This window comes from Mytilus edulis, chromosome 6 (genome assembly GCF_963676685.1).
Source record: "Mytilus edulis chromosome 6, xbMytEdul2.2, whole genome shotgun sequence".
In the NCBI taxonomy this organism is placed as follows: domain Eukaryota; kingdom Metazoa; phylum Mollusca; class Bivalvia; order Mytilida; family Mytilidae; genus Mytilus; species Mytilus edulis.
The window spans coordinates 41184026-41325553 of record NC_092349.1 but is presented as its reverse complement, the minus strand read 5'-3'; the positions used below and the strand labels follow the sequence as shown (position 1 = coordinate 41325553).

Sequence of the window (141528 nt, the reverse complement as noted above, 5' to 3'; positions counted from 1 at the left end):
TCTTGGTATTTTAAGGAATGGCATGGCATGGCATGGCTGGATGAAAAGTTCTGGATCCGCCACTGAACTTGCTGAAGTGGAAAGTATACGTCTGTACATGTAAAGTTTCATGCAAAGGTAGATTGAATAATGATGGACAAGTACCCTAACACTCAGAGCATGACATACTACATCTGAACAGACCATTGTTAGAAATAAAAAAAAAAGGATATATTGTTGATATATTATCTTACTTGTAGGTGGAAGCGAGTTGAATTTAAAAAAAAAATGGATAAATAATAGCCTAGTTTAAAGCATAGAATATCAGTCCTATAAAAAATGAATTCAATATGTAAATATCAATCCGTACACATCCAAAATCTCACACCAAACACCTTTTTTTTTTGCTTTTGAAGAAAGGGTGATAAAAAAACTGCATTTTCTAACACTTATTAATATACATTAAACCAAAAAAAAAAAACTTCGAAGAAATTGGACACTTAAACTCTAAAACAAAAGATAAATACCAAAAAATCAAGGCGAGCGATTCAGGCTCTTGAGAGCCTCTTGTTTTATAACTCAATGGATAGTTTTTGTCGAGCTTGAAAGCTCAATATAGGGCTAGTGATCCTACAGCGGCGTTAGCTAACTTCCAAGAAGCTTTATATCTTAGAAGGTGGAAGACCTGGATGCTTCATACTTTGTTTATGGATGCCTCGTGTTACATCAGTCGCATGTCCAATGTCCTGGACCTCATTTTCATGGTTCAGTGACTACTTGAAAAAAAAGTTTTGTAATGTTAAATTCTCTCTTATTATAAGTAAAAGGATAACTATATTTAGTATGTGCATATCTTGCCATGTCCTCGTGGCCATCAGACAGTTGTCACTTGACCTCGACCTCATTTCATTGATCAGTGAACGGGGTTGAGTTTTGGTGGAAGGACTACGGTATACATGTCCAACTGGCGGATGTCATCTGACCTTGACCTCATTTTCATGGTTCAGTGGTTATAGCTGAGTTTTTATACGACCGCAAAAATTGAAAATTTTGTGTTTGTTTATTGGTATGTTGGCGTTGTCGTCGTTGTCCGAAGACATTTGGTTTTCGCACTTTAACTTAAGTAAAAGTAAATAGAAATCTATGAAATTTAAACACGAGGCTTATGACCATAAAAGGAAGGTTGGGATTGATTTTGGGAGTTTTGGTCCCAACGAATTAGGGGCCAAAAGGGGCCAAAACTAAACTTTGTTTGGTTTCATCAAAAATTGAACTATTGGGGTTCTTTGATGTACCGAATCCACAGAACGGAACTGTACGGTTTTCTAATAATTTGGTCATTCGGGAGACTGTCAAGCGGGGCTCCGACATTTGCTAAATAACAAGTTGCTTGATGGAAACTTTGATGAACTCTAATGCTACTATAAAACGTTTCTGTTTCAAGTTTTGATTGCTAAAACATTCTTTATGTAAATATGAACCAATAAAATAATAACAAAGATATATGCATCCAAACGTTTTCCTTAGAATGGTGGAGCTCCGTGTAAAACAATCAAAATTGTCGCACAACAGCGATGCTACCTGAATTTTCACATGTACCTTTTCTGATATATAGTCTTACCTGTCAAAGTTTCAAAGCCATTGTCCCAGTAGAAATCCAAATATATTCATTTTCTCCATGTCGTATATTTTTATTGACTGTACAATCGCTTGCAAGACAACTCTCCACAAAAGACCAAAATGACACAGAAATTACCAACTATAGGTCACTGTACGGTCGTCAACAATGAAAAAAGCCCATATCGCATAGTCATCTATAAAATGCCCCGAAATAACAATGTAAAACGAGAAAACTAACGGCTTATTTATGTACAAAAAATGAACGAAAAATAAATATGTAACACATAAACAAACAACCACTGAATACGTATACAAGACAAAAAGAAAAGAAAAGGACAGTACAAAATATGTTAAGAATATAATCTAAAATAAAAATGAAAATAATCCTCGTGTAACGTGTAACCGGGCGATCAATGGATCCGTATCTGAATAAATCAGGATTTCAAGTGTTCATCTCAATTTTTCCCCACAACCAGTTGTCCTATTCAAAACAATTAACACATCCTTAAATTGATTCACAATGTCAAATATATAAGCTACACAATGCACATAAACTAAATTACAAGGTGAAGTTCCTCATTCACTTTGTATAAACACAATGCCTTATTATAGAATATATACACACAATGTCACTATGCAATCACTTTGCAACATGTATTAAGCCTGAGTATTCACAATGTCACTAATATATCACTGCAACATGCATCAGACACTTAATTACACAATGTCACCAACGGATTACTATGCAACATGCATCAATTTATATCACACAAAACGTATAAACACATTATCACATATATACAACATCTATTAACAATATTCACCAATTTGTAATATCACCTTTGAATATTCAATAAACCACTATAACACAGTGACACAATAACACTTGCACAATGCTTCAATGCACAAGGAATGTATATGAACACAGCTCAACTCACACACTAATTATCACTATGAATCCGAACAAAATGAATATATTCCAAACTGGTAAGATTAAACACAGTGCACTTTCACTTAAACACTTCCACAATATAACAACTTGCAACACCAGCAAGATTTCACAATGTATTCTCACTAATACACGTCCACAATATAACAACTTGCAACACAAGCAAGTATACACCTTGTACTTTCACTGTACAATAACTTATTATTATAAGCTCACTTTATAACACAATCACTATTCGAAATATTCACATATAAATCCAAACACTATAATTTATATCCTTTGAATCGCTAAAGCCACTCTACTTACCAGTTGGAATATTTAATCCTAGAAGTTAACTCTTCAATGGTCCACATAAAACTGACAAAGTTTCTCTGTCTTGAGCTGGCTTATATACTACCATATGGAACGGTCCATTATACGTGAAGGGGTGAAAATCAAGACTATACCAATTTTAGGGGTGTTTTAAGTAATAGATGGTGCTCCAACTATGGAGAAACTTATATACATATAGAAACACAATTAGCAGGGAAAGACAACTGGTGTTTCACATAAAAATAAATAAACTATGACCAATTTTTGTTACACTACCCACGCCTCAAAAATCATGCGTCCTGGCATGACTCCTTGAATACATCTGACATGCTGATAAAACATCTATCAAATTGGTCATTTTTCATACCCAAACTCTTACCATAGTGCAGTCACTATTTCCATTGGACATATCTTCTGACCACAACGTCAGGCTACCCTTTTGTCCATCAGGTCTTAACTGATGACATCACAAGGCACAACCCGTAGAAACAAAGTCTACATATGTCCTAATTCCTGTCAGCCATATCAAACATATTGAACTTTCTTCTTATGAACAAACACTATTCACAGTATATTTCTCCTTTTGTTCGAATAAAACTTTTTAAAACTTCCCACTTCAAAATATCTGTTTCCAACATAAACCTTTTCCTCATTAACGTTTGTAATTTTGAGCGTCACTGACAAAGAATAAAGTACGAAGGTCCCTAACAAATTTTGCCTCTGCAGCGGCCCCAAGGAGCCTACTCTTAACGAAATCTGCAGGAGGGGTCTTTTACATGCACAGGGCGTGACATGTTCCTGTACATGGGGCCTCGGATTTAACGTCCCCATCCGACGGACTCACATTTAACTATATGTACACTATATACACTACAAAACTGTCATTACAAAACTGTCTATATACACATATGATACATCTAATCGTCTACACTTCACAGTGATCCTTTAACCAAAAACGTTTCCTCTTTTCCGGCTCATGACTACTTTCTTCCAAACACTACAGTATCTCTAATTAGTTCAAAAACATCTGTAATTTCTGACTCATTTTCCTCTTGCAAAGAATTAGAGGCTGAATGCATAAAACTATGTTTCAAACTGCTTTCTAATCTTTCAATAACATTGTTTAGCTGTCCAATATCTGAATCAAATTGATTTTGTGCCATTTTATATTATTGAACAGTACTCACCTTATGCAATTTTCTTCAACTTTAATTTTTATAATACTTCTTGTAACTCTATATCTACTTTAACTTCAAAAAGAACAATCATAATTATCTATAAAATATTCACAACTGGATCAACCATATATATGTAATTACATTAACGATTTAAACACATGAAATCCCACCGCTTGCCACCAAATTTGTAACGTGTAACCGGGCGATCAGTGGATCTGTATCTGAATAAATCAGGATTTCAAGTGTTCATCTCAATTTTTCCCCACAACCAGTTGTCCTATTCAAAACAATTAACACATCCTTAAATTGATTCACAATGTCAAATATATAAGCTACACAATGCACATAAACTAAATTACAAGGTGAAGTTCCTCATTCACTTTGTATAAACACAATGCCTTATTATAGAATATATACACACAATGTCACTATGCAATCACTTTGCAACATGTATTAAGCCTGAGTATTCACAATGTCACTAATATATCACTATGCAACATGCATCAGACACTTAATTACACAATGTCACCAACGGATTACTATGCAACATGCATCAATTTATATCACACAAAACGTATAAACACATTATCATATATATACAACATCTATTAACAATATTCACCAATTTGTAATATCACCTTTGAATATTCAATAAACCACTATAACACAGTGACACAATAACACTTGCACAATGCTTCAATGCACAAGTAATGTATATGAACACAGCTCAACTCACACACTAATTATCACTATGAATCCGAACAAAATGAATATATTCCAAACTGGTAAGATTAAACACAGTGCACTTTCACTTAAACACTTCCACAATATAACAACTTGCAACACCAGCAAGATTTCACAATGTATTCTCACTAATACACGTCCACAATATAACAACTTGCAACACAAGCAAGTATACACCTTGTACTTTCACTGTACAATAACTTATTATTATAAGCTAACTTTATAACACAATCACTATTCGAAATATTCACATATAAATCCAAACACTATAATTTATATCCTTTGAATCGCTAAAGCCACTCTACTTACCAGTTGGAATATTTAATCCTAGAAGTTAACTCTTCAATGGTCCACATAAAACTGACAAAGTTTCTCTGTCTTGAGCTGGCTTATATACTACCATATGGAACGGTCCATTATACGTGAAGGGGTGAAAATCAAGACTATACCAATTTTAGGGGTGTTTTAAGTAATAGATGGTGCTCCAACTATGGAGAAACTTATATACATATAGAAACACAATTAACAGGGAAAGACAACTGGTGTTTCACATAAAAATAAATAAACTATGACCAATTTTTGTTACACTCGTACAAAATAAATATATATATACACCGAAAGGTGACCAGATGCTCTAGAAGGGTAATTAGCATATTTTGAATTTTACTTAATATATTGTTTACCAGCAATTTAAAAAAAGATAATAAATACATATTTACACAATACAACAAATAATTTTTCATCAAAGGATCGGGATATTGTAACTTGATAAAGGAATTTGAATGTGGAACATTCATACATTGGTGGTAGCTAACCCCTGATACAAGAAAAGACACGTATATGTAAATAAACATGATTAAAATAAGAAGATGTGGTATAATTTCAAATGAGATGTCTGTTTATTACAAGCTATAGCTACTGGTAGAAAAAGCTCCAGTAAATCAAATTTTATCTAGGATTGGAGAGGACTTGTTATCTAAAAGACAGAGAAAACACAAAATCCTTCAACATGATTTTTTTTAATATCAATGTCATGATTCAGGGAGGGTAACGTCCTATTTGTAAGTGCACAAATGGTTATGACTTCGCGAGATTTGGTATTTCTAATTTATCTAGTTCAATATTTAAATGCATTGGGGGCTAACAACTTTATATTGATAACATATGTTTTATATAAATAAGGTATAAGACAGTTCATATTAATGACCAGTTTGTTAAAATTGAAGATTTTTTTTTCATTTTTTCCCTACACTTTATAGGGACAATAGTACCTTTCGAGGATCTGGTATTTTGGGGGAATTCAGACTATAGTTTCTTTTATCAACAGATTTACGATTTTTAAGGGATAGGTTGAAAAAATAAAGCATCAAGAAGTGAAATCATATCTGTTGAATAAAAAACAACAACAATGAAACCGTCAATAAAGAGAGCTACTATTTGATTTTTATTTGGGGGAGGGGCTAGGATGAATAATTTTGTCCTGCATTTTTTATATTGAACTCTCTATCCTGCGTTTTTATTTTTTATCTATTCAGTCCTGCTTTTTTTCATCCTGATTTTTTTACATAAATTGTCATCCTGCCTTTTTGTTTTGCCAAGATGTTCATCCGGCCCTTTTTTACTCAAATCTCCTGTCCTGCCTTTTTCCAAATTTCATACCGTATAAATGTAAGAATTTGTAGCTTGAAAAATCTAATATGAACGCGTATACCATCTATTTCAACTTTTCATTCTTTACATAAATAGCCAACCCATGGTAAATATAGGCAACAGTAGTTCAGTGGCGTAGCCAGAGATTTTCAAATAGGGATTGGGAACGGACTGCCTAAGAGTAGGCCAGCTACAGTCATGCTTCATTGATTCCCTATACAATCAACGAAATTTCCCCCACAAAAAGGTTATGCGAGCACCTTGACCCTCCCTCGAAGTCCGCCTCTGTAGTCTACCAATTTTTAATAGTCATAGTTTGATTAGAAAAACCAAGACGAGGCAACAATTTAAAACCGAAAGAAAGTCATCAAAATAATGTAACTTCGTGCCCTCCTTTACTTTATTCAGTGAAAGTTTTGGCCTGTTATTCTTAGACTGTATCATGAGAATGATATTTATATCAACTTTATATCCACGTAAATCCATTTTGAATGTTAACTAAATAACTCATAAGAAAATAATATTGAGGACATTTGCATATAAGTCTGCTAATCCCCCTTATATCATTTCTTTTTAGAATAGCGGTTTTCATTTATTCTTTGTTTGATTTTAAAATAATATTTTTTTAATCGTGACTGCTAAATAGGGTGTTCATTTTTCAATATTCCCAACTATAGCATCCGACAAACGAACGAAAGTTTTTTTTTAGTGGGAACAACATTTTATCAAACCACATTTATATTTTCAATATAGAAATAAGGAGATGTGATATGATTGTCAAAGTTAAAAAAAATAAATGGATTTAAGCAATTATAGTCGGCTATAAAAGGTCCCGACATGAAAAATAAAAATCAATACCTTTCGAATTTAAATGACGGTCTAATTCATAATAAAACAATTTACGAAAACATTATGACAGACATGAACCAACGACAACCACTGAACTACGGGCTCTTGACTTGGAACAGGCACATAAAGAAATTGGCAGGGTTAAAAAATATTTGTGCTCTCATTTCTACCCAAAACTAGCACAGCACAAGACCAAACTAAAAAAAATCTGTTGAATGATCGGATCATCATACATTTAATACTATAATTGACGATATCAGACCAGGTGCGGATCCCGCCTTTCTGCAAAAAAGGGGGGTCCAAACCACGGAACACCCTGAAACGTCCACAAAATAAAACCAGATGCTCCACAGGGTGCAGCTTTATACGACCGCAGAGGTTGAACCCTGAACGGTTGGGGCAAGTATGGACACGACATTCAAGCTGGATGTACTTAGATTTTTGATTATGGGCTCAGTTTTCTAGTTGGTCCAAATCGGGGGTCCAAAATTATTATATTAAGTATTGTGCAAAAGCAAGAAATTTTCAATTGCACAGTATTGCGCAATATCAAGAAATCTTCAATTGCACAGTATTGTGCAATAGCAAGAAATGTTCTATTGCGCAATAGCAAGAAATCGTCAATTGCACAGTATTGTGCAATAGTAAGAAATTTTCAATATCACAGTTTTGCGCAATAGCAAAAAATATTCAATTGCACAGTAATGTCCCATTTTCAAATTGGTCTACATTAAGGTCCAACGGGTCAAAAATTTAACTTTGTTTGATTTCAACAAAAATTGAATATATGGTGTTCTTCAATATGCTGAATCTAACCATGTATTTAGATTTTTTATATTTGGGCCCGGTTATCAAATTGGTCCACATTGAGGTCTAAAGGGTCTAAAATTGAACATTATTTGATTTCATCAAAAATTGAATTCTTGGGGTTCTATGATATGCTGAATCTAACCATGTATTTAGATTTTGTATATTGGACCATATAAATAGGGAAATGTCCAATTTAAAATTTTTAAGTTTAAGTTCTTAGACCACATTCATTCTGTGTCAGAAACCTATGTTGTGTCAACTATTTAATCACAATCCAAATTCAGAGCTGTATCAAGCTTAAATGTTGTGTCCATACTTGCATTGAATCCTTGGGGTTCTGTGATATGCTGAATCTAAAAATGTACTAGTACTTAGATTTTTATACGACCGCAAAATTTGAAAAAATTTTCGTCGTATATTGCTATCACGTTGGCGTCGTCCGAATACTTTTAGTGTTCGCACTCTAACTTTAGTAAAAGTGAATGGAAATCTATGAAATTTTAACACAAGGTTTATGACCACAAAAGGAAGGTTGGTATTGATTTTAGGAGTTTTGGTCCCAACATTTTAGGAATAAGGGGCCATAAAGGGCCCAAATAAGCATTTTCTTGGTTTTCGCACTATAACTTTAGTTTAAGTTAATAGAAATCTATGAAATTTTGACACAAGGTTTATGACCACAAAAGAACGGTTGGGATTGATTTTGGGAGTTTTGGTTTCAACAGTTTAGGAATTAGGGGCCAAAAAAGGGCCCAAATAAGCATTATTCTTGGTTTTCGCACAATAACTTTAGTTTAAGTAAATAGAAATCAATGAAATTTAAACACAATGTTAATGACTACAAAAGGAAGGTTGGTATTGATTTTGGGAGTTTAGGTCCCAACAGTTTAGGAATTAGGGGCCAAAAAGGGACCCAAATAAGCATTTTTCTTGGTTTTCGCACCATAACGTTAGTATAAGTAAATAGAAATCTATGAAATTTAAACACAAGGTTTATGACCATAAAAGGAAGGTTAGTATTGATTTTGGGAGTTTTGGTCCCAACAGAATAAGGGCCCAAAGGGTCCAAAATTAAACTTTGTTTGATTTCATCAAAATTGAATAATTGGGGTTCTTTGATATGCCGAATCTAACTGTCATGACTGTGTATGTAGATTCTAACTTTTGGTCCCGTTTTCAAATTGGTCTACATTAAGGTCCAAAGGGTCCAAAATTAAACTTAGTTTGATTTTGACAAAAAATGAATCAGTTAAGTTCTTTGATATGCTGAATCGAAAAATGTACTTAGATTCTTGATTATTGGCCCAGTTTTCAAGTTGGTCCAAATCGGGGTCCAAAATTAAACTTTGTTTGATTTCATCAAAAATTGAATAAATGGGGTTCTTTGTTATACCAAATCTAACTGTGTATGTAGATTCTTCATTTTTGGTCCTGTTTTCAAATTGGTCTAAACTAAAGTCCAAAGGGTCCAAAATTAAACTTAGTCTGATTTTAACAAAAATTGAAATCTTGGGGTTCTTTGATATGCTGAATCCAAAAATGTACTTAGATTTTTTATTATGGGCCCAGTTTTCAAGTTGGTCCAAATCAGGATCTAAAATTATTATATTAAGTATTGTGCAATAGCAAGTCTTTTCAATTGCACAGTATTGCGCAATGGCAAGAAATATCTAATTGCACAATATTGTGAAATAGCTAAAAAAAAATTAATTTGAGTTATCTTTCTTTGTCCAGAATAGTAAGCAAGAAATATCTAATTGCAAAATATTGTGCAATAGCAAGATTTTTTTTTAATTGGAGTTATCTTTCTTTGTCCAGAATCAACTTAAATCTTTGTTATATACAATATACAATGTATATTCACTTTTTACTACCAACTGATAAATTAAAATAATCTTTACCATTCAGTGATAACAAGCAGTTATTTTTACATCTTAATATTTTATGATGTATTTAAATGAGTAGTTATTGTTGCAAACTCCATTAGAAATTTTAATTGAGATTAGTTTTGGAATAAGGGAAAGGGGGATGTGATTAAAAAAATTGGGTTCAATTTTTCTCATTTGAAATTTCATAAATAAAAAAGAAATTTTCTTCAAACATTTTTTTGAGAGGATTAATATTCAACAGCATAGTGAATTGCTCTAAGAGAAAACAAAAATTTTAAGTTCATTAGAACACATTCATTCTGTGTCAGAAACCTATGCTGTGTCAACTATTTAATCACAATCCAAATTTAGAGCTGAATCCAGCTTGAATGTTGTGTCCATACGTGCCCCAACCGTTCAGGGTCAAACCTCTGCGGTCGTATAAAACTGCGCCCTACGGAGCATCTGGTTGGTCCTGTTTTCAAATTGGTCTACATTAAGGTCCAAAGGGTCCAAAATTAAAATTAGTTTGATTTTAACAAAAAATGAATTCTTTGGGTTCTTTGATATGCTGAATCTAAACATGTACTTAGTTTTTTTATTATGGGCCCAGTTTTCAAGTTGGTCCAAATCGGGGTCCAAAATTAAACTTTGTTTGATTTCAACAAAAATTCAATATATGGTGTTCTTCAATATGCTGAATCTAACCATGTATTTATATTTTTTATATTTAGGACCGGTTATCAAATTGGTCCACATTGAGGTCTAAAGGGTCCACAATTGAACTTTATTTGATCTCATCAAAAATTGAATTCTTGGGGTTCTTTGATATGATGAATCTAACCCTGTATTGAGATGTTGGATATTGGAATACCACAAAGGGATGGTAAAAATTATCTTTGGGAGTTATGGCTCAAACCGGTAAGGAATAAGGTAAAAAAAAAGGGGGGGAAAGGGTTTCCAGGTTAATGGACAATCACTTAAGTACAAAACATAATTTAAAAGCAGTGTAAGGTTGGTAATTGAAACTCATTTAAATACCTGACCTAAACTGCTCTTAAATTATGTATATTGGAAATTTGCCAAAAACTTTGTTATTAATAAATTCCATTGGAAATTTGCCAATATAAAATGTTGCATTGAGGTTATCTTTCTTTGTCCAGAATAGTAGTCAAATCAACTTAAATCATGACTGTATGACATTTTATATTTTATGATGTAGTTATTGTTGAAAACTCCATTAGAAATTTGAATTGAGATCATTTTTGGAATAAGAGAAAAGGGGAGGTGAAAAAAAAAATTGGTGGGGTTCAATTTTTCTTATTTCAGAAATGAAAAAGAAAATTTCTTCAAATATCAAAGGATTAATATTCAACAGCATAGTGAATTGCTCAAAAGCAAAAAAACAAAACATTTTAAGTTCATTAGACCACATTCATTCTGTGTCAGAAACCTATGCTGTGTCAACTATTTAATCACAATCCAAATTCAGAGCTGTATCCAGTTTGAATGTTGTGTCCATACTAGCCCCAACCGTTCAGGGTTCGACCTCTGCGGTCGTATAAAGCTGCGCCCTGCCGAGCATCTGGTTCTGTTTTGGTCTGTTTTTCTTATACTGTATGCAATAAGTATACTATATTTGGTGTATGGAATGATTGTAAGGTGTACATGTCTAGCTGGCAGGTGTCATCTGACCTTGACCTCATTTTCATGGTTCAGTGGTCAAAGTTCAGCTATTGATAGAAGTGCAGAAAAACTATACGGCAGGTTGTTTCCGGCCTATTTTTTTTACTTTTGTTTTGTATCTGACTTGTACGACGTTTCAAGAAAGTAGCAGTACATTTCTCAAGACTGAACATTTGAGAAACTGAAATGGTCATAAAGCAGTAAATGTAAGTATAGTGTTATTATGAGGCTGACTTCATGCAGGAACTTCTTAGGAAGAAAGATAAGAAGTTAGCAATATCTTTTAACTCTACTTTCCGCTATATAGATGATGTTCTTTCACTAAACAATTCAAAATTTGGTGACTGTGGAACGCATCTATTCCATCGAACTAGAGATAAAGGATACTACAGATACAGTTAAGTCGGCTTCATATCTTGACTTGCATCTAGAAATTGACAATGGGGGTCGGTTGAAAACAAAACTTTACGACAAAAGAGATGATTTCAGCTTTCCAATTGTGAACTTTCCATTTCTAAGTAGCAACAATCCAGCAGCACCTGCATACGGGGTATATATCTCCCAATTGATACGATATTCCCGTGCTTGCATTTCCTATCATGATTTTCTTGATAGAGGGTTGCTACTCACAAGGAAGCTATTAAACCAAGAGTTCCAAATGGTGAAGTTGAAATCATCCCTTCGTAAATTTTACGGACGCCATCACGAGTTGGTTGACCGTTATGGAATAACCGTTTCACAAATGATATCGGATATGTTCCTTACGTCGTAACTACAATCCCCTTCCCTTTCATGAATGTGACCTACCGAATAAGACTATTTACCGGATTTGTAATCACATAAGCAACACGACGGGTGCCACATGTGGAGCTGGATCTGCTTACCCTTCCGGAGCATCTGAGATCACCCCTAGTTCTTGGTGGGGTTCGTGTTGTTTATTCTTTAGTTTTCTAAGTTGTGTCATATTTACTATTGTTTTTCTGTTTGTCTTTTTCATTTTTAGCCATGGCGTTGTCAGTTTGTTTTAGATTTATGAGTTTGACTGTCCCTTTGGTATCTTTCGTCCCTCTTTTAAACATATTTTTTCTTTTCCCTTCAACCGAAAGTTTTTTTCTAGAAAAAAAAATCAGGAATTTATTAATTTGATAAAGAAGAACCTTTTCAAGTAAAATATGAATGTTGCACACATTTGATACTTTTCAAAATGCAACTTCGTAAAAAATTAATACATTTAAGAAATATTTTAGTGGTAAGTAAGCTAACGTTTTATTTTTAATGGGGAAACGGAAAGGAGAGGGGGGCTAAGTTAATTGAAAATAAACAGGCTTGATCTTTATTTTGATGAACAAATGCAGGATGTGCTTTTCCATCCCCCATTCCCCATCTTAAAAAAATCCCCAAAAATCCCACGTTTGCTGCAAAAAACATGAATTCAATATTCAGTGGCAGATCCAGGGTTGGAACCTCCCTCTTTTGGACGATCAATGCATTTGAATGGGAACATATAGTAAGAACCCCCCCCCCCACGTTTTGGTCCTTGGTTGGGAACCCTCTTTTTAAAATGGCTGGATCCGTCCCTGATATATATATGAATTCAATTTATATATAAATTCAAAAACAATATAAATGTTTCAAAAGAATGAATTTCCTACTTCATTAATGAATGAAATGTAAAGAAAAAAATGATTTTGTCTTGTTTTTAGATATTTAGGCATATACTTTGATTTTTTTTAAATACATGCTTGTGTTGATCGGGATTAAACACGTGTTACTATATGATCCAATCGCAGCTTACCGTCCAAAATTGGTGACATAAGTTGAATGATTTTCTTCAAAATTTGCTGCTTATTTGGACATGTATTACACGAATACTTTTTAGTTATAGGATCAATCGTGCATTGGTGAGTTGATAGGTATTTTATCTTTTGATAAGATTTGATTTTTATTTACATATCTCCTGTCTTTTTTATTGAAATATAAACGTCGGTATCATCATTTCTTTACTTTCAGCCATATCCAAAAGATACTATTTATGTCCATGTATTGAAGAAAATACATTAATTGACCGATTATTTTGCTTCATGAAAGGGGGGGATGTTCTTTTCTAAGTATGAAAATAATTTAGTTTTTCAACGCCATCGCCCAAATATTTTTTTCCTTTAAATTAGCACTATTATATATACGGTATTCGGAAACTCATGAATCATGCAGAACATTAATTTGTCATCTGCTTGACCACAGTAAATTTTTTCTCATAAAATTTGGGATCAAAATATGTTTTTTAAGGAGAAAACCATAGCCCGCTTTTTTTAAAGTTAAATGGCTAGTAATCCCTTAATGTACTGATATGAATAGTATTTTACTGGAATTGTTTGAAAAAAATATTGATGCTAACGTAAATATTTTATTTTAAAAAAAGACCGGAAATATGTCGGTGAACCAAAAAATTCAAATCTAATTGAAAGTTGGGCGGGGCGCACTACGTTTGCGCGCATTTGGGGATTAAAATATTTTACGTTTGCGCGCAGCTTTTGATTACATTTGCGCGCATTCATTTTACAGGTAATCTCAGGTAAAAATAATAATTCATATATATTAAATTATAAATGACTATACTTTATTGGTATTTTCATAATAGATATGACTATCAATTATTAAATTTGAAAATAGTTTGTTAATTCAAATTATATATGGTTCATATTGAATTTTAAAATCAATTTAAACCCCCGTTATATCTTAAGTTCAAGTTATGATAAATGGGCTATGTCAAATATTTCTTAAACTTTTGTCTACACCTTTGACTTGTTGAATTGTATCTGAAAATCGAAAAAAAATATGCGGCTTTATCTCCTTTTTTCTCTGCCTAAGAAGAGACTTAGACTAACGGAAGGGGTACTGATAATTGTAAATAATTGAACAAATTGATAAATAAATGAGTATTATGACCTGTATTTTCCCTAAAATATTATTGATTGAATTCTTTCAAAATAGGTGCCTTAGGAGACTTAGACTAACGGAATGGGTACTGATACTTGTAAATAATTGAACAAATTAATAAATAATAAAGTATTATGACCTGTATTTTACCTGAGTTTACCTGTAAAAAAAATGCGCGCAAATGTAAGCAAAAGCTGCGCCCAAACGTAATGATTTTTGCGCGCAAATGTAATGGTAATGCGCGCAAACGTAATGCACCGGTTGGGCGCACTACGTTTGCGCGCATTTGGGGATTAAAATGTTTTACGTTTGCGCGCAGCTTTTGATTACATTTGCACGCATTCATGTTACAGGTAATTTCAGGTAAAAATTTAAATTAAATTACAATTGACTATATATTTTTTTTATTTTCATAATAAACATGACTATCAATTATTAATTTTGAAAATATTTCTTAATTCATACATGTAACTTCATTGCGAAGGTTTCAGAATAAAAAGTGTTTCAATGAATAGTTTATCGTTTTTAAAATTAGTAAATAATTTAAAATACACCAAGGCACAAACATGGAGTTTCGGCACGTAACAACATGTAAAGTAATGAAATTATCAATACCTTTACCTGCTATACTTTAGCATTTTAACAATTTTATCTGTATAGATTTCTAGGATTTAGTGCTAGTGCAAAATAAAACGGACTTATCTTGCTCGAAATCCCACTTCCATCTCATCGTTGGTGAGCAGGGGAAATAATTGAACAAATTATAAATAAATATTAAAGTATTATTACCTGTATTGTATCTGAGTTTACCTGTCAAAAAAATGCGCGCAATTGTAATCAAAAGCTGCGCGCAAACGTAATGATTTTTGCGCGCAAATGTAGTGGTAATGCGCGCAAACGTAATGCACCGTGAAAGGGCAAGTGCCCATGAACTCACAGATCACGCACGAGTGATTCTATTCATAAAAAGTGTCCGTGTAACAACTAAAAAGAGTCCGTGTATCATCTTAAAAAGAGTCCGTGTAACACCCGTTAATGTACTGTTTTTCTATAGCTGGGGGGCAAAGTCGTACAAGTGTCAGTTGTAATAAAGCTTTATATTTAGGACTATCAACATAATATCAATGATTAGTAAAGAAGGCGAGACATTTCAGTGTGTGCACATTATAAAACGTATGTAAAAGAGGGACGAAAGATACCAAAGGGACAGTCAAACTCACAAATCTAAAACAAACCGACAACGCCATGGCTAAAAATGAAAACGACAAACAGAAAAACAATAGCACACATGACACAACATATACTTTTATTTGAAGAAAATTCTTTAATTTGTTCATATTTAGAAGAAGTTTACTTTATTTTAATTGCTTCCTTCAATTCCCCGACATATTTTCCGTATGCAAAGTGACCTTAGTGTGACCCATCTCGTAAAAATCCGGTGATCGCAATACGCATGGATCTATTATGTGATTGTACATGTTAAACACGTGCTCATATCCATACTTTTTTTGTTGATTGTTGACAAACAGGTGACAATCGTTAAACTTCGGCTTCAAAACACGAACTTTAATTACCTGCCATATTTTCACAACAACACTGACCGATTGAAGAAAAAATTGACGATTATACGAAATTTATGCGAAAAAAAATTGATAAAATGGTGCACAGAAGACTAAGTTTATGATGTTTGTATGCATTGGTTCAAGAATTGGAATAACATTATTTTTCACCGGTCATTCGTTTATTATGACTTTAAACCGTGCTACTACACAATTACCACTGTGTATCATCGCCACCGGAAATTGGGTACTAACGAAGCGGAGAGAAATAGAAAAAAAAGTAAACAAGTTAAGAATTCATTCAATTTAAAGCATTTCCACTCATTTGATGAGGGTGCCGCTTAAGAAATGATTTTCTGATATATAATTCTTTAAATTATTAGGCCGATAAGTACAAAATTAATACAAGATTTTGTGTAATACTCCAAAACTTGCCACTTAGTACCGGAAAATTTCGAGGTCGATCGTCCTCTGTCGCCCCTTTCTCAAGATATTTAACTGCTTTTCATTATTTTTCCAGACACGTTTTTAGATTTTTATAGTGTGGCATCATATTTACTGAAATTTGTTGTCAAAAAGATGTATTTTAAAGAATATGAACAAAAACATTGTTTGTTTGTTGTACGGCGAATTGCAGGACGTTGTACGGCGAATTGCAAAATAACAACTTTTGTCTGTACGGCGTCTTGCAATATATTATAATTTTAAGAGGAAATTAATCACTGTTTAGATAATATCAAGTGACGAAATTTTGTTGATATCAAAGCTTTACAGGCTTACAAATATACAAAATGTCTTACTTATCAAATATTATTAAATATATGCCGTTAATTCAGTTCAGAAGGCCTCTTTGCGTACCGCTTTTCGATATTGTACAAACAGTTTTTTTTCAACTATATTATCCTAAATACATCCATAGATGGTTAAACTACTAACGACTGCTGTCTTATTTGTTGTTAGGGTGAAATTTTGTAAGTTCAATAAAATAAACTGTTCATTCATCTTTTGTTGGTGCTAGCTGTTTTTAGATAAAAACAGTGGAGATGTGGTATGATAGCAAATAAGATAAATATCGATCAGGATCAAATAAAGTGTATGTAAGCAATTATATGCTATCGTACGGCCTTCAACAACGAAAACTCGTACCTTATAGTCGGCTATAAAAAGCACCGACCGAAAAATGTGGAAGGACTCAACAAGAAAACTAACGGCCTAACTCATAACAAAACAATTTATGAAAACAACAAATAAAATAGAGATGAAGCAACGACAACCACAGGATCGAGAATTCATACAGACACATAAAATTGTTAAATTATTTGATTTCTGAAATGATTCATTTGTAAAAAGAAAAATTAAGAAAATGCTTTGTTTTCACCGAAAGTAAGGAGAAACAAATCGTGAATTGCATTTCGAATTAATTTTCTTGTCAGTTTCTTTTTGAAAATATATAATTTGTATACATCTTAAATTGCTGTCAAGCAAATGGTATTTCTATCTAATGCATAATTAGAAGGGGGTAGGGCATAGGCGGAACCAGGGGCGGGGGGCTGGGGGGCCAGGGCCCCCCTTTCGTGGGAAAAATTTGGTTGATTATATAGGGAATCATTGAAGCATGACTGGAGCCCCCCCCTTTAGGTCAGTCAGCGGCCCCCCTTAGGAAAAGTTCTGGATCCGCCACTGTAGGGGGTCCGGTCCGTTCACATGTTAACAACACCTCGATTTTGGCAAAAACAGTTAAAAACAAATTTTAAATGCTGATAAGAGTTAACAGCAACTTTTATTTACCCTTTTTTCCAAACGCACCCGAAAGCAATGAAAAGGGGAAGTGCATATCTTCAATGTATTCAAAAATTTATAAACCACTGTACAAAGTCGCAGAAATGTCAAGCTCCATAAGGAATCTTTTATAAAGCTGACTAATTTTCAGAATACACACGCAAGTAATATATTTTTTTATTGACACATGGACAGACAATTGGAAATAAGACGGAGTGATTGACTCCAAGAAAAAGGACTATGTCATGAATAATCGAAAATGCTTCAAACAGCAAAAGGGAGGCTTCTTCTGGTTATGTATATTGTTGAGTAAAAGTTTTATGTCAAAAAGTCGTAGCAAACTTGGGTTATCGTCATGACGAAGGAAAGTGTAACAAACAGATAGAATGAGTGAATACTATAGGGCGCGAACATTATTTTTTTTTATGGCAGGGGCTCTTATAAATTATGGTTACACTCAGTCAGGGTATTCATACGACTCATTGCTTACATGATTTTATTAAAAGGAATTACGAAGGTTTACTATTTTTTTTAAAATCATCAAAACCAGTGTATAAATCAGAAAGTAACATGTAACACCGTGTAGAACGCCACATGCGGGGTGTCAGCTATGTTTGACACGGGGTGGCAATTTCGAAGCGAAGAAAAACTATCAAAGTAAGTTCATGTATCAAAATTACTTTTTTTAGAATCCTTAGTACCATATAATGTATTGCACGGAGGGTACTGCAACACAATCTATTTCCTGCAAGCAGAAGCAGTCGTTTTCAGTGCTTTGTTTTCTCAAACACCTCTCCCTAGTTTTCCGTGTTGCAGATTTTGAGGCTTCATATGCAAATTTCGGGATAAAAACTACTTTAGACGAACTCCCCCCGTATCATTTATATAGAATTGAATTCATTTCATGGAATTTTATCAAATACCATCTTCTTACTTAAAATTACTTAAAATTAATCGGTTTTAAAACTAGTTTTTCATCAAAATATAAAGTGTCGCTCGGGGTGTCAGATAAAAATTTGGCCGAAGCCACCAACTTTCAAACTCCATCATTGGCATCACCAGGACTCCTATCAAAATCACTTGTGCAAGCCACGGAAAGCACTTTCTCCACACGAATTTGATTACTCTATAATTAAACACTCACCGGCATCTTTATCATCAAATGACAATACCGCTTTAAAATATTCTCTGAAACTGACATTATCAAGATGCTTGATTTCTTGATTGACAACATATTTGTGACTTTTAGAGGACGTGTTTTTCAACAGACTGTCGACATTCCAATGGAAACCAATTGTTCCCGACTTGTTTTTATTATTATTATGAGGCCTCATATCTTGACTAACACCTAGAAATTGACAGTGAACTTTCCATGTCTATGTAGCATCATTCCTGCAGCGCCTGAATACGGACTATATATTTCCCAATTGATACGATATTCCCGCGTTTGTATTTCCTATCATTATTTCCTTGATAGAGGGTTGCTGCTTAGACGGAAGCTTTTAAACCAAGAGTCCCAAATGGTGAAGTTGAAATCATCCCTTCTTAAGTTTTACGAACGCCATCACGAGTTGGTTGATAGTTATGTAATAACCGTTTCACAGATGATATCGGATATGTTTCTCCCGTCGTAACTACAATCCCCTTCCCTTTTTATGAATGTGACCAACCGAATTAATCTATTTACCGAGTTTGTAATAACATGAGCAACACGACGGGAACCACTTATGGAGCAGGATCTGCCTATGTAACGGTTTATTTCTTCCTCTGTGATATTTTATCCTGAGGATAATTTGTCCCGGTAATTTTTTCCCAGGCATGGTATTTCACAGGTTGATTTTTTCCAGAGGAGTGAAAATCTATCTGTGTTATGGGGATAGTATGTACCGGTATATATTTGCCGTACTATATTTCACAGAACCGTGTGAACTAGAATCCCATTAACTACCATGTAAGTTATTCACAATCAATATATACCTGACTATAATTATACTGTTTCACAAAGGTAGACCAAATTTGCATAATTTATCAAAGGGAGGTAATTATGAGCAATTTATATTTTAAAGATATTAATATAATATATTTCTGAATCTATTTTATAGTGAAATTTTTCCTTGAATCTTATTTTTAATATATTCATTTATATAAAAGATGACTTACAACTTGATTAAAAAGGACAGATAACATTTCACAGGTAAAAACTATCCAGCTGTTAACCATGCTTTTATTCCAATATATTGTTATGCTATGATTTATCTGATTTCCATATAATCAACAACTACATCTCTGTCCCCAGACTAAACTATTTATATAGTTAAAAATATCATCATAATATTACTGTTAACAGTAGTATATGCAACTATATTTCTACCTTACTTTTAAATTTATATTTGTACTGAGATCTGAAAACAACTCAGAGACGATCGTTCTGAGTGTGCCACCTCCACATTCAAACGTGTACACAAGCACAGTATTCCCTATCTATGTAATGTGTTTTCATAATTATGTGATATAGAGCAAAAAAAGGTAGCAGTTTTTTGTGTCGTGTTGTTAAGCATTTCCAGGGGAGATAATGTTATTTTTCACGGTGTGTTTGATAGGTTTGTTACATTGTAACATTATATAATACACACTCATAAAGTGGATTAAAAGAGCCTCTCACACTCAATTAACTGAATTTCAATTATTCTATTTACCGTAGTGCTATTATATAATACTTCGGAGGTTCATATCACTAATATTCAACGTTTTTATATCGGATTTTTTTTTTACTATTGTTATTGAACGGTTCATAGTAAAAATGAAAAAAAAAAATCCTATAAAACCGTTGAATGTAAATGACATGAACCTCAGAAGTCTTATATATTGTCCTTTAATATAAGACCTGAGATTCATATCATTTACATTCAACATTTTTTATCAAATTTTTGTTTACTTTCAATGTTGAACGGTTCAACGGTTGAACTTTGGTAGTTAAAAAAATCCGATAAAAATTAATGGTTCAACATTAATAGTAAAAAAAAATCCGATAAACATGTTATGTAAATGATATGAAACTCTGAAGCCTTACATTATTGGACTATCGTTTATTAGATCTTATCCTAACTAAATGTTTTTGTGGTGTATATTACAAAAAAAGGGGGGTCTTTTAAAAACACCAAAATACCTTAACAATCCTACAATAACTGTTTACAGAATGAGAGAGATATTTCGTATTATAAAACTAATTTTTCTCACATGTTTGTTAGATATGTTGAAAATACAGACAAATGTTTAGTACGTATACCCATCCCCTCTTTTTCAATTTATTAGTTCAAGATACAGCTCTGAAGAATATGCAATGACCTAACATTGATAATTTAGCTAACAATTAATTCAGTACATTTTTTTAACAAGTGAAGACCAATGAAACATTTGATACGATTTGAAAACATAGCCAATTAATTATGATCTTGTGGTTTCGTAGACATAAATTATAATTCAACATTTTCGATTCATATTCTAGTATATTTTATAACATGTTTACATTTTGTGACGCATCTGATGTATACATCCAGTGCCAGATCCAGGAAAGAGCTCTTAGTTCCGATCCGTTTGTACGGGGAACATGTGGTTGCAACCCCCTCTTTAACTGCCTGTTCGATTTTTTGTTTGCAGTGTCGAAAAGGGAGAAAGACAGCAGTTTTATCAAGAAGTTTAATATGTGAAAGTTCTGCTTTACATCTGACAGTCAGGAATTATTTTGAAGTACACATGTCGACCAGAGGCATGGAACTGTGAGGAGAGGGTACCAGATGCTAACTGAGATTCCAATTTGAACTAAAGAAAGCAATATATAAAGATATGTTGGAGAAATAATCTATATGAATAAAGTTATGCCACAAAAGGAACTTCTTTTTTTATATACAGAATTTGTCAAACGTATCCATAACAGAAGAGACGTGAATGCATCCTTCATAGCCTTGTAATACTGATGGTAATACTGTATATAATTTCTGAGATGATATAGCAGTTTCATTGGTTTCCCCTTTCTACTTCTTCAAAGAACTTGATCATCTGAACTCTTTTTTTTAAATTGGAGTCCTGTTCAAAAACAGTTAAAAGAGCATATGCTTAATTTTTGTTTTTTTTTAGAATCATCTTTTTTTTTAAAATGAAACAGGTTGTACATTCTACATAAAATATGCCAGTCAAACACCCCAGAAAGGTCTTTAGTATATTCATTTGTCAACTTACAGAATATGTCAAAGGTTTAAGCATCCCAACCATTACCATGTGACTTGAGTTTTTGATTTGTCAATATCATGCAAACTCGATATTTTCCAAGACATCATACTAGTCCCGTTTTATTATTAAAAAAACAAAGGACTAACTCTTGTACAAAACTGTAACAGATTATCAAAGACTGTCTAGTAAGTACAATTTTAACCTGAGCCCCTGCTCTTTTTAGCACTGTGACCGTCTTAGCAACGGCTTGGTTGATTGAAAGGGTTTGGTGCAGAGACTGAAGACTTGAGACAATAACATGGAGGTAAGTATGTATAAGAACAACGTTTTCAAGAATATAGGCGGATTCGAGCGGGGGGGGGGGGGGGGGGGGGTTTAGTCGGAAAATTAGGGAATCACTGAAGCATGACTGGAGCATGATGGATTGTTTCCTGGCTTGCTTTGGTAGGGTATTGTTGGATGTTTCACACTCGAGTAATATATATACGCATGCATGTGTAGTACATGAAATATGAAGACACCGGTGTACTACTATAGTACTTGACTTGTAATAGTGAGCATGTATGAGAAAAATAGAGTGAGCTACCGTATACGGTAAAAATTAATATAAGGGAACTTTGATATCCTTGAATCTGTTTCTGAGTTGTGAAGAACTAACTGAGTGGAACGGTTATTCAAGTAAAATACTATAATACAATCGAGTCTCTATGTGATAAACTATAATAAAATTGAGTCTAATGTAAAACTTTAAAATAATTAAAGACTCTTAAGGTCTTGAAAATTTTTGACTGAAGGTAAACTATTAGGAAAAGAAAAAGATATAAATAGTAAATTCAAATCGTATGAATCGTAAGAATAATATTGGCGAACAAAAAAAGTATCACATTATGTCGTCTGACAATTGTAAGATGCTATGAAGATAGACTAAAAATAAATCGAAAATATAGCACAGAAGAAATCATGAAGTAACTCAGTGCAATCCCAATTTAAGATGCAAACACACGAAAAGAAAAACAAAATCACACCATATCTCCACATGACACAAAACAAAAACCAACTGCAATCAACAAATAAGACGCAAAAAGTCACAAGAAATTAAAAAAAAAATCCATTCGTGGGCAACTACCTACTTATTATACTGTACACAGTATCGAACACAAACAGCCAAAATATGACACTCGAGAAATAAGACCCAAACTAAATTACAAGTACTTGCAAGATCAATAAATGATGTATAAAAAATAATTCCGAACAACAATTGGTTAACACAAACGAAAGGAATACAACGATATAAATCTATGCTACCCCAAAAACTCAACTTCACAATGGTCAACCAATCCGGTTACTGTACAACTAAGGTGTAACAAAATGTGTAACAAAACTTTTTTAAATATTACAGAAATTATGACTGTCGGTGTAATTGTACTTGTTTAAGAAAAAAACATGTCAAGCATGCAAATAATATTAAAAAAATTTAGTTTTAATCACTTAAAAGTCATGTGATGTTACATATATAGGACGGGTGTGTTCGATGCGTAAATTAACAAAACCCCGTCATATAACATCCAACTTTGAAGTTGCGTCTTAATGTCAAATTTAGGTGTGCCACTTTGGGAATGGTCTTAAACGATTGACAATTCATTTTTCAATTTTTGTAATTTTTCCCAGATTTTTTCTATGTCGAGCAAAAAAAAGTAGCAGTTTAAAAGGAGACCCCCTAAATGACGTAACAGCTTGACTTATGGTCGTTTTAAAAACGATTGTTTGCAAGTTGCATTGTGAACAATTGTAAAATATGAAAATTAAACAAGGTGAATGCAAATATTTTTAATGACTTTACGGAAAGTAACTTTTGTGACATCTTGACAACCGTATACAAAGTTCATTACACTTTTCTACCTTCTAAACACAAGATGTCGAATTCTTTTGTTCTATTTAAACCGGACTGGTACGTTCGAATTTAGTCTTGGATTATGAATATTATGAAGATAATGAACCCGATATTTCATTGAGAACTGTTTTAACTGCTTTAAATCAACAAAGTTGAGGTATTGAGCCGGCAATTATTGGTGATAGAGAGACGGAGCAATTTGGTGGACTTGGATAAGTTGCAGGGTGCTAACCAGTTGGAGTACCAGAAGAAGAGAAAAGAAAAAGGGAACATACTACTTTTGTGGGTCCTACACAATACAGGTCCAGCAGTCCGTATGTCAACAGTAGTAAATCACCCCCAAACCTGGCCTCAGTGAAATTTTGAAAGATGAGTATTTAAATTATCTATAAATTTTACCTTTAATAGATAATTGTATTGATTATAATTTGACCAATGATTATATTGAATATCAAGTTGGTCAATCTGATATTATTGTTAAGGATAGATTTAGCACAAACATTCAATTTTAGATGTATATTGATACGTCTATATTTATTATAGATACTATTAGAGATGGTTGTATATTACTTTTCTATTCAAATACAATATCGATTTATTGTTTGTCAAATAATTTATTAGTTTTAAAATACCTCTTTTGTTAAATCAGAGGTTACTGATTTATTAGCTTTGATTTAATTGTAGAGATGTCAAATATTCACTTTGTTGTGAATGCTTTAACTGTTTCTGTTCAGTCAAAAACAACACGTTTAAAATAAGATTTGAGAGAGAATATGACAGATATTTGCGGAAGACCAGTGTAAAGTTTGAAGATATGCGTATTGCAAAAACATTACATTTATACCAATTCATATACGTTTAAGTATGTTACACATTTTGCACCATGTCTATATGTTTCCACCTCATACTAAATATCTATGATTTGCATGGGACTTTAACGGTGTTACTGCTTGTTATATTTTTACTATAATATCTCATTAAAATGGAGAGGAGAAGGAAAGCAGATTATTATGTACTTAGACGATGCACTCGGTGCACATGACGATGAGGAATTATGTAATACAATAAGTAGCGGTTTTATACCCAAGGCTGAAAATTTTGTGGACTACTATTAAAAACCTCAAATTTTCACGCACTAAGATAAAGGAGTTTTTACTATTCCCGACAATCGTATAGACAAGACACTGAATATCATTTCATACATTGATTTGTGTTTAACTAAAACGGAAAAGTATTTGTAAGGAAGGTAGCCTCTTTGGTAGGACAGCTTATATCTATTTCTCAAGTATATTTATTGACAAAATATTTGTCTAATGATATAGATAGTGTTCATTCATGCCGGAACAGTAATAAAATTGAGAATGGAAATGGGGAATGTGTCAAAGAGACAACAACCCGCCCAAATAAAAAACAACAGCAGAGGGTCACCAACAGGTCTTCAATGTAGCGAGAAATTCCCGCACCCGGAGGCGTCCTTCAGCTGGCCCCTAAACAAATATATACTAGTCCAGTGATAATGAACGCCATACTAATTTCCAAATTGTACACAAGAAACTAAAATTAAAATAATACAAGACCAACAAAGGCCAGAGGCTCCTGACTTGGGACAGACGCAAAAATGCGGCGGGGTTAAACATGTTTGTGAGATCTCAACCCTCCCCCTATACCTCTAACCAATGTAGTAAAGTAAACGCATAACAATACGCACATTAAAATTCAGTTCAAGAGAAATCCGAGTCTGATGTCAGAAGATGTAACCAAAGAAAATAAACAAAATGACAATAATACATAAATAACATCCGACTACTAGCAGTTAACTGACATGCCAGCTCCAGACTTCAACTAAACTGACTGAAAGATTATGATTTCATCATATGAACATCAGGCACACTCCTTTCCGTTACATTTATCTGTAGACAGTATTGGTCTTATTAATAAAAAGATTTAAGGTTTAAAATGCACATGAAGCCAATGTTAAACCTTTTACATCTGAAGTTCTTGGCAGACTATAGCGTACAGTGAAAACCCATGTAATACTGTTCACGATACGTGGTTAGAATGTGAGGTTTCTACAAGTTCCAAATGGAAGGAGTTCACAGTAGTGAAAAATGTATTTTTGTCGTTGATATACTTTTTAGCTTGCAACAATATAAGATTAACCACAATAAAAATGTTGTTAGTAAAAGGAGCACGACATCAGGATTGCGAAAGTTAATTTTTATTCATTTTAGCACATATATTGCACAATGTTTATATTGACATGGTAGTGAGTCTACGTACTGAGAATAAGAGAGCAGATTATCTTAGTAGGATTGTTGATTAACATGATTGGCTATAGGCTAATTCTGAATTTGTATTTCAGATAGTTGAATCCCTTGGGGGACCTCATGAGGTTGATTAGTTTGCCTCTGATGACAATTTTTAATTGATAGTTTTTTATTCCAGATTTTGGAATGTGAATTCGTCAGGTATTGACGCTTTCACGGTTGATTGGCGAGGGATTAACGGGTTGTTCGTTTCACTTATTTCTTTCGGCGTTTTGCATTTGCGCCGATTTGCATTTCATTTGCGCCGATTTTTTCTTTCATTTGCGCCGATTTTTTTTTTCATTTGCGCCTATTTTTTTACAGGTAAATTACAGGTGAACAGATATAAGAAGGTGGGGTATGAGTGCCAATAAGACAACTCTCTATCCCAGTCATGTTATTTTTCATTTATCATTTATCAACCTCTTCCGTTAGCCAGTTGTACAAATTGTCGAGTCTTTATAAGCAACACATCTAATATATTCCTTGCTTGTGATTTCGTCTGCTTCTAAATATGAATAAATTAAAGAATTTTCTTCAGAAAAAAGTATATGTACATAAGTTTTATAATAAAAACTATCCATTGAGTTATTAATAAACATATGCATTATTTTTTTTTATTTGAGGTTTCTTATGACTTTAATTTGTCTTTATACTCTGTGCTCAGTCCATGTTAAAGTATTAACTTACCTGTAACTTACCTGTAAATCCAATTAGGAGAACAAATAAAATCGGCGCAAATGAAAAAATGAAATCGGCGCAAATGAAAGAGTGAAAAATTTCAAAATCGGCGCAAATGTCATACGCCCATTTCTTTGTTCCCACAAGAATTAATGTATATTCGACAGTGAAAATTAAACTGTTGGTACTTTTACTTTATACTGGCTCTCTGCTGGTTTTTTGGCTAAAGCCTTTTCCATATGGTGATGGTTTCATTTTTGAAGTGACAAATTTTATGGATCTTCCTACTTAAAGACATGCTTATATAGCTGGTATGAGTAAAAAGGCCATATTTTACAATGTTGATTTAACATTTGCATATGAGCATTAATGATGGATTTTTCATTCAGCTATAGATCACTTTAATGTGAGCATGTATTATAGATCACTTTGATGTGAGCATGTATTATATATCACATTGATGTGAGCATGTATATGATAGATCTCTCTTGATCTCTTGGTATAGATTACTAGCTTTACTAAAATTTGAATTTCAGTTAGTTTTTCATAAGAATTTTGCGGATAATTAGATGCATAGTACTTAGCTGATAGTTATAATTTTAAATTGCTTTTATTAGTTATGTTTCATTTTTTAATTACAAATATATTTTTGCAGGAACTCTACGGAAGAATTGCAGGATTTATCTGCTTCGCTAGTTAGCAAAGTGAATTTTCTCTCAGAACTAATGTAGGAATATCAGAAGTTTCTACTACAAAAGGATATTATCAGAGTTTTTTACGCTGGAATAATTGGCCTGCATCAAACAGAATTGAAAAATGGTTATACTGTACCAGCAAAAGCTTTTTACGTTGCTATATATTTAGCTGTATTGACACATTCGAGAAATACTGTTAGTCCAGTTGAACAACCGTTTTACTCTTTACAGTGGATACATTTTGTTATTGTATCTTCATGTTTACCGACGAATTCGTCTTTAGTAATTAACCTACTAGAAGATGTGAAGCGTAGCTTGGCTATTTCTACGAATATAAAGGAGCCTGTTTCGGTAGAATTGCTGCATATAATGTGGGTTGCTATGTTTTCTTTTGGTGACTTGTATAATCAGCGTATTTAATATTTGTACGTGTTTCATTGCTTTTGCGAGTTTATGAGTTGCTTTATATTCGACGAAGTGATTATTTTAAGTTATTTTAGATCATTATTTGTCTATTGTCCTTTAACGTATCAAAACAGACGTATACAGATTGAAAGATGGCGATTCAGTGTCATTCGTATAAGTGTCAGTGAAAAATAAGGAATTATGTTTGCATTGGGCTGATATTACTAGCAATTTTGATGAGTTTATTTATTTATTTATTTATTTATTTGTAAATTTTTGGATTTTGTCCAAATGTTTAGATGTTGATGTTTTACGTAAAAGAATACGCCAGTGTCATACTTTAGGATGCGCGAGCTCTTTATTGAAGTTTCCAGCCGTTTGTTCTTGATATAAAGTGTTATGAGTTTCACAGTTTTAGGTCTGAAGGTGCTAGGGCTTGTGCTAATTTAGGTTTACCAGACTCTTTTAAGAGACACGGTAGATGGTGTTCAGAAACGGCAAACGATATTATCGTGAAGGATTCATTAGATAATTTCTATCGCATTATTTTCAGACTTTTATTGCATGATTTAGATCACCTTTTTTAATTTTCCCGTTCTTTGTGTTTTCGGCCCTCGGCTCTGTCGTGTGGTATTGCACTTTACTCTTTTTTGTTATTTAGCGGGACGGCTACAGTGCAGGCGATTTGGTGTCACGATATCTCAGTAGCATGGGTTCGATCCCGGCGAGGGAAGAACAAAAAATTTGCGAAAGCAAATTTACAGATCTAACATTGTTGGGTTGATGTTTAGACGAGTTGTATATATATATATATATATCAGTCTAAAGATTTGCACAACGGTACTGATATAAGGTGTTATTAAACGAAAATGTTGTTATAAAATCGCGATTTTATAACAACATTTTCGTTTAATAACACCTTATATCAGTACCGTTGTGCAAATCTTTAGACTGATATAATTTTTTCCTTATCTGCATAGTATCGCCTATTCTAGACGATCCGGTACATAGTAAATTTGCTGGTTGGTCCTTTTTATAGACTTTTATATATATATATATATATATATGATGACTTTTCGTTCTGATTAGAAATTTGTATACAATAAAAATATTTAATGGTTGTTATTAAACCAGCCCTCGGCTCTGTCGTGTGGTATTGCACTTTACTCTTTTTTGTTATTTATTTAATAATATGATTATTATCAGTGGTTGTGATATATGGGTGTTAACGGAAGAAGAACAGGAATTTTTTTCAAGGATAATTTGTGAAATTATTTCCCATTATAATACATTTTTTTTTACCAATTTCGCTTTATTTCAAATACACTATTATTATTTCATAGTATTTTAAAAGGATAAGTTTTTTCTAATAACTATTCAATAAGTTAACTACCAAGATAGAATTTCAAATTTCACCCGGATATAATTTTGCTTTATACCTACACCTGAGATCACCCTAAGTTTTTGGTGGGGTTCGTGTTGCTCAGTCTTCAGTGTTCTCTATATGTTGTTTCTTGTGTACTACTACTTGTCTGTTTTTATTTCATTTTTAGCCATGGCGTTGTAAGTTCATTTTCGATTTATGATTTAAAACAATAAATTTCCTTTAGACAATATTTCTCTTCTTCTTCTCCTTGAGATAGTTAGATTTATGTCAAAAGAATAACATCAGAAATGGGGTATCGGGAAACAACAAAGAGGTTTGGGAAAATTGGCTGCAGACTATTTCACGGTAATTTTTTTATAATTTATGGGTGGACCAAAACGTATTGTACACATTACAGAAAACTTTGTGCTAGCGCGGAATGGCCGATCCCTAAGAATCAGGAATTAATTTTGTTCCAAGTCAAAAGATGATATTAGACTTCATCCCCATGGACCTTGATATCCAAAAGTTTGAATTTCTGCTTTAGATATCTTGGTTGAAACATTTCATTATGTTCATGAGGCTGGAATGGTTTCCTCTATACGAAATATCTACTGTGCTTTCAGTAACATAATGTGATTGTGTTCCAAATACGTCACTTGCACTAGAAAGTTGATACGAAAAATGCCATTTCCCACAAATTCTGTTAGCTGAAACAATGACGCCTGTAATCCACTGAGCACAAACATAAATCTCGATTAACGCTAATTGTCATCTGCCATTCTTTCAAACTTTTGAACACACAATTTCTGGCGTATGGCGAGCTCTTTACAGTCTTTCAATCGTAGAACGTTCACTTAAGCGCCTCGTGTACCTTTTTACAAAGAAAAGGTTCCAAAACTTGTCCGTACCAGATAAATAAATGCTTGTCTAGTAAAAAGTTAGTAATTTCATTCAAATTACTTATTTGGTCTTCTAATAGTGGTTTTCTTTCCTTAGATGTTATCCCATCATGAAAACCGAACATAATATCTACATCTCCTTCGTTGGCATCTACCCCTGCTTTTCCCCGTCAGCACATAACATAAACTCATCATTTTGTTGGTTATGTAAAATATTCAATACAGTATAAAGAATGCCTGAAGAATTGACTTTGGGATATCAAGGTCCATGGTGATCAAGTCTGATAGTATCTTTTGGCTTGGAACTGCAAATTTAATTTCTGCATCTTGGGGATCGACCATTCCGTGCTCACACATGTTTTCTGTAATGTGTCCAATAATTTTTGGTCTACCCACAAATTAAAAAAAATACCTTGTCATTTGATGATAAAGATGCAGATGAGTGTTTCATTGGAGATAGTAATCGAATTCATTTTTGAGTGAGTGCTTTTGCGGCGTGCACAAGTGCTTTTGAGCGAAACCTGGTGAATAACTATGTTGCCAATGATGGAGTTTGACATTTGGTGGCTAAGGACAAATCTTATATGGAGGTCTGCTCTACGATTTGTCTCCATGTTTCGGTGCATTGAGCCACAGTCGTGACATTGGATCTGACCATGATATACCTTTCCAGTATTAAAACAAAATATTTTAAGTCATTTTTGCCGAGCCTGCAACTTTTGTTGCAGAAAGCTCGACATAGGGATAGTTATCCGGCGGCGGCGGCGGTGTTAGCTATCTTCTTAAAAGCTTTATATTTTAGAAGGTGGAAGACCTGGATGCTTCATACTTTGTATATAGATGCCTCATGTTACGAAGTTTCCGTCAGTCAAATGTCCAATGTCCTTGACCTCATTTTCATGGTTCAGTGACCACTTGAAAAAAAAGTTCAGATTTTTTGTAATGTTGAATTCTCTCTTATTATAAGTAATAGGATAACTATATTTGATATGTGCATACCTTGCAAGGTCCTCATGTCTGTAAGACAGTTTTCACTTGACCTCGACCTCATTTCATGGATCAGTGAACAAGGTTAAGTTTTGGTGGTCAAGTCCGTATCTCAGATACTATAAGCAATAGGGCTTGTATATTCGGTGCATGGAAGGACTGTAAGGTGTACATGTCCAACTGGCGGGTGTCATCTGACCTTGACCTCATTTTCATGGTTCAATGGTTATAGTTAAATTTTTGTGTTTTGGTCTGTTTTTTTTTCATACTATATGCAATAGGTCTACTGTATCTGTTGTATGGAATGATTGTAAGATGTACATGTCTAGCGGGCAGATGTCATGTGACCTTGACCTCATTTTCATGGTTCAGTGGTTATAGTTAAATTTTTGTGTTTTGGTCTGTTTTTTTCATACTATACTAGAACACACCCGTGATATCACGGGTCCGTGACTGAATTTAAGTATATAACTATGCGCAAGCCTTATTTTAGTATTAGTATTGTCATCTGATAAAGTCATGCCGATTATAAGATACACAGTTTTTCTCTGCTTTCAAGTCTTTCTGTTTGAACCCATCGAACTGAAACAATAATATTAATTATTTGGAAAACAAAAGGTCCTGGAATGGAGTATTTTTAAATCAATCGGATTGTCCTATATAAGTTATAAATAAAGTTGATTTTTTTTGATTCGCTGTTTTACGTCATGCCCACTAACAAATTGAAAACTGTACCTATACGCCTTATTTTTAGTCCAGATTTTTAGTATTCATATTGTTATCTTAGAAAGTCTTACTGATTAAAATACTACAATAGGTAACAATTTGACAATTTAGTAGTGTCAACCCTGTGGTTATGACCCGTGTATATAACATATTCATCCTGAATACAACGTTTGATGGTGCGCCTGTCATATGCGGAACGTACAGATAAGGTAATAGGTAACAGGTGAATATACTATTGGTATCGGTAGCGGACTCGACCCGGAACTTCTTAATTATTGGCAATATTAATTACGTGGAAAACAAAAGGGCCTGGAGTGGTGTAATTTTTAATCTACACCTTTGTACTATATTAGTTATATATAAAGTTGAATTCTGTGATTCGTCGTTTTTACGTGATGACGGCTAACAAATTGGACCTCGTAATTTTAGTATTATAGATGCAATAGGTCTACTATATTTATTGTATGGAATGATTGTAAGGTGTACATGTCTAGCGGGCAGATTTCATGTGACCTTGACCTCATTTTTATGGTTCAATGGTCAAAGTTAAGTTTTTTAGTTTTGGTCTATTTATCTAATACTATATGCCATAGGTCAACTATATTTTGTGTATGGAAATATTTTATGATCTTTATGTCAGTAGCACAGGTTTCTTTTGACCATGACCTTATTTTCACAGTTCATTGCACAGTGTTAATATTTTTGTGTTTAGGTCAACTATATATGTTGTATAGAAGCATTGTTAGCTGTACATGTCTGTCTGGCATGGTTCATCTGACCTTGACCTCATTTTCATGGTTCATTGGTCTGTGTTTAGTTATCTGGTTAATGTTAAGTTTATGAGACAGTTGTAATAAAGCTTTATACTTAGGACTATCAACATAATATCAATGATTAGTATAGAAGGCGAGACATTTCAGTGTGTGCACTCTTGTTTACTATTTATGAAATCAAAAGCACATGTCTCATACGACTTAAAAACAGGCAAAGAGAAGTACCTTCAGTTTTTAATGTGTTTTCATAATATAGTAGATGTGTTCAAGTCAAATAGTATCAGATGAAGACCGATTTATATGCAAATCTTTTTTTTTTTTTTTTTTTATCAAAAGCCTCTACCCCTTGAGATGCAAAATCTGACACCCCGAGCGACACTTTATACTTTGAAGAAAAACTAGTTTTTAAACCAATTTATTTTAAGTAGGAAACTGGTATTTGGTTAAATTCCCTGATATGAATTCAATTCTATATAAATGATACGGGATGAGTTCGTCTAAAGTAGTTTTTATCCCGAAATTTGCATATGAAGCCTCAAAATCTGCAACACTGAAAACTAGGGAGAGATGTTTGAGAAAACAGAGCACTGAAATCGACTGCTTCTGCTTGCAGGAAATAGATTGTGTTGCAGTTCCTTCCGTGCATTACATTATATAGTACTAAGAGTTCTAAAAAAAGAAATTTTGATGCTTGAACTTACTTTGATAGTTTTTCTTCGCTTCGAAATTGCCACCCCGTGTCAAACAAAGCCGACACCCCGCATGTGACGTTCTACACGGTGATGTAAGGGGTCACAAGTTGAAACACTCTTTCATCTCCAAGTCCCAATTAAAAAAATCTGAGCTGATATAAAAAAAAGCCTTGGTCCATCTTTACATTTCTGAAGTCTTAGACTAGCAAAGGAGTAGGTCCTGTAAGACCCCTTTTTGGCCCAAAAATATAGCAGTTTTACAAAATTGTTAAAATGTAAACTTTTATTTATTAATTGGACAGTAGAATGATTCTGGTACATAAATATGGGCTGTTTTTATGCCCCACCTACGATAGTAGGGGGGCATTATGTTTTCTGGTCTGTGCGTCCGTTCGTCCGTCTGTCCGTCTGTCCGTCCGTTCGTCCGTCTGTCCGTCCGTTCGTTCGTCTGTTCGTTCGTCTGTTCGTTCGTCCGTCTGTCCCGCTTCAGGTTAAAGTTTTTGGTCAAGGTAGTTTTTGATGAAGCTGAAGTCCAATCAACTTGAAACTTAGTACACATGTTCCTTATGATATGATCTTTCTAATTTTACAACCAAATTAAACTTTTGACCCCAATTTCACGGTCCACTGAACATAGAAAATTAAAGTGTGAGTTTCAGGTTAAAGTTTTTGGTCAAGGTAGTTTTTGATGAAGCTGAAGTCCAATCAACTTGAAACTTAGTACACATGTTCCTTATGATATGATCTTTCTAATTTTACAACCAAATTAAACTTTTGACCCCAATTTCACGGTCCACTGAACATAGAAAATTAAAGTGTGAGTTTCAGGTTAAAGTTTTTGGTCAAGGTAGTTTTTGATGAAGTTGTAGTCCAATCAACTTGAAACTTAGTACACATGTTCCCTATGGTGTGATCTTTCTAATTTAATGCCAAGTTAGATTTTTTACCCAATTTCACGGTCTATTGAACATGAAAAATAATAGTGCAAGTGGGGCATCCGTGTACTTTGGACACATTCTTGTTTGACAATACAATGCACATATATCGGGTACTAGCACCATTAAGTCATGCTAAATTAGTGAAATCTTCACAATTTTAGCATTTTAGTTCAATTTTAGACAGTTTTCGTGTAAAACGAAAGTGCGCATTCGTGTTCATCCTTAATATTTAAATGTTAGTTGTATTTTATAATAATAATACATAACATATTTACAGGTTAAGGATGAACACAGATGCGGCCACTTTCATTTTTGACAGAAACCATCTAAAAAGTGATATTTTTCGGCATATTTGCTAGATTTTTCATATTTGTGCTTGAATCGGATCGTTTTTAATGACTAACTCAGTTAAACTCTTTCACATACACTAATTGTTTCAAATGAAATAGACACTTAAGTGTTCAAAACGTGGTCAAAATCTTTCGTCAGATGAACCTGAAATTTGAGGCCAAAATCGGTCCTTACCGGACCTTCTCCTTTGACATCAATTTGAGAACAAAGTCCTCATTTTTCGGCTTCTTCTACCAGGCCACACTGTTCAGTTATTTTACGCATTGCAAATTGAAAAGGTACTTTATTTTTGAAAATTCCGTCCAGATACTTTTGGTCAATATAAAAAAAACCTTTCCATATACATCTGAACTATTTTCATCATAGAACTGACCAGGGTTTTAGCTGGATAAGAAGTGGCCTTTCTTTTTCACGTATTGGATACATTACAAATAGAAGCCAGAAATAACTACATTGGTTAGACGTATAAAGAGGGGCATGATATATTCCTTAACATGTTTAACACTGCCGCATTTGTTGCACCTGCATGACCCAACTTGAGTCCGTAACCTTTGCTATATAGTCTTGTATTTATTTCATTTTTTAAATTTTGGTTCATTTATATGCTTCAAGAAACAAATATCGAACTTCTACCCCCTTTTTGTAGTTAAATGATTGCTCACTTAGGAGACAGTTTCTGGTATACCAATACACAGTTACAAGTTTAGTTTCACATTATAGCCATGGTGAATTTTCTAAATATGAAAGTTTTTGTAAAATTGAATTGATTTTTAGATAGTTGAATAATAATATAGCGTTCCTAGTTGGTTTATATGAACATTTAGATTGTTTTTATCATGTTTTATAGGCCATTTTTCAGTTTGACCGTCCATACGTTCCTATCCGAACCGCCATAGATTTAGAATTTTTTTTATTGTTTTTCAACAAAGATTTGAGGCTCGATCTTTTCAATTCAATCTTATGGAAAAACAGCAGAAATGCATATTATTTTTTTTAACCTCTTGATAGATATATGTCTATGGTTTCAGGAAAGGTATCACTCTTATTGATTGAAATTTTCCTTTGGACCAAATTTTTGAGATCGTTGTGACATGTTCAACCCCCTATTTTGCAATATTTGGTATCAAATAAATGCCGATTGTTGCCATGGTCACACAAAAAAAGAGATTATATTTCACCATTATTACTATTGGAAATCAAATCTATGGACGATTCGCTTTCCATAAATATACACATGCATAACTCAAATATTAAGCCTTATTTATTAGGAAGGAAGGGAAAGAGGGTGTTTAAGAATTATGAATGTCAATTCTAAGTGTTTTCCTATCTGTGAATTGACACCTCACCCTAGTGCATAATTTTCTCGCTGCGTTGTGTTGTTTCTTCTTTTTGGTCGGCCTTCTGTTTCTTTGACATTTTCCTCATTTCCATTCTCAATTTTATCAAGGATTTACTATACTCAAAGATTTTTTAAAGACATGTACAGTTACATATATGCTGTTTATGTTACTCCTTCAAATGCGGAAGCAACGTAAAGAAAGAGATGGACAGCAATTTTTAATGTGATTCTTGTAAATAACTGTTAAGATCAGTTAACAGAGAAAATAATGTCAAAAAACAGTGAGTACTTTAAGTTTAAAGTAACAGATAACAGGAATCTCAATTTCAAATAAACAGTTAACAACATTGCAAATTTTAACAAAACAGATTACAGACAGTGGGTCGAAAACAGCTAACAGTTTTTAAAATTTACCAGTCAAATAACAGTTTTAAAACAAATTTAAACCTTGAAAAGGACAAAAACATTTTAACACAAAAAGGTACCCCACCCCCAAAAAACCTTAGATATTCGAACTTAATACTTTATTTTCTTTAAAAGGACAGTAGCAAGTTGCCATACAGTTGAAAACAAGTTGCCATACAGTAAATTTGTCATAGTGTAATTTTCTGTGATTTTATTTCATAATTTTTAATACTGTTTTATGTTACAAACTTTCACAAATCCATATGTCGTAATCTTCTTAAAGTACAATTAGTAAAATAGAACTTAATGTCATTTTGAGATAACGGATTAAGCTTAACAAGTTCTCGTGAATGGACCAAATTTGTCAAATTTGTATTAATTAGTGTCATTTTATATTAGAGTAACTCAACATTTGTTATAAAAAGAAACATTAAGAAATTATAGTCAGTGAGGATTACCGAACGTTAGAATACGGAGCTCGTATTGCTACTTTAAGGACTTTCCAGCGGACTGTGCCGTTGTTATTGTTTTATGGACTTCCATATGTAACTTTGATTTATGTAATTATATTGAGATAGTTTTGATTCAACAATAGAACATTGAAAGTACAACCTGTGTATTTCTTATTTATTCAAATCTACCGCTAGTTCCCCCGTGTTTACAACACGTCAAATTTGTCAACACGAGCAAGTTGCCGTACCCTAGACTTTATTTTTTATGGTCTATATTCTTTAAAATACATCTTTTTTGACAACCAATTTCAGTAAATATGATGCCACACTATAATAATCTAAAAACGTGTCTGGAAAAATAATGAAAAACAGTTAAATATCTTGAGAATGGGGCGACAGAGGACGATCAACCTCGAAATTTTCCGGTACTAAGTGGCAAGTTTTGGAGTATTACACAAAATCTTGTATTAATTTTGTACTTATCGGCCTAATAATTTAAAGAATTATATATCAGAAAATCATTTCTTAAGCGGCACCCTCATCAAATGAGTGGAAATGCTTTAAATTGAATGAATTTTTAACTTGTTGACTTTTTTTTCTATTTCTCTCCGCTTCGTTAGTACCCAATTTCCGGTGGCGATGATACACAGTGATTACGCTTAACTTACATGTACAAGGTTTTTTCAATTGATCATTTCATTCTGATTGAATGAATAAAATTGAGAATGGAAATGGGGAATGTGCCAAAGAGACAACAACCCGACCATAGAAAAAAAACAACAGCAGAAGGTCACCAACAGGTCTTCAATGTAGCGAAAAATTCCCGCACCCGGAGGCGTCCTTCAGCTGGCCCCTAAACAAATATATACTAGTTCAGTGATAATGAACGCCATACTAATTTCCAAATTGTACACAAGAAACTAAAATTAAAATAATACAAGACTAACAAAGGCCCGATGCTCCTGACTTGGGACAGGCGCAAAATGCGGCGGGGTTAAACATGTTTGTGAGATCTCAACCCTCCCCCTATACCTCTAGCCAATGTAGAAAAGTAAACGCATAACAATACGCACATTAAAATTCAGTTCAAGAGAAGTCCGAGTCTGATGTCAGAAGATGTAACCAAAGAAAATAAACAAAATGACAATAATACATAAATAACAACAGACTACTATAGCAGTTAACTGACATGCCAGCTCCAGACTTCAATTAAACTGACTGAAAGATTATGATTTCATCATATGAACATCAGGCACAATCCTTCCCGTTAGGAGTTTAGTATCATACCATCATAACATATATGAGAAGAACATAACCCGTGTCATGCCAACAACTGGTTTTTGAATAAATGTGTTTAGTTCCGATGCAAAGACCCTATAAGTGTTTGCATATACTAGAAACTAATACAATGCAGGGATCCTCACTGAAGAAAAGCAATTGTTTGAGAAGCAAATACGTAGAACTTCTGAAGGTATTGGGATTATAACAGTAGAAGAACAGCAAAAATCCGTCTGAAGATAATTTTGTCGGATGGAGCTGAAAGACAATTGTAGGAGAATGGTATGACTTAAAATATTGAGACAAATGAAAAAAAATGTCATGTCGTCGTTTCTTGTTTTTGTTACTGATGTACTTTGGAGAAAGACTTGCATACAATTCGTTGAACATATATATATATATATATATATATATATATTATTTGTAGACCAGGGGTAATATGGGTAGGGTCCATGTGTTAAAACCCCCTATATGCTGACGATCAGTGCTTTTGAATAGAGAAATATGGTTGTAGCCGCCACATCCCATTTATCCCGAGTTTGAACCCCCTTTTTAAATGACTGGATCCGCCCCTGTAGACTACATCTACTTGTCTCAGAAATATTTTTTCCTATATACCTTATATTAAGGTATATAGGAAAACAAATTTCTGAGACAAGTGCCTGTGCTGTAGACATTAATATTTCTAAAGGTCCCAATTTTTTCTTATATATTGGAAACGATTATTGCTAGCACGTTTGCTTGCTGTTGCGTTGAAAAAGGCTGCAATAAACAAAACATTTTTGGCAAGTTTGCTACAGCAATACTTTCCTTAAGGCGTCGGCCTCAAACAGGACGTGATCTCCTTTCACAAATGTTCTGCTCCAAGATAATGCAGTACTAGTGTATGAATACCGATTCTAGGAAGATGCTTTTGAAATTTTGATTCCTTTTGAAAAGATTACAGCTTGAATAAAAAAGGAACACATGCAATTGATTAAAAGAGGCAAAAGTTTCAAAAGTACAAACTAATGTCTGTGGAGAATTTCTTTCAACACAGGTGAATTAAAACATTTATGTAAATACATGTAACAGTTTAATGTTTCGGTACGATATGTTATGCATATGTATCACTATCTGAATGGAATTCATTTAAGATGTGGTATGATTGGCAATGTGACAATGTTATGTCATTTATGTTCATTTAAGATGTTCCTCATTGTTCAAGTGCTGTTTCAAGATATATATTTTTCTACATGATAGAGTTTTATATGTTTCAAATGATAACGTAAAAATCCACGGTATACACAAACAACTGAATTGAACAAACGACATAATTATTTCTTTATGAAACTATCAATTTGAAAGTAATGTTTAAAGACGTCCTTTTCCTATAAAAAATTTGACATGTTCTGACAATGCACCGGATTTATAATCGGTGTCTGGTTTCCGAGTATTGTCATTTTGTTTATTCGACTTGTAAGTTGTAAGTTCTCCCTTTTCTTTTGGTGAAATACTTAGTGTCTGACAAGGGATACAGACAGAGGAAATGCTTTTATTTAAACAGTTTCTCGTTGCATTTGGTGCAGTCTTACTTTTCAGGTAAAATATTTAGTTGATCATGCAATGTCTCGTCGTCTTTCAAACAAATCAATTTATATCATAATAATATAAAAATAAGGAGATGTGGCATCATTGCCAATGAGACAACTATCCAACAAAGTTCAAATAAAGTGGATGAAAGCAATCAATGGATAGGCAACCACGCGACCTTAAGAATGATAAAACCCCATACCGTTGGTATATTTAGTGTCCTGCTGGGATCATTATTTTCTAGTAATTTGAAGTGTGACCACGTTTTTCATATTAATATGATGTAAATGTAAATAAACAGTGTTCGTTAGTAAGACATGAACAAAACTGGAATAATACTTTCTCTTATTCTTACCCTTGACACCCTTATTCAGTCCGCATGCCTCGCGTTTCAAATTAAAAAAAAAACCCATCTCGAGCGAAGAAATATTGTGTCACACTCGATGAATTGGTATAATCTATATAAGATACGTTAGTATTTGTGATAAAACTTGTTCAGTATACTATACGTAACCATACATCATTTTGAATCATTAAACATACATTATTTTGAATCATTAACCATGCATTATTTTGAATAATTAACTATACATGCATTATTTTGAATCATTAACCATACATTATTTTGAATCATTAATCATACATTATTTTGATTCATTAACATACATTATTTTGAATCAGTAATCATACATTATATTGAATCATTAACATACATTATTTTGATTCATTAACATACATTATTTTGAATCAGTAATCATACATTATATTGAATCATTAACATACATTATTTTGAATCATTAACTATACATCAATTATTTTGAATCATTAATAAAGTTGAGAATGGAAATGGAGAATGTGTCAAAGAGACAACAACCCGACCATAGAACAGACAACAGCAGAAGGTCACCAATAGGTCTACAATGCAGCGGGAAATTCCCGCACCCGGAGGCGTTCTTCAGCTGTCCCCTAAACAAATATACATACTAGGTCAGTGATAATGAACGCCATAATAAACTCCAAATTGTACACAAGAAACTAAAATTAGGAGATAACTGTATTGTATTTTAAGCTCCGACGGCATCAATTGGGGATTTGATGGTCGCAAATTAAGTTTACTGGCGACGCGTTAGCGGAGACAGTAAACGGGTATTTGCGACCATCAAATCCCAAATTGATGCCGTCGGAGCTTAAAATACAATATTGTTATCTCCATTCTAATGAAACTGACAGAAAACAACGTTAAAACATGTATTTAAAATCTGTCATATGCCGTCTGCGCTTGCGCGTACGTCCCATAGCATCAATTGTCAATTGAGGCCATGTAAGAAAGTGACGTTATCCAATCAAAATGAACGTTACAAACGTTGTTGCATTAGAATTAAAAATAATACAAGACTAACAAAGGCCAGAGGCTCCTAACTGGGGACAGGCGCAACTATGCGGCGGGGTTAAACATGTTTATGAGATCTCAACCCTCCCGCTATACCTCTAGCCAATGTAGAAAAGTAAACCCACAACAATACGCACATTAAAATTCAGTTCAAGAGAAGTCCGAGTCTGATGTCAGAAGATGTAACCAAAGAAAATAAACAAAATGACAATAATACATAAATAACAACAGACTACTATAGCAGTTAACTTGAATTGCCAGCTCCAGACTTTAATTAAACTGTTTGAAAGATTATGTCTTTATCATATGAATATCAGGCACAATCCTTCCCGTGAGGGGTTTAGTTTCATACCATCATAACATATATGAGAAGAACATAACACGTGTCATGCCAACAACTGGTTTTTAAATAAATGTGTTTAGTTCCGATTCAAAGACCCATTAACGCCAAAATATGCAATCTTTAATGACCTGACAACAGTATCGTAACTATATCCCTTTTTAATAAGTCCATTTAAAGGTTTTGTTAGCTTCTGAGTTGAATACTGACATTTTTGTGCTTTATAAAGAATATTTCCATAAAAAATCGGATGTGAAATACATGAACGTATAAGAAGTCTGCATGTTTAGCTATATTTACGAATGATGTCCTTATACTGATGATAAAGTTAGTAAATGTTTTGACTAGTTTGTGATATCGAAAACCCTGGTGTAATAATTTTTCAGTACAATACATTATTTTGAATCATTAACTTACATTATCAATACATTATTTTGAATCATTAACCATACACTATTTTGAATCATTAACCATACATTTTTTTGAATCATTAATTATACATTATTTTGAATCATTTACATACATTATTTTGAATCATTAACCATACATTTTTATGAATCATTAACCATACATTATATTGAATTATGATTGTTAAATACACCCTTTAGATGCTTTTATTCCAAAATAAGCCCCTCTGAAACACAAACTAGAATTGAGAATGGAAACGAGGAATGTGTCAAAGAGACAACTTGACAAGTCAACCCAAATAAAGAACAGAAAAATAGCATAAGAATTCAAAACTCAAAGGAAATGCATTCATAGAATCTATATATCCTTACACTACACTATTTTCACATTACCGAAGTTTGAATTATTGATCGACAGGAATTACCTACTCTGTGAGGACATTCTTGTGATGTTTGTGTTTTCTTACACCAAAATATGACCTGAACTGTTTCTACTTATTTAATTCGCAACCATGTGACTTTGTCTGACAGAAACCACACTTAACATTTTATTCCACGTGAGAGGAAAATATAAGTTTATACTGCAACTAGTTGTGTTTCCTAAATGTAGTAACACGGCTTTATTTGGTGCTATGTCAATTTCATCATTGAATAATTACATTAGATGTATGTTTCATTATGATACAGTTATTTGGATTGACTAAAAGCAATTTGGCGTCCTTCTGAAATTAACATTCATAACATAATGAAGATGGAACGAGGTCCCACAATAAAGTGCACATGTTAAAGAAAAACTTGATGGAAATCGTGTTTTCACGATCCTAGCTAAAAAATGTAACTATAAGTATTGGATGTTTGTTTTTGTAACTTCATAGGGGTGTAAAAGCGTTGACCGTACGCACATTTTTAGAATGAAGCGATTCCGCGCTTCATAAAAAAACTACTTCGGTCAACGCTTTTACACCCCAATGAAGCATGATTCATTTAGGGCTGAAAATAAGTTTGAAATGTAGAACCTCGCCCTTCTCCAGTTTCTCAGCCTAATACAAAAAAAGTATATATTTTTCTGACATTGATCGAATATTACATATATGTATCACTGTAAATATATCTGACTCCTGACGCGTCCGGACGCGTTCAAAATTTGCACACCGAATGTTTAAATGTTTTAACGTCATATGTTCATGCTTAGAGATGTGTTTAAAGTTTTAACATTTGTGTTAAAAATATTAACATGTGTGTTCAGACACAGTGAACACCGGTGTTCAAATTCATAATTATGCATATCAATGAGGCCTGTTATGATAATATCGTAATACAAATATGTCGATGCTATCTTATTTCATGAACCGTTCAGTTTATTAACATTACATGTTCAATCAGTGTTCAAATCGCTCGAAACTTTGAACACCTCGCGTTAAAAAAAATATACCAGGGTACCAAATACCGGAAACAGATATCGGCTGGTGATTTAGGCGGTTAAACGACGAATGGATACACATAAGGAAGAGAACTGAAGAAGGGACTTCTATCCCACATGAACACGAAAGAAGTGAGTAACAAGTTAGTATAATATCCATAGGTAGTTCGATGGCTTCCTTGTTATTATCTCATGTCAGATATATATTTGTCAAATATTCATAACTGTTATATCCAAAGTTTCAACATAAAAGACGAATTAAAGAACAGGATTTAGATTAAACGTAAATAACTGATGATTTCCTAAACTGATGAATAACCAGTCTGTGATCGTCTGTCTGTTATACATCTGAAATAAATGATGATTTTTGACATCCACGTATATTAGCTGACACTAAGTGTTAAGAACTCTAACATCAAGTGTACTGATAAGTCGTTGAGAGTTCAACTGTTTATTCGTATACACCCCGGAGAGGGTGAAAAACTGAACGTACAAAATAACAATCATAAGCATACTATTAAGTCAACACTTATTCAATAAATGTCAAAAAGTAGTACATTCACAAAGAAAATGGTTATATAGTTCAATACAAGTGACTCTTGTACACTACACTTCGAAAAACAACATCAATATATCAGGAAAAGGTTACACGCAAGTATCTATATATGCAATAAAAATGACAGGTTGCAAATGTCATTGACTGTACTTTTCATAGCGTGCACGATAAAAAATTTACACACGTTAAAACTGTGCGGTACAGTATTTCTAGAAAATTCGAGCGTGACCCCAGTCTACATCAATAAAACACAAAAATAAATTGATGTGGGATTGACGAATAATGAATGGAATTTAAGGGGCAAATGCACACATAAAAAATACAAACAGTACTGTAAATTCACAGCGGTAATATTTTTTCATGTCGTGCGTAAATGAACACAAATAATCAAATATGAAGTTGCATAAAATGTATAATTCAACAATATGCACAACGATATAAAAAATGAGCACAGATATAAAAGGTAAACTTACTCTAGTGGTGGATTAAACTTCAAATAGAAAAAACAACGTGTTTCAGTTTTGACAAATATCGAGGGATAGATGAGACTGTGGAGTGAAATGATAAAAAAAAGGACGACATGGTCAATTCGGCACTTTACCAAAACAGTACACTCCTCCTCTGATTTCTTATGAAATCACTACATTTTCAAAAATCAAAGGACAATGTCATATGAAAAATTAACATGTGTGTCCCTAACAATGTTATAATAACTGTTTATGTATCAAGTGTGGTTGATTAAACGATATCACTATCATAGTCACTCGGCTTCAAGGAGCCAAATGGTCCTAAGTAATCGGTCTGAAGTGAAAGTTTATGTTTACGGTACTTGCACTATACAGGTTAAAGTATGTATCTGTGATTGCATCTTTTGAAGCATATAAGAAGGTGAAGTCCTTTTGTTTAACACTGTTTACACATGAAAGTCCAATGTACTTCTTCTGTGTAGGCAAATGTTCAAGTTGGCTCAATGAAGGTAAACTTGATTCCCGTGTTTGATTTAGTGATTCTGGGAATGGATTATTCCAATCACAAGTAGATGAAACCCTTAAGGTTGGACGTATAAATAACTTGTCCTTCATAATCACGGGTGTTGCTAAGCTAATTGGGTCATACAAACTGTCGACTGTTGACAGAAATCCGTGGCGTGTAAATGGCTTGTTGTCAGAAGACACTCTTAAAATGAACTCGTCCAGTTCTGTGTCCCAGGAGAGACCTAAGCTCATCTGTAACAAGAGATCTGCCAATCCAAGGTCGAGGTCCTTGAGATTTGTGGCAAGGTCAATTGATTGAAATGCTTTGAGCACTGATCTGCAGTTTGAAGCGACTGTATCTACCACATGTGTGGGCTTTTCAGAGTTGCAACCAAAGTTCATATCAAATGATTTTGTTCCATGGTTTGATATTTGCCTACCGTTCTCTAAAAAAGGTTTGTCTGGTATGAACTTCTCGAAAGTTGGGTCTAATCCAACTGGTGTCTCACTATCACACGGAAACAATAAAGTAGATTGCACATTGCCGACAATTACGGTTTTGTTCACATTGACAAGTTATTGTTCCTGAAATCTTCCAAGGCATACATTCCCCACAATAACCCATCCTAAGGGTAAAAGTTGTGCATACGGTACATCGTTGACTCCTACACGGTGTTCAATAACATGGTGTGCTCTAATTAGGTCACGGCCTATTAACATCTGGATCTCAGATTGATTGTCAATGTCAGGAATACAACTCGCTATGTCCTTCGTGTGAGGATAACTAAAGGCTATAACAGGTGAGGGTATCTCCTCACGATTGTTAGGAATGTTGCTACATTCGATTATTTCAGGTACATTAAGACATGAAGACCCGTCCAGTGACTCTAGTGCGTATCCGGAAGCCCTTCTTCCACTACTGACAAACCTCCCTGCACAAGAAGCAAGTGCGTATTTGATTTCTTTGCCATTTTCTCTGAAGAAATTGAAGAAGTCTGAAGTAGCTAAAGTTCTGTTACTTTGGTCGTCTATCACGCAGTAAACAGTTTTGAAATGTTCTGGTCTATCAGAATGATATACTTTGGCAAGTACTTTCCCGCAAAGTGGAAAGGGATTAATATAAGTTGCAAAACTTGTTTCCCAATCCACTATAAATAAATATGTTTAAACTAAACTAAGTACTATCTTGGAGCAAGATTTACTAGTATTGTTTATCGAGTCACATATTTTAGTGCATGTGCTGCTTATGTGTTCATTTGAATTATCATCCTCGTGCTTTTGCTGGGGTTCATTTTCAACGTCTACGTGTAAGGCTGAAGGATGGTCACAAGAACCACACACGCTACATTTGACATCCTGTTTACATTTGTCACGGAAATGTCTCTTAGGTCCGCAACACTTGAAACACAAACCTTTCTGCTTAATTAAATCAAGTCTCTCTGATAATGGTTTAGCACGAAAATCACGCCACATGTTGAGTGTATGGTTAGTTCCGTGAAGTGGACATAAGTCCTCATTCGACTTCTGAAACGGTGGCCTGTAGTTATTGTTACCAATATCGGTTTTGGTGCTTGACACTTGCGTGGGACTTTGAAATCTGGTTTGCTTTGATGTGGTTGGTTTTGTGTCTTGATTGTCATAAATGAATCCAGGGTCATTACGCACTTTATCAATATTTTGCAGGAATGGCACAAAGAAGGAGGATGGCGGATATGCTCCATTGTTCTTTGAGTTATAACCATTGGCGGTAGTAGTCCACTTTTCTTGAACGTTGTAAGGTAGTCTGGTTACAAAACGATTTACACCAAGGGAGGAATCGAAGTAAGCAAATATAGTAGAAAACTTTTAATCTCTACGAATAGAATCTATCTCTGCAGCTAAGTCTGTTAAGTCATAAAGTTCCTTTCGGTTATCGTTTGAAAGTTTTGGAAAGTTAACTATACGTGAGTGAAGTGAGGATTCGATCATCTCTGGACTACCAAATCTAGCATCTAAGCGTTCCCATATAAGACGCACTGCAGTAGCCGGATTATGAGCATTAGCACATCTTATGTTCTAAGCATGCTGTTTTGAGCTTGGTCCCAAATACTTTGTAAGAAGGTCCAACTGTTCCAATGTGTTTGTATCTAACTCAGTCATTATGTGTTGCTAACTAATTTTCCAAGATGAGTAATGTGACGGCTGGTCATCAAATGATATGAGGCTAGATGTGATTAAGTCTTTCTCCACCATCAACTTGGCCAATTCTTGTGCTTCGTTCCTCTGGGTTGGAACAAAATGTTGTGCTGTAGGATTCAATGGTCACAAAGAATGAATAGGAATGTTTACATTGTTCGCTTCAAGGTCATGTTTGCTCAAATGTAAGGAATGATGTGAGCGCTGTTGCTCCACAAATTCTGCTGTACGTTGTTCTGTAATATTACGTGTATCTGGTACGTTAGCACTACGGTACTTTCTTTCGGACATTCTGTCTTCATTGGCATGTTGAACTACTGGATTAGCGATTCTTGGTGGTTCGTAACTTTCACTATAGTCTTTAAGATCGAAATCCAATGCCTTCTCAACAGCTTGTAATCCCGACTCAGCTTTGTTAACGTCTCGCTTCATAGCGAGGACGTTTTTCTCTGCTTTGAGTGTAGCTTCGCGGTGCAACAACCCTGCCTCCTCTTTGGCATATTTAAGTCGTGTCTTAACGGTTTCAAGTTTCACTGTTTGTTTAAGAATCTCTGATTGAGCACTTAGTGACGAGTGTCTTGTTGACCCAGTATAACGGGAACTATGTTGGGAGCTACGACTTTTATGAGTTCGTTTACTATTTTCTATTGATCTCCTAGGCAGCAATTCACTTAGATGTTGTTTGACCACTGATATCTTAGCCTTTAAAGCATAGAATGACACTTTAAATGATGCATGCTCACTTTCACTTTCTCTTGTCCTATATGATTTTAAGAAATCAAAATATCTGTTAGCTTCTTTCTCATACTTTTAATAGCGTCTATATCTCGTTTTATAGTTCTAATGATATATTATCTTTCATTAGACTGTTCGAAAAGGTGATCTCCATCTGATGTTAGTGTTCTTGAAGATCTTAGCTCTCTTCTTTCAGAAACGGATTCTGACTGGGACATGTTGAATCTATCTTGTGTTCATCTCTATAATCTAGATTTTTCACTGTACTGATAAGTCTTTGAGAGTTCAACTGTTTATTCGTATACAGACTCCCGGAGAGGGTGAAACACTGAACGTGCAAAAAAACAATCATAAGCATACTATTCAGTCAACACTTATTCAATAAATGTCAAAAAGTAGTACATTCACAAAGAAAATGGTTATATAGTTCAATACAAGTGACTCTTGTACCCTACACTTCGAAAAACAACATCAATATATCTGGAAAAGGTTACACGCAAGTATCTATATATGCAATATAAATGACAGGTTGCATATGTCATTGACTGTACTTTTCATACCGTGCACGATAAAAATTTTACACACGTTAAAACTGTGCGGTACTGTATTTCTAGAAAATTCGAGCGTGACCTTATTCTACATCAATAAAACACAAAAATAAATCCTAATATGTGGGATTGACGAATAATGAACGGAATTTAAGGGGCAAATGCATACAATAAAAATACAAACAGTACTGTAAATTCACAGCGACAATATTTTTTCATGTCGTGCATAAATGAACACCAATAATCAAATATGAAGTTGCATAAAATGTATAATTCAACAATATGTACAACGATATAAAAAATGAGCACAGATATAAAAAGTAAGACTCTAGTGGTGGATTAAACTCCAAATAGAAAAAGTAACGTGTTTCAGTTTTGACAAATATCGAGGGATAGATGAGACTGTGGAGTGAAATGATAAAAAAAAGGACGACATGGTCAATTCGGCACTTTACCAAAACAGTACATCAAGTGTTAAAAAATGAAACACAAAGGCATTAAAAACTGAACACCACACATTCAATTGATGAACACTAAGTGTTAAGAACTTTAACATCAAGTGTTCAAAAATGAAACACAAAGGCATTAAAAACTGAACACTACATATTCAATTGATGAACACTGACGTTAGAGTTATACTTACTGAATTGATTTTTTCCGCGATGTTGTGTGACTTGATCAAATTTCCGCGCGCAGTTTGCCTGGCCTGAATTAATTTAACGTGTGAATGGGGAAAAAATGACGTTTTAGAAAAAACGTTTGTATCTTTGTTGTTTCTCATCAAATCGGTTTCAAACTCGATATTGTTACACTAAAGTATGAAAGGAGTGTTGCAATATAAAAAAAAAATACATGACAATACCTACTTTTGATATTTTTCAACCTTTTGTGGAAAGAAAATGACGTTTGATTTGCGAAATCTATTTTTTTTTTGTGACCGGTTTATATTTTTGCCTCCCATCTTCTAAATTAACAATACAAATGGTAATTAACAATTTCGAGTGTTCCTTTATCAAAGTTTTATGGAAAAAATAACTCCACAGTCAAAATTCTAGCTTATTAGTCTGAATAAACACGAATGAAAATGTTATGTCAAATTCCGCGGCGGCCATTTTTTTACCTGTACAATGCAATCACCAGATAGGAAGTTGTGTCCCTGGATAAGTTGGAGTTGTCTTTCTTATTCCAATGTTTTCTTTGTATTTTTGCATTGATATAGATATAAATTGACTATTGGGATCTTTTGTGGATTTTTTAATATTTTAATGGAGATATCTAATGATATTTATTTCTGGTAAAATCAATACTTTTGAGATTAATATGTGCTTTTTTTTTAATGTACAAATATATTTTTTTCTGTTTTTTTCTTTGTATCAAACCACTGACTGCATGGAAATATTAATTAAATGTAAGATGACTTGACACACTAATCCATGTACATTTAACACTTTAATAATATCTTGATAAATTAAGAGAGATATAATTAAATCTTGAAAGACAATCATGAACTTAATTACTTTGAAAAAGTCTATGATTTATTAAAAAATTTATCTTTATAAGTGTCCATGGGATGCTAGAATTTCCACTGTCTTTGGTTTTGTATTGTTCTATGATGAAGATAATTTAATGTTCCTTATTAAAAAAAAATGACAAAAATTAATGAATGAAAATGTCAACTGTAACAACAAATATAATTTATGAATATCCTTTCAACAACTTATCTGTGAAAGTTTGCATAGTATTTTTTAAGGGGCCAGCTGAAGGACGCATACGGGTACGGGAGTTTCTCGCTACATTGAAGACCCATTGGTGGCCTTCGGTTGTTGTCTGCTCTATGGTCGGGTTGTTGTTGCTTTGACACATTCCCCCTTTCCTTTCTCAATTTTATTGCATGGTCACAGGATTATGATTTCTTTCAAATATTCTGAAAATGACTGGTATTTTTGAATATTGAAAACGAATGTTGAATGTTGAAAACGAATGTTGAAAGTTGAAAATCGAATGTTGAAAACGACTGTTCAATGTTGAAAACGAATGTGAAATTTTATCACTTTCAAATCACAAAGAAATCATACGATTTGTTTATCATTTGTTACCATGATTTGTTCCTCAATTTTTTTTGTTTGGTGGTTTATGCGAATTGCAGGAGAATGTCAAGTTCAGAAAATTTAGTTGTAATGGCATTTATCAGGGCGAGGTTATATTAAAAAAAAGTACCGTTACATTTAAATTTTATATATAGAGATTCAATAAATAATCAATTTTGTACAAGCACCACACAACATAAACAATGTTTGAACTGTGATTAAGTTCAAATGTAACAACAAATTAACAACAGCCAGTCTTTGCAGACGACACATGATTTATATCGAAAATAGTCCAGAAAATGAAAAGTTTACAACAAGTTGTTTTTCTAGTCACATGATCACAATATGACATACACCGTGTCAGACGCTGCCAATACCCAAAGTTTGATGGCCCATTTCTTTGTTTTAGGAGAAATTAGAGACCATGACTTATATTTTTAATAACCATAAACATGATAAAACCTTCAAGTGTTGGGATTAAATTTCAGGATGAAAACAATATATGTACATTGTCAGAAAATATAAAATTTTTGTCCTGTTTCTAAAATTCATACAAATATATTTTATTTTTTCCGTCAATGTACATATATATTGAATATGAGAATAATTGCCTGTTAACATAAACATATAATTGTTATGGCTTTTTTACTTTAATATATGTGTGTGGCTCTGATCTGGCTGCGGTTTAACATCTTAGAATTGAGATTAGATTCACATTTATATATGATTTATAAAAACATTACCGGTTTTATGTCAATTATCAAATCATTGCAATATTACTTTGCTCTTCATGGGCCCTTTAATTAGAATAAAAATATCTTATCTCTGGAATCAAAATATCCTATCTTTGGAATAAAAATGTCTTATCTTATCTAATTATAACTATTAATTATTTGGTTATCAGATAGAAACATTTAGAAAAGATATCCTCTTTGGGCCTTATAAGTTTTGTGGACCAGTATAATACTTCTTGGTTGGGATAAATGGGGAAGACCTCTTTGACCAAGAAGTTCTACTTCTCCCACCGAAAATCCCTCAAACTCTTCCTCTGAACTTTCGGACATTTTTGTGCCTCAGAATGTTACAGACACGATACAGACCATGAAACGACATTTTACTATAAATATTTACTATAATTTTGCGTCCTTGACATTGGCAAGTGAGAGAGGAAAGTGATTGGATTGTTTTATTTAGAACTCCCATAAAAGGAGTGCAACCTTTTGCACTCGTGGGAAAAATCCAATTACCGCGCCGATGGAAGTCGGATTATTACTTGATTTTATTCTCCGTTCGATTGTAAAAATCGTTTTTCGTAATTTTTATCATAATATTAATCAAAATATCCATGAAATTAAATTTAACTTTCCTTCCAAATAACCTTTTCTCAACCAAAAAGGTCACATGTTCGCATCACATGTTTTGTACAAAATGGCGGCGGCTTATTTTGTTTGTTGACGCTACCGATCTTTCATTGTATTGAAGTATATATAAGGTATCAAATTCAGTCAGAATAGGTATTCTTTAACTGTGATATACAAGCTTCCTGAAAACCTATATATTTATTGGTTAAACGTAGCTTTACGGGGGGAAAATGAGTTAAAAGACAAAAAATATTATTATCACGTGATTGTCAATGCCTAAAAGCATTGTTCGGCCTGGCTACGGGGGATGCCTCAACACATTGTTCGGCCTGGCTACGGGGATGCCTCAACGCATTGTTCGCCTTGAAAGGGTTTTAATTAATTAATTAATTAATTAAATCAAATAACTCTAACATAACATCAAGTGTTCAAAAGTGAAACACAAAGGCATTACAAACTGAACACCACACATTCAATTGATGAACACTAGTGTAAACATTTAGAACACCATTTATGACTTAGAAAATGCATTCGTTTTGTTTTATTTGCAGGAATCGTTAGATTGAAATGTTTGAATTAGGAACCGATAGACAATAATCCTACGAAGGTCATTTCTGCATGCTATAAAGTGTTGGAAAAAAGAAAGATATCAAAAAAAGGTATGACAATATATGTATATTAATAGCTTATGTGGGTGTATCATTTCTATATCTGTATACCTTAGGTAAAATAAATCGACTTTCTGATTTATAATTTCAAAACTTGCATTTCACTGCCATAGAATATCAATTTGTACTCTAGTATATATCGAAATTAAAGCATAACAACCGTTGCATAATTTGATGCTTTATAAAAAAACTCTCTTCTATTAATTTTAAATTTTATTTTGCAGGATATATAGGCTCATAGACATTACTTGTTGTGGAGGACTTTGACATTTGGAAGTTGATTACAACACATAAAATGCCACCCAGTTGATAGCTTTACGTGAGGATGCACTGAAAAGTGGAGCGTACATTGTATGTGATCCTACAAGAAATGTTCGAATTTGCAAATTTTAAACTTTCATTGTGACAAATATCTATATCATAAACTATCTACTTATCACATGACATGCTTTTTTGGTTAGGACACACATGATGTAGCAACTATATTTTCATGTAGGGGTAAATACTTATTTGTGATATATTAAAGTCAGTTTAAAAACATTATGTATAATGTGATTTCACTGTCTGTTACTTGTGATATCATAAGGTATTCTTGTGTACTTTTCTTACATATCTTACATATATGCTCATTAATTATATAAAGAATTACTTGTTAAATTATGTTTTATTGTTATATTTTGCCTGATTTTGATAACAGTTTAATTAAGTTTAGTACTTATGGACAATTATGTACGCTTGAAAATAGAACACCTATGTCAACTGTTCTGAATGTTAACATCTGGTGTTCTGGATCTTAACATCTTGGTTTTAAACATGTTCTGTGTGTACAAAAAGTGTTACATGGCTGTTGAACGCGTCGACGTATTAAGATTTTGAACATTCGGACACGTTAAATCGTTAAACACTAATGTTAAAGTCTCTAACAAGTGTTCAAAAATGAAACACAAAGGCATTAAAAACTGAACACCACACATTCAATTGACGAACACTGACATGTGTAAACATTTGGAACACCATTACACGTTCAAAAAGTGTTACAAAAAAGCGTTCAAGCAGTGTTATATTTATTAACACTTAGATTTACACTAAAATTACAGTGTATTTACTGATGTGTTTTGGGGGATTGTCTATACCTAGTGCATCAACATTACAATTTCCGGTGCTAGTATTTGACAACAGGAAACACTTGTCTTCCTTGAGAGATTACGCATACTTTTTTTTTTATTACAGGCTGTCAGAAAGCGGCTTTTGTTACTATTATTCGAAATGTCGAAAAACTGGATACAGAACTGAAAAGTATCACAAACGTTGTGGAGCCTTTAAATGGAAAAGATGCACTCGATACAGGTAATAAAAAAGATAATCAAAGTACTGAAGTACTGAACATCGGCTAACCGTAAGTTTTTTTTAAAGTCAAAATCACTTGTCTCAGTTTCCATTTGTATATGTCGTGTACATCTTATTATTTTGTACAGGTTATTACCTGTACAAAAACTTTGTAAGACTAATTACTCGTATGATGCCATCATACAAGTTATTACTTGTACAAATATAATTGTACGAGTAATAACCTGTACAGTTTTTGTTGAGAAAAAGATAATAACTTGTACAACTCGCTATCTTTTAGTTTTATTTGTTTCTTCCTTCCATCTGCTTTTTAAGTAATAACTTCAGCAAACATGACAATTTGAGCATATTAGGCCAAATAACTAGGTGCCACTAAAATACGGACTACTAGTGCCAAGTGACAGAGTCATTGAAAGGAATAAATAAAATAAAAATCTTCTTCCAATTATTTTTATTTTTTATTTTTTCAATGGATGGAAACAATTATTCAATTGTTCTCTTACAGTTGGGTTTTAAATATAATTATTTATTTACTTGTTTTTTTTTTAATATAGAATTGCACAATTCTTAATCATTCAGACCATTGTCAGTTGTTCTTGTGTGATCATGAAATCATCATACTCTTTGTGTCAGCGTTCTATATTCTTATGGACACATAACTTTGAGGGGGGAGTTGTCTATCATGCATAAATTAAAGCTCTGACCAAAGAAGAAATTCCAATTAATTATCACTATGCAGGATATGTGGAGCTCCAAAAAGTAAAAACAATGTCAGTGAGTTGGTAAGCCACTTCAGCTCCTCTCTTTGCCTTTTACGGGCGCAGTCCACTGAATTTGGTACAGTGATCCTGATAGTAAATGATTGATAATCAACATGGTCTACCATGCAGAGAGAAAATCTTTGACTTTGACTCAACTACTAGTATTAGAGACTGTAGTAATGATAGGAGGAGCGACCTTTTTCAAAATATTCGCACATCTGAGTGAAAATCGGGATAATGTCTCTGCTTATACATGTATTGGCAAATTGTGGTGATTTTTTTTTAACTCCTTATAATTATTGTTTGTATGCCCCCATGACCAATGTTAACTCCAGAGTGTGCTGTTCTAATCAGAGGGTAAAGTTGATCAACTATACAATAATAAATAATTTCTGCATCATTCCATCTTAAGAATTATTTTTGAAGTGCTGTCTTTTTGGAACTTAACTTGGCTTCCTTTACATTACTTAAAGTATATCTTTATCTTTCACATGTGAATACTGAATTATTAGAAGACTTTATTGTCATCTCACTATTTAGTTATTTCATCATGAACTTTCTTTTATTTGATGTTTTCAAGTTTTATCCTTAAATACCCTATTAAACTGTACAAATTGGCTACCATATTTATCAAATAAAAATTACTAACATGTTACAAGTTTATACTATTGCGCTTATTATAAATTATTTGTTTAAAGGAAAGTTTTTTTTGTATACAAAAAATAGGATAAGGTGGAATAATGATTTGTACAAGTTATTATCTTTTTCTCAATAAAAATTGGACAAGTAATTACTTGTACAATTGTATTTGTACAAGTAATAATCTGTATGATGGCATCATACAAGTAATTACTTGTACAAACTGTTTGTACAAGTAATAACGTGTACAAAATAATAACATGTACACGACATATATATTTTTTGCAAACATACCAGGTGAGCGATACATGCTACTTGGGAGTATGCATGTATAATGTGTGTTTCAGGATAATCTGAAAGACCGTTTGGGATTCCAATAATTAACAATAGCAAGTACTAATAAAAATCTTGCGTGAGTTCAACTGCACTGGAAGCATAAGCGGTTCTTGCAATACATGTTGCATCCATCGGGGCACTGATGCGTCAAACTTGTAAATTATAGAGAGTAAAATGGCTTTAACTTCTTCTAAATTCGATTGTTCAATGTGTCTAAATGAAGCAAAATAACACGAACCCTTCAAGAGAAAAACAAAGTGAACCATCGACCTACAGAACGGCAAGTGCAGCCCATGTTCAATTATTTACACCACCATTGTGCCCTTGTTGCTCATGCTTAGAAACGTTCGGTGATCAGTTGTGATAAGCATTTAGATGTTATTAAAATGCATGTGATACACACCTTGCCACGTTTTATTTTCAGACAACAACTCTATACATATTACGCAGGCTGTAGGCAAGCCCGTTGCTGTACTGGATATGTCGGGTCTTCATGTTCTCAGGGTATGGTGATTTGGCATTTTCACTTTTTATGTAACTCAGTCATTCAACTTTTAACATACATGCTAAATACTGTACTAAAAATGATTAGCTTCTTTTATCTATAAAGGTGTGTTTTTTTTTCTATTAATGTAAGGTAAAGCGATGCAATATGACCTGCAAACGTTAATATATTTTACCTTTTCATGGATGAATCAAGTTTAGGTTAAACATATTTTATTTGCAAAAGTAGCAAAAGGGATTGGACACCCGTTATAGCAACCTTAGAGACGTCCTCTCCCAATATAAATATAAATACAAAGTACATTAGATAATGACGAAAAAACATAGTAGGAATGCATGTAATACTTACTACAAACGAAAATTAGAAAAAAAACCAAACAGAACCAACAATATAATAAGGAATAATAATAAAAAAACAAACTAGACTGGAGTGAAGGGTTGTAAAGTAGAAATTTAGAATGTAAATTGATTGTTTTAAATCTTTGTGTTATTCTGATACAAGATTGTACGAACTCAAAAATGTCTTTTTTTTGCTGAAAAGAAAGGTCACCGTCACCAGCTAATAGAAACTCAATGGATATAGCATATCTTTCTAATTTTGAAAACAGTATTTCTCTTGCTTCGTTGTGAAAAGCGCACTATAAAAAATAGTGTATACTATCTTGGCCACAGCTGCATGCGGGGCTGGATTTAATATTAACACGATGTAAATCTTAACTTAAAGAACTGCACATATTTCCCAAACGTGTATGAATGATATTAAGTTTTCTATCCCCACAACTAAAATAGGAAGGTGGCTGTATCAATTTGGACTTCATCTTTCGTTTAAAAATATTCATATTTTTGGACGTACGTATGTCGGGGTAAAGGCTATTCCATTCAATAGTAGTGGATGGGGAAAAGGGTTTTCTATAGTTATGTCTAGTCTATAACCGGGTACTACATAATTATTACTGTTTCGCAAACCGTAGTTAGATACTTGACCAACAAGTGGGGCATTAAATCATAGAGATAATCAGGGGCAGTCACATTATGTAAAGAATATAACATATTGAACTTTCTGGACTTTCTTCTGTCCACAAGCAATTGCCAGCCAGTTTCAAAATATATAGCTCCCCGACTAGCAAACACGGGCAACCCAGTTACTAATATCCCTGCTTCTAACTGAACATGTTCTAACTTGTCGGCGTCTTGTTGAGTACAACCATCCCATAACTCACATGCATATTCCATAACGGGTCTAATAAAAGTTAAATATATACGAGCAAGATAATTTCTATTCAATACATATTTTAATTTTTTAAGAACATTTAATCTTGTGCTTGCACACTTTAAAATGTTTTCTATATGTGTAAGGAATTTGCCTTGGAATCAAAAGTAATCCCTAAGTGTTTATGACAGGAGACAAATTCTACTGATTGGTTTTGAAATTCTATTTTAATATCATCTGGGGAAGTATCGAAGGAGAATATCATAGCCTTTGTCTTATTAGGATTAAAATTAATAAGCCAATCTTTAAACCATACTGAAATTTGTTCTAAATCGCTATTTAAGACTTCCTCTATAGTGTAAGGGTTATTGCTGGAATAAGAAAGAGATGTATCATCAGCAAACAATCGAGTAAGACTTTTCAAATTATCAGCTATGACATTTACATAAATAAGAAATAGTAGGAGACCTAGTACAGAGCCTTGCGGAACTCCTGCATTAGTGATCAAGTGATTTATATATTTCAATGAAAATTTGGCTTATATTTGATAATTCATGAATTTGGAAACTTTTGAATACATCTATATATTTGCATATCTATACACCGTTATCTGCTTGGACAGGGTAACCTAACCGTATATATCTTAAGTTTGATATAAAATTGAGAATGGAAATGGGGAATGTGTCAAAGAGACAACAACCCGACCAAATAAAAAACAACAGCAGAAGGTCACCAACAGGTCTTCAATGTAGCGAGAAATTCCCGCACCCGGAGGCGTCCTTCAGCTGGCCCCTAAACAAATATATATACTAGTTCAGTGATAATGAACGCCATACTAATTTCCAAATTGTACACAAGAAACTAAAATTAAAATAATACAAGACTCACAAAGGCCAGAGGCTCCTGACTTGGGACAGGCGCAAAAATGCGGCGGGGTTAAACATGTTTGTGAGATCTCAACCCTCCCCCTATACCTCTAACCAATGTAGAAAAGTAAACGCATAACAATACGCACATTAAAATTCAGTTCAAGAGAAGTCCGAGTCTGATGTCAGAAGATGTAACCAAAGAAAATAAACAAAATGACAATAATACATAAATAACAACAGACTACTAGCAGTTAACTGACATGCCAGCTCCAGACTTCAATTAAACTGACTGAAAGATTATGATTTCATCATATGAACATCAGGCACAATCCTTCCCGTTAGGGGTTTAGTATCATACCATCATAACATATATGAGAAGAACATAACCCGTGTCATGCCAACAACTGGTTTTAGAATAAATGTGTTTAGTTCCGACGCAAAGACCTTATCAGTGACTCAATATTGATATGTATTCTGTAGATTGAAAATAAACTATTTGAAAAGAAGAAGAATTTTTAATTAATGACTTTTGGTTTCCTTAATGTAAATAGTCCGGAATGGGGCGAATTCTATACACTTACACATGTAGACTCTATTAAAGAGAATGCAAAAATGCAGACATCATGATTGTAGAATCATGAAAGATGTTTTATAAAAAACTAAACAGGTTACAAAAAGACTAGTATATTGAATAGTAATTTCATTTAAGAATTGAATGCTCCATTTTTGTAATTTTATTGGATGGAAGCGCTTCATTCTGGAAATGTGCGCATGCTCAACGCTTTTACAAACTGTACAACTATTCAATTGTTATAATTACTTTTTTATGCTACAACCATGCAATCAAGAGTTGTATCAAGCTCTTCGTTTGCATTTCTGTGCATCATCTAAAAACTGTCACTGATAGCACGTAGAGTCATAGCTGTTGTATTTTATAATTACGGAAATAAAATTTGACATTGAAGTGCTCAAGGCTATTGTCAACCAATCAAATACGTATCCTAATGAACCATATACGTCTATTGTATTTGTTTCTGGTGAAAAGTTGTCGCATTGGCAATCATAACACATCTTCTTATTTTATTTGTAATGTAAAAATCGTTAGATAATTTTCTACAAGAAGAATCCACTTCCATTTTAGACAAAAAGAACATAATGAAAGTAGCATAATTGTTTAGAAAAATTGTGATCTGATTCAATTCTTTTTAAGATTTTACATTATATATTATGTGATGTTTTTTTTGTCATTAATTTTGCTTTTTATAAAACATAGCTGTTTGTCACGGATCAACAACATGTCCGAATGGGGGAACATGCACACGGCCTAATTATTGTACATGTAAACGAGGGTTCTCCAGTCCGTACTGCAGAGGTATGTTATCCTTGAACCCATTGTCCTTGCTGCTTGTAATAGCAAGGTTTATAAATCCGTTTTGTAGTGACATGTTATTCTTGCTTGATATGTAGTTTCTAAGCCCTTAAGTGACTTGGACATATAGTGTTACCGATATATTTCCTTTGGTATTCATGAAATTAGATAGTTCACCAAATTTGTTTTCGCATAATGCTTGCACAAATTAACATTATAGCTGGTTCAAATAACAACTTGTTTTTTATTTTAATTTGATATTTAAAAATTAATTGCAAAGGTTTAACATAAACTATTAACAAGAATAGAGTCAGTGTTATATTGAACTCTAGTTTTCTTGTGCAAAAGCATATACTTTAGTAACCTTTATTGACTTTACAATGTTTTGATATCAACTTATCGGGTATTTTTTTTAAGACTGCTGGGTATTGGTCCAGCAATGAATATATAAGATTGAGGTAATTTTCAATAACCTTGATAAATACAGATAATTTGTTATATTTGTAGATATCAACGAATGTACTAATGGCAACGGAGGCTGTAACCAAATATGTACAAATACACATGGTTTATTTCGATGCTCTTGTAGAAGAGGATTTTTACTACGAGGCGATAGGAAAACCTGTGCTGGTATGTTTAGACGACATGGTTTCCGAATGACGTTTTCTTAGCTATTAATGTAGTTAGGGGGATTGCACAAACTAAATAAAATTTAAAAAAAATGAGGAGAAAGTCTTCATTGATCACTTCCGGAAAAAAGTATTATTTCACTGTGTCAAATGTTTTTCACTTTTGGTAATAAACAGGCTATTATTTGAACTTGGAATTATTTTTAATTATGGAATTTGCAAAATTTCTTGTGCTTGAAATTTTCATATTGATTCCATGTTTATTTGGTATTATAATGTTTTGAGAGGTTTTTAATACTTTCCATACAATGCATTTTGTATAGATAGTGTTGTGCGCTGCATGCACAGTTCATTCTGTTGAACATGTACTATCTTCTTTGTAATAGAATGTGTTGTGCGCAGCACAGAACATTAAAGTACAGAATAAACATGGATTTTATTAAAAATTTCAAGCACAAGAAATTATGCAAATTGCATAATAATAATTAATACTAAAGTTTCTTCTTAACAGATATAAATGAATGCTCAACCAATAATGGAGGCTGTAGTCAAATCTGTGTAAACAGTGTTGGCTCATATGGATGTCGCTGCAGGAAAGGATTCTCTCTCGAAAATGCCAAGAAAACATGTTCTGGTATGTTGTGTTGTCCGTCCCCAAAGACATATGTATGTATTGCTTGTCGTTAGCTGACAACACATGGTTCTTAAGACCTTTAACACTGCATTTTGAAAACAAATAATTTCACATGTTTAAGGATGTCTTCTTCTGAAGATTCAGTCTCGTTGAAATCTCATTCTGCAATTATTTCCAAAACATGTGATACAAGTGGAAACTATCAATGAATTTTAAAATTTTATAATCAAACATAATTCTGTGAAAAAAGGTGTATTTACAATGAATAGTTTTTGAGTAATCCAGTTTTCAAATTTTACGACCAATCAAGTCAGTCTTTTTAGCAAAATTTTGAGAAAATGGGCGAGGGATACACAACGTGATTTTACAAGAATCATGTACATCCCATATCATTTTTGTCTTTTGAAATTTCTTAGATATTTATTTTTTCAATCATTTATAACAAAAATGTTGAAATATTATGCATTTTGTTCTTAAAAATGAGAAAAATCACAAATTTACAAAATTGACAGCATGGTAAATTTGACACAAAAAAGCATCAGGATATGATAAAACTTTCTTATATTATCACCTACCTATAGTTTTTTTAAGTTAAATTTATGCAGATTGGGCCACTGCATCTTTATTTAAAGTATTAGAAAAAGTGGGACTGTGATTTTTTTCACGATAATAGGTCAAAAATAGGTAAAAAATTATGAAAAATGGGAAAATCATCAAAATTGGGTATTTTCAAAGGGTCGTAGCAAAAAAATAAGTGCACCAACATGTGATTTTTTTCTTCACCAATTATTTTTTAACAGTCTTATTTACCCAAAAACCAGGTTACGAAAAAAAGTTTAATTCTAGAAATTGTTGGCTCCTCAGAGGTGTACATCCTTAATGACAGAAAGTTTAAGATTCATTTTATTGAAATTCATTATACTAAAGTTGTACAAAACTTCTAGCGTTTTATTTTTCATTAATATTTATCCTGTAAATTTTGAGAAGCTTACACACAGATAGCGGAACCCCTCTACTCTGATGTAAGAATGAAACTCAACAATAATTTTATGAAATTTGTATCCTTCTATATTATTATCAAAAGACATAGGCGATACAACTTTTTGATGAATCTTTTCTTTAGATAATGACGAATGTTTGGTAAATAATGCTGGATGTTCCCACGACTGTAAGAACACTGCAGGATCTTACACGTGTCAGTGCAAAAAAGGCTTTCATCTTCTCAACGATAGAAAAACATGTTCAGGTAATGGTCATATTTATATTTGATTATCGTAATATATATGTTTTTAAGTACTGTACACTGTTAGAGTTTTTTGTTTTGCCTCAAATTTGAAATAATTAAAGATAACCTTTTTTGGATGTAAATGCGTTAACCAACGCGATTGTATAAGCCTTCAGTAATATGTTCGTTACTATGTTTAAAAAGTTTGCTCTGTACTAGTCCTTGACATAATAAAGGAGTAGGTCCAGTAAGACCCCTTTTTGCCCCCAAAATATAGCAGTTTTACAAAATTGTTCAAATGTTAACTTTAAGTAATTTATTGGACAGAAGAATGCTTCTGCTACATAAATATGGGCTGTTTTTGACAATACAATGAAAATATATCGGGTACTAGCACCACAAAGTCCAGGTAAATTACTGAAATCTTCACAATTCTAGCATTTTAGTTGAATTTTAGACGGTTTTCGTGTAAAACGAAAGTGGCCGCATTCGTGTTCATCCTTAATATTAAAATGTAAGTTGTATTTTATGATAATAAATAACATATATAAAGGTTGAGGATGAACACGGATGCGGCCACTTTCTTTTTTGACAAAAACCATCTGAGAAGTGACATTTTTCGGCATATCTGGTAGATTTTTCATATTTCAGCTTGAATCGGTGCGTTTTTTATGATTAAATCAGTTAAACTCTTTAACAAAAACTAATTGATTCAAATAAAATAGACACTTAAGTGTTTAAAAAGTGGTCAAAATCATTCGTCAGATGAACCTGAAATTTGAGGCCAAAATCGGTCCTTACCGGACCTTCTCCTTTCCCTGTTCTCCTTTAACGGAAGGCGAAGAATAATTTTTGTCGTTATGCTAAACGATAACAGGTTATGTTAAACCACATATTAAATGATATTAGATTTTATGTAAGTTTTATATGTATAAAATCAAGTTTTAGCATATAATATTCAATAAATTATATGCATGCATCATTTTCAAAAAGACTTTCATTTGAATTTTAATACAGACTTGTATTATTGATTGCATCATAAATTGAACGAAGACATTTCATTTACTTTCTATCATTTTCAGATATAAACGAATGCGCATTAAACAATGGTGGATGTGACCAACTTTGTATTAACGAGCATGGGACATATTCGTGTCAGTGCAGAAAGGGTTATCGTTTCGCAAACGATGGACAGACTTGCGAAGGTGATTGTTTCTAATATTTTATCTTGTATTTACCAAAAAATGAATTCTTCAGTTCAAATCTTTAGCCTTATAATGTTTTCCTTATCTGCGCATTAGACGAACTTACTTTCAATGTACTAGTTGTTTTGACTTTTCAGATGTTGATGAATGCCACGGACAGTCTAAGTGTTCTCAGTTGTGTACTAACACCGCTGGTTCCTATCAATGCAGTTGTAGACCAGGCTTTAAGCTGGGTTCAGATGGCAATACATGTGCAGGTAAATACTTAAATAAACTCACAATGTCTTGGCAAAAAATGAAAAAAAACCCAAGAAACCAAACCCAACAGTATACTAAACACACAATAGAAAACGAAAGCCTGATCAAATGGAAATTAGATCTTGCTGCATATGTGGTACTTGTGTTGCTCATGTAAGTATATTCTGAGAATAGGAGGAAAATGTTTGTCAAGTAAAATTGAGAATTTAACTGTGTGAAAATCAGGACTTTCTACTTGGTGAAGTCGCATCACATGGGATAATTCGAGGTTTTTAAATTTGTGAAAAATTAAAAAACCCGATTGTGACATATTCTGTTTGTCATCTATTATCAATAATTGTTTGAATATGTTTCTTAGATACTTACGTAATTGTGACATAAAATCAATCAATTGGGGGTTAAAATGAAAAGAAACTACAATCTAAATACTTGTAGCTTAAAATTATATATTTTGTAGATATTGACGATTGCATAGGAATCAACTGTCAAAATGGTGGAAGCTGTATTGATTACATTAGGTCTTATAGGTGTAATTGTGCGGCTGGATTCGAAGGAAAACATTGCGAAAATGGTCTGTTTTAATCATATTTTTAATTTTAAAATCAAAATCTTTTCAATGGCGTCTAAGAAATTAAACATGAATGATAATAAAACAATTTTGTATTAAGAAAATCAATTGTTTGTCATTTAGTTTTTTTTTCAACTAACTCCGTGTCAATTTTGTTATTAAGAACCACAACTACTACAATCATAATATAATTTATAGTTTTAGCTATTTTTCTGATATTAAGATATCCAGATAACCTTTAATGTTAACAAATCCCCCATGCAATTTCAAAGTTAACCTTATAAATGATATGGCTATTACTTTAAAGTCTCTTAGGTCTTATAGCTCCCGATTAGCGTGGTATTTATCCATCCGGATTTCAACTTTTTGGCTTTGAGCGTTTGTGATGAAGATAAATTAAAAAAAAGCTCATCGGACGCATACAAGTGTTATTTTTATTCTACAGGACCAAGGTTAAAATGATTTGTCTGTTGTTAGAATTGCTTCTAAGATTCTTCGGCATATTATAGAAGACTATGAAATTCATGTATAGACGACGGACGAAGAAAGATCACGATCGATACGACAGTAACTGTAATCTGTAACTCACATTGTATTTTGTACTATCTAGTTATGTACAGTTAAAGTTATAAGTTCAATCCTGCAAGATAACGGGACAAACTAATAGAATAATCGACAAACTGTCTTATAAAATCAAGATGTTAACAATTGATGTTGTGAAGATCTTTTGCTTGCGCTTTTTTCAACATAAGAAAATGCCGATACCTGTAACGCTGCATTTGAACGTGTCCTCCTTTCACAGAAATTCTTTCAGCAGGATTATTTAGAAGAACGACTGCAATTGAAAACTCGAGTTGAAATTAAAAAAATGTTTCCCACAACGATGTTTTTTTGTGTTTTATCTGCATAAGATTACAATGATGTTACTAAGTAGTGATATTCATAACACCAATTCATAATGATTATACTTAACGACTGACGCGTACCAAGAATAACTGATGGGAAGGGAGATATTTACAATAGTAACCATTACGTAATAAAGAAACGATGACGAGAGACATGCTTCCCCGTCTTATATAGGTACTAAACCATCAGAAAAATAACTGATTATTTTCTATTCATTATCGAGACAAGTTTGAGTGAGTAAAATCCCAAAAATACTGAACTCCGAGGAAAATTCAAAAAGGAAAGTCACTAACCAAATGGCAAAATCAAAAGATAAAACACATCAAACGAATTGACAACAACTGTCATATTCCTGGTCGTATACAGGTATTTTCAAATGTAGAAAATGGTGGATTGATCCTGGTTTTATAGCGCGAAACCTCTCACTTGTATGACAGCAACATCAAATTCCATTATATTTACAACGATTCGTGAACAAAACAGACATTATAGGTAAAATGTCAAAATCGGGGTACAGCAGTCATCACTGTGTCACAATTTAAATTAGAAAAAAAACCAGATAAATATTTAACAAAGATGCACAAAAAGCATCTATCAATTTTAACAACCACATTCATTGCTAATAGTCGCGTGTTTGGCGTCAGAATGTAAACGTCAATATAGAATGATTTTGTCGTTCAAAGTGTTTTCAAAAGTATAATTTCACATAGGGGATGGTGGTATACAGGGTTAAAAATCGAAAGTTTTGTTCGAACTAATTTCAGAAAAAGACCGAGATTTGAAATTATTCAGAAATTCTTGAGAGTGTGGATTTTGCTTAGTGAGGAAAGAATTCAACGCAAGAGACACTTAGAATGTGACCGTTACCGGTGTCTCTCTGTTTGTAATTCATGGTAATTGCTTTGTTTGTAATATACAAACATGTATTCATAAATGGTCATACGAGTTTTGAACACAACTTAAATTATGTTGCCTCTCTCGATAAAAAAGTAAACTTTTATCTGAATGCTTTATATATATTTCTATTATGTTTCAGACATAAACGAGTGTATCTTTGTCAATGGTGGTTGTGAGGATACATGCGTCAATACTGTTGGTTCCTTCAAATGTGTATGTAAAAATGGGAACGTCCTAGATAAGGATGGCTTCACTTGTATAGGTAAATGCTGTATTCGAAAAAATATTTTGCTTGTATTTGTTTTTCATGAAAATTTAAAAACCGATTTGTCATGTTTAGCTTTTTGGTTCGAGCGTCACTGGTGAGTCTTTCGAAGACGAAACGCGCGTATGGCGTACACAATTTTATCCTAGTATGAATTGTTTACATACATGAGGGTTAATTGAGGATCACATACTTTAAATGTCTGACACTGACAGTATCATGATTGCCTTATCCATGACAAAATCCTAATTACATGACATATTTATCTCTTTCAGGAAATAACACATCAGATCGACCCACTGTTTTCGAAACCCATAGGATTTCACGTCGACTACTTCCTCGAGGATGTGATTTTATTGAGTTAACTTCATGCATAGAAGCTGACAGTTACCAAAAATTACAACTTTCATCTACGTCATCATGGTACAAACTAAATACTAACTCTAGTATCATTTATACGTTCGGCATTGTGTTCATGGAGATAAACAGTTTTTCAATGCCAGTGTCCTTATCAGGTCTTGAGGTAGTTACATCAAATTCTGGTTTCCAACTTGTTTTAGGTTCATTGAAGTTTACAAAATCTGAAGGAACACAACAATATAACAGACATACTAGTCAATGCTTTTCGTTTCAAGTAACTCCAAAAGATATTCATGACTTTATATCTTCGGGTTCGTTTTTGCTTTCAGTGTTTGATGATCTGTATAAGAAATTGCCAGAATGGATTCGATTTAGTAAGACAGGAACAGGATTACTTTCAGTGACTGACCTTCGTACGAATCTGGTTTTGGGAAGCCAAATAGATAATTACCACGATTGTAGAGGTGCTCCAACAAAAGCAAATCATTTTTATAGTGTTTTCCGTTTTGGTACAAAATTTGCATTAAGTATTTACGGGAATCAAATTCAGGTCCCAGCTCCTTTTCTTGGTAAAAAATTCTGTATTATTATTGATGTTTGCCAAGATAACGCTGGCACTGTTTTCCTAATGGTGCCTCCTCAATCAAGAGGCTTTCTGGAAAGAATAGAATTTTTCTCAAATCTTGCATCAACGGTTGGTTTACGTATGAGACCCCGTGGAATTGGTTTATCAATAACAAACAATATCAACGTCCACTACAGAAAAACAGAACTGAGACTTTGGAACGGGGACAACTTTTTCCAATATCCGTAAGTTTTAGATTTTAAGCGAAACATTGAAACGTGAATCATAGGTGAAATTTACCGACTGTACACTAGATGTGCATACGATAAATCATGTCTCTTCAGTGATATTAGAGAACAAATGCAGAACCCAAATACAAACGTAGAAGAGCTGATAATACCCTTCCGCCCGAAAGGCCTTACAAAGGTACATATTAAAACGTTGAAACATACTTCATTTGTTTACTCCTGTCCAAAGTCAAAGATGTTTAATAGTTTGTTGATCTGGTTTATAAGTCTTTCTCTTTTCTCTTTTTTTATATAGATTAGACTTTCCGTTTGAATGGTATTACACTAGTAATTTTTGGAGCCCAGTATAGCCTGCTGTTCGATGTGAGCCAATATTTCGTGTTGAAGACCGTAATTTGACCTATAACGGTTTACTTTTACAAATTGTGACTTGAATGGAAAATTGTCCCATTGACACTCATACCACATCTTCTTATATCTTCTTAGGTAAAGGCAAATTTGGTCAAGAAAAGAGGGCTTTGCTTTGGGTCGATTTAGTCCTTACGCTAAAATGAATTATTAAACTTTATAAAAGCACATTCCAATCAATCAATATCCAATATGAAAGAGGCTAGGGAAAACTGGTGTTAGTTATAAAAATCAAATGTTTGCAATCTATGTATGTTAGAACAATATCTGTAGATAGTCCAAGTTACGAAAGGCTTTGAGAAAAACACACTAGTCAAGTTAAAACTAAAATGTAGGTCGCATATTGTAACGATTCAAAGAAAATTAAAATTAGCCGATTGTTTTGATACAATTTACCCGAAAGCTTTGATTTTGCCATCTGATTATGGACTTTCCGATTTGAATTATTAATTGGTGTTCGTTTTTTTTTTTTTTTAAATATTTTCTTCTTTGTACGATTGTTTTTCCACTATTGTTGAATAACAAACCTTTTCTGTTTTTTAAATATTTATTTTACAGAGGAAAACAACGGCTTGAACTCGTTGAAGCAAAGTTAATATTTTTTGGTTTTGATTATTTTTAAGTATCTTTTTGGTTATATAGCTATTTATTTGTTTTGGTTCTTAGACATCATAGGCTTTCAAATATTTTTCATTCAGTCATCCGTCCATCAGTCTATCCGTCAGTCTATATGTCCAGCCGTCAGTGAACAACTTCACAAATAGACGTTTGTTTACATTTCAACTTAAAATACTAGCAAGTGAAAAAATGGTTTATATGTTTATAATGACCTTGCTAGGTCAAGCTTATGACTGAGAGGGCTAGTTTATTTCATTTATTTTAATGTGTGTGTTGTGTGTGTGTGTGTGCGCGTTTGTATGTATGTGTGTGACAGGGATGGGGTAATCGTAATCGATTGTAATTGATTACATTTCTTCCAGTAATCGACAGTAATCTGTAATCGAAGACATTTTCGATTACATGTAATTGTAATTGAAACGATTACAGCAAAAATCATGGTGTAATCATCGATTACTTTCCATTACATTTCGATTACTTTAGTAAAATAGTTTGATGAAATATAACCTATTTCAAATGAAAACATGTATGTATTAAGTCAGGGGACTTATCGAAATAAGTGATTTTTAAATCACTTATTTAATTAGCAAATTAGAAATTTTGTCATAAATTGTGATTTTGTAGTTTTACCAAAATTTTAAACACAAAATAGGTTTAGATAATATCTTTTCATTAGTAAAATTGAAAAAAAGAACTTTTTGCTTCTTTTAAGTAGAAAGGTTTATGCCTTTGGTGCAATAATTTAGCTGCAAATTCTATTTTAGTGGATAAAATGCTATAATAACGAACTGATACTTTCCTAACAGATTTTCCCCAGCAGTGGGAGTATTTTGCCTGTAAAGTTCAAGGTTTCATCTTTCAGATTATGTAATAAAATTCTACTGTTCGCGATAAAAATTTCACTGTTCGGGGGTGTTGAAATTAGTAGGAGTTATTAGAATAACGGTACTTAAAGGAGTGATTTTTGGAAGGAAATTGAGGAATGATACTTAAACAAGTGATTTTTATGTCATTATCCTAGATTCAGTACAAGGTCATCACCTGACATGACCTCGTAATCCTAGACAACACAGATGCTGGTTCTGATAATTTTAGCAACATAATTAGTCCCTGGATTATTAGTATTCTATATTTAAACCTACAATAAAATTAAATCACTTAGTCTAGTGATAAAATTGTACTACTTAAATAAGTGATTATTAAAGAAAGACAACCCTTACTTTCATTCTTTAAGAACATAATGTTACTTGAATCAGTGATTAAGAAAATCACTCATTTAAGTAAGTCCCCTGACTGGTATTAATCACTTCGAAGTACTGATATGAGTTTATCAACTGCCTTTCTATTTCTATCTATTGTCTCAAGCTGCATAAAGATCAACCAGGTACCCTGTCATAATTTACTTTATACATTTTGCATCTAGCTTTTGAAACAAATGGATTTATGTGCTTGTCAATAAGTCAACACCTTTTATATTCAAATTAGAAAATGGATTTAGATAAGAAATGAGTCTTAAGTTAAGTTCTGTACTCCCTTAAAGTAGTAAGCTTATTTGTACTAAAATTCCTAAAAGCATAATTTTCAATAAGATTTAAGCTACGTAGTGCTTCGTAGATTTTGACTTTTGAACGTGTAGCTATAGAGTAGTTGTTACATATATATAGATAGCAGATACGTAGCCTCTACCCAGTTGATTTCTTATAATTTTATGATATACATGTATATGTATATAAAAAATAAGAAAGTACACAAAATCCTTTTAACAAAAAACAAAATCTATGCATTGAAATTCTTTGAAGAAAAGATAAATGTATCCCTCTTTGATACAAAAACTATAAATATATACTGTTTATAATTTTATTAGAGAATGAAAAAAATCTTAACAAACTTCCTGTAATTACTAATCAGATATTCAAAGTCTTTTAGTGATTAAGACACTTACTTTGTTTTTATTTCAATTACTGTTTGTCTAATTAAGAAGGAGATTTACATTATTTTGCCCCAGGTTATAAATTGTACTCCATTAGTAGTTTTATAACCTATAATTATGGTGGTTATCCAATCATACCTGTCATTATAATTATAAATTTTGATCTTTAAAATTAGCTGAACTAATGCATTAATGAATGATTCTACTGTTTTATATTTTCTTCAGAGAAAACTTCCAATATTGTAAATAACAATGCTAAAATATACCTGCTTTGATTAAATACAAACAAAAAGCTAACTTAAGTCAGCTGCTTACGAAAGCAAAATTATTGAAAAAAAACCCATAAACATATATATACAGGTGATTGATGGAATGTGATGTCATCTCTAATTTTTGTTGAAAGTCAAAATTTCAAGATTTTTTTAATATTCTGATCTTCAGTTAAAGATTCCATCTGAATAACAACTGTCAACTTATAATTTGGAAACAATGCTTTAAATGCTGTTTTTGGTGTAAAGTTCTTAATTTCCACTATACAAATGTTGCTCAACATAATTGTGTTTAACTGACTTTATTATTTAAAAAAAAATTGAAGCATGTAATTGGCAGTAATCGAAAAGTAATGTTTACTTTTGATAAAGTAATCGATTACATACAAAAATCTGAGCAATCGATTATTAATCGATTGCACAAAATAGCTTCATGTTATGGATTATTAATTGATTACATTTGTCAGTAATCGTGGCCATCCCTGGTGTGTGAACCTTTGTCAGTAATCGTGGCCATCCCTGGTGTGTGAACCTTTGTCAGTAATCGTGGCCATCCCTGGTGTGTGAACCTTTGTCAGTAATCGTGGCCATCCCTGGTGTGTGAACCTTTGCATCTTCATAATCAAACTCTATATGACATATTCAACTGTTTTTACGTTTATATTCTTTTCTTAATAACTTTATTAAAAAGCGCTTCGGACGCATAGAATTATTAAACGTGTTGTTTTCAATTTTTTTTATCAAGAATATCACCGGAAGCTTCTGTTTGGTTGAATACTGAAATTGATTGGACACATAATAGTTCCTTCCTTGTAAATGTGATTGGTAAAGCTGAAATATTTCTATCCGTTCCAGATTTGTCTAAGGTAAAAACAATTATGCACAAAAACATTTATATTCACACTACACATCTAATCGGTATACTATTTGTATAATAAGATGGACAGGATCAAGGACCGCTGTAAAGTAAAATAGTGTGTCAAGAAGTTAGATGTGTTTTAAATTATTTTTTTCCTAATGAAAAAATAATGAATTAACCGGAGATGTAGCTTACATTTTAAGATTCAAATTGACGGTTCAATGATATATTTTGTTGTTTCCAATAACATGAATAACACGGTCATTTTTGAAAAAGGATTTATCTATTTTGCAGCATTAAGTTAGAATTTTTTTTAGCGTTTTAATATACAAGAACAATATCAATATAATGCCCTATATGTAACATGACTACTAGTATTTAAAATGCATGCCTGCAAACATGCACATGTAGTACACTTATGATATATCATTTACTGTTTTGTTTACAGAAGTCAATGATGAACTATTGTCATCAAGGTATCTAAGTGAGAATGCGTATATTTAAAGTTATACGTCCGACAATATTTTTCTGAAAAGAGAGACATAATATACTAAAGGAACATTCAAACGCGTATATAAAAAAGAAGCCGAAAACGCCATGGCATAAAAGAAGCAACAGTTTACAACACACATAAACTAATGTCTGAGCAACATTAAACTTGTTTTTGATAACATGAACAAGTATATGCTGTCAGCACACACTTTTTGTTTTGTTTTTAAATATTCGAAGTATAACTTCTCAATTGACTGAATACTGCGAATGGCCCTGAAAATAGCATATAACTTGATGGTTCTCATTCAGATTTGATGAAATAATTATCATCGGTATCTGCTTGATTTTATTTTCACCTGTACATATAAGTTTTTTCCATGTTTTACAGCTATTAACAGGTTTGTTTGTTGAAGAATGGAATAGTTTAATAATGTTGACTGAAGTAACAATACCTAGATTGGAATTTGATATCTTGAAGAGACACGTTGTGATGAACTTTAAAAATATTATTGCAGCTAGTCTGGAAGCTTACATGTCATTAGGAGGTACACTAATTTTCAAAAATTGTGAATAGGTTATTAGGTCTTTCAAATGTTTGAATATGAAAACAAAATTATCTTCATATCACATCCCCTATAAATAAACGAGTATATTAACTTTACAAGTTTTAAATTTTGCTTGATTAGTTTTTTTTATTTTACATTTAGGGTTAAAGCATAAATTAAAATCATATGAACCTTCAAATATAAAAAAAGGCATATGTTTTATATACATGTGTACTTCATTTTATCAACATCTTCAGAAATGTACTGCTGCTGAATTATTCTTTACCCGTACTATAATTTACGTATGCAATTACCTAAAACATAACACCTCTCGTTGCTATTGCGGTAACCGCACACCGCAAGTGCCTAGCACAACCTAGTAAAAAAAGGACAAACAAACGTGTAAGGAAGACACTATTTATCGATTTAGAAAGACTGCTAATACACCATATAATGTAACAACTGTTACGACAAAGTTTAATTTCACAATAAAAACCGCAAGTGCCAAGCACAACCTTGTAAAAAAAGGACAAACAAACGTGTAAGGAAGACACTATTTATCGATTTAGAAAGACTGCTAATACACCATATAATGTAACAACTGTTACGACAAAGTTTAATTTCACAATAAAAACCAATTGAAAGTATAAAAATAACATTTACATATCGAGGTATCATCTTACTTCAAGTACATATATCAAGGTTTCCATCTTTAAAATTCGATACCAAAACCCCGAAGTTAATTAGCAACAAATGTTTCCGATCAACAATCAACGAATGGAATTCTTTTGTTGATCATAACTTATGAACTCGTAATGAATATAGTATATATGCCTGGATTGGTTAAACCATTACTGGACGCTCGTTTCGTATGAGATTTACAGAAACATACTTTGATGTCTCTCATCTTTCGAGTTTCCTTTGGCCTGAATTTTGAAAGTTGTTAACATATTTTGTTTGTCATATTCAATATTTGGTTTTTTTCAGGTTCACGAAAAAGGACATTTTGCGGAACTGAAGCTAATCCCGAGGGCATATTTGTTTCATTTATGTTGGACGCAAATCCGTTTGGGGCGGTGCCTATCTTAAAACACTGGATATTTAATGCACATGTTCGCATGTTTGCCTTTTTTACAACCAGTCCAATAAATATAGCTTTAGCGAATACCACTATAAATCTCATGAAGGACATTGTAAATTTAGAAAACCTTGTTGACAAACTTGGACAAATTTTAAACAATTTTGTAGACAATTTAGAGGAAAATCTCAAGAACAGAACTTCTTCTCTAATTATCAACTTCAAAAATACACTCCAGACATTTAAATCCAAATTAAATGAAATGAAAGGGTCTTTAGATATAAAGAAGATTATTGATCTAGTGACAAAAACGTGGAAGATATATGTAAAAGAATTAAAACAGACTGGCCAGGCCATAAAGGACTCCGTAGAATTCGAAAGCAATGTAGTTGCGCGAAATATATCGGACTTGATAGAACATGAGCGTAAACAGATAGGCAGAAATATTGACTTAATGATAACAAAATTACGGAATCAAATATATGCCCTCAAATCAAGGCGCACAGGATTTGGCTTAAGATTCTCGTCATCGATAACACTTTTAGGTTTCAATTTCCCATCAATGGATATTGAATTTATCAATTCTGTAAACGGTTTTGCTCAATGTAGTAAATTTAAAAAAGTATATGAGCTATTACGTGATGAGGAATCTATTAAAGTCCTTGCTGGGTTCACAGTTGGGACTCGGTTAGGGTATTTCATAAATGCAGAATCCAACTCGTTCATAAGTATTGCATTCAGTAAATCAAGTTCTAACTTTGTAGCTCATTTCCATGCACATCTTTCAGTGTTAGGAATTGAACTCTCCAAAGATGTAGTAATTAGAAATAATGGCCTTTACATATTTTTTGAGGCAAACATTTGGAATGTTTTCCTAGCACAGGTAGAAATTTCAGCAGAGAAAGGCAGGAAGTGGTATGATCTGCGATATTCAGTTAAAGGTAGATTACTCGCAAAAACAATAAACGGTGGATCAACCGCAGATAGCAATGATTTCCAAGGAAGTTATCTTGATGGTCTTCGACAACTATCCAAAAAATTTGGCGATAAGGCAAACGAAAGGTTTCAAGCTGCACAAAATGCTCTTTCATCTGCCAAATCAGTCTTAACTAATGCACAACATAAGCTTTCATCTGCCCAGGAAAGAGTAAAAAATTGTAATAGTGTATTTGATGCAGCTGTCAGATCTCTTGAGACGGCTAAACAAAAACTTGAAAGAGCTAAAGGACCATTTCTCTGGGCTATTGAAAAGCTGAAAAAAGCACAAAGGAATATAGACAATCTTTGTAAAATTAAGACATGCAATAAGATTTGTGTTCCTGGACTACGCATAAAAACGTGTAAAAAAGGCTGGGTGCGATATCCATGTGTAAGGAAATCAGGCTGTTTGTTTAAAATTCCTAATCCACTTTGTGAATTAGCAAATGCTGGTTGTCGCATTGTTCGGGTAGCAGCATATATTGCACTGGAAGCAGCAAAATTATTTGTTCGTGTACCATTACTAGCGTTTGATGTAGCAAAAACACTGGTTTCTGTGGCTCAACTAGTCGTAGACAAATCTAGAGTTGTTTTAAAAATTGCAGCTGGTGTACTTGAAATTGCGAAACTTGCCATTGAAACTTTAAAAGGCGGGTTGGAGGTGGCTAAAATTGCTCTTAAAGGTGTACAATTCATCGTTGGTGCAGCTTTGCATGTTTTCGACCTGATAATTAAATATGGTATTCAAAATATCATTGATGTGAGAAATTGTAGATTTCAGTACACATTAACAACTCGTGACCTGCCGGTTTTTGGTATTTCCTGTGATATTCAAGCATTTCGTTTGGGTTGGCACACATTCGAATTTGAATTTGATTTTAGGCACCCACTCAATAGTCTTTGGAGAATGGTAAAGTCTACAATATCTTCACTTTTCAATTCCTTGAAGCAAATACTTGGCAAAAGAAAAAAACGCGCAATATCCTTCAAATACAGTGTTTTGGACCTAAAATCAGTACATAAAAGGAATGTTTTCAATAATTCAGATGTTACCGATTCTGATTTCAATGATAAGTTTGGTCTCGAACAGAACACGAGCCTAATTCGTCTGGAAAACAAATTGAACAATCGCATTGTTTTTTTCGAAGAAAATTGTGTTATTTTCAAAAAAGTGTTTTCGTTTCTCAATATGGCAACAAACGAACTGTTAGAAATAGCGAACGATTCTGTTTCCAGTCTTAATGATCTCAATGATTCTAGAAAATTTTTGGTTGATATAGACAGCGAAATAACTGCAGAAAACCATACAATAGAAATCTTCGGCATTAACGAGACATATGCATTGAAGGACTATAATCTTACAGCAGAGGACTTAGAAAAGATTTTGAAAAATATTAGTGTATCTAACGATCCTTTTCTGAAAGAACTTGTAAATGTCATGAAGTTTGCTAAAGATTTACTACAAGAGACATTAAAAGAAGCTGCTTCTTTGTCAGTACTTGAGTACTGGCAAATTGGAATGAAAAACTTGTCACAAGAATATTTCTTTGAAAGTGAATGCATCGGATTCAGGGATTGCCTTAATTATTCAGTAGCTGTTTTGAATGATCTTTTTAGCGATACCATCATAACTAACTCCTATATTAATAGAGAAATAACTTTGGAAGTTGACAATATTTTTCAACACTTGCTTTCAAACGTGTCTATAACAGTTACAGACGCTTACAAATCATCAATTGATATCCTTAGCAAACTTCAAAACTTGAACGCCTCCAACGTGTTCTGTGCAAATCCTCCGAATATAACTACGAAATTAGAGGATACAACGGTTTTGTATGGATCAGAAGTAAGATTTAATTGTAAAGCTATAGGTGATCCTGAACTAATGATATATTGGTATCACAATCAATCCTTAATTGGTCAAAACATATCAGAGGTTTCGTTAGTCAATGTTACAAAGAAAAATGAAGGTACTTACAGATGCGAAGCTGGAAATGTTGTGGCCAATGTGTCATCTAATGAGGCATTTGTACAGATAAATGGTAGGTTATTAACCAATTTTTCAGCATCCTTTTTAAGTTTCGGATGACAAACAGGCTACTTAAATAACCATTCATACGTACAATACGGTATATATCATTGATATATTATAACTTGTTTAACCTATTGAATGTTTTTTTCTTAAATATTCATGTTTGTCGTCGAATGTTCTAGTTAAGACTAGTAATAGAGTTTATAGTTGTTTTCGACCTGTTTTTACTTGAACTTTAGTTTTAATCGTAAGAACTTGGTTACACCATTCAATATAATAACTAAAACATCGTTGATTGCAGATTTGTCTCTTCTTAAGTCGGATTGATAAAGTGTTCACCGGGCGGATAAACCCGGAAGGGAAAACCCGAGTATCCATGACTATATAATTCTCTCAGATAACCTCAGTGTAATCGATTTTTAAAAGCTTATTATTACACAAACTAGTAAAAAAGAGTATATATGCACTTTATACAGAAAAAAAAACTTAAAGAGTAGTTTTCAGAGGATAGACATAATGTCTTCCATTTCTCCAAAAGGTCCATATAGGCAAAATAAAATTACACTGTGTATTTGTTTTTGATAGGCTTGTTTCATTTGCATCTGCGATAACAGTAGAAGAAAATGCTTTGAGAACGACCCGTCAAGTATCTAATGTAAATATTTAAATTTAGGTGTTCCTGCTGATATTGAATTTACAAGATACAATAGAAGTAAGTACACAAATTATAAAATAATATCCACAAGAATTGTTCAGCAAACTAGCAGAGATTTAATTATTTTACAATATTTCGATTTCTACGGAAACATACAAATATATCAATTCTCTGATTTTATCATATTCAAGTTTAGATATGAAAAAGACTTAGTTTTGCAAAAACGTCAAATGAATGATAAAAAAATAAATATGTTTCTAACAGTTTAGAACTTGTGAACAAATATCACCCGCTCTGATTCTGACAAAATATACATTATTGCAATGATTTTCCAAATTACACTTGAAGCTATTATTTTCTCGCGAATTTGTATGTTTATTATTAGCAACGTTCCGAAAAGAACGCTTTATATTCGGGTTCATCATCACCTGCCATTGCTGCTGTATCGTTCTCCCTTTACCTATATTATGTCCATACAAATCTAAAATAACATAAAATTTTCTGTTCTGATGTTTTAGAATTCTATGTGCATTCGACAATACCAATTATTTTTAGTTGAAGAAAGACATTGATAGTTATCAAAGGTACCAGGATTATAAATTAATACGCCAGACGCGCGTTTCGTCTATCAAGATATTTCTAAACGGTCGGAGGGAACCATTTTATTAAATTTTCATCTCACATAATCATTTATTTCGTTTAAGCTTATTGCCTTGAACCTTTAGATAGATAGATACAAACATACGATCTACAAATAGGCAAATGGCTCAATTCGTTCGACGATTTGTTCGTTATTGCCTTATATTTTGAAACTGTAAAAGATTTAGATCTTGAAAAGGTTGAAAGTTCAGATTTTTTAAAGCTTAAATGACACACAAGACAAGATCTACAAATAAGTTGATATTGCTTAAATCGTTTATCAAATCTTCATATGGTTAGTGATTTAACAATTTTGGGGTTTTGCATTTTATTCTCAAGATAGAAATATTATCTATTGTATTTTAATATGGTGCACATAAACCAAGGTAATCAACACACGATCTTTAGTGCCTTTAGTTTGTTAAACGTAAATGTGACATTTTTCAATTAATGCAAACCTACTAGATAAGGTGAGTTTTGTTTTATTCTTTAAACTTTTAAACTTAACCATATTAGCAGTTTTATGTGAATGCTTATCGAAAGAAAGTAACATATGCAATTTTGAAGCGGTGCAGTGCTTTTATTGACCTACCTTCCTTCACTAACACTCAAAGTATGGTTTGTGTTTGCTTAAAGACAGTTTGTTTGCATCGATAACTAGTAGCTTACGGTTGTTTTGCAAAGTTACTTTTGAATATAAAACGCATCAAAGATGAAAAGTATCGTAATTCTATTTTTAATCAGTTTACAGGTGCAAAAGCTATCCTTGTTTGGTTTTAAATGAAGAATTTGGTACACTAGATAAACGAATATGGGAGCACGAAATAACAGCAAGATATGATTATGTAAGCTCTGTTTTTGTTTTACTTTTGTTTAGCTATAGTGGTCGAGTGGTCAAAGGCTCTAAAGACGATCAAAACAATATCACCGTTGGTGTCTCATTCGTCTATCTAATGAGAAGAATAATATTACATATTAAGTGATGTCAAATTTGAGGTTATATGTTTTAAATCCCGAACATTTTATATTCGATAATAAAATCAACGGTACCAATTTTGTTGCACCAGATGCGCATTTCGACAATACATGTCTCTTCAGTGATGCTCGATAACCTGTGTCAAGCATAATTTCCGGTTGAACGAATAACATGTAAAAATTAAATTTTAGATTGGTAATTATATAGAAACTTTCAACAGTTTTCCGGATTCTACTTGCAAGAAAATCTTGTTTCAATTTGTGCAAAAGCATCAGCCTTTATCCTTACAAATTGGAATATATTTGTTATTCAAATCAACCGGATTTATTTGAATGTCTTAATTCTATTATTCATTATGTCCGTTTATGAACGTAAGAAGATCGGTATTCACAAATGAGAAACAATGTCCATTAAAACATCTAAAAGGTATAGAACCACTATTCGGACCTAGTTAGAAAGAACATACCAGAATATAGTATATATTTAGAACACAATTAACCTATGCATTGATGTAAAGAAGAGGTGGAAGATACCACATGATAGTCAAATTCTTAAGTCGAAAACAGACTGACAGTGCCATAGCAAAAAAAAAGACAAACAAGATAAAAACAGGCAATAAAACACAACATAGAAAACTAAACACTGAGCCACAAAACCGGGGTGAACTCAGATGGACCCGAAAGGTCAACAGATTCCACCAGTTGTGTTGCTCGTAAGTACTAATCAAGTCTGATTAAATAAAGCTAATTTAAGGATGAGATGACGGATTGTAGTTACGACAATTGGAACATATCCGTTGTCATATATGAAACATATAATCAATAACAGTCAATTATATATAAGAAATTGTAATAGAAGAGCATACTTTATCTGTTTCTCAAAACAGAAGTAACAAATTTCCGAGAAACAGCGCGGTCTTATATGCAATAAAGGTCTGTTTGATAATTCGTCACTAGAAAGGATAAGATATAGTTTTGGTTTTGGTAACGGCTTTATCATAAAGTAACTATCTTATTCAAAAACGAGTAATTTGGTCTCGTTTACTTGAACCCGTTATGAGGTCATGTTTTTTTCAAAATTTATTTGATGCAATGATATATATACATAAAATTTAACTTAAAATAGGGACATTTTGATTTTATGAAACAAACCTTCTTAATATCTTACAAAAAAAACTATTCTACATGTTTACTGATTTAGTCTTGAAACCAAAGTGGCTAAATTTTGCATTGAAAAGGAGGTATATATTTGAAAAAAAAAATCATATTTCAGAATTCAGAATTCCAGTACTACAATAGCGACAGATCCAACTCATATGTTAAGCAAGGCAAATTGTACATTAAACCGGTAAGTGAGGCATTTAGTGTGAAAGCAAAAATCAAATATTAGATGAAAGAATATAAAGGCAAATATAAAGATATTGTATATATTTGATATACTAGTTAATGCATTCTGAAAAAAAAGGAATTACTCCGAAGAATGTCTAAGTTACATTTCCAATTTTCTTTAATATTCTTTTGTAGTAGATCTGTTTCATAGAGTTTTATTTTTCTTTGATTTACTGAAACAGACATTAACAACAGACAAGTATGCTGAAGAATTTTTAACGACTGGAGTTCTGGACTTGTGGGGTAAGACCATGCTAAATTTAGTTCGGACGAGTATAAATATCTTCACTTTTTGTTTATACTTGTATATATTGTTTCCTTTTTTCATATGGGTGTTGTTTTGTGAAGTAAGTATGCGTATATATAATAAATACATATGCATATAAAGAATTAAACAAAAAGTACAAAAAACAAGTTTTTACCGGGTCGTCTATAATGGGCGATACTGGGCCTACACAAGGACTTACGATTTGCGCAACGGTACTAATTATTGATGGTAAAATATGAAAGGATGTTATGAAATCCGGTTGACAAATATTAAAGCTGATAAATGTCCTTCATCAGTGTCATTTATTTTATATATATATCTATTTATTTATATAAGTACGCCTGAACCATGACAACTCTACAACAGATTTATCCATCGGATCAACAGCAGTGATAGTGATACAAGGTTGACAATGCATTTTGTATATACAAGTCTATATAATCGAGTCTAAATTGAAAACTACGTTCAAACCTATGATTGCGTTGGATAAAAACCGCAATTTTTATACGTGTGCATGTAAAACAAATTTCGTTGTAGAAGGGTCTAAAAACAGCACAAACAAAATTTTCCAAAAGACCAAAAAAAGTGAAAAAGTATATTTAAACAAAACGCATTTGACCAACAGGTCGAACAACTGATGTTCTTGTACCCTGCTGACTGCCATTGGCGATTGCCAAATAAAATTGATCACAAGATGTAACAAAATGGATCTTAATATAAATTTAGTACTAAACAGAAAAACAAATTTAACTTGTCGCCACCATGTTATGCCACAAACATACGGTGTCAATATTTTTTTAGTACACCAGATCCGAATTTCAAGTCTATATAATTATATATGATTTCTCTGATATGAGGCAAAACTTCTCTCGTTTACGCAATGATTATATGTGTATAAACTCAAATCGTTTGCATATTTATAAATTACTCGAAAACCATCTCCTTTCTCATGTAGTAAAAAAAATAAAGAAGATACTGTAAATAAAACAAATTTAGAGGAAAGACAGAGGTGTGATGACAAAAGTATATAAGAAAACTGAATTGCCCAAAAAACATCCTGCAACCAGACTACTATTGTACAAATAACATGCAAAAAATAATTTTTACTTTATATGTACATGTACAAATAAAGTCTTCTGCTACCCGCTTCGATGTTGAGCAAGCGGTAATACTGACTCTGCATTCTGGGTAGCAGTTCATTTTGGGATTATCATCGTATTTGAAATAAACATAATTTTATATGCTGTTTATAAACATGTGGAAGGATTTAGGAACGATGGTATTATAACAGCTGTTAATATATTTCAGGAAGACTAATGTGAATTCGATTTTACAAAATGTGATAAGATGAATTATATTTGCTAAAGAGCGACTAAATAGTATTAAAGGAAATGATCTCATTATTCAAAATGATGAGATTTCACTGTGTCATAAGATAATAAGTTAAAGACTTACCAAGTCAAATAGAATTATTAAATTAATAATATCTTGATGTATTGGATTTGATTATTGGTTTACTATTTTAACCTAAATTGTACTATTGTAATGATGAATCATGTAAAGTGAACAATTTTGATAGTTCTATTAATGCCTTTTCTGGCTTAAATGCTGTAGGAGATGATACAGACCCAGTGCAATGAAATCACACTTTTAAAAGTGTTTCGTTACTGATACATTCTTTTCTTTGTTTGTTTGGCTTTGAGCGTTCCTGATGAAGTTAAATCTAGAAAAGTGCTTCGGACGTATCAAATGAATATACCTATGCTGGTGGACTATTAACCCCGATGGTATCATCAGCTTAACAGTCGATGCTTGTTAAAATGATTTATTATACCTTTCTAAAATGGTCTGTTAAACATTTTGGAAATATTTATAAAGTAACTAGGTTCCTCACGCAAAGTCGACATAAGATGACTCTGGTTATTATTGTTTATCCCTTTTAGTCATTAAGCCCCTCAAATGTTGCGCTATTTAATGTCATCAGTTGGAAGCACTTTTCTTGATTTATATTCATCAAGAACGCTAAAACCGAAATCAAAATGTATATATTTTTTTTATAAATACTTTTTACACAAACCAAACGTGAATTCAAATACTTGTACGTAAAGAGATACGGCCCTTTAATAATCGACGAACAACTGTTAGCTGTTCTAGCGCGGACATTTGGCAAATAAAAGACGCGTAAATTACTTTTGTTTCAAACAAATACATCGATAGGAATGAAATCACTATGTGCGTTATATATCCAAGCAAACTTATGTTATGATATTGGTTGCAAAAATTTGATATTTTTCATTTAAATGCAATATTTCTTATTTTTAAAATTGGTATATTTCTTATTTAAATGCAATATTTTTTCATTTAAATGGTAACTATACTTTTTCATTTGAATGGTATATTTTTTCATTTAAATGCAAAAAGAATTATTCAAATGGTATAATTTTTCATTTAAATGGTATAATTTTTCATTCAAATGGTATAGTTTTCATTCAAATGCATTATTTTTTATTGAATTGGTATAAAATGTCATTTGAATGCAATATTTTTTATTCAATTGGTATAGTAGTTTTTTTTATTTATATTCAATAATTGCATTAGGGGAAATTCTTTGACGTCGTAATGTCAAATTTGCCACAACGTTTGTGATTGGTTGGTAATTGTTGGGATTTCTCTCCTATCTTTCTAAACTTGAGTGACCAAGAATTAAAAATCGCGAGAACATATCGCTCCTCTTACTAAATTTGGCGTTCGTGTGTGTTCGTGCACTGGCTGTAAATGTCAATAATGGCAAGGTCGAGCCAAAAATGCGAGGGACAAGTAATAATAATAAATTTGACACACAACTTGTTCACGGATAGAAACAGATACCTGCGTGCATGGCAAACACATCTCCAATGAAAACCCTATCTAAAGAAACTAGCCCGCCCCCTCCCCCCTTTTCCCGTCTAAGTCCAGATACATGCAATCATGACGTTCTTTTGTGCTATATCATTTTTTTACTTGATCCTCAGAGACGTTACAGGAAGGCAAACTGAAAAAGAATAAAAAGCCTCACAGGACGTTTTTATTATGGACCCCCTTATTTTTTGCTACATGTAGAAAAAAATCACCTAATTTCGACAACAGAACCTGAGACCCACAAGTACAGACAAGCTGTTATACTTCGGAACTAATTCTTCGATAAAGACAATTCAGGATAAATTGGAACCTGTTACAACAATAGTCCTATGACATTGGACTTAACTGTGTGAGGCGCGAACTTCATATTTAATACTATCTATAAAATGTGCTCTCATGTCTTATGCCGTAAATAATTTTAAATTTAGGATTCGTTGCTGAGCTTTTTTTTTTACTGTTCTCATCTCCGAACCCTTAAATAGATTTGTTTTCAAGCCCAACAGTATTTCCATTATTACTGTATGTCTTTGCATGACTAATATAGTATGCAGGGCATATTTCAAAACATATTTTATCTTCAGGACTTTTAATTTTTTTACCTTTCAATACTTTGCAATAATGCATGGGGAAAAGGGGGGGGGGGTAAACATGCAAGTTTATTTTGTGACACAGTATATAATATAAATTGTATGTTTGTACGTTTAGCTATTATCTATACCCGTACGAAATGTATATAATAAGACACATTTAACAGGGGCATATCCAAAACCTCGGTGTCTAACGTGGGGGGGGGGGGATTAATAAATTTATGAATGCAGATATATTAGAATGATCTGTTTTATAAACGTTTTATGGTATGACAGCCTAATTAGTATGACTTCCCTGTAGGACGATAAGCTGGATAAATATAAGAACTACACGGACAATAACAGTAAAGGGACGATTTTTTGATATTCTAGGGAAGGGATTTTGATTGATTGGTTTTTAACGCTACTTTTTACACTATTGGGCTTTTCCGTGGTGGTCGGTTTAAATTTATAGATGAATGATGGGGTAGGGAAGAGAGGACATTATTATTCATTTTAATCTGTCGCTAATCATGTCTATTTTTCAGCTCTTGCCAAGCAACCATATTCATATATGAAATCCTACTGTCTCCCAACCTAACAAATAAATAAATATAAAATGGTTTTCCTCTTAACACAAGTTTAATTGATTGATTGTTTGTTGCTAATTTTAACGTCCAGTGACAAATATGTCATGCTTGTTCAGGAAAACAGGAGTTTAAGAGGTTAGGTATACAACATAAAAGCGAAGAAATGGAATATGATTGCTAATAAGGCAACTATCCACCGGAATTCAAATATGAAGTGGATGTAAACAATTACAGACAATCGTAAGGCCCTCAACAATGACAAAAACCTGATACTGTAAAGTCGTCTATAAAAGGCAACACAATTCAAACGAAAAAACTAACAGCCTTATTATACATAACAAAATAATTTACAAAAATAACAAATATGAGTCGAGACAACGAAAACCACTAAACTACAGGCTCCTGACCTGGGACAGGCAAATAAAGAATATAGCCGGGTTGATATAAAAACGAAGATGTGGTATGATTGCAAATGAGACAACTCTGCACATGAGACCAAATGACACAGAAATCAACAGCTATAAGTCAACGTACGGCCTTTGACAATAAGCAAAGCCTACAACGCATAGTCAGCTATAAAAGGCCCCGTAATCACAAATGTAAAACAATTCAATCGAGAAAACTAATGGCCTAACTAAAGTACAAAAAAAAAAATACGAAACACAAATATGTATAACAAAGCAACAAACGCCAACCACTGAATTACAGGCTCCTGACTTGGGACAAGCACATACATACACATTGTGGCGGGGTTAAACATGTTAGTGGGATCTCAATCCCCACTACTCTGGGACAGCGGCGTAACAGTACAGCAACATGTTTCTGAGTACTCAACCCATCCCAAAGCTGGACAGTGGTGTAACAGTACAATGAAAATAACAATTTTTTATTTGTACAAATGTAAACCATTATAGTTCAAAGTACGGTCTTCAACATGGAGCCTTGGCTCAAACCGAACAGCAAGCTATAAAGCCCCCCCCCCCCCCAAAAAAAAATGACTAGTGTTAAACAATTCAAACGGGGAAACCAACGGTGTCTAATCTATTTAAAAATACAATTGCATATACAACAATATAGAAGAACGGTTTTGAAAAGTGAACCGAACGCTTTGACCATCGAAATTTTTCCAATAGAAATATACTAGTTATGACCACAAGATTATAACAGCCAGTGCAAGACTCGTACGAATAATAATTATATTGTTTTTGAAAAACTTTGTAGATTTATAAAAATTATAAATGTGAGGGTCACTCCTCCTGGTTAGTTTGTAATTTAATGTTTATGTTTGTATTGTTCACATGTGCTTCAATATTTAATGTAATTGTTTATATATTCTCTGTAACTATGTAATTTGTAGTTTATGAGAAATAAAATTCATTCATTCATTCATTCACGAACGCCAGATTTAGTTAGCGGGGCGATATTGATTTCTGACGCGTTTTTAATTCTTGGTCACCCATGTTTAGAAAGAAAGGGGAGAAATCCCAACTATTACCAACCAATCTCAAACGTTGTTGTTAATTTGACCTTATGACGTCAAAGCATTTCCCATAATGCAACTTTTGCATTTAAATAAAAAACACTACTATACCAATTGAATACAAAATATTGCATTCAAATGCCAATTTATACCAATTGAATAAAAAATATTGCATTTGAATGAAAATTATACCATTTGAATGAAAAACTATACCATTTAAATGAAAAATTATACCATTTGAATAATTGTTTTTGCATTTAAATGAAAAAACATACCATTCAAATGAAAAAATATACCATTGAAATGAAGAAATATATCAATTAAATAAGAAATATTGCATTTAAATGAAAAATATCAAATTTTGCAACCAATACCATGCCATACGAAATTGAAGTTATGTTTTGATTTGGTATTGATAATAATGGTTTAAGCCTCGGTCACACCTTACCGGATAGCACGAACGGACGCCTAACGGATGAAAATAAAAGTTGTCCGTTGACAAAATTGTTATCCGTTGGGAGTCCGTTGATGTACTGAACGAATAAAACGGACGTGTAACGGATGCATAACGGACACACACTGGATATGCAACGTACGAGAAACGGAAACGTACCGGACAGAACGGATGTCGAACGTACATCCAACGGACGAGTACCGCATAAAACGGACATCTAACGGAAGCGTACCAGATTAAACGGATGAACAAGATTTACGGAAAAAATCAAAGGCGACAGTAATAATACATGTAAATCGCATAAATATTCAAAATGTTTCTGTGTAAATGGTTTTGGTTTGTTCTTCAAAATTCCGCCAAAGGGCAGTGATTGGCCTGCATAAGACCTGCTTGATTGTGAAGACGTGCCTATATTCTAAGATCGATTATGAATCATGAAATCTGACATACCAATAATTGGCATTTCTCACGCGAAATTTTCAATTGGCATTTATCCGTTTCAGATCCGTTCATCATCTGTTTTATCCGTTATACGTCCGGTAGAAGTCCGTTTCTTATCCGTTCAACATCCGTTTTATACGTTAAACGTCCGGTAGAAGTCCGTTTGTGAATTTATCTTCCAGACCTCCAACGGATGTATAACGGACACGTAACGGATATAAAACGGAAACGAAACGGACGAGTACCGTACAAAACGGACGCCAAACGGACGTTCAACGGACATTTTATCCTTTGGACGTCCGTTCAAAGTTTGAACATGCTCAAAATTTTCCACTGGACAGAACGGACGTCGACGGATAAGACGTACGCTTAACGGACATGCAACGGATATGGACGGACGTCTAACGGATAACAACGGACGTCTAACGGACATGAATAGATTGAAAAAATGTTATCCGTTAGGCGTCCGTTCGAGCTATCCGGTAAGGTGTGACCGAGGTTTTAAAACGGTCAAGTTCAATTCGTAACTTCAATTGAATATGAAACTTTATGAACTTCATCCATGTAAAGGCAAAGATGTTTAAGTACTCAAATACGTGCTTATTTCTTTAAGTAACATACAAATTATGGCCAATATGGACAATTTTACCTGAAAGCTTATCAACGAAAAAAATCTTTATATTAATCATGTTAAGGATGTTTCCTCCTCTTGCTTTAGAGATATTCGTAATCGTCTGGTTTTATCCATTTAGTGCCATTAAAAAATTGCCCGCCAACCCCCTCCTTTTCTTTTTCTTATTTATCTACATGTAGTTTAATAAGCCATATCTGGAAATCTTATAAAAACCATGTTATTTATTAACTGTTTTTGACAGATAAAAGGTGCCAATACTAAATAGATTGAAACTCTAAAGAGAATCATTTCTCGCCAAATTTTCAATTGCTTATATCTATAAAACAAACACACAGACTCTTTCTTTTCAAATGATTTCTTTAGGAAGTAACATATTTATTTGACATTTATAGATGAAGGATGCACCACAAATGCATATTATGGTTGCAGAAGAAAGGGATCTGCTTCACATCCAATAAATCCAATTAGATCCGCTCGTTTGAAGAGCAAAAATGGATTTACAATGAAATATGGAAGAGTTGAAGTTGAGGCCAAAATGCCAAAAGGAGATTGGATATTTGCTGGTGGGTAACCAGAAAGGATACTTCCTTTTTGGTTTCCTAGAAAATATGATTTATTTTCTATTTTTCAAAATGGAAATTTAAAATATCTTTAATAAATATCCAACAAGTATTGATTACACAGAATTATCACAATTGAAAAAAAAGTTATTATTTTTGGTAAACGGTCAAAGTTCATCACAGCCATAATCTAGCGATAGATATAAAAAGATGTGGTATGAGTTTCAATGAAACAAGTCTCCATCCAAGTCACAATTTGTAACAGTAAAAAAAATCATTATATGTAAAAGAACGGTCTTCAACACGGAGCCTTGGTTACAGGAAGCTTTAAAGGGCCCCAAATGACTAGTGTAGAGCCATTCAAACAGGAAAACCAACGGTATACTCTGTATAGAAAAAACGTGAAACGACAAACACTTATGAACCACATCAACAAACAACAACCACTGAATATCCAGGAACAGTTTTACCGCTGCCATTGAACCTATTTATTTGACCATATTCCAATGAATAACTATAAGAATAGTAGAACTCTTTTTATGTTGAATTTGAGCAGCAAACATTCCGAAATTAACAAAGACGAATTTACAACCATATACAATCACACTTAATTCATAAAGCATTCCACGTGATAGTTACATATGTATATCATCTGATAAATGTTAGTTTTAGACAGGATACATTATTTTAGAATATTTTCAAACAATGAAAACTTTAGGGTTTGGACAGATTAATTAAAAAAATATCAAAAATAGAAATTTCATGATTTATTCAATGTTAAGGTTTCTATTTGCCATATAAATATATGTGTTCTTCCTTCTGTTAATAAATAGCATTTTATATCATCTCTAAATAGGTATTAAATTGTTACCTGTATCGAATACTTATGGAGATTGGCCAACGTCGGGGGAAATTGATATTGTTGAAACAAGAGGTAATAATGGGGCCAAATTTTAATGTTACCAAAAAATATAGTATCATGCAAAATGTGTAATCAAACACGAACTAGAGGTTAACATTATCATAATTTAATTTGATAATTGTTTGTATTTGGTTACCCGCGATTTTCGATTACATTCGGCTAGTTAACATTTTTTTTGTATATAAATACCGTCAAAGCATTTTCGTCAGATGTTCTTTTCAAGAAATGTTTATGAAAATACATTTCATTAAATTATGTAAAAAGTAAAATAAAAAAATAATCCGAGGAAAATTCAAAACAGAAAGTCCCAAATCAAATGGTAAAATCAAAAACTCAAACACATGAAACGAATGGATAGCAATTGTCATATTCCTGACTTGGTACAGACGTTTTCTTATATAGAAAATGATGGATGAAACCTGGTTTTCTAGCTAGCTAAACCTCTCACTTGTATGAGTAACTTTACAAGAAAGCTAACGTACACTTATTTTATTGTAAAACACATACTACTTTTTTTTTTAATTTGAGGTTTCATTTGACTTAAGTGTCACAACTAAAAGAAAAGTTAATCGCATTGATGTGCTAAAATCTTTAAAACTAAAGTTAGTATAGAGTTCACAAAAACTGATATTTAACATACACCATTTAATTCTTTTGTTGAATTTTAGTACTATAACATGGCATATCTGTTTCGCAGATGACGACGTTTATGTTTAAATTGTCGTAACCACATTTCCGTCCTCTTGTTCTCGAATGTGGACCAGCAAATCAAACTTATATAAATGTTTGAATAAAATGACAAACACGAAGGGTGGTATAAATAGAGCAAGATATGCTTAATTATCCGTCGCAACTGAGATCTGATGGGGCTTTAATTTTCTATGTTGTGTTTTGTAAACAATTTTATCGTTTAATGTCGTGTCAGTTGCTTTCGACTAATGATTTTGAATATCCCTTTGATGATTTTCGCCATTTTTCTTTTACAAGTTGTTCTCTACAGAACTATTTTAAAAAAGTATTTCGAAAAAGAAACATACTGAGATAAAAAAAAATCACACTCAGTTCTAATGAAATTTCATAATTAGTTAAAAAGAAAAACGCACTGTAATAAAAAAAAAAAAGAAGGCAAAGCATAAACAGCGAGAATAGAAAAATTACAATCTGAGATTAAAAAAAAATAATATAACAACTAAAATTGAAAATAACACACCGAGTTGTGTGCGAACATTGTATACGCCAATAACTCATTATCTTCATAAGGGTGGGTTTTGATAAAACAACATGAAGTGAACTGTAGTCACCTTAGAGTAATTGTGAGAGATCTATTTGACCTTTTATACCCATAGCTCAGAACGCTTTTATTTTATTTACTGTCTATATATTATCAGTTATTCGTTGATACCATATTCTCAGTATGTTTTTCATTGTTATAATTGTTGTGTATTTTTTGTTTATTCTAAGTGTTCAATTGTATAATTCTTAATTTTCAATGTGTACTTAAAATCTTTTTAATATATTTTCTATTGATTTACATCTCTTTCTATTTGCAATCAAGTACTTATATTTCTTAATTGATAAACAGGTAATACAAATTACACAGACAAGAGAGGTAAAAACAGAGGTATAAATAGTATGAGCAGTTCACTTCACTATGGACCAAGTAAACAGTACGATGGAGAGGCAAAGGCTCGTGCAGATAAGTAAGTAAAAACGGATTATTTACATGAATTTCATCTCTGGCTGATTTATACCTGATCACTGGGACATTGTTTTCAAGCAACATGTGATTCGATAATTAAAGGTCTCCCTACATAAAAAAAACCCCAACGCCATCATGCCTTTATACAAAACGTATTATCAGAGTTGGCAATCCTTTAGTTTGTGCTTAAAATTGCAAGTATTATTGCATGAATTATTTCTCAATTTTTATCTTTTCCATTGAATTCACACAACAACAAAAGGAAAGCTTAAAATGCTTGTAATAATATTGATTTCCTTTTTTTGGGAAAAATAATAGTACTAGTATTTGATTTGTAGATTTTTAACATCAGAAACATTTGCTGACAGATTTCATAAATTTGCAGTGGAGTGGAACGAGCAGGACATCAGGTATCAGAACGCTATATCTTGAACAAAGAAATACACAGATGTATTATCAAATAACACACTAACGAATTTAAAAGATAAACTCCAGAGAGTCTATTAAAATTAAGCTGTATGTTGCTTTAAAGCAAATGTTGAAATTCTCTAAAGCATTTAAATGGATTTAAATGGCATCTAGCATTCTCTAAATGTGTTGGGTTTTTGATTTTATTTGTATTTTCTAACATTAAGTGCTCTGTTATTTTTGTAACAAAACTTTCCATATGGTATACCGAAACGAAATTGATAGTTACGATTCCTTTGCACGCTGTTGTTTGTGGATGCAACATGACATCGGTGTATTTAATTCTACAGTTTTAGCGCGTGATATGTCTACACAGATAATACTTCCAAATCATCTGGTAAAACTTGTTATACCAAAACGAAATTGATATCCCATGTTTTTTTTTTTATACTTTTCTATGAATTTCGAATGGTTTTAAAGATTTAAGTGGTGTGTAATGCACTAATTCCAAGATCTGCAAGCATTCAATGTTTTCCTTAATTTGAAGGACTTTTTATACAAGTAGACTCAACACAAATGGTATTAAAATGTATTCGAGAAACTAGAAATATGTTTCATTGTAAATCATGACATATCTCCTTTTGCTTACATCCACTTCAATTTGTTAGTTGTCTCATATGCAGTCATACCATATCTACCTATTTTAAAGATGACAATGATGGCTGGAATTACTTTGTCGACTTAATTAGCGACACATTGACAAATGTGCAATTGTAAAGCTATAGGCTCATAACAATGTGATTTGCTTAATGTTTTAGATTTGAAGTAGATGGTGAAGAGATTTTAAAAGTCCATCCAAGTGAAAGAGGTTTTTGGAGAATTGGAGAATTCAACAAAACATATGGATTGACAAACCCATGGCAACAAACTTGTGGTGGCTCGAAAATGGCGCCGTTCGACCAAGAGGTACAATTATAAAAACTTATCGTTACCATGGTTGTGTTAAAAGTAGAAGTACAAGTACAGATCTACGTCATATGTAACAAAGAAACACAAAAGGGTATATAGACAAAGCGCATTAGCAAAAATGAAAGACAAGTATATACAATTTTACCATAGCACAATAACACAATGACTGGATGTATAAGAACAGAGCCACGTCATATTTAACAATACATTGTAGTCTATTGAATCGATTAGTTAGTCTTTAAATGTGTACCTTTCATTTTGGAAATTACTATGCAAATATATTCTGACGTCAGGAGAATGTAGGGGTTCTGTTAAATAACAAATGTTAATACAATCGCGTATAGACGAAACGCGCGTTTTGTATAGGCCAGTTATCTATGGTGAGTTTTTACAAAAGAGTATAACTGAATAATCACCTACATGTATATTCCTTTTCCCTGAATCAAGCGTTCAATTTTAGGAAAAAATCTACTTTTGGCAGCAATCAACATGATTGTAAGTCAAAAAAGGTCAAAGATCAAAAATAATTTTCGTAATCACAAAAAAACATTTAATAAAAAATGCCAAGTCCGGAATATGACAGTTGTTATCCCTTCGTTTGATGTTTGAGCTTTTGATTATGCCATTTGATTAGGGACTTTCCGTTTTGAATTTTCCACGGAGTTCAGTATCTTTGTGATTTTACTTTGTGTTGGCCACTACGAAATACTATCACTCAAAACACGTAGAATAAGTTGGACAACTGTTAACTTATGAAGTGTCTGGGACTCTGGAATAATAAATATTTATGTTCGGCTAATGTATCTTCAATTCTCATGCTCAGATAACCAAAAATACAATTTACTGGCTACAATTTTCGCTTTGTAAAAGGAGCTGAACAGGTTTTGTCAATTGCTATTCATTGCAGCTGTTTATATTGACTTTAAAAGCAATGTGACAATAGCATCAATATTTGAATCAGAATTGAATTAGAATAAGATTAAACGTAATATATTTTAGAACCCAAAATACGCGTTTTGACAATCATGTCTCTTTATTGATGCTCGGTTCCAAAATACTTTTAAACCCAAAACGTGATTACAAACGTTTAAAAGCTGATACAACCGAATAGGACAAAAGTATAGACAAGAGGGTAGAGCAATACATTCCTTTGTCTTATAATTGTAAGTTTTATAAAAAGAAACAATATCCGTTTTCTGACATTTTTATCAGTCCCGCTTATAAAATGTGTAATTTTTAAACAATATTTTTACTAAGTATTATGTTTTTATACTTTAGATCGAAATTTATATACTATTCATCTTACATAATAAACGGTGTTGTCGCCTCCGGATTTCTCAAATTCACTGCTGAAAACTTCATTTTCTGTATGACATGCATTTTATTTTCGTAATTGTTTCTTGTCAAGGCTGTAAAAATTGTCAAAAACAAAAGATTTTACTACTGTTTTTTTTTCCATTTAGTTTTATTTAGTGTTAGACGTAGGTGTGGGTGGATATCCACATTTTAAGGACGAATGGTTGAACTATCCGTATCCAAAACCTTGGCAGGATAGGTCAGACTACGCGACAAGAGATTTCTGGAGTGCAAAAGAGGTTTGGTATCCAACGTGGAATCAGAATCGAGATGGTGATGGTGATGAAGAGACTGCCATGAAAATTAGCTATGTTAAAGTTTGGAAGATGAAACCTTAACATGCAAACATTTGAATGTATCTTCTATGACAACACTTCATATATTCCTCTTTATAAAATAATAATTATAAATATAGGGCTTTGAACTTCATAAGAAAATTTAAAATGAAACTTCCATGTAAATATGATGTAAATGCATTGTATGTAGTCTTACTCGTATAACTTGATATACTGATTTTCTTTCTGTCATGAGTACTTAAAAAAATGTTTACCCTGTATGCTTACATTGCCCAAGTGAAATTTTAAAATTGTTTGCATAAACATTGAACAACAAAAATATGTGACGTTTAAATTTTCTGACGTCAGACACGCGAAGCAATGAAAATGTTTGTAGATAGATGTTTTTGTGTTCTGTTAAATTGTTTCTTTTAAAATTGTTACACGATGATGACTGCTGTACCCATATTTTGACTATTTTATTTATTATGTCTGTTTAGTTCACGCATCATTGTAAATATAACGGAATTTGATGAGACTGTCAACAAAGTGAGAGGTTTAGCGCTATAAAACCAGGTTTGATTCACCATTTTCTACATTTGAAAATGCCTGTACCAGGTCAGGAATATGTTTTGTCATTTGATGTTTGCCATGGGATTAGGGACTTTCCGATTTTATTTTCCTCTGAGTTCAGTATTTTTTGATTTTACATTTTTTTGGGGTAAAAGTAAAATGTTTAGAAAAAGTGCCTCGTTAGTGCAGAAAATTTGAAAAAAACGTAATGTGAGGTTTTAGGCACGTTGCGCAATGTAGATGTATATAACTTTGTGTGAACTATATATAAAGGTTATAGAAACATTTGATAGTTTTGTTTTGTTTACTGTGTATCTTAAATCATTTATTCAACTGTTCACACGGTAAACTGTATAAAAAAGTATTTGCAACAAGTCGACGATTTTTTTCGATTGTAAATTTTTATACCTTGGACGGTGAATTTGTTTTAAGCATGTTAATTGTGTGGAAATATAACATTGTCTCAATGAAAATTATGATACATTGTTCGTTAAGGTATATCTATATTTTTCATTATTAACTTTTCTTGCTAATCAGGGGCATGACACATAAGAATACACATGATACGCAATATATACTAAACTACACATGAACATGCGCATTTGTATTGGGGATAAGATATTTGTATGATATCGGAATATGCCAATTCTGTCAATGAATATCACCAATGTTATCATCGGGCTGCTCATCATCTGTGTGTTCGTCATTCTTATGATGTTTATGATGTTTATCATGCTTATGGTGGTCTCTTTTACAGACAAGAACTGGAACAGGAGAATGATGTACACAATAGTCACTAACACTTCCAAGGAATGTACGTTTCACTTTGCCTAGACCACGTGTCCCTACCACAATCATATCAGCGTTTTCTTCAATGGCAGCTTCTATAATTGCCTCTCCTGGCTTTCCGCTCATCTGCTTCATCTTGCCAGTCAACTAAAGAATAAACAGATATCAAAGTTTAAAAGCAAATAAGACATTGTGTTTTAATACAATACAATACCAGAAGTCAATTTAAACTTCAAATGTAAGTCTTTTACGGTTCATCATAACCTTTTGACTAATATGGACGTATTTACCCCACACATGTTACTCTGAGTACAGACAAACCTATGCACCTGCAAAAGTTTTAAGGGACGACAGGAACTAGATATATATATTTAAATGCATTTTTTTTTTTTTTAGAAAATTATTAACTTTACTAGAGTTTGCTATCCAGTATATTGTTTCGTTCCTGCAGAAGGTGCCAAACTAAACTAAGTTGGGAAAGAGGTTTGTTTATTTTGCTATCTTCTGCAGACTGGAAAAAACTGGACATCAAAATTCAGGTAAGTTTTTAATTTTCTGAAACATATACTACATATAACTTATATATATTTAGTTCCTGCCATGCCTTAAAACTTTCTTAGATGAACCAGTTTGTCTGTACTTATAGTAAGTTTTGAGGTGTAAACACGGCAATATTTTTCAATTCCATATGATGAACTTTAAATCAAACTACGGATATTACTTCCTAAAATATACTTCCCTGTAGATATACCGATTTTTTGTGTGTCAAGGATTGATACTCCATGTCCTTTCTTTTCTATTCTATTATACTTTACTCAGTTAAATGCAATCCTCCCTGTAGTATCTGCTTTTGTTGGTATTAATCATGGGAGTAGAATATGTATATATTATACGTAATGGTGCAATGTGGATAAACTTATCGGTTTCCGAGAGCAAAATTGGCAGCGCGTTATCCCTACAATGGCTTCCATTTCTACGATTGTGAAAATGAACTGGCGTAATGGGGAGATAATTTTGACGAAGTAGAATCCTGACTGGGTATTACATAGAGTAGACATTCTGTTAAGTATAACAGGCAAATACGGATCTTTTCAAGCGTTATGAAGATTGACATTTGCGTGCAGCACTTTCCTTACAAAATCGATCGCTTTTAACGTACATATACTGCCCAGATATGACCTAATATTCTTACAAATGAGTGACTACCGAGATGTTCAAGTCCAGATTGACTATAGGCATATACCTAGTCAACCCCTAGGTCCAATCCCCTTATTAAAACGTCGGACATACGGAATTTCTTACACTCGCGGAAGTTTGAATAATTCTTTTAACATACAAACCATTTATTCCGTATGCGTATCCTTAAATATTTAATATTGAGTAGTAGAGAAGAAAATGTTATCTGATGTTAAAAAATTTAACATATTGCTATAAAATATGTCTCGAACGCCAGTTGGCATTCATTCCAGAGAAAAACGAGGTCCAAGGAATGACAAAGACAGCAAAACGAGTTTACATTACATATACGTCAAGGAATTACCGTAATGTAATTATTTTATAGAAGATTAAAGCTTGTATTGATCAGATCAATAGATTACTTAAGGATAAACAACATGTGAAATTCGGTTGTCGTTCCGAACTCTTAAGACTTTGTTAATTTATATCAAAATTAGATTATATCACAAACAGTAATGCACTTATGTTTTTTGTTATTGATGTTTATATCTATTACTTCAGATTGAAATCAAGTTTTATTGGTAATCAAACATTATAGGTATACCATATGCTTAACTTCTGTAACTTCTGTTACTATAATAGTTCAAACAGATACATCATATTAAGAACCCGCTGATAGAACGTAGTGTTTGATCATTTCAACATGATCTTTTATTTATGAAAGTGGTGCTACTTCAGACGATGTAACTGAACATTAACAACCAGAGAATATTGTTTTATTACCTTAGCTGTATTTGGCAAAAATTTTAGGGATTTTTGGTCCTCAATGCTCTTTAACCTCGTTCGTTATTTGGCCTTTAACATTTTTTTATTCGATCGTCGCTGATGAGTCTTTTGTACAGACGAAACGCGAGTTTGGCGCAAATATAAAATTGCAATCCTGGTATCTATAATGAGTTTATTTAATATCATGATAAAACTATCGTCTGTATAACCTTTTAGTCAAGGGATAAGTTAAACTCAATGAACATCTTTACCATTACTTAGTGTTTTTTTCTACTGTTCAAAAAGGTCAAGATGGTTCAGAAATTGAAAAGGATTAATGGATGAATGATTGATTGTTGAACGCACAAGATTATATAACATAGAGATAGAATGGCCTGCAACTTTCAGAGCTGCAAAATTTTAATAAAATCTCTCTTGAGAAAACAACATGTTCGCAGTCGTTCAGGAGAAATTCCTTGTAATATTTCTGTATACTTCTGCTAAAATAATGTTTTCCGAAAATAGCATATCTCGTTTGGAAATATTTCATCCCTAAACATTTCATAGCAACTCACACAATCACCACTAGAAGAAAATACAATAAACAGCTGCGCCATGAGCGCATTATACGCCCTTCGTCTTGTGTGAGACGTTTTATGCAATAATCATAAATAGTTTCTGAGATACGGCGCGACATGTGAAAAAAATCCTTCTTTTACAAATACTCAATAACTCTAAAATAAAATGTTTTAATCGTCACCAAAAATATACAGATCTTCAGATTAATATAACTAGAAGTGTGTAAAGTTTTGAGCAATAGTCATTAATGATTTTTAAGATACGATGCAACATGTGAAAACCCCCCTCTTTTTTACAAAAAACTCAATAACTCCAAAATAAAATTTTGAATCATCACCAAAAAGTATACAGATCTTTAGATTAATATAACTAAGAAATGTGTAAAGTTTTAAGCAATAACATAAATTCTTTAAATAAATATTGCGCGACATGTGAAAACCCAACCCCTTTTTTTTTTTTTTACAAAAAACTAAATAACTCTTAAATAAAATTTTGAATCATCCTCAGAAAGTATACAGATCTTTGGATTAATATAATAAAGAAATGTGTGAAGTTTAAATCAATAATAAGAAATAGTTTTTGAGATACAGTGAAAAAAACATACCCCTGTTTTAGTTATAAAGTCCCGTAACTCAAAAAGTTTTAATCCTATTTTCACCAAAAAGTATATAGATCGTTTGGCCATCATAAGAAACAACTATATTAAGTTTCATGAAATTTAGATAAGCAGTTCTCAAGTTACGGTGCAACATGTTTACGCCGGACAGACGGACAGACGGACAGACGGACGCCGGTGTTATATAGCCATTCTCCCCCCATGCCAGTTTTTTCCGGGGAAAAAACTGGCATAAACCAATTCTTCCCCTAGGGAAATTGTGGATCATTGACATTCTTCCCCAGCGGTAATTTGGCAATACGTATACATATTGTCACTTTTCCCCCATGCCAATCTTTCCCCCATGGAATAAATTTCACTATACCGGTAGTATTTATATCAGTCTGAAAATCAAACAGAGTTGGAATTAGATTTTTATGCTGACAAATAGTTTTTGTCAATGTCGACATGGTCATCAGCCTGTCTATGTGTCCACTCGTCTGTTTGTATTTTCCCCAGTTATTTTCAAGTAGTCCTTTAGCCGGTTTACATTCTCAAAAGGATATGTGTTCTATTTCCAAAAGTTCGTTTACATTTTCATCGGTCTGTCTATGTGTCTACTTGTCTGTCTGCATGTTTAACAGTCTGAGTTCATATTCACCGGTCCGTCTATGTCATACATGTATATTATGTCTACAGGTCCGTCCGTCTTTCTCCGTGTTGACTAATCTATCTACATGTTTACAAGTCAGTTTACGTTTACACCAGTACTAGTGTGCCTACATCTCTACTAGTCTGTGCATGTGTCCACCAGTATGTCTACATGTCTACCAGTCGGTCTATATCTAAATCTGTCTGTCTTCATGTTCATCAGTCCGTCTATATTTTTTTTGTCGTCTGTAATTGCATTTTTTTGGTATTATTTTGTCTGATCGTCCGAATCTTCAATATGGTGACATTTACATGCATTCTTTTGACCAGGCAACTTACAACTTACTTTTGTTATTTTAATTTTTTTACAAGTTGTATACTCCATACTAATACCATAATCCTTTGAACTGCCAGTAAGTTTCCATACCACATCTTCCTGGTTTACCCCCAATCCCACTAAGGGGGAAAAGTTGGATCATGACAATTTTTCCGGGGGGAAAAATTGGATCGATCCAGTTTCCCCCCGGAAAAATTGGCATGGGGAAGAATGGCTATAGGACACCGGAACATTTGTATACCATAATACGTCCCGTCAAAAATTTTGGACGGGCGTATAAAAAGTAAACATGAGTTTGCACATGAACATTTTAATTCAATACGCTGTCATCAAGTCAAGTAGTGATCAAGTGAGTTTTCTTGAATATCTTCAGGCCCGTAGCCAGGAATTTTCAAGGGGGAGTGGGGGGGGGGGGGGTATTTGGACTCACGAACTCGACTTTAACAGTCACAATTCGAACAGAACGTTGACTTTAACAGTGCTTATTTGTTTTCAAAGGGGGAGGGGGTATCGACCGAACCCCTTATCTACGGGTATGATCTTTAATGACATTTGACACAACAATTTCTTGATACTGAACTAATCATTTTAGGAATAGCCATACAAAAATAATTGTGCACGATTGATCTTATTTCGGCTTTAAAGTAACAGTTATCATATTGGAGGATTGGAGATAATGGATATAACAGATGCAGTTAAGTCTGCCTCATATCGGGACCTACAACTAAAAATTGAAAATGAGGGTCGGTTGAAAACAAAACTTTACGACAAAAGAGATGATTTCAGCTTCTCAATTGTGAGTTTTTCATTTCTATGTAGCAACATTCCATCAGCACCTGCATACGGAGTATATATATATATATATATATCTTCCAATTGATACGATATTCCCGGGCTTGTATTTACTATCATGATTTCCTTTAAAGACGGTTGCTACTCACATGGAAGCTATTAAACCAAGAGTTCCAAATGGGGAAGTTTAGTTCATCCCTTCGTAAATTTTAAGGACACCATCACGAGTTGGTTGACCGTTACGGAATACTCGTTTCACAGATGATATCGGATATGTTCCGTAAGTCATAACTACAATCCGTTCCCTTTCCACGAATGTGACCTACCTAATTAGACTATTTACTGAGTTTGTAATAACATGAGCAACACGACGGGTGCTTCATGTGGAGCAGGATCTGCTTACCCTTTCGGAGCACCTGAGATCACCCCCAGATATGGTGGGGTTCGTGTTGCTTAGTCTTTACTTTTCTATGTTGTGTCTTGTGTATTATAGTTTGTCTATCTTTTTCTTTTTAGCCATGGTGTTGTCAGTTTTTTTAATTTATTTATGAGTTTGAATGTCCAACTGGTATTTTTCTCCACTCTTTTGTAATTTAGGACCTTAACAATAGTTGAACTGATAGTCCTTAAGATAATAAAGTTCATTTCCGATTGACCAAAGAATATTAAAGTAAAATTATCAAGAAAGTTAATGATGCCGGACAAATAACGAACGCGATCTTATGATAAGCTCAAAATGTCCTTGTTGTCCAGATTCGCTCTTACATAATATTGTAAGACGAAAATGTCTGTGTATTATATAAAATTGAGAATAGAAATTGAAAATATGCCAAAAGAGACTACAACCCGACGAAAGTGCAGATAACAACAGAAGGCCATTAATGGGTCTTCAATGCAGCGAGAAAATCCCGTACCCGGAAATAGGCCTCAGCTGGCCCCTAAATACAGATGTGTACGAGTTCAGTGAAATGGATGTCATACTAAACTCCAAAACATTTAAATGAACTAAAATCAAAAGACATAAAACTTGAAGACTAATTGTTTTCATTTGGCAAGTACGTCAATGTTGACACACTGAAACCGGTATGAGAAATTCTTAAGCAACATTTTTGTAACTGTAATTGATTTGGCAGCGTCGCAAATTTTAAGGCATCAATTCCGATTGTATTGTAGAATTGTGCATATGCATTGTTTTTTTTTAATAGTTGTAAAACAGTTCCATTATTAATTGAACTGTAACAAAGACATTGTATAAAAGAAATAGAAACAGTTCCTACATCTTAAATGATTTGACATGTTTGTGAATACCCATTTTTTCACACAGGTGTCAGATGCTAAACATCGCGAATTTATTCATATTTCAAACTATCAACTCAACAACTGAAAATAGCCAACATCAAATGTAATACTTACCGCGTAGAAAGGATATACGATATGCGTTCACCATTTTTCATGTCATATACTGTGTTAATACAATCGATGCCGAGACAATGTTGACTAACGGAACCTATATTTTCATATAACATTGCTGGCAGGTCCAGTGAGTGCATTTGACCAATTGCAGTCGGAGTTGCTACGAAGTCAGATATGTTTCCGCTGAGGGAAGAATACAAATTTTCTACACGAATCGCTAATTACAATCATTTGGTTATATCACAATTTACAAGAGAAAATACTACACACGTAAAATAAAAACCAATATTCAATCTAAGTACATGTAGACCAGTTTAAAATGAGATTACAAACTCAATAATAGAACCGGCTATATATAACATGCAGTAAAATAAATAATTGAATAATAATGAAACTTTTACACGCTAATGGATTTTATAAAATATACTTGCGATTGTCCCAGTTCAGAAGCATGTAATTCAGTTTTGTCGTTGTTTTGCTGTCAGTCATCATTTATTTTTCGTTGATTGTAACTTTGCATAATTATCGGTTTTCACATTTTGACATACTAGGGCCTTGTATGGCTTTCTACATGTATTCATCGTATAGGGTTTTCTCATTGTTGAAAGCCGCAGGTAGCTTAAAAATAGTTATATCCCCTACTTTGTTCAATATCTATCGTATTTACTATCATATAAAAGTGTCATGATTTTCATATTGTAAAACTATACTAGAACATACACGCGACATCGAATTTTCGAGCACTATATAATCGAGTGGCATATTGATAGTATATAAGAACGTATATTCGGATAAAACATAAATTTCAAATTGGGATTCATATGGTACAAATAACTGAAATATATTTGTAAAATCGGAGATTTATGATAATGAGGGGGAGGAATTATGGGGGCCTTCTATTGGTATTGGTATCGGATTCGACTCGGTACTTATAGATATAGGAAGATGTGGTGTGAGTGCCAATGAGACAACTCTCCATACAAATAACAATTTAAAAAGTAAACCATTATAGGTTAAATTACGGCCTTCAACACGGATCCTTGGCTCACACCGAACAACAAGCTATAAAGGGCCCCAAAATTACTAGTGTAAAACCATTCAAACGGGAAAACCAACGGTCTAATCTATATAAACAAAACGAGAAACGAGAAACACGTATATATTACATAAGCAAACGACAACTACTGTACATCAGATTCCTGACTTAGGACAGGTGCAAACATTTGCAGCGGGATTAAACGTTTTAATGGATCCAAACCTTCTCCCTTTTTCTGAAACAATAGCATAACATCACAACAAAGAAAAACATACGATAAAATATCAATTGGCAGACTTAACTCAATCAAAAAACGTATGATTAAACAATGAACGAATAAATTTGATCTGCGATATCTGAATACAAATGCACAGTTAATTAAATATTAGAGACAAACATTCATGACCAAAAAGCTAACAAACAAATTCAAACACAGGACATGACTGAGAAATATTTAACCAATCAATGTTCACTTTAGAAAAAAAACAAAACGGTTTTTTTATAATCTTGAAGTTTATACAAATGTTGTAAGAATAAGTGAAAAATTGAAGATATTACAAATAATGAAAGCTGGTGTACAGACAAGATCCATATAAATAAAAAATAACAAAAAAGCATTATAAACAGTATCAACAGGTCGAATTAACAAGAAAAGTTACTGACAGCTAGTTAAAAGCCAAAACCAATAAATAATAAAAAATCATGCATCAGAGACTAAAATCGACTAAAACACATCACAGGGATTTAGTATTTTAACGTCATTAATAGTCAAAGAAGACATGACTTGTGCAATGCCAAAAATAAATGTATCGACAGGTAGTAGTATAGTGAAGAGCGACTTCTATAGAAATAAAAGTTAACGTGTCTTTGTCTCTATACATCTCGCCTCAAAAGATAATGAAATTTAGTTATGTTTTAATTTGCTAATGACAATATCAATATTAGTGCCAATGTGAACTATATTCAGAGATCTTATTACAATATTGGTACGATAACCCTTACTTATAAGTTTGTTTAAAGGTTCGATGAGTTTACAAGGATCACATAGTGATTTCCTCGCTTTAAGTACAATATTACCATAAAATTTAGGATGTGAAATACCATTTTTAATAAGCTTTCGACAGGTATAGCCAAATTTACTAATCAAATCTTTGTATCTATGAAAGAATTTAGTAAAAGTTTTAAGTAATTTATGGTATCGAAATCCCTGACACAACAATTTACCAGTGATGCATTGATTACGTTCGTTAAAATCTATGACATCAGAACACACACGGGCAAACCGAACGAGTTGCGATATATAAACACCGTATGATGGAGCCAAAGGCACATCGCCGTCTAAAAAAGGAAAATTAACAATAGGAAATGAAAAATCGTCTCTTTTGTCGTAAATTTTAGTGTGAAGTTTCCCGTTTGAAATTGAAATGTCTAAATCTAGAAAAGGACAACTGCTGCTGTTTATGTTAGATTTAGTTAAAGTAAGTTCGTTTGGGTAAATTTCTGAAGTATATTTAGAGAACTCTGGATTATTCAACGAAAAAATATCATCCAGATAACGGTAGGTATTTTTGAATGTATCAACCAAATGTAACAATGATGGGTCTTTACTGAGTTTGGTCATAAACTGAGATTCATAGCAATTTAGAAATAAATCTGCTATTAAAGGGGCACAGTTGGTGCCCATAGGAATACCTACTACCTGACGATACACTTTATCACCGAAACGTACATAAATGTTATCAAGCAGAAAGTTTAAAGCTTCAATCATATCTTCACATTTCCAGTAAGTGTATCTAGCATACTTTCCTTTTTCGTTACAGAAAAAGGCCTTAAATGAGTTACAGCAAATAAAATTACAATGAGATTTTTCGAAAGACCATTTTATCAAATACAAAAACTTTTTCTTTATAAGATTGTGTGGAAGTATAGTGTACAGAGTAGAAAAATCATAACTGTCAACAGAATTGTAAGGACCATTGAAAGCATGTATTTTATCTAAAACCTCTAAAGAATTTTTAACACTCCAAAAATAATTAATACCATTATTTTCATAAGCTTTATTACAAAAGTTAATAACCAGTTCTTTGATAGTAGTAAGGGAGGTGGTTAGAAGCACTGATAGATTAGTAGTAGAACACTTACTGGAAGCGGAGATGAAACGGAATTTAAATGGTTTTTTGTGTAATTTCGGTAACCAGTACATGGTAGGGACTTTCAAATATTCGGAAGATGCTTTAAGCTGGGCAGTGGCAGTGGTATGCTTGTTAACGATTTGACTCTCTGTGGTGCGCACTGACCTGAATGTAGAGGAATTGATAATTTCATTTTGAAGAACTTTCGTGTAGTATATGCGTCACACCACCACTACATTATTTGCTGCCTTGTCTGCCGGTACGAACACAAACCGCTCTGCGAGTACCTTGAGTTTGTTTTTTATTCTAGAAATGGGTATATCATGGTTCATATTATTTATTTCAGAATTGTTTTCCAAATGAGATATTCGAATATCAACCGTATTCATAATTTTATTCAAATAACTGTCTAAAGATTTTTTATCGGATTTTTCACGTTTGCACCAATTTTTACAATAGGCAGACAGAGCGTCTTTAATGACCTGACGACACTGTTTCCAATCTATTGTAGATGGAGGACGGTATTTCGGTCCTTTCTTTAGAAAAGTTATGACTTCACGGTCATCGACGATGTTGAGGTCTCCTGTGATAACATGACCATAGGGAACATACTTAAAACTAGATGTTTCGCAATCTCAAGTGGAAGGAACATTATTTTCTATATTGACGTCTGTTGTAATTGACGTATAATTGAAAATCAATTTTCTGCTCGTTTTTTTTATAAGAATACGAAATAATGGGTTGTTCTATATTATGGAGGTATTAAGCTATAGACAGAAGAGTCATTGAATATGCTAGACAAATTAATAAAATCAATACCTCTATTTATATATTTTAATTTGAGAAAATGTCGTTTATGATTTTCAGGTTTATCAATTAGAGGAAAAAGCCTGTGATGACAAAAGGCTGTAATAATACGGGTGTATTCATAAAATGGGCTAAAAAAGGAAATTTTATCACACTCCAGAAAAATAGCATATAATTTACTTATAGGTATCTGACCCAGTTTGCATAATACTTGATGTCTGCCATTATTCTTTATTATAGATAACAGATCAGCAAGTGTATAATTTATACGATGTTTAATGCGTTGATTACGGTTCTTGCGTTTACCATGAGACCTATTATTTCTAAGTCGTTTATCAACAATATTAATGACATCGATATGAGTTTTAGATATGTTCCCCTGCCCTAATATTTTATCATTTAGACCGAGAGGATAAGCTGTTTGAAGTCTTTTTATCCAAAACAATTCGCGAACTTCGCGTGATTTTTCAAATTGCTTGTGCGATTCTCCTGGTTGTTTTTGAACGGTTTCGAGCGGTTGGAATTTTATATATTTCAGATTATGATTATGCTTATCTAAATGCTGATATACTAAACTTTTGAATTTTTTGGGTCTACGAAAGCGGTAGAGATGATTATTTGTAATATATATGTATGTAATGGTAAATGCCTCCGTTATCCGAAGAACCCTTCGAAATCTGCGAGGGTACAGTGGCATCCATGTACACTCCCTATCGGGATTTATGGAGATGTGTTACTAACGTATATCTACGACAATTTTTATACGCCCATCAAAATTTTGACGGGACGTATTATGGTATACAAATGTCCGGTGTCCGTCCGTCTGTCTGTCCGTCTGTCTGTCTGTCTGTCCGTCTGTCCGTCCGTCCGTCCGTCTGTCTGTCCGGCGTAAACATGTCGCACCGTAACTTGAGAACGACTTATCCAAATTTCATGAAACTTAACATAGTTGTTTCTTATGATGGTCAAATGATCTGTATACTTTTTGGTGAAAAAAAGATTAAAACTTTTTGAGTTACGGCACTTTGTAACTAAAACAGGGGTGTGTTTTTTTCACATGTCGCACCATATCTCAAAAACGTTTCTAAATTATGGCTTAAAACTTTAAACACTTCTTAGTTATATAAATCTTAATATCTGTATATTTTTTGGTGATGATTCAAAATTTTATTTTGAGTATTGAGTATTTTGTAAAAAAGGGGGAGGGTTTTTCACATGTCGCACCATATCTCAAAAACGATTTATGATTATTGCTTAAAACTTTACACATGTCTTTGTTATATTAATCTGAAGATCTGTATACTTTTTGGTGATGATTCAAAATTTCATTTTTGAGTTATTGAGTATTTTGTAAAAAAGGGGGAGGTTTTTTTTACATGTTGTGCCGTATCTCAAAAACCATTTATGATTATTGCTTAAAACTTTACACACTTCTTTGTTATATTAATCTAAAGATCTGTATACTTTTTGGTGATGATTCAAAACTTTATTTTGGAGTTATTGAGTATTTTGTTAAACAGGAGAGGTTTTTTTTTTACATGTCGCGCCGTATCTCAAAAATAAATTTAAATTATTGGTTAAAACTTTACACACTTCTTTGTTATATTAATCTAAAGATCTGTATACTTTTTGGTTTTGATTCAAACTTGTATTTTAGTGAAATTTAGTTTTTTGTAAAAAAAAAACAGGGTTGGGGATTTCACATGTCCCCGCCGTGTCTCAAAAACAATATATGGTTATTGCTTAAAACTTTCTCAGAAACTATTTATGATTATTGCATAAAACTTCCACACAAGACGTCGGGCGTATCATGCGCTCATGGCGCAGCTGTTTATTATTTCAAGGACCATCAAACCCTACCAAACACAAAGGGAGTGCTAGGGTACCGGGCAGTCTATAAAAATGGTGGAGGAAGCCGAAGTACTCGAAGAGAACCTACGGGCCACTCGACGGAAACAGGCAAACCGGAGAGATGTCAGAAGATTGATTTTCAGGTCAAAGTAGGGGACAACTTTGACAAACCGAGGCCCCAAAGTACCCATTATAGTATAGGTACCAATGAAGTGTGTGGGAGGATGAAAATCACCCTTTGTGATGGTCTGTGATGTACTGAAATTTCCAGCGCCCCGAGTAAGAATCGAACTCGGTCTTAACCACTAAACCACGAACCCACATAATATTAATTATGTTGAAAAAGGGTCTGGAATGATATAATTTTTAATCAACATTATTGTCATATATAAATTATATATAAAGTTGAATTCGTTGATTCGTTGGTCTGACGTCATACTGTCTTACACACTGGGCCTCGTCATTTTAGTAGTATATATATACAATGTCCAATATTTCGCTGTGAACTAGATGTGACCGTTTGAATCAAGAGATCATTTTATATAATGATACTGAAATTAAGAGAAAGTAAAGACCGACTCAGCTGTATTAATGAATATATAGAATCATATTCAAAACAGTGTGGCTGTGGCCATTGATTGACGACCTAAATTATCCCATTGACTGGGACACAATAGGTGAATGTTTGTCTGTAACGATCACTGCTCACTACTTACTTATTATAGAATTTAAACTGTGGGGTCACCAAAGGATCTTAACGCCTTTAATATTAAAATAATTCGAAAAATTAATCAGGAATAACATTATGTTTTGATTTATATTATTGATATAAATCATAACATCGTGTTATTCCTGATTATTTTTTCTAATTACTTTATTTAGGTGTTGAGAACCTTTTGTGACCCCACAGTTTAAATGTCTTTTACAAGTACATAGTGAGCAGAGGTCGTTACAGACAAACGTTCACATAATCTGTCCCAGTCAATGGGATAGTTTAGGTCGTCAATCAATGACCACAGCCACACTGTTTTGAATATGATTCTATTTAGTTCGTTACTTTGTTGTTTAATTAAGCAAAACTTACACCAACTGCTTGCATTCTATCGGAGTATCTTTTGACCAGTTTACATGTATGCTGTTCTTCTTCTTTTATTAGCTGCGAAACAGTACCTGGATCTGTGAGTAAAACAGCTAGAAAAAATAACATGTAAATTTGCTTTTTTGTTTACTTGAGCAAAACCGAATCAAAATGAATCAAGACAAGCAAGAAGAGCTTGGTACAACAATGATTTAGAACTATCCTGCTTTAACAATCGTCTTTAGCTCGAAAGATCGTATAGAAAGGACTGGTGCTAACTCACAAACATAACATTTAAATGACGGAGTACACATTCCGAACGAATAAATATTCCAACATAAATATCAAGTTTACTACCAAACCAAATTGAATTGTATTATGCGGAAACGCTTGTGATTTTAGACGAAAAGTATGAATATATTACCGTAAGCTTCAGTAAATATATACTGTTTGTAAGTAAATAAATTCAAAACATATCAGGCTCCTTGCATAAGTTTGTCCTTTCTGATTCGCGAAGTCAGACAACAGATTTCGAAAAAAAACCCCATCTTATTTAAAAAATATGTCTTTTGATTTTCTAATGTTGATGTGTTGCTGTATCATTGTCGTTTACCTTTTAATCGTATATGTTGAACAAAACATAAACAAATGTAGGACGAATCGTTTCTTTTATACTAGTATATATCTATTGTGTGCATTTCATTCGCTTGTAAAGTCTTTTAGAAATACAGTGTTTCGGTTAAACTTACGAGCTTGTACCACTTTATGATACTCTGGAACATACACCAGTATAAGGATGTCTCCATTTTTCTTTATCTCTGTTAAATAAACTAAAAGAAACAAACGAACATTGCTATAAATCAGCTGGCTTGACGGATATTCTTTGTAAAGATATGAATTAGTGAATCTGTACATCTTACAACAATAGACGTACATGGTAATTATGTCCGATATAAGTTCGTATAATCCTACTACTGTCTTTTCGATATACATAATGTAGAATGATCAACGGAGAATTACCCGAAACCAGTGCTAAGGGTAGTATGAAACTTACAATAAGCTGTGCTTTTTTTTGCTCCGGGTTGAATGTCTCAGAGTGACTTTTTTCAGATGCAGAACGCTGTTATGTTACATGACAACATACATCCGTTTTACTGCTTTTAATAGCAGTAATGAGAAAAGTTAGGGTTACCAATGGAATACTTCAATGTTTGAATGTTTTTTATGCTTTAAGATCTGGTGAAATCCCCAACTTTCATTTGGAAGTGCCTGTTCCAAAAGAGGGACGAAATATACCAAAGGGACAGTCAAACTTATAAATCAAAAATAAACTGACAACGCCATGGCTAAAAATGAAAAAGACAAACAGACAAACAATAGTACACATAACACAACACTGAAAACTTAAGAATAAGCAACACGAACCCCACCAAAAACTAGGAGTGATCTCATGTGCTCCGGAAGGGTAAGCAGATCCTGCTCTACATGTGGCACTAAATTAGGACTATGAGAATTAATTCCAAATTGTTAACTTGACAAACGTTTGTAGTAATTAAAAAAAAATATATAGAACTTGCTGTTCGATGTGTTGAAGGCCTTACTTTGACCTATAATGATTTACTTTTTACACAATGTGATTTGGATGAACAGTTGTCTCATTGTCACTCGTACCACAAAGTTTCCAAAATTTACACTGTTACATTTCACATTTATCAATATGTTCTTTACGGCTACAATGCTAGTTAGGTTAACTGCATGGTTCTTACAAACAATTGTAATGAATTGGTTGTCAATCTTTCATATGAAGCTTGCATGTCAGGAGGTATTTCCTACTAGAAAAGAAGTAATAACATTTGTCATTGTGTAATTATGATGAAGAAGCTCAAAGACAGTTTATAATGATCTTATTCCGTGATAACTTCTATTATATTATTACTATTTTAGTAACATTATCAGCCTAACCCAGAAATCACTTAAAACTATTTATGTTTTGTAGATACGCACAACAAAAGTTTATTGTCGAATACATTTACTTTAAAGAAGAAGATAACAATCTAATGAGTAAACACATTTCTTCAAGTTCGTTATATTTCTTTTTTTTAGTGGTGCGCGTTTGATAAAGTAACGCAAGTTGTAATAATTAGTTTGAGTGGGTCGAGTTGTCATAAAATCATTCGTCACAATTCGGCCTCATCCGTACATATGTACCTTCATGATAGAAGGAGAGTAGCGGATTCACACGAGTATTGCCGAATGAATGAATTGAATACAAAACCATTTCCGCGTGCTTACAAAACGTAGACGGAAAGGAACCAGCTACGGAACTTTATTTGGGGTTTGTATTAAATAAGCTGCGCTAGTTGAAACAATTAGGCAGCAACCATTTGATTTTCTAGGGGGGGGGAGGGGGGGGGGGGCAATTTTTTTTTGGCCTGCGGCGAAAAACAATCTATTTTTTCACGACAAGTCGAAAACAATTTTTTTCTTTCAATTTTAGCATTACATATAGTGGCAGCTGAGGGTGAAACAAACATTTTTTTTTTCTCATAATCAAAAACAAATTATTGTTTTCTCCAAAAACTGGAAACAAACTTTTTTTTCCAAAAAAAAACATATCCCCCCCCCCCCCCCCCCCCCCAGAAAATCAAATGGTTGCTGCCTTAGTATACTTCAGACGGTCGTCGGCTCGGAGACCAACCGGCTAAAAAAGTTTACAAATCTTAATAGTTTAGTTAATTTACGAAAAAAATATGGCAGATATGAACCATGAACTCCATCAATTTGTACGAAGCAAAAAATATACAACTGACACAAAAACAAAAGACACACTTCAATGTTATACGAGTACGCTCTGCTTTTGTGAGGCCTTTTATCAACAAATGAATAAATCGTGTATTTCCAGACTGGATTCTCCCAATTATGTTTACATTTTCACATCACAGTCAAACATTTCCCTATGGAAATTCATAGAACTATTATCAGCAATTTGAAATCCTTCCATCGTTGATTTTATTTGTTCTGACATAAAATCAATACCCTGTTCAAAGTCAACCTTATATAACCAACGAATACACCAATATCGAGTGTGTCAACAGATTCTCTAAAGCTTACATGAAACAGAAATAACTTCAACACCTTTATAAAAGAATATTAGTTTTATAATTGAATTTGCTATAAAAATTTCATGGGACACGCAGAGTATCTCTAAGTATAAGGAATTTTGCAGGAAATGGATAATTCTAAATTCAGCAAATGAAATGTGTGTTATAGATCAACGGGACTTCAAGTAAAATGGAAATTTATATATAATGATATTGAAAGCAGCATAGAAGTGCAACGAGAATATATGAGAACAAATATTCGCGATTCATCAAAAACGTTTTTAGTATATGTACTACTGCCAATTCATCTTATTTGTTTAATTACTAGCTATTTGTGTTGCGTGTAAAACAGCTTGTATTAAGTAGTTGCACGTGTATCTCAGATTCTAAATAAACTAAAACGTCCTTTTCATGTGTTTAATTGCTTTTACTGTAATCTTGGAAATAAAAAATGATTAACCTGTTATCTTTGAGCATGTTGTTTGCAAATCGTTTATCTTTAACATGAAAAGAATCGAGATTATTTGTTTTCTTAACACTCACTTATTTTAATCGGTGTTTACTTTATCACCCAAATATTCTAAGAAATACTTTAGTGTAGAAAATATATGGCGCCCGACATCAGCATCGCGTATAAGCTTTACCATGCACACGAAGTCATTACCTTTAAGCTGAAAATTTACAAATGCCAAACCAGGCTTCAAAATTCTTAGGGTTCTCTTTAAGTTGACACAGGTACCGAAACATCAATAACTAATGTTGTTGTATTTTGATTCAGTCCTATTAAAGCCTTGTCGAATATTTTGCTTATATGTGAAAACAGGGAGACAAGGTAAGATTGACAAGCTGATAACCGCTATCCATCAGAGACAAAATGAACAGCCTGTTAACAGCTATATATCAACGTACAAAATAAGCAAATCCATATCATATAGTAAACAAATAAAAGGTTCCGACATACCAAAATGTGAAATAATTCAAAACAAAATTCTAATTTAAGCTTAAAAAATAAAATAAAAATAAATACGACAGACAACACCTAATAAAAACATCCACTTGATTACAAGCGCTGGGTTTATGACAGACACACACATTATGAAGCGCTAGTCAACATATTTGTCCATTTCAGCGAAATAGTTTTAACCCATTATAATATATCATATATAAACTTTAGTAGACTCAAGACAGCTTAATTCTAACAAAAAGATAAAAAAAAAAAAAAAAAAAAACTACTTACTACCTACCGATCTGAAGATATTCATAGTTACTGAAAACTAATTCAAAGTTAATTTCAATTATTAAAAACCGCGCTGAAGTACGTCCATTATTCATAGTTCATTATTCAAAATTCAATAATGAATAATGAAAAAGTTCACTATTCATTATACAATGTTTAAAAAATGAATAATGAATAATGAAATAGTTTATGTTTCATTATTCAACTTGAAGCGGTGAATAGTGAAATAAAAATTAAAAAAATTGACTGTAACACTATAGCTATATCCCGTATTTCTAAATTCGTCTTTTTGGTGTTATCTAGCAAATATTTAAATAAATATCAGAAAAAAATAAATAAAAACACTCTTTAAATTTTAATTTGATATATTTATCTAGTTCCTAGTTTCGGAGGGTAAACTAGTGGGTTTTCCTAACTATTTTTGTATTTTCAATGTAAGGACGACCTGAATACAAAAACATGTTTTTTTTCAAAATTGAAATACTCTCCGTCGTCCATCTTTTTTTAAATTTTCACTGGACCTTTTCCATTCTTCATCCTTTTATAAATTATAGATAAAACAAGTCGATTGTGCCGCAATGACCATTAGAGGGGTTACGAAGGACCTAAATGCCAAAATACGCGTGAAAATTAAGAAATAGCCAATTTTGAATAATGAAATAGATATTTTGAATAATGGAATGGATGCTGCGACCTTTTAGCCCCTAATAAAAAATATACCTTATACCTCATTCGAAAGCTTATTACGAGAGGAACAAAAGGTATATAGTCAACATGTTCCGCAACGCATATTAGAGGAGTAACGAAGGACCTAAATATCGAAATACGCTTGAACATTAAGAAATAGCTTAATTTGAATAATGGAATGGACTGCTACAACTCTTCAGTCCCTAATCAAGGCAACATTTATACGCCAAATTAAAGCTTATTGATAGAGGAATAAACTGAGTACAAATAATATGTGCCGCAATGACAATTAGAGGGGATTCGGTGGACCTAAATACCAAAATACGTATGAAAATTAAGAAATAGCCAATTTTGAATAATGAAATATATATTTTGAATAATGGAATGGAATGCTGCGAACTTTTAGCCCCTAATTATAGATAAACCTTATACCTCATTTGAAAGTTTATTACGAGAGGAACAAAAGGTATATATGCAACATGTTCCGCAACGCATATTAGAGGAGTAACGAAGGACCTAAATATCGAAAAACGCTTGAACATTAAGAAATAGCTTATTTTGAATAATGGAATGGACTGCTGCAACCCTTCAGTCCCTAACCAATGCAACATTTATACACCAAATTTAAGTTTATTGATAGAGGAATAAACTGAGTATAAATGCTATGTGCCGCAATGACCATTAGCGGGGTTACGTAGGACCTAAATACTAAAATATGCATGAAAATTAAGAAATAGCCAATTTGAATAATGAAATAGATATTTTGAATAATGGAATGGAATGCTGCGACCTTTTAGCCCCTAATTAACGATAAACCTTATACCTCATTCGAAAGCTTATTACGAGAGGAACAAAAGGTATATATACAACATGTTCCGCAACGCATATTAGAGGAGTAACGAAGGACCTAAATATCGAAAAACGCTTGAACATTAAGAAATAGCTTATTTTGAATAATGAAATGGACTGCTGCAACCCTTCAGTCCCTAATCAAGGCAACATTTATACACCAAATTAAAGCTTATTGATAGAGGAATAAACTGTGTATAAATGATATGTGACGCAATCATGTGCACAGGATCGGAAGTGTTAGGATATATATGTTTTGTAGGCCCGAAAACTGGGTCTAAAAACCAGTGAATTGGGACGGTGGGTTTGGGGTGACCTAAATTGATTTTTTTTATTGTTAGGATAAAGACATGGATCCAATAGTGAACATGGAGTTAGTAGTTAAAAACGTCAAAGCCCTGAGAGGTATAGCCAAAATGAACCACCTTCGAGGGTACTCCCGGTTGAGGAAAGATCAGTTGGTTGAGAGTTGATAGAAACGAAGACAAATCTTAAATTTCATGGTCGCCCCAAACCCCACACGAGGAAGGAGATTATCACCCAGGCAAAACAATTTGGTTGAAAGGGGTTAGCAGGCTACCGATAGATCGACTGCTAAAGAAGGTGCAGGAAAAGATTTGGGAAGATAGGAAAGCCATTGGAGATAAAATTGAGGTACATTCGCCGAAGAAAGCCTTTAAAGATGTATTTACTACCTGGAATATGACCCCCATTATTGGCATGGACGTGCAGACTTTCCTAAAGGTCTCTCGGATGTCACGGGTGGAACTTTTAAGGGACAAAACAATGTGACCATGCACTGCACCTTTGTAAAAATTAATCCAACAGGTAAGGCGGATGATGAGAACGAGGGATACTTTCACTCGGGAAACTAGATTTTCACCGCGGCCACGGACTTGGTTGAAAGCCTTGAGGAGATGGATCAAAGATCGTAGAAAAGATTGCCCTGTGGACCTCTGACAAAACTAGGTAAATGGTGAATACTTCCTCGGTCCAGCGGGGGTGTATCCCTTCTCGAATGTACTTTTCTTCTTGGTGTTTCAGAAAATCGCAGTGGTTTCATGGGAGGTATGCTCCCGTAAAGATTCCAATACAACTTGTTTTCATGTTTCTTAGCTTATGACTTGCGGCAACATGGACCATCTTGATAGCGGTGCTTGGTGGTATTGTACTGGCGAACAAGATCGTCCCGGACATCGATATAGGTGCGTGTGGAGTTGGCTGAAAAGTATTTGAACATTTTCTCTTTCATGGTGCGGTTCCAACGTTTGACAATACTCGACTTCTCTTCGTTCCCGGTGGAGTAGAGATCGATACCATGCTTTTGAAGCAGTTGATTTACATGTTTGTTGTAAAACTCAGTGCCTTTGTCTGTCCATAGCTTCTTCGGCACACCGCTTAGAGGGCATCCCGCACCGTCACACCTTCTTGTACTTGAGTGGTATCAGCTAGCCATATTTGGAAATGACATCGAGATTGATCAGGATAAATTTATTTCCCTTCTTGTCCCAGGAGAAGTCACTCATATCAACGAGATAGTCCGCCCAGGTCTAATCCACACCACCCACCGCTACACAGCGTTTATGAAACTAGCGTCGAACTGGTTTGTGCAACTCCTCAGCTAGCTCATCGGTCCAACGCATATTTTTTTTAACACCTAGACCGAATCCAATTTTGGTACCGATGATAGGTCCGACGATGCTGCAGTCCAAGCGTTCGCGTGTGGTAGAGTTGGGAATGGTGTTAAGCGAGGCTAGCATAGCTTCGTCACAGATGGAGTTGCGTGCTGTTGCATCCTTGTGCTGGGCATAACAAAGATCGTGGTGATATGCTGCCTGGTCAACTTGATTAATGGGTTTTGACCAAGCCTTCGGGGTGCCATCGGGAAGTAGTCGCTTGCTAAGTTTAGTCCCTGGCCCGGTGAAGTTGTGTCCGGGTAGAAGCATTTCCATGGGTAATCGGTTGATTAGTTTGTTCATGTACCCTGTACCGGTTGTAGCAACAAACTGAGACTTCTTGGCATCGCACACCTTGCAGTTGCCAACCTTTCACCGTCGCCCGTTGCTGGTCATTACCTCGCTGGTGTTAACTGTGTCCGTCTTCCTACAACTTTCACGCAGAAAACCATCGCTATTTTATTTTAATAAATGAACGTTAAAGACATTTCCTACAGTGCCAACGCCCCCACGAGGAGTAATCACTACCTCCTACCTCATCGATCGATAAGACGGTCGATCATTGGGAAGTCGGACTGTGGTAAGACGACGTTGCTGAACAACATATTCCTGCGCGATGGATGGCTCCGACTAAAATCGATTGTTCGTCTTTGAATAATCGCTTCACCAACCTATCTACCAGCTGTTGGAGCAAGCGCTGGAAAAAAGGTTCCCTAAAGAAGACATCCGAGACCTCTTACAGTGTAAGGGCAAGTCACCCTACTCGTTGATCGATGTGGTCAACACCTTACCACCACCACGACACCCGAGTGGTATCGACACTTTTTTCTTCGAGCTAGGCAGCGATGTACCAAACCCACGAGAACTTATTCCCAGCCGCAATAACCTCATGATGAACCTCATGGTGTTCGACGACTTGATGCTGAGAAAACAGAACACGTGTGAGGACAACGTAGATTGTTTCTACCTGTGCCAGAACTACTTCACACTGCCCCGCTAGTCGATCCGGGAGAATCCCAACTTCTCCTGCCTCTTCCAACAGAACGCTAAGAATATCGACCACATCCGATGCGATCACTGCAACGATCTCACCAAGGAACAATGTGACGCTCTGTGTAAGCATTGCTGGTCCAAACCCTATGGATTTGTAACCATCGCTTTTACAAGCACGAAGGCAAATGAAAAATATCGATGCAAATTATGGATCAGCTCGAAGATGTCTTTATGGAACTGAAGTATGAAGAATATCTGGACACAGAGGAACCCCAGCCCTGCAAGTTCAAATGGTCCTGCAAATGCAATTTTGAGTGGGTTCCAGTCGATATGAGGAGCATATGTTGAAAATGCGGTTGCGTGATCCTTCGCCCGATCTAAAGCGGGGGAGATGATTTCAACGGCAATTTTCTCAACCCCAGTGCCCTTAAACCCAAGACTTGTTCCTCCATCCCGCTGAAAGTTATCTCTTGGTAGAGGGACGATTGTAAAAGAACCACGGTAGTGCATATGCTAATGCAGATCTAGTGTCTCTCATTCACAATGGAATCATGTATCTCTTCAAGACCATCAGTTACAATTAATGCAAGCTCTCAGGCCAGCTGATCGAACATATCAACGACCCAGTCGTTGCCATCACCATGCTGGGAATGTTGATTTATCTCAACAATTTCTCCAAATCCCAAGGTTTCAACTAGCTGTGGTACAAAAATTCATCTACCGAAGCCGAGGCCGAAAACACAGGGTTTGCAGCACTTAATGGGAATATTATCATTAAGCCCGCCAAAAAGGATCGTTTTCATTGACCATACCCCTGAGACACATTTTCGGCTTTGCAGACGATTACAACAAGATTGTGTATGGATTCAAGCACGAATTGTCACTCGTGCGCAACTCGGACGACAATGCCATCCTGCTGCTGCCGTCAACGACCTGGCGAAAGTCAACATGTGGACGTGGCGAAAATCATCCTGAGTAAGATTTCTTGGTTTGTTCCTCACGTTCTTCCTTCCTTCCGATGAAAAACACGACGGTTGTACAAGACCATCCAGAGCAAGAGTAAGATCGATTGTGGTTTCCGAATACGACAGTGTGATTCTACAAGTGTTACCCAAACCTTACAGTTCCACTGGCGTTTGTCATCCAAGAGCGGTCGGGAGAAACCGAGATACACCATCGAAGCCTTTCAGACCGTAAAAGTACGATCGGACTCAAAATGCAGCCGTGTTCGAACACTGCGAGTTGCGAACTATCTACGTCTCTCTCATAGAAGAACGCTACCCGGCGGTAGACTTCAATGCCAGTTTCACACAAACCAAGATCGCCAGAGTGTACAAGAATGTCGCAGAGTTCTGAAAAAACTACTTCACCATGGACCGTTTTATCAGCAACTGCAACATTAACCCCTCCGATTTCGTCGATCTGTACCCACTGTTTGTCATTGATGTGAGTCACCAGTCCGATCGGTTGAAAGAGTCGACCGTTGACATTCAGAACCTGATCGAGTTCGAGCGAAAAGTACCTGCAAACACCGAGGTATTTGCACTTGTGATTTCCGACAGAATCCTGAATTTTGAATCCGATGGTCAGAAGATGAACGTCGTGTACAAAAAGTAAAAAAATGAATAAAATTCACCTTCAAGTAACTCCTCTTTGCCAGCTGCCCTGCCGAAGTCTATGCGATCGTGGTGCAGGTAATTGAACAACTGAGAAGTATGACGGTATCGAAGAGTGGAAGCAAAAATATGTGACAATGGTGTACCATACATAAATGGATAACACATGGTTGCAACAAATTGCTAATAACACCAATCCCAAGCATGGGTTTTCCTTCATCGTTTCTAGAAACGATAGCCAAATCCTTACCCGGTTCAACCCCCACTGCAACTCAAGGAATCCAAGACCTACGAGATGACTTTGGTGAACCTGGAAACTAATAACTTCATCCCTAACATTCATATGCATACATGTAACAATTCCTTCCGCTACTCTCCCGACGATGGTGCCAACATGCTTTCAATCGCACTGAGCACAGGTTCATATGACCTCGAAGACATCAACAATGAAATCCAGCGGCAGCTACGGCTCAACAAACACAAAACGAAGATCATCACCGATGCCAACCGGGCGACCCTAAGAGCAACGCTGACCCTCGCCAGACTCTATGAAGTAGACTTCAACGTTGTCAATAGCACCAACAAAGTCTTGGAATTCAAGTGGCAGATTTTCACGTTCGGTATGATCACAAACGGCTATACAGAAGGGGAGCAAATTGTAGATATCATCAGAATCAACAGCATTCTGGTGAATAGTGATATATCAATCATGGAAGTTATGTAAATGGTATACAGCAGTCTTCCATCTACAGCTTTTTTTTCCCGCAGACGGTCCTGGTATGAAAATTATTCAAACCCCCAAGAACCTAGTATAATTGCCATTGATCTTGCGAACCAGCAATCGCATGCAAACATATCTCAACGACATAGACGGTAGTCACATCGATCTCAGATGTGAACATCTCACCATCCGTTTTCATCTTCGAGAGCTCGAGGTATGAATAAATGACTTATCACGAACATGGTTTGAACTTGACAAAAGGTAAACCTATTTAACTACTACGGGCTGCCAAGAAAGGTTCCCAGTCTCTATTCCTTTGTCCCATGCAAACCTGGCTCACCTCTCGACAGGTTCAAAAGATTACCAAGCTTCTTCAAAAAAGGTACTGGTCGTATGAATCGGGAGCTGAGAACCAGCCAAATGAAGGTAAACATGCAAAAAGTAGGTGGATTCCTACCAATGTTGGCAGGGCTGGCAATGAGGGCACTCCCCATGATAGCAAAAGACTATTCTACAGCCTTGGGTGTTGGAACCTTGAGCGGTTTGGGTGGTGTAGTCGTCAACAAGGCCTTAAGGTCTGGATTGTACCGTAACCGTTTGCAGAGTGAATCCAAGTGGCAACGGTCTCTACCTCAAATCCTCAAACGCCCGGGTGGGTATGGACTCTACTTAAAGCGTGGTCAGCAATTTCACGACGGAGCCGGTCTGATCTTATATTTAGATGCTAACAGTCCCTTCAAAAACATTCCCCTCCTCGGTATGCTCCTATAAACTAAATGATCACTTCCAATCATACCGTCCTTAAACATAAACGTCGTGGTAATCATACCCGGTGCGTCTGGTATTTTTCATCCAATAGCTCACGATTTGCACAGCTCCATCGGTCTCTCTTTGCCCAGACGGTGGTCAGCTGCTTGATTAGTGTTTCACATCCCCAAGTGCGGATATGTTTTCTTTCCAGCACAAGGTTATAATTTTTCGAACCAACACTTCGTGTCAACATCTTTAATGTCTTTGACAATCCAGGGTGAGTCCTGACCTACTTCTCCCCATTTGAGAGTTTCCTCATCAGTATTTTACAAAATGTCTACCTCTTGCGCCATATTCTCTCTCTGATCAAACATATTTGTAATCTTAAAATCCATTGTGCTTATTCTGTCTGTGGATTTGTTTTGGTGTGTTTTCTTTCTCCCACAAAGATACATTTTCCCATGACCCCAAACCCCATTTTCCCCCCTTCAACCCCAAACACCCATGTTCCTCTCTTTATAAGCTATTGAATGAGGTATAAGGTATCTCTATAATTAGGGGCTAAAGGGTCGCAGCAGTCCATTCCATTATTCAAAATATCCATTTCATTATTCAAAATTGGCTATTTCTAAATTTTCATGCGTATTTTGGCATTTAGGTCCTCCGTAACCACTCTAATGGTCATTACGGCACATATCGTTTATACTCAGTTTATTCCTCTATCAATAAGCTTTAAGTTGGTGTACAAATTTTTCCTTGATTAGGGACTGAAGGGTTGTAGTAGTCCATTTCATTATTCAAATTAAGCTATTTATTAATGTTCAAGCGTATTTCGATATTTAGGTCCTTCGTTACTCCTCTAATATGCGTTGCGGAACATGTTGACTATATACCTTTTGTTCCTCTCGTAATAAGCTTTCGAATGAGGTATAAGGTATATCTTTTATTAGGGGTAAAAAGGACGCAGCATCCGTTCCATTATTCAAAATATCTATTTCATTATTCAAAATTGGCTATTTCTTAATTTTCACGCGTATTTTGGCAGTTAGGTCTTCCGTAATCCCTCTAATGGTCATTGCGGCACATATCATTTATACTCAGTTTATTCCTCTATCAATAGCTTTAATTTGGTGTATAAATGTTGCCTTGATTAGGGACTGAAGGGTTGCAGCAGTCCATTCCATTATTATTCAAAATAAGCTATTTCTTAATGTTCAAGCGTATTTCGATATTTAGGTCCTTCGTTACTCCTCTAATATGCGTTGCGGAACATGTTGACTATATACCTTTTGTTCCTCTCGTAATAAGCTTTCGAATGAGGTATAAGGTATATCTATAATTAGGGGCTAAAGGGTCGCAGCAGTCCATTCCATTATTCAAAATATCTAATTCGTTATTCAAAATTGGCTACTTCTTAATATTCACGCGTATTTTGGCATTTAGGTCCTCCGTAACTCCTCTAATGGTCATTGCGGCACAATCGACTTGTTTTATCTATAATTTATAAAAGGATGAAGAATAGAAAAGGTCCAGTGAAAATTAAAAAAAAAGATGGACCACGGAGAGTATTTCAATTTTGAAAAAAAATGTTTTGGTATTCATGTCGTCCTTACATTGAACCAAAGAATTTTTGTTAAAAATAGCTAGGAAAGCCCACTAGTTTATCCTCCTAAACTAGGAACTAGATAAATATATCAAATTAAAATTTAAAGAGTGTTTTTATTTATTTTTTCTGATATTTATTTGAATATTTGGCTAGATAACACAAAAAAAAGACGAATTTAGAAATACGGGATATAGCTATAGTGTCACAGTCAATTTTTTGTAATTTTTATTTCACTATTCACCGCTTCAAGTTGAATAATGAAACATAAACTATTTCATTATTCATTATTGAATTTTGAATAATGAACTATGAATAATAGATGTACTTCAGCGCGGTATTTATAATAAATCACTAGAACACACCCGTGATATCACGGGTTCGTGACTGAATTAAAGTATATAACTATGCGCAAGCCTTATTTTAGTATTAGTATTGTCATCTGATAAAGTCATGCATATTATTTAAGATACACAGTTTTTCTCTGCTTTCAAGTCTTTCTGTTTGAACCCGTCGAACTGAAACAATAATATTAATTATTTGAAAAACAAAAGGTCCTGGAATGGAGTTTTTTTAATCAACAGCATTCTTTGCTTCGCTGTTTTACGTCATGCCCACTAACAAATTGAAAACTGTACCTATACGCCTTATTTTTAGTCCAGATTTTTAGTATTCGTATTGTTATCTTAGAAAGTCTTACTGAATAAAATACAACAATAGGTAACAATTTGACAATTTAGTAGTGTCAACCCTGTGGTTATGACCCGTGTATATAGCATATTAAAATCCTGAATACAACGTTTGGTGGTGCGCCTGTCAGATGCGGAACGTACAGATAAGGTAATAGGAAACAGGTGAATATACTATTGGTATCGGTAGCGGACTCGACCCGGAACTTCTTAATTATTAGCAATATTAATTACATGGAAAACAAAAGGGCCTGGAGTGGTGTAATTTTTAATCTACACCTTTGTACTATATTAGTCATATATAAAGTTGAATTCTGTGATTCGTCGTTTTTACGTGATGACGGCTGACAAATTGGACCTCGTAATTTTAGTATTATAGATGTTTGCCCAAACTAAAAGACCAATCAGTATACATAAAACGTAATAAGTGTAAAGGAATTATGAACATTCCGAGAAAAGCAATTCAATGTCCAATGCCTTAAATATAAAATATTTACAGGATGTAAAATCATAAGTATGATGAAGACATAATCTTTCAATCAGTTTATTTGAGGTCTGGAGCTGGCATGTCAGTTAACTGCTAGTAGTCTGTTTTTTTTTATGTATTATTGTCATTTTATTTATTTTCTTTTGTTACATCTTCTGACATGGGACTCGGACTTCTCTTGAACTGAATTTTAATGTGCGTATTGTTATATTTTCTACATTGGCTAGAGGTATAGGGGGAAGGTTGAGATATCATAAACATGTTTAAACCCGCCGCAATTTTGCGCCGGTCCCAAGTCAGGATCCTCTGGCCTTTCTTAGTCTTGTATGATTTTAATTTTAGTTTCTTGTGTATAATTCGGAGTTTAGTATGACGTCCATTATCACTGTACTAGTAAACATATTTTTTAAGGGGCCAGCTGAAGGACACCTACGGGTGCGGGAGTTTCTCGCTACATTGAAGACCCATTGGTGGTCTTCGGCTGTGGTCTGCTCTATGGTCGGGTTGTTGTCGCTTTGACACATTCCCCATTTCCTTTCCAAATTTTCTTTTTATTAGTATTTTCTATTTAGTAATGGTGTAAATAATCAAATACACCGATAAAGTTGAGACAATATCAAAAGATCGTACTACAAACTCTTAAACTGATCAATAATTTTACATGGGTTGCGTCTAAATTTATGAGCTCTTTAGATAACATCACCGTACATATTTGGATGTGTCATGCTATTACATCACTAATAAGGTTTCTACAGGAAAAGTCAAACTTCCAATATAGGAATGAAGCAAGTAAAGGATAACTAATCCAGCATTTTATTGTAGCAAAATCCGAAACCAATAATGATTTACCAATAGTACATACACTAATTACGTTAAACTTAGTTGAAATCAAAATTTACCCCAAACATATTGGTATAGCGAATGAGTTGGGAAATATACACATATTAAGAAGGGCCCTAATGAACTTTACCGTACAAAAAAGAGGGGAAAAAATGTTTAGAATTTTCTATTTGAAGCTTCTATTTGAAACTGAAAAAAAAACACGTCCCATCACCGAGTACCACATTAGTTAAGATGCACCCGTACAAGTTGAAAAAAATGCTTTGTAAAGATTATGTTGTTTTAAAATTGTTCACAGGAGAATTTGTATAAGTGTTATTAACTTGTTTCTCATCCCTTTTGCATATTTAAGCAAATGTAATATGATAGAATTAAACTAAAAGTTTTTTTAAACGTTTTCAATTTTACGAGATGGAAGGGAATTGATAGATTTATTGGAAACATTTGAATGTAAAGGAATATAATCGATTATATTGTAATAATGATAATATTCATATTTATAGGATATATAAAATTGTGTACGTGCTTGTATGAATTGCTTTAATTTGTTAGTTATATATATTGATTGCCTTTCTATCTTACAAATAGGGTTATGCATTAAAATAGTGAACAGGTGTACAATGCACTTGAAAATTCAAAAATCAATGGATACAGTTAAAAGAAATATCCCTTTCTGGTGCTCATAAACAACTTAAAAATTTTCAATGATAATGATAACGTTAATACTATGAACATGTAAAGCAAAATAGTGTCCTATGAAATATTGCCCTCGAAGAAATTATATCGTGATGATGTACATAAGAAGAACATAATTCCACATTAAATTCTTTCTATATTTACACATTATGCTATGATACAATGCACATGTCTGATTTATAATAGCTAAATATGTTGTTGTTTCATATATATAGTATTCTTGCTTTACAAAATATTATACAATTATAGCCTTTGTATGAGGTCGATACGAGGTTATATCGACCTAAGAGAAGCATATTGACTGAGGACGAAGTCCGAGTCGATATGCTTCTCTAGGTCGATATAACATCGTATTGACCTCAACCAAAGGCTACAATTGTTATATTATTAATCAACAACTATTGCATGAACAATGTAAAATTGGGGATTTCTAGAATGTATTTTTAGTAACATGCTGTATGCCCTGTGCAATATGCTGTTTTTGACCTACGAAAAGCTTAACACAACAGTATTGGCGTGCAATCTGAGTAAATACAAATGTACATGAGATCAAGTTTTAACGAATCACAAATCCTTAAAAATATTCGATTAATAATATTTCCTGATATAATTATATAAGCGTGCATGCTTTATTTGTGCTGTACTGAGGATGGGAAGTATTTGATGTCGCATTTCATGGTTACACACGTATTTTCAAGAAAAATATTAAAAATATTTAAGACAATTCCATTGCGTAGGATTACAATAGAAAAACAAGTGCAAACTTAACGTCATGGATAGAATAAGTACCGATTATCAGGTTGTCTGCATGTTGATATCGTAAAATATCAGCTGCAAGACATAATATTAAGCTTTTTGTCGAGTAAGCGCAGCGAACGAGATCAAAAAGCATTCATATTATGTCGAGCAGCTGATATTTTACAATAGTAATATGCCGATAACCTGATAATCGATTTATCGGGCTGCATTTGCGTCTTTTGGAAGTATTGTCTTAGTTTCACCAGCAACCGGAAGTTGACTTGATACTTCGGGTCAAACTTATCAACGTCGGTTCAAACATTATGACGTCGCTGATATATCCGGGTCAAAGTTATTAAGGCCAGGTCAACGTATTTGACGTCACAAAGCCGTGATATGGAGTTTTATTAAAAGAGCTGAGCAGATTGATATAGACAGTTGGACGACCGATAATGTTTGATATACCGTCAATGTAGCAGCAGCATAACAATACAAAACGACGGTTAACATCATTATCACAACTCTTTATTTCTTCGGATTCATACAGTAATTTTTCATGATGATGATTACTGTATGGAGTTTATTTGTTTAGTGCAAATACTTAATATATATAAATATTAATGGTACAATTGAAGACACACCTGTAGCATCCATCAGATTAAAACAGAAGTATGTAGAACATACATGTTGAACTTCAAACACAAATCTAAGAGGTAAGTAAACCACAAGCCATATTTTTCAAATATTTACATTATTTTTTCAGTTATATAGAAGACTTTTGCGTATGATCAGCTCGTTTACAAAATTTCTGTATAGATGTTCCTACTAACAAGATAAAAACAATCCACAAACGAAAAATATTATCTGTTAATGACAAGTTATCTGGTAGATTACTAAAGGTGAATGATTAGACTAAATCATCAGTCTATCTGATCTTCTAAAATGAGATAAACACACGATCAGATTAAAGCACATAGAAGACGAAAATACTCTAATATATAAAACATGTAAAAATGTAAAGTGTACCTTTACAAATATCTGGCCAAACCTTCTGAAGATATTTGCGTGAATGTTTTTAAAATAAGATTGAGAACACTACGAAGACAATATTGGTTGAAACGGTTTACAAAATAAATTTAACTAGCTGATCAGCTAAACTTTAACGGAAATTGTCCCAAAGATTTTGAAGCAAAAAAGTACTGCTAACTCATACTTCATTTTTAATTTGATGTAACTGAGGAGCCTTGTTATCGAAACGCACGTCAGACATATCAAAATATTTGAGAATGACAATTATGAAACACACATTTATTTTCGAAACAAAACATTCTTGTTCCTGTATTTTATTGAAAAAAAATGTCCTTTATTGTGGTTGAAAACATATTTGTTGTGAGAAACATCACATCAAATGAATGGCAGATGGTAAGGAAAAGTCCTTCTTATGAGAGTAAAAATAACCAATTATTTTGTGGCAGCAACCCAACATTGGTTTGTTTGATTTGTTTGAAAATTTCAGGGATGGTAGATCTTGACCTATGTAACAATTTTACCCCATGTCAGATTTGTTGTAAATGCTTTAGTTTTTAAGCCAAAAACTGCATTTGTCTGCTATGTTCTATTTTTAGCCGTGGCGGCCATGTTTGTTGATGGATCATAACTTTGGATACAATTCATAAACAACTAGATACCCTAAGGAACATTCATTTATAGTTTGAAGGTGTTTGGCTCAGTAGTTTCAGAGGAGAAGATTTTTGAAATAGTTTACGACGACAGACGACGACGGACGACGATGGACGACGATGGACGCCAAGTGATAGTATAAGCTCACATGGGGCACTTCGGGCTTGGTGAGCTAAACAAGGATAACTTGTATGATTTTCAACGAGACAACTACCTAATCCAACTAAGTTTAAATGAGATGTATGGCAGGAATTATAGACAATCTGTACGGTTTCAAACAATAATAGAAAAAAAAAACCTACCGTCGTATAAGAGGCTCTAACATGAAAAATGTGAAACATTTCAATTGAGAAAAATAACATAATTTATAAAAAAATTTTTTTTACGAAAAACAAATATTACAACCGACACCAATGTACTGCAGGCTCCTGACTTGAATATAAAAAATGTGGCGGGGTTAAACATGTTTGAAAGCGCCGAACATACCGTTACGGCACAAACAAATAACAAACTATGCAAACAATCTCGAAAAACAAGTATGAGAAACAGAAAAAAAGATGAGCACTTAATTACAGGCTACTGACTTGAGATAAGCACATATAGAATGTGGCAGTGTTAATCATGTTTTTTTCTTTCTCAAAACCCTGCCCCCTAAATTGGGACAGTGATGTGATACTAAATTATAAGAACAAACTATTAAAAATAGTTGATAAGGGCTAAACTCATCAGAACGATACAAAACAAAAACATACATACCTCAAAGCAAAACAAGACATAAAGCACAAATCTTAGAGTACTCGCAGTTACCGACATTTACCAAAAGTTCACAGCCAATTCTAACCAATAAAAAAATCATGCGCGACTTAAACTTGGACTTAAAGATTGTTTTATCGCCACCATTATGGTTTGGTTGATCGTAATAATCTCTGTCACAGAAGACAACGGTGTCTCCTCTTAACAAGTGAAGCAGATCATACATGCTATCTTCAGGATCATGTATGATCTTTTGATTTTGCCATTGATTAGGGACTTTCCGTTTTGAATTTTCCTCGGAGTTCAGTATTTTTGTGATTTTACTTTTCATTGATAAAAGTAACGTTCACTTTTGTGGGAGAAAAAAGTTATTCATTATTGCATCGATATTATGTGTAAACGCCCGGACTGCTTTTGAATAGCGTATTAATTGAAAACATTCATAGTCTGTCTGGTCATGGAAAATTAATGACAAAATATGATAATTTGTAGCTATTTCATGCAATCTTCTGTAAATACTGATAAAACGTTAACAAATTTCGAAGACAGTTATAGCGAAATATGATTAATACTATCTTTCTCAGTGCCAAAGATAACACAGTACAAAAATAACACCGTACATCTAGTGTAAGTGTTGCTGCGAAGTACTTTGTGTATAGTGTATAAAACTCACTGTTAAAACTTGACCGTCTATGAATCTTATTTTGTTTAACTATAAAAATCTACATTACTTACAATAGACAACTATCTACCCCTCCAATTCCCTCCGAAAATTATAGTTTTACGAAGAATCCACGGGAAGAATCATGTATTAAAAAGTATTCGATAAACCAAATATGATGATAAAGCAATGATTAAATTTAAAGCAACAGAATCTTAATCTACTCTTTCTCTCTAAAAACGCAGACAGATATTTTTCAAACTAATAAATAGTTTTGTTAATAGTCGAGATTTGTTTATCATAGAATAAAAAAAGCGATTTTTTAAGAAATATCATTATTCTTAATTATCTAATTATTTATAAATTTAGAAAGAGAACAGCTTCACGAATAACAAACGCGAATATAATTTTCTAAATAAAATGTAAACTAAACCCTCATTTGAAATTAAGAGTCAAAGTAGCAGAACTTTTTTTAAATGACAATCGTATTTCATAAAGAAGCACCGTATAATGACTGCTCGACGTACATACCCTTTTACACTGTAAAAAATACGTGATCTTTTATAAATTATAGACTTAGTCTGTTAAACATTTTGTTAGAGATCAAAAACTACAGTAAAATGCTATATTTCTAGTCCCACGGTACTTTCAATATTTATATCTCAGAAAATCAGCTAACAAAGAAGTACCTAGTTTAAAACTCAAGTTCATCAGTACCCGAAAAAGTACGGAAACTGTCCTTTACTTTCTTAACACCAAGTTTTAACACATTTGCTTATTTTCTTTAAAATCTTGAAATAAATAATTCTTTTGTCTTTAAGTTGTATAACACAACTATATAAATGATCTTACTCACAGTTAAATGCAAATTCCGAATGGTCACTATCGTCCACAGCAATCACAACAATTCTTCTCTCAACAGCTAAACTATCCATCATTGCCATAGTTAATAACAACAGACAAATGCTATTCTACGTCAAGTTACTTCCCTCAAATTTCATCATTTGTTTACCATTCAGTTGGTTTATCCACACCTGCACCTAAGGCTGCAGACAATTAATTGTCTGATGTTATGATCATTTTGAAGTTTTCACAGGATGGAAAGAGAAATTAATTATTGATTTAATATTGGTTAAAATAAAATCATTTTGTATAACAATCAATTAAAGTAATGAAATCAGCATGGCATATGAGTTTTTGACATTCTTTACTTGTTTTCATAACCTCTGAATCTGAAAATGGTTATCATTTTTACGTTTCTTAACGCTATAGTGCAGCAATATGCAAATGAAAGGTACATTTAACTAAATGATATTAAAGATTGTACTCAAAATAAATATCTCATTAGATAAAGTGGCATATAAAGGTTAATCTAATTACAGACACTATAATATGTTATTTGATTGAAATAAATACGATTTTAAGTATACTTTCAGGGAGAGGACTATTCGCACACTTTTTTGGCCGGAAAAGGGGGGGGGGGCAGAATGGTCGGATAATTGGTATGGAGGTGGACATTTATATTACGATCTGTTAAGAACATATTTTTTTTTTATAAATTTTAGAAAATATTCTGCATAAAAATGGAGGGAATAAATGTGTACTGTAAAATAATCTGGACTAAACATAGCTGGACATGTGTATTCCGACCGCAAAATAACCTCCTGCTTCCGTGTCTCTCCCCGGAAAATCAAGTTACTGTCCTGTAATAGGCGTTCCAACTGAAATATATTTTGAAGGACCATCTGTCTGATAATCGTGTAGTGGTATTACAACCTAATTGTTTTGACAGACGTAATTATTTGTAGACGGTCCAGTTATTCTTGGACCGCTTTGTCTCAAATTTCATTTCTTGTGATCATATTAAAACACGTTTGACTGTTGAATTCGATAAAAAGCTCAAACTCAGGTGCGCCCAAATTGTGGCTTTGTTAGTGTTCAAACATGATGAAAAAAACTTCCAATAATTCTAACAAAACGTTTCTCGACTAAATATTGAATTTTACCACATATTGATATTGATATTTGTGTAAGCTATATAACCACTTATTTGGACCCGTTATGAAACAACACACATGAATGCGGTACAGATCTAAATGCAATAGTGACAGGCCAATCCCCCCCACACAAAAAAAAAACAACAAAAAAAACCTAACCAAAACATCAACAACAAAACACCCCACCTATAAAAAAACAACCCATGAATGACCTGTGCTTATTAACCATTTGCTTTTAATATCATACATTTTATTTCTTAAAGTAAGTAACGTGCATACTAGGCGAGCGCCGATTTGAGAAAAAGCCTCTTGTTAAGGTTTTTAATGCACCTATCTAACACACAGCTAATTTTGGTATCAAGTGAAAGAAAAACTTTTAGTGCATACGATTTGGGTGGTCGTCAAAGTTCCCTAAGGTCACGTTTCTTGCAAATCTCACGAGAACACAGACGTGTCGAAATACTTTGGATTATACGGTGACATTTAACATTGAATATATCGGCATTGTTGTAAATATTTTATTCATTTTTATCTAAGATAGCTTTGACTACATTCTAAAAAGACATCGAATCCAAAAAAAAAGAAGATTTTATGAAATATTAGTTAATTCAGAGGCATCTGTCAGACCAACCCTAAAATGTAAAACAAATACCATATTTTTTAAGATTGTCATTGTCAAGGACTTATTAAAACTCTAATATGTTTTGTTTTTATAAATTCCATATACCTTGAAAAGATTGCGACACACATCGAAGCTCAATTATGGATAATGAATGTTTGACGACTTCTATTAAATCTGCATTATTAAACGGTATTCCAGATTTGTATCGTGTTTATCCCAGACGCTCAAAATATATATAAATCAAGTATCTAATATGCACAAGTAACATTTGAGTTGCCAAAAGACAAGTCGTGTTTTAACATATTACTGAATAAATATTTGTATATGTGTTACCGAAAGACCATTTTAAGCATTACTAACGATATTGACATGTGACATGTAAGCAGCAGACTGCATTTTATAGAATAGTATATTCTTAAATATTATCAAAATTACTCATTATGGATGAGTGTCCAAGTCCTGTGAAATGTGCGCCACCTCCAATGAAGCGCGGTCGCTTGTCCATAAGTTGGCAACGCTGTATAATATGTCAAAATATTACACAAGAGACTCTCAGTATGACAACTGATAGAGGTTTTACAACCTTAATAAATGCTGTAAGGTAAGGCAAAGACAAGATCATGTGTTTATGTTGTTTTTGAGTGAGATTGATGCATTAGAGGCATTGTTTGTTTAACAAGGAAGAAGGCTTCATTCAAGGCATGTGCTTAGTCAGATAACATCGGCAATGAGTGCACGTGCGTGTCCTGTCAAGGTTGATGACCAATGTCACGTGTCACGTTACTTTTCTATCCCAAATTCATGTATTTGGTTTTGATGTTATATTGGTTATTCTCATCGGATTTTGTCTAATGCTTAGTCCGTTGCTGTGTGTGTTAAATTTTAATGTTGTGTCGTTGTTCTCCTCTAATATTTAATGCGTTTCCAGGGCCGTAACTAGCCTCTTTTAAAATGAGGCAAAATATTCCCCGAGCGTAGCGAGTCGAAAATATTGTGGCGAGGGGTCGGGGGGGGGGGGGGGGGGGCGCTGAAGGCCCCCCAGACGCTCTGAGAAAAATAATGCAAAATCGTGCATTCTGAGCTTTTTTTTCAACAATATTCTGGTCTCATAACAATAAAAAAAATCATTGTATTTTAAGACTTTCAGGTTTTAGGGATAACATTAAAAAAAGATCGATATATATGATGGATAAAGCAAAAGACCATCCAGCAATTATCAAGATGAAGAACAGGAATTAAACTTTAACAATAATTATTGATCATTCGTATTTTTCTATACATTGACTTTGTGTGCGATTAGGTTCTGTGCACGTGTACTCAATATTCCTTTTTTCTGTTAAAAGAGTCTGAACATGACTTAATGCAAGGGTAACCCTTCAATGTAAAAGGTCATATGGCAATACATTGTTGTTGGTTTTTTTTCATTTTTTTTATACTGTGGAATTGGTGACCATATTTCAATTTAAACCATGTCAGCTTTCTAGTTTTATCTACGAAAAAAGCCAGTTTTGTTCTCTTTGATATCAAGTTCAATTCTCCATGCAGAAACGACGATTCATTTCTGTGTCTTGTAGCATCGTATATTCTTAAAATATTTTCTCGCACATTGTCTGGACATCGGTTGGCATGCAACCTTGCAAAACCACACTTTTACAAATGAAAATCAACACTCAGACTATAGTCATTAAGTAGGACAATAAATTAACAAAAGACAAACCCGGGACATAGAAGTACAAACAATAAACCATCAACTCTGATAACTAAAAGTAAAATAGAAACATGGATCACGAAAAACATGAAGGGCTACACCAGAGAGCGAAGAGTGAAGAGAACTGGCTATTTGCAAGACACTTTCCGTCAAAACAATTTGACAATTTTTTTGTTTCAGTTTTTTTTTTTTTTTTTTTTTTAAATTTCAAACATGAGGCATTTACCTCATTTGCCTCAATGTAGTTACGGCCCTGGTTTCCCTTAGTTTTAGTTTGTTACCCCGATTTTGTTTTTGTCCATGGATTTATGAGTTTTGAACAGCGGTATAATACTGTTGCCTTTATTCACGATGAAGCATAAACAGCTGCAAAGAAAAGGAATGAAAAACATGTACAAGATCTAATTGTTTATATAACAGAAAATATGACAAATCCCTTTGACGCTCATAATCACCCCTGTCAGCTTAACATTTCAACTGGTCTCCATGCAAATCACGACATTAAAGATTCACTCTTAAAATCAGTTGAAACTGGAAGAACTAAATACAGATATGTGTTGAGTCATCTCTATCAACAGACAAGGCAGGTAACTTTTACCATTCCATCCAAAGATCAGGACTGAAGACCTTTGGAGATATGAACCCAAAAGCACAACTTAAATGCAAATCTGGGCAAGTTGTAAAAGGTCATTTGAATCCCGAGTTACTAAATGTAGATGACGTATCTGTGGAAACTGTTTTGTCCTATCCAATTCGTCCCATTCCCACTGCATTATTTAATGACGATGGAACTATGAGGAAGACAAATAAGTCTGATCTTGACCATGAATTGGAAAATTTAGTAGGATCAGTCCCGAACATTCCTCCATTCGACCACAGTGCTACCGTACTAATAAGAGATGGCATGAACTTAGTTCGGTCATTTGATGTTAAAAGGATGTCCACATTTGGAGACTTGGCCAAATCTTATATTATGCAGGTACAATCATGCTTCCGATTCACAGACAAGGTTGTTGATGTCTTCGATCGCTATGACACTGAATATTCCATAAAATCTGCAGAGCGACATAGACGATCGGCAACAACAACTACGCAGAACGTTTATCATATCGCTGAAGGCCGATCTGTTCCAGACTGGAAACAATTTCTATCAAGCAACCAAAAGAAGCAAGCTCTGATTACTTTCCTTGGTGATTATCTGAGCAGCAATTTGTCTGATATGTTCTAGGAGGAAAAGAAAAGTTTATTTCTTGCCGGGGCATTTTCCAATCCAGAGATAGTGCGACAAATCTTTAATGAGCATGTAATCATCTTCCAGACCTTTTCTGTTCGCACGAAGAAGCAGATACAAGAAGCGTGCTTCATGTTATACACTCTGATAAAATCTTTCAGCAGTTGAATAGAAGGGGACGAATCATAGTAAAATGTTCTGATATAGATGTTTTTGTGCTCTGTGTTCATTGTTTTGTGGTTTTTGACGGGGTCAACTAATTCTCTTAGGAAATGTAGAAGGTACACACCAATCCATGAGTTAAGTATATCTCTTTCACCTTTACTAGCTATCATTATCCCTGCAGTTCATGCTTTAACTGGTTGTAATACCACTTCCGCTATATTTGGGTTTGGCAAAAATACTGTATTCAAGTTGATAAGAAAATCTCCGAGTAAGTTTACAAATCTCCAAAACTTTGACAAGATTAATTCTTCCACATCGTTGTTAGTAGCCAGAAAGCTTATTTCAAGCTTGTATGACCCAGATGACAAATTCGCTTCATCACATGTTGACTTAAACAAGTTACGTGTAAAACTTGAAACATGCAAAGACACAAGTTTGTTGCGATTGCCACCAAGCGAACTTGCATTCAACGAACATGTTTTGAGGTCATTTCTTCAAACGAGAATTTGGATGTCCTCACATCTCCATCACCCACATCCTTTGTCTCCTTATGAATACGGATGGAGTTCACATGGCCAGGATCCAGTCTACTTTTTAGGCATGATGAGACGTCCGATTTCCTGCAAGATTTAATATGTTCTTGTAAGGGGAAATATATATGTAGCAAGTAATGTATTTGCCGAAAGCAGTAGATGTCTGCCACTAAGCTATAAAAATGTCCATGTCAGGGTAGTGATACCTGCCAAAGTATATATTCTAAAGAGGACATCGACATCGAAGATCAAATGAATGACGATAATGAAGATGAAAACGATACCATTGACTAACGAAAGAGCATTTGAGCAAAGGGGAAACATTAAGTTTCATTTGCTTCACTGTTATTCAATGTAAACATGTATATTATTATTAATTTTGTGTTTTTTGTAATAACTCTACCATCTGAAATAAATGGTTCTGTACGTTAGATCCGTATGCGATGATAGTGGTAATTAAAAAAACAATTAAGGCTCTTCGACCTTGACGTGGTTGGCAAGCTTAAGACAATTAAATCATAATGTATTATAATAGATTTAATGAAATAACTGATAGCCCAATAACTATATCAGAAGTAAATAAAGTTATAAAATCCCTTAAAATGAAAAAATCCCCTGGACCAGACTCCATTGTAAATGAGGTGATTAAATATTGTAGTCCAGTAACTATTAAATGCTACACAAAATTATATAACCTTGCTCTTGATTCAGGATGTTCCCCTGAAACATGGCAATATTCTCTATCAGTGCCAATATTTAAGTCGGGAGATTCCAAAGACCCAAATAACTACAGAGGAATATCTCTTATAAATGGTATTGCCAAAATATTTAGCTCAATTTTAAATAACAGAATAATTAAATATATGGAAAACAAATTTAGCCAGGAACAATTTGAATTTCTTCCTAAATTAAGAACTACAGATAGTCTATTTGTATTTAAAACTTTGATTAATAAATATTTAAATTTAAAAAAGAAACCATTATATATTTGTTTTGTTGACTTACGTAAAGCATTTGACTCCATTTGGAGAACAGCTTTATTATATAAAATTTTGTCCCAGGGTATCGGCAGTAAAATGTATCAAGTAATAAAAAATATGTATTCAACCACTAAATCTTCAATAAAGATTAATAATAAACTCACTAACTGGTTTGAAGTAACTAGAGGGGTAAGACAAGGGGATTCTTTAAGTCCCACCCTATTCAATATTTTCATAAATGATCTACCTCAAATTTTTAAACAGGATGACTGTGATCCCTTGATAATAGAACAGACAAATATTGGAAGCCTCCTATTTGCTGATGATATTTTGATAATGTCTGAAACTAAAGAGGGTCTTCAGTCAAGTTTAAACCATTTGTCTCAATACTGTGATAAATGGCAGTTAACTGTAAATTGTAAAAAAAACTAAAACTATGATTTTAAGCACAAGTAACAATAGGAAACATCTTAACCATTCTTTTAATTATAATGGTGATAAATTAGAGCAAATGGAAAAGTTTAAATTTCTTGGTAATATCATTAGTCAGAATGGAAATCTTATTCATTCAGCACAAGAATTAGCCAAAAAATCTATGAAAGTAATGTATTCTATAAAAACATATTGTAATTCGATTCATCAGACTCCTGTAAATTTGTCAAACCATTTATTTAACTCTCTCGTCAGACCAATATTAACTTATAACAGTGAAATATGGTATATGGATGCATACTCATCCTTTTATAAAGCTTCAATTAAAGGAGATAAAAATAACAAAAAAGTAGATACTCTAAATTTCATTGCCAAAAGTCCACCTGATAAAGTACTAAATAAATTTAATAAGTTAACTTTAGGAGTAAAAAAATGCTCTTGCAATATAGCTGCTCGATCTGAATTAGGCAGCTACCCTATTGATTGCTTTATAAAAAGACAAACTCTTCTTTTTCATGATAGACTATTAAGGGAAGAAACTAGTCCCTTACTAAAAGAGACACTAAATTTGGCAAAAACTTTACATAATGCAGGTATTTATTCTTGGTACTCCTATGTAAATCATGTCAGAAGTCAAAATGATTTAGAAATTGTTAACCAAAATAAGGATAAAAATAATAGGCTAATATACAAACAAAATCTAGAAAACTCCTATGAAAATTTATATAATGATAAAATATTAAATTTACAAGAGAATAGCAAACTCCAACTTTTTAAAAAAATAAAGAAAAGCTATAACTTTGAACCATACCTACTTTCTCAAAACTTTGAATATAGACAACTAATTTCTAAATTTCGAATAAGTGACCACTGCTTATTAATAGAAACTGGAAGATACAGGAAAATTCCCAGAGATTTAAGACTATGTACACATTGTGATGTACTAGATGATGAGTTTCATTTCTTTTTTAAATGTAAAATAAATGAACAATTAAGAAAAGAATTTTTAAATGAAAATAAATATAATAACTTAAATGATATAGATAAATTAAAACATATTCTCAATCCTGAAACAAAACAGGACACTTGCAAATTAGGCTCCTTTTTAAAAAAAGTCACTAAGACTGAGGGCAGGGAGTCCTTGATATAATTTGAATCTCTTATATATATATATATATATATATATTGATTTAAAAAAAAAAAGACAAATTATAGTTCAAAGTGTGTCCATTGTTTATTTTCATTGTTTTATGTAAACTGTATAATATGTATAATGTTTTAAGCCATTGGTCCATATTGGCGTAAAGTGCTTTTCAATAAAGTATAACTGTCGAACTAACAGGAGACTAAATTAACATATATTTTAACTGTGCTGTAAACATGGTAAATATGCGCTTAAGAGCAGTTTTACGATATGTTTTAATATAGTATCAATATTTTGTCGGTATAAAAAAACATGCTAGGCGAGACATTAGAACTTTAAAAACTAGTTATATATGTTATTAATATAAAACCAATGGAATTTGTGTGTTTTCGATGCAAAATTAAATATTACCGAGCGGTTTGCGTCAAAACCCGTAAAAATTATGATTTTCACAAAAATACGAGATTTTTTCATTTTAAACACTTTTTTTAAAATTTTTATTTCAGAAACAAACAAAAAATAGACTATAGTTTATCAAATGATATATTTCATATTATATTGCAGATGAATTTGTTTTTAAACTGCATTTTTCGAACAATATCGTCAAATTATGACTTATATTTTTTCCCCTTTTTTTGCCGTTTTTAGAAAAATGTGACCATTTCCCAATTTGACGACCAGGCAATTCTGAATGTACGATAAAAGACCTTTCAAATGATATATCGTATAGCCGTGTGTTAGGTAGGTGCATTAAAAACCTCGCTCGCCTATACTATATTGCAATTAATTAGATTGACTATATTGAAATTCTTCGTTAGAAGAATTGTTAGCTTGGTGTAAAGTTTTATAGGTCCAAGATAAAATGGTTTTAGCAGACCGCTATTGTTTTCCGTTATTAAAAGAAATAAATAACCGGGAATTCTAGGAGGTGCGAAGCCACGAGATCTCTGATGACAGAACAGAAGGGTCGGATAGGACAACACTTTTGAATTTGAATTATTAGGAAGGATAGGAATCACTTTTGATTCCGAATCTCGGCCAGGAATTAGATTTTTGGCTAAAACGGCTGGAGAGTAACAAAAAACTTTTCAGTATGAAAACGGAGCTAGTAGTCGGTAGTGGAAAACGCCTTGAATTTAATCTCTTCTTTTATTAGATGGCTAGGAAAGAAGAAAACAATGCTTATACTTATACGATAAGAAGTTGAATTCAACCTTTTTGGCGCTTTCAAAAAGTTTTTTTATGCAGACTAAACCACTAAAATTCAAAGACGGAATAAAATTCTCTGTATTGAGCTTTCAAGAGTGAAACACATAACATAAAGAGAAATGACCTCATCACTACCTAAAACTGGACCACCAGACAAGTATATAGTCCTAGAATTGCTGATCGATAACCTGTAATGATAGAGAGAGATACTCCTTTTTCTAAAAATATAAAAGGAAAGCTGAAAGTTGCTTTACAGAGATTTTGCAGGATTTAAGGTGAGCCTTCAGCAGAAGGAAAATACTACCACAGTGAGAAATGTTTACCTTTACTGGATTAAGGGTTTGATTGAGGTTCTGGACCTCGTTAAGTGGCAAGCCAAAAATCTCATCGTCCAAAGCAGACTTAATATGAGCATCTTTGAGACTACCTGAGACTATTGCATTCTCCAAAATTTCTAATCTTTTGGATTGTGTTGGCCATAGAACACATTATAAATAACTGAATAGCACGTATATGCTTGACCTCAGGTGGAAGTAATGAGTCATTCAGCACAGGAGCTACTGCAGACAAAAAATGTTCGGCAGTTCCTTAAACATGTGAAGAATTTATACAAAACACATTACTTTGGAAAATTGAGACTCATTGATAATATATTGTTAGATTGATCGATGGTAATTCGTATGTGAATTGATATTGCCTTTTAATTGACCACATGCAGGAAACATCGAAAGTATATATAGGTCTTTTGAATCTAGATGGAAAGGTACATTGTTTACAGCTCTGGTAGTAGTTAACAGAAGAAAGGATTCTTACTGGAATAGGTAGAAGACAGACTATTTCGAAGAAGTAGTAGTAACCAGAGAAAATGTTGTGAAACGTTATGAGATCCTAATCACTGTCCCCATGATCACCACATGATTATGATCTTGAGGGTATGACCTGACTGGTGAGATAGACTATTGGCGTTATTCTCTAACTTACAAAGAATACAAAAAGGGGGACGAAAGATACCAAAGGGACAGTCAACATAGCGTTAGGCCGATCAGAATAGGTAGGTACAGGAGCACTACCATTAGATGAGAAATGACAGACTAGAGGTAATAGTCGGAGTATCAACAAAAGGGGTTATGACTGGTCCATAATTACCACAATAGGCCAAAAACCTAGAAAAGCATGACCAGGAGGTCTAGACCATGACACGGATTTATTAGTCGAAGCACGCAAAGTAAAAAGTTAAATGAAAAAATTACCAAAATCCGAGGAAAATTCTTGATCCTTAAGCAAATGGAAAAATCCAAAGCAAAAATACTTCTAACAAATGTATAGCAACTATCATATTCCTGACTTGGTACAGGCATTTTCTTATGTAGAAAATTGTGGATTAATCCTGGGTTTAAGCCACAATACGATGCTTGAGATCTGAAACCAGGTAAATCTTAACCCATAGAGATACCAGGGTAAAATGAAACTGAACCGATGTTGGTCTAAACACTGTGTGGGTAACAGTGGGAATGGTAGGAACACAAACATCATTATCAACAGTGCCGGCATTTAGAATCTGCTGGTCGTTATTACTAGCCACAAAGGTTTAAACTATATTAAGTATTTTTGAAGGTACTATTTGACTTACCATTGTCGTGGCCACAGGGTAGGCTAACGACACATCTAGAAAAACATCAATGCCTGTAATGGCTTCATTAGGAATAGTATAATTAAACTTCGTTTAATACTTATTGTACACAATATTACAATAAAACAAATCTCAATATATTCAATGATATACGTCATACCAAAGAAATCTCACACTACTAAACTGAAAAACAACAAATACCTCTTCTCTGAATATTTAGTAGAAGAACAAAAAACACGCTTGCCTTTGTTCCCAGGCAGAAATTAAATAACTGAATCTTGTTTTTAATTTTTTTTTGGGTTGGATTCAGCATACTGACTTGTGCAGATGGACCTACTCACAATTTATGATTGTAACATATTATATTATATTAAAGCTTAAGGACTTGTGATCAGTCCAAGACCATTTTTGATTTATGAAATTAAATTATGATTGCATATTTAGCCTGTTGTTCGGATCAAAAGTGCCTGTTTTTCTACTACTTATCTTTCAATATCCAATGAACTATAATATGCAATAAAAATTATGTTAATTTGTTTTCTTGTTTCAGAAATTCGGGTTTTCCTCTATTCAAAATACAACCATCTTACAAGAGGTACTACGAGCAAAACTCACATAATGACCCCCCAAAATCTCCCAAATGACAAAGAATATAGTTTGTTAAGAAAATCCTCCATAAATAGTTTGAACAAAAACGAAGTAAATAGTTATCAAAGGTATAAGGATTTTAATTTGATAAGGAGAATGGAAATTGGGAATATGTCAAAGAGACAACAACACAACCAAAAAGCAGATAACAGCCGAATGCCACCAATGGGTCTTCAACACAACGGGAAATCCCAAACTCGGAGGTGGTTGAACCTTAGCAGGTTTACAATGATATTTTTTTAGTAAGATTCTGAGAATTTTTCAATAAATTATAAAGGGGTTTAAGGGGAGTTACGAATTCACAATGTGTATTCAAAGATAAAACCAACACATAATCCGTGATTGGTTAAGAATAACCTCAAAATCAATTCAGAAAAAATTCAAACAATTAAATAAAGGCAACAGTAGTATACCGCCTTTATAAACCAGTAACGGATATGAAATGTGGATGAAAGAATGAACACTTTATCACTATATAAAACCCGCCGTAGGTGCATGAGGTATACAGTAATGCCACTGTTTAAAAAAACTGACACAAACGTTTTCAAAAAAATTAACAGAATTATTATCCTCATTATTGATTGATTTATTAACTAAAATTGAAAATGGAAATGGAGAATGTGCCAAAGAGACAACAACCCGACCAAAAAACAACAGCAGAAGGTCACCAACAGGTCTTCAATGTAGCGAGAAATTTCGCACCAGGAGGCGTCTTTCATCTGGCCCCTAAACAAATATGTACTAGTTCAGTGATAATAAACGCCATACTAATTTCCAAATTGTACACAAGAAACTAAAATTAAAATAATACAAGACTAACAAATGCCAGAGGCTCCTGAATTGGGACAAGCGCAAAAATGCGGCGGGGTTAACATGTTTGTGAGATCTCAACCCTCCCCCTATACCTCTAGCCAATGTAGAAAAGTAAACGCATAACAATACGCACATTAAAATTCAGTTCAAGAGAAGTCCGAGTCTGATGTCAGAAGATGTAACTAAAGAAAATAAAGAAAATACAATAATACATAAATAACAACAGACTACTAGCAGTTAACTGACATCCCAGCTCCAGACTTCAATTAAACTGACTGAAAGATTATGATTTCATCATATGAACATCAGGCACAAT

General features: G+C 33.5%; 2 protein-coding genes across 3 annotated transcripts; one reads left to right on the top strand and one right to left on the bottom strand.

Annotated features, from left to right (window-relative positions):
- The first annotated feature begins 39799 nt into the window (after nt 1-39799).
- On the top strand, nt 39800-94609 carry LOC139527653 (uncharacterized). The gene is made up of 25 exons (XM_071323185.1): nt 39800-39915; nt 53798-53914; nt 56075-56154; nt 59507-59605; nt 60110-60232; nt 60743-60865; nt 61989-62111; nt 63173-63295; nt 63433-63552; nt 64011-64124; nt 66064-66186; nt 66465-67359; nt 71333-71453; nt 72327-72483; nt 73471-76581; nt 77245-77283; nt 78610-78710; nt 80114-80188; nt 80412-80472; nt 87953-88123; nt 88977-89054; nt 90625-90742; nt 91080-91151; nt 91968-92115; nt 93582-94609. Exons 1-25 carry the CDS (start codon nt 39863-39865, stop codon nt 93810-93812), a joined length of 6576 nt encoding a protein of 2191 aa, XP_071179286.1. The 5' UTR covers nt 39800-39862; the 3' UTR covers nt 93813-94609.
- Nucleotides 94610-94805: 196 nt separating this feature from the next.
- Nucleotides 94806-129247, bottom strand: LOC139527658 (universal stress protein in QAH/OAS sulfhydrylase 3'region-like). Of its 2 annotated transcripts, none has more exons than XM_071323203.1 (4): nt 128957-129247; nt 109073-109153; nt 108330-108421; nt 94806-95258 (listed from the first exon to the last, which is right to left on the bottom strand). In XM_071323203.1, exons 1-4 carry the CDS (start codon nt 129042-129044, stop codon nt 94974-94976), a joined length of 546 nt encoding a protein of 181 aa, XP_071179304.1. In that variant the 5' UTR covers nt 129045-129247; the 3' UTR covers nt 94806-94973. The 2 variants fall into 2 exon arrangements, with proteins under 2 accessions (XP_071179304.1, XP_071179303.1); XM_071323202.1 differs by having other exon boundaries at nt 108330-108436; nt 128957-129211.
- Between the last annotated feature and the right edge of the window lie 12281 nt (nt 129248-141528).

What these genes read in the sequence shown, in the direction of transcription:
- LOC139527653 (XM_071323185.1), top strand. Translation starts at nt 39,863, where the DNA reads ATGCTTTTATTTAAACAGTTTCTCGTTGCATTTGGTGCAGTCTTACTT. An exon ending in AAAAGATGCACTCGATACAG is followed by an intron (nt 53,915 to 56,074) that starts GTAATAAAAAAG and finishes TTTTATTTTCAG; the next exon opens with ACAACAACTCTATACATATT. An exon ending in GCAAATTGTACATTAAACCG is followed by an intron (nt 80,189 to 80,411) that starts GTAAGTGAGGCA and finishes TTACTGAAACAG; the next exon opens with ACATTAACAACAGACAAGTA.
- LOC139527658 (XM_071323202.1), bottom strand. Translation starts at nt 129,044, where the DNA reads ATGGCAATGATGGATAGTTTAGCTGTTGAGAGAAGAATTGTTGTGATT. An exon ending in TTCGGAATTTGCATTTAACT is followed by an intron (nt 109,154 to 128,956) that starts GTGAGTAAGATC and finishes TGTTTCTTTTAG; the next exon opens with TTTATTTAACAGAGATAAAG. An exon ending in TCATAAAGTGGTACAAGCTC is followed by an intron (nt 108,437 to 109,072) that starts GTAAGTTTAACC and finishes TATTTTTTCTAG; the next exon opens with CTGTTTTACTCACAGATCCA.